At 45.3% G+C, this 144,179-nt stretch overlaps 6 protein-coding genes across 6 annotated transcripts; 3 read left to right on the top strand and 3 right to left on the bottom strand.

The window, feature by feature from the left end:
- The first annotated feature begins 55,977 nt into the window (after positions 1-55,977).
- On the top strand, positions 55,978-58,557 carry LOC120709835. Its single transcript, XM_039995476.1, has one exon. It carries the CDS (start codon positions 55,978-55,980, stop codon positions 58,555-58,557), a length of 2,580 nt encoding a protein of 859 aa, XP_039851410.1.
- A 1,542-nt stretch (positions 58,558-60,099) lies between these two features.
- Positions 60,100-66,511, bottom strand: LOC120709834. The gene is made up of 4 exons (XM_039995475.1): positions 66,485-66,511; positions 66,329-66,395; positions 60,494-60,666; positions 60,100-60,384 (listed from the first exon to the last, which is right to left on the bottom strand). Exons 1-4 carry the CDS (start codon positions 66,509-66,511, stop codon positions 60,100-60,102), a joined length of 552 nt encoding a protein of 183 aa, XP_039851409.1.
- Positions 66,512-73,772: 7,261 nt separating this feature from the next.
- Positions 73,773-76,352, top strand: LOC120709833. Its single transcript, XM_039995474.1, has one exon. It carries the CDS (start codon positions 73,773-73,775, stop codon positions 76,350-76,352), a length of 2,580 nt encoding a protein of 859 aa, XP_039851408.1.
- A 1,542-nt stretch (positions 76,353-77,894) lies between these two features.
- Positions 77,895-84,306, bottom strand: LOC120709832. Its single transcript, XM_039995473.1, has 4 exons — positions 84,280-84,306; positions 84,124-84,190; positions 78,289-78,461; positions 77,895-78,179 (listed from the first exon to the last, which is right to left on the bottom strand). The coding sequence occupies exons 1-4, from the start codon at positions 84,304-84,306 to the stop codon at positions 77,895-77,897; spliced, it is 552 nt and encodes a 183-aa protein (XP_039851407.1).
- A 7,263-nt stretch (positions 84,307-91,569) lies between these two features.
- Positions 91,570-95,193, top strand: LOC120709831. Its single transcript, XM_039995472.1, has 3 exons — positions 91,570-92,160; positions 92,276-93,579; positions 94,695-95,193. The coding sequence occupies exons 1-3, from the start codon at positions 91,570-91,572 to the stop codon at positions 95,191-95,193; spliced, it is 2,394 nt and encodes a 797-aa protein (XP_039851406.1).
- A 483-nt stretch (positions 95,194-95,676) lies between these two features.
- Positions 95,677-116,518, bottom strand: LOC120709830. The gene is made up of 3 exons (XM_039995470.1): positions 116,218-116,518; positions 96,071-96,243; positions 95,677-95,961 (listed from the first exon to the last, which is right to left on the bottom strand). The coding sequence occupies exons 1-3, from the start codon at positions 116,516-116,518 to the stop codon at positions 95,677-95,679; spliced, it is 759 nt and encodes a 252-aa protein (XP_039851404.1).
- Between the last annotated feature and the right edge of the window lie 27,661 nt (positions 116,519-144,179).

The following is a 144,179-nucleotide window of genomic DNA, read 5'->3' as shown; positions in this document are numbered from 1 at the left end:
CTCAAAGATCATCATTGACATACACATTCGAGATCTCCCACAGATGCATCGCACAACATCATCTGCACCAACATGACAAGAGGCAAGGCAAGGACACCAAATTCAGCCAGCCACCTAGTGTGTGGCTGAATCACCATTGTTTTGATCCCCACCTTCTTAAAGAGCGATAGTATGTGCATCCTCTACCTCTCAGCTCTCTTTGATTCATGAGTTTGAATGGTTTTTATATCTGATTCACTAAAATCAAACTCAAAATGAATCAGTGTGTTCCACCTGCTCTACATGTTTCCTATGGTTGGCTTGCATATGTTTTATTCCATGCTTATCACCTTCATGCTTGTGGACAAAAATCCTTAGGAAACCATGCTTATCTAAGTAGTTGATGTGTGAGATATGGTTTGGATGATATGATCTTCGCTCCTTGTTGTTTAAGTGTTTGGGAACTTTATTTGAAAATTTGGAAAACCCTTTGCGAAGCTCCTCTTTGATGTGCCAAAGTCCTACCAAAGCCATATGATGATACTTCTTGAAAACCATTTACACTTATGCTGCTTGTTTTTGCATTGAGCTTTGTCAAATTGTTGTGACCCTTGAGAGAATTCTTTTCATGCTTTCATGATCAAGATTCACGTGCACACCATATACCCCCTTGCTATGCTTCTTTGAGAAGTTAGCATTGTACCATCCACTCATTCCACAAAATAAATGCTCCACTATATTTGTTGGTCTCTCTCTCCAGTTTTTGTTAAAAAAAAGAGAGGCATGGGCTATCGAAAAAAATAGACACATGAAGGTCCCAGTATTGAGAAAAAAAATAGAAAGAAAAAAATATGGACACATGAAGGTCCATGAAAAAAATGAAAGAAAAAAAGGAGATAGCCATGCTCTCAAAAGAATTTATATAGGGAGAGAGATCATCCAAAAGGAGTTTCCATTCCATCCATCACAATCCATGCACGTGCACATCTTGATCTGATTGTATGATTTGTTTTTCTCTTTGGATCCGGTTTTTGACTTTGCAATATATGTGAGACAAGTATGCCTTATCTTCCATGCCCTACCTTGAGCTCCACATTAGCCATCACTAGAAGTAGGATGAAGAAAAGGCAAGTCAAATGCCTTGGTAAGGACATATACAGATTGAGCGACCTGAGAGAATCAAATGAGGAGCTAAGCAAGGTTTGTTTTGGAAACTTATTGAAAACCCCCAAGCTACTTGACATGAGGAGCAGAAGTGACTTGATTCAATACTGTTCCATGCCTCAACTACCCAAGATGGCATGATAGACACTTCAAAAGTTCACAAGTGCAAGGTATGAGTCAGAATATCTCTTATGCTCGCTTCATACCTTTGGAAGTCATGTTCCACCTTAGTCCTTTCTGCTTTACTCGAGGATGAGCAAAGGCTAAGTGTGGGGGAGTTGTTGAAGGCTCTTAAGTACCAAATCTAGGCCGTCAACTCCTACATAAATATATAAAATGTAAACATTAACATAGTGGTAGGGGTTTATTACTAACCATTTCCATGAGTGTTGGTAAATATTTGTATGCAGGTGAAATAAGGGTGAAAACACACTTCAAGAGTATGGAAACACACTCCACAGATCAAGGCAAAATGCGCAACCAATCAGAGAATACAAGTCAGGCTCAATTGGATCAAAACAAGCCCAGGCACCCAAGCAAACCAGCTTAGGACAGGCCAAGACCCCATGGGGTTAGGACAAGGAGGCCCAGGACAGCCCGCTAGACGAAGCTGGGGGTGGTTGGAGCCTCGGGCAGGCCGACCGACCTACAGAGGTCCCCTAGGTCGGTTCTTGAAGGATTAGCTGCTGAAGGACGCCGTGGCTCCCTCCTATATATATGAGGGGAGGGGATCCAAATGAGGACACACCACCAAGTTGGAGCTTCACACCTTCTCTTGCATTTAGAGTTGTCTTAGAGTAGGGAGAGGGTAGAGGTACTCAGGAGTGGCGCCGGTCTTCGGCGCTCTTCTCCAAATTGTACCTCTATGAGAGTGACAGATTAGTTCGGGAGAAGTGCCGGGGTGTCGGCACTCTGCTCCCAGCTTGTACCTCTACGGATGCTGCTACATTCTTCGGTATTTAGTAAGTATTCGTGGTTCCTATCTCTAGTATTTTACTTGGCATAGTAGATGCTAGTAGTGCTTGTAGTTGAGTGAGATCAGTTCTCTTACTCGCGGGTTCGTCGCTCTGTATTCATACAGAGTGCTGTAGTTGCTACGGGTTGACATACGTAGTTAGATTGCAGTAGTAATCAATAGCGTAGACGTGGTGTCTAGGCTAAGGGTTATCCTTTGTTTGCCTTATATCCCACGGTTTGTTAGAGGTAGGCCGTAGGTGGTGATAGCCCTATTGGTCCTTCGTAATCCTCCACGTTTGGATATAGCGTAGAGCTGTTGGCCGGAGTCGACTGGCAGACCAATTGTAAGCCGGTGCCCGAAGCGAGTATTGTGCCCGAGAGATCGACCTTTAACTCGGCAGTAGCACTATCTTAGGAACCCTCTCTACCCTTCTACCTATCTTGGTGTGTCCTTGGACCGATTGGAATAGAAGAGAGTGCACACATGTTCCCTGTGGATTCAATAACCCTTGGAATACTCTGAGGTGAAAGCTGCAATGGTATCCGTGCGCTTGTGGATTTATTCGTGATGCTAAAATACCCAACATGCATCTGACTTCTTTTGCCTTGCATTTTTGTTTGATTGAACTATTGGATTCTTGACTGATCATTGTTGGTTTTTGTGCAGGTCCGTCGGCTAGTCGGACGGCGTTAGATGTCCATGACGGGGTGGCGGATGAACCATCCATCGAATCGGCAAGGACCCAGAAGCGGAGGGCCACCTCCGCTGGTTGCAGTGATAGGTGAGCACGAACTATCACTTTTTGACATCTTGAAATTTTTTTACGGCTTTTCTATATCCTAGGCCCCCTTCTCCTTCTAAGAATCGGGTGTTGAGTTCCGTTGTTAGCCCGGCCGTCTCGACGCCTGCTGCGCCGAGCGAGTCTGATGGGAGTGGTTCTGCCAAGGGGCAGAGTGCTTCGGGACTGAGCGGTGTCCCGAAGTTTATTAGGCCCAAGAAATATGTGCTGAAGTAGTCTTCTCAGTAAGTGTAGCTGTTGCTAGGTCACTTATGCTGGTTTTCTTTGCTCTTGTACTGATGTGTCGAGTACTTTTTGTAGCAATCCTGATGCTTTTGGAGTCGATGGTATGGAGAAAGATCCTATCTTCGACTCCTTGAACACTATTGCCCAGTTGCCCCCATGTCCGTCAAAAGCTGGAGATTGTCTAGATGATTCTGCTATTCAGATGGCAGAGAGTCCTGCGATTGAGGAAGTGGGCAAGAAGTCTCTTGTTTCTGGCACTGGTGAGTGATCTATGAGAGATCGTCGACTGGTTTCCTGACGGATTTTGCTGATGTCCTTGTATTTTTTAGATAAGTAGACCGAGGATCAGCCGAAGAGTCCTGCAGCTACTTCCAATGTCGATCTGATTCCTCAGGAGACGCTGCAGCAAGAGGCGGAGAAGCAGACCGGGGGGTCGACTGCCGTGGCCCGGGGGATCATGGGCTGCCAATCCGTGCTTGCTGTACATAAAATTGTACTCGAGTACTCGTATTACGTTGTCGAGTGCTTTCTAGTGACTATGTCTTAGTGGCAGGAACAAGCTAAGCAAGTCGCTGAGCAGGCCGAGTACCTTCGGCGGACTGGAGAGGACCTCCAGTTGTCGACTGACCAAGCGCAGTGTTGACACCGTTTTTTGACACGTGTCAAGGAAGGTTATTCTTGTGAAGGAAAAGTGGCGATTTGGAAGAAACCAAAAGATACACAGGGTTGGAATCGGCTGATGGAGTCCGTCCGATGGACCAGGGGAATATGCTTCGAAGATGCTGATCTGCTAGCTCTGGTGCTCGGCCGATGGAGAGTTGCCGATGGAGTCAAGGAAGGAGGAGAGGATCCGGACTCTGCGATGATCTTGACGATTCGGTTGTAATATTTAGAGTAGCTTATCTTTAGTAAGTCTTTTCTTTAGAGTCAAGTAATGTGTGCCGTAATCGGCTAGGACTTGATAGTGCTATGCAATATATATCAGTTGTAAGGGACCAGAAAAACTTGATACACATCCAATACAGCACAACTTTACAATTCCTTTGTACTTTTTCGATGACTTCGCCTTTTCTTTTCTTGTTTCGACGAGTTCTTTCAAGTTGATCAAGGACGCCTCACATTCGAGCGACTTGATTTGCTGGCGAGTTTTTGTTTTACCGAGTATATTTGAGCTTTAGCTACCGGGCGCATCAATGTGGCTTCATTCAAATCTATTCAAAAGTTATCGAGTTTATCTAGGCTTTGACTTTCAGGCGCATCGCTGTTGTCTCATCTAGATTTATTCACAATTTATCGATATCGTCTAGATTTGTAGGTTTTCCTACGCTTTTTGGCCATTATCACATCTAAAAACATATTAGATCGGCTTTAGGTTTTGCAGTAACACTTTTGTTATCTCAAGAGCCGGTTCAGATCTGTTTTTAGCCTACATCATCTAAGTTACACATTCGTAGCTTAGATCTTGTTATACGTACGATCGGCTATCCAAAGCCGGTTTTGTCGTTTAGTGCATCGGCTGATCTTGCTGACACGCTTGTTTATCATACGCTTGCATTCAATATCTTTTTGTCGTTTACTGTATCGGCAGAGTTTGCCGATACACCTGTCTGAGAGATATTCGGAATCCCAGCCGATACGCTCTCGAATTTGACTTTGTTTTCTCCCTTGTCAATTTCAGGCCAAATTGACTGGCACGCTTGGTCTACTTTCCGTGCTTGGCGAACACTTGCCCTCGGATTCCAGTGTGTTGATTTTTGCGTCAACACATCTTTTGGTTTGACACGTGTAAAGGAAAGGTGATTTTTGTGAAGAGAAGGTGGCCGATTTGGACGAAACCAAAAGATGCACAGGGTTGGAATCGGCCTATGGAGTCCGTCCGATGGACCAGGGGAATATGCTTCGAAGATACTGATCCGCTAGCTCTGATGCTCGGCCGATGGAGTCAAGGAAGGAGGAGAGGATCCGGACTCTACGAGGATCTTGACGATTCGGATGTAATATTTAGAGTAGCTTATCTTTAGTAAGTCTTTTCTTTAGAGTCAAGTAATGTGTGCCGTAATCCCAGCTGATCTGCCGATGCGCTTGTTTATCATACGCTTGCCCTCGGATTCCAGTGTGTTGATTTTTGCGTCAACACATCTTTTGGCATGCTTGGTGGGACCGAAAGCTTCAACATGGTGGACATCATAGATAAATCTGCGGTTAGTGAAGAAAACCATATTCCTGTTCCTGAAGACAAGCTCAAAGAAGAACAAAAGAAGGAATATGAGGAGCTGGTGGAAAGGTTCAAGCGTGAATGCCTCAAGTCATACAGCGTCACCAAATCTGGCGAGGTGATCAAGAAATTTTATCTTCCATCTTTCCAGCCATTGATAGAGGCTCAGCGTGAGAACAAGATGATGGACGCAGTTGGCCAAGCTGTGGCACAAGCTTTCATCAAGAGTGCAACGGTTATGGGCAACACGGTGCACAACGCAGTGGTCAAGACTTTTGCTGAAGGTACGTTTCCAGGTTGCATGGGTCCTTGCTATATACAGCCAGATCAAATGCAGTATGTTCCCTTGGAAGTATCTATGGCAGCAGCTCTATCGGCTTAAAATAGCTAGGCAGGAACAAGCAACAGTCAAACGCGACCACAAGTTACTACTGCAGCGTCAGCAGTTACAGCAGATCCTATCCACTCAACCACGCCGTCGATTGCTACAACTGTGCAAGATGGATCTGCGTCCGTGTTTCCTAAAGGATGGAATCCTGCTACTGGGTATGGCATGCATCCAGATTTCTTTTCTACGCCACCCAAGATGCAGTTTCAAGCGTCGGCTTCTCAGCCAATAGCCTCTCAACCAGATCGATCGGCCACTCAGTCGATGGGTGCACAGCAGGGTGCATCGGCAACACAGCTGAATGCACAAGGCGCATGGAGTCCACAACAGGCTGCGCAAGCTAATGCATCGGTGCCACCGCCGATGACCCCACAACAGCATCTTGCTATCCTGCTTCAGCCCCAGTCTCCTTCAGAAGTGTTGCTTTCGCAATCTCCTCATCAGAAGGGAGTCAACTGGATATTCCATAATCAAGCAACTGGACAGATACGGTGTGTCAGTATACAGTACATGGATACTACTGGTTAACAATCGGCTAGTCCATCATCTCCACAGCCGACAATTACTCAGCAGACACCCAATCAGATAGCTCAGCAGACAAATCAGATGCAATCGGCTGAACAGCCGATGAACCATGTAGCTCAAAAACTCGCGATGATGACCAATGCATCGAGTACGGACTCTCCTCAGCAGATGCCAATAGTTGAACCGCAAGTTGATTGGAGCACGAAGATAGCTGAAGTGATGAGGGAGCAGTTTGGCTTAAGGCCAAAGCAACAATCTATTATGTACAAGACTCCCTATCCTCCGTCATATAATCAGATTCCTCTCCCACACAAGTACAAGATGCCCGACTTCACAAAGTTCTCGGGGCAGGGAGAAGTTTCCACGATGGAGCATGTTAACAGGTTCCTTCTACAGTTGGGAGAAGCGGGTAATCATGATGCACTCAGAGTCCATTTGTTCTCCTTGTCTTTATCTATATCGGCCATTGCTTGGTTTACCACTTTACCAGCAAATTCCATATTATATTGGGCCGATCTGGAGAGACAGTTTCATCAGTTCTTCTACTCTGGGATTACAGAATTAAAGTTGACCGATTTGATTGGCTTAAGGCAAAGGAATGATGAATCGGTCACTGCTTTCATTCAAAGGTTCAGAGATATCAAGAACCGATGCTACAGTCTGGTTTTGTCTGATCAGCAGTTGGTAGAGGTGGCATTTAATGGGCTCCTGCCACACATTAAAGACAAGTATGCATCTCAAGAATTTGAGAGCATTAGCCAGATCGTAGCCAGGATGTTAGGGGAGACTCGATCCTACGAGTCCAAGAAGCCTTTCAGAAGAAGATAAACTATGTAGAATATTCTACTAATGATGATTCTGAAGAGGAGCAGGAAACGGTCGCATCGGCTGAGTGGATATAGAACAACAAGAAGCTGGTAAAGTGTCCATTTGGGAAGAAAGAGCCTGAGTCATATGGGTTTGACATCTCTAAAGCTGACAAGATCTTTGACTTACTATTGTTGGAAGGGTTGATAAAGTTAAAGCCATATCACAAGATCCCGTCGGAAGAGGAGCTCAAGCATATGAAGTATTGCAAGTGGCATAATGCCACATCGCATGACACCAATGAGTGCAAAGTCTTCCGGCAGCAGATCCAGATGGCTTTCGAACAAGGGAGGTTGAAATTTGAGACTCCCAAGAAGACGATGAAGATCGATGGGCATCCTTTCGCCACAAACATGGTTGATGTGGCCAGAGATAAAAATTCTTCTCAAGCCAAGGTCTTGACATCATCATTGGCCAAGAAGTCTGGAGCTGTTAATCCCAGAGCGCAGATAGCGGCCAATGAGGTCAAAGGGAAGGGTTCGCAAGTGGATGCCGGACGATCGTCTGTGCCATGTAGACGTGTTACGTCTCAGATGTTGCTGAACAAGTTTTGGCGCGATCGTGAAAGGCAGCAGCGCAAGGAAGAGGAGGATCTTCGTGAGAAAAATCATTGGAGATGTCCTTTCTTTGTCTACTGCTGGGAAGAAGGGTTGACATTGCCATCGGCATATGATTGCCCCGAGTGCAATGGTCAAGGCAGCCGATCATACAAAAAGCCACGTCATATTGATGAATCCTATCGACGTGAGCGCACTCCTGTGCATGATCGGCTAGGAAAAAAGATGTCGTTGCATGATTGACTGGGGGGCAGGACCATGCTACGTGATCCTGCTGGGAGAAGAGTACCTGCACATGATCGGCTAGAACAGATGGCCGATGAAACAGTGCAAGATGATCAGCCGATGCGGAGAGATCCAGAGCGTGAACCTGATCATGCAGATCAGTCTTAGTGGTGTCCAGGAGGTCTGACCAGATCTCAGAAGCGACGCGTTCAGAGGTTGCGCCAACTGGAGATCATGGAAGAAGAGCAAGAACAGACTCTAAGCAAGAAAGGAGTCAAATCACAAGTTTGGCGTGCTAAGTCCAGAGCCGATGATGATCAAGATTCTAGATCATCGCCTGCACCAATTAACATGGTCTTCATAATGCCGAAGGAGTTTATGGCACCGAATGACGGAGATCATGAACCAGAGTTGGAGGAAGCTATGGCTCAGTTGAATTTGGAGCCATTAACAGCAACATTTGAAAAATCAGAAGATGAAAAGAGGCAACATCTCAAAGCATTGTTCTTGAAAGGGTTCATTGATGGGAAACCAGTCACGAAGATGCTTGTTGATGGAGGTGCAGCAGTGAACATAATGCCCTATGTCATGCTACGCAAGCTTGGGAAAAGCCAAGATGATTTGACAAAGACCGACATGATGCTGAAGGATTTTGAGGGAGTTGTATCTCCTGCTTTGGGAACATTATGCGTCGATCTCACAATTGGCAGTAAGACCCTTCCTACTACTTTCTTCGTTATTAACGGTAAGGGTTCATACAGTTTGCTATTGGGTCGAGACTGGATTCATGCCAATTGTTGCATTCCATCTACTATGCATCAATGTTTGATTCAGTGGGTTGATGATACTATTGAAATAGTATCGGCCGATTCGTCATTCAGTGTGGCATCGGCTGAGGCCCATATAGTGAGTTATGATCGGATGAATTGTCTTTCTGGTCAAGCATGGGAGAAGGATTTCTTTCGGATGGCTGATTATGAAGTCGCGTCAGCAAAGTTAGGAGATTCTTCGAATGAGTCTTGATCAATGAAGGATATGGCCGATTGTAGTATCGGCCGAAATTTTAAGTTATAGCCAATACTAGGAGGTATTTCCTTTAGTGCAAAAAATATGTAAAAGCCGATTTGCAAATCAGATGCATCGGTTGTGACATGGCCAACACGATACGAGTCACCCTTAGAGCAATAAAACATAAAGAAATTGTGTTTTTGGAGTTAGCTGTTTGAAATTCTTGAAGATTGCAATGCATAAAGTGTCTTTACAGTAATCCTAGAGCTTCCTGGATTACTTTTATCGCACGCAAGCGAATCTGATCAATGTTTTCAATCACTTGATTGTTATCTACTGATGAGCCAGGAATCGGCTGCAAACTCTTGTGAAGTTGATATGCTTGGCGAGCATATTTCTGCTTATCTTCTTCGAGTCTAGTGATGGCCGGTGGAATCTGAGAAAGATCGTGATCTGCAGTGTCTATTGCTTGGTTTACTCGATTGAGTTCTTGCAGAAGACGATTCTGTTCAGTTTCCAGCGTAGCTTTATTCCTCAGGATGCTGGCCTGGGTATCATTCGAGGACTTGATCTCACCGACAGCCGATTCTGCTAAAGCTTTGAAGTCATCCCTTTGTTTGATGGTTTCCTCCTGCTGAAGACGATTGGCAATTTGTTTCTGAGCTTTGTTGAATTCTGCACGATGACTTTCGATGAAGGCTGCCGGAGTTAGTGCTTCCTCGACTGTTTCTGGAAGCTTACCCTCCAGTTCTTCCAAGATGGCGCAGATCGGTTGTGCATTCTTGATCAATTGGCCGATATCTTGATTCAGAAACTGGAGGGATTCTTGGAGTTTGGCCTTGATTTCATCTGATAATACAACTAAATCGGCCGATGTCGCTTCTTCTCCTTCTTCTTGAGAAGTGGCTCCAATTTGAAAAGAGAACAGACTGTTGTCTAGGGATTCTTGTTCCTGAAGTAAAGATAAAATTAGGATGGCTGATGAAGACAAAGGAATGATGAAATCGGCCAGAAAGAGAGGTGCTTACTTGCTTCAGGCATATTTCCTCCAAGTCAGAGCCGGCAGGAACGAAGGGTTGTGATGAAGAGCTCGGGATTGCGACGTTTGGCTGGCTAGATAATTCAGACAATGCATGGTCAGAAAGCTGAAGGATGATTGTCAGAAGTATGCAGAGTATATTTGTGAACAAGATCTGAAATCATACCTGTATCAACAGAGAATCTGCTCTGGGTTTTTTGCGAGCCGAAGGTGAATGCTGTACCTGATGAAATCAAAAGAAAGTAATGCCAAGTTCAGAATCATTGGAGAATTCGAATGCTTGGTGAATAAGCAGAATAATACCTGAATGGTAGACGATGAAGGAGGAGGTGTGCTTGGAGGATTTTCTTCTTCCCCTTCAGATTGATCTTTGGGTATGTCTTGTTGATTGAGATATATGGCATAGTCAGTATCAAGGTGAACAGAGGCATATGAGGAAAATTTCAAGAAAATACCTTCTAAAGAAGAAGAAGGAAGGTTAACCAGGTCACCCATTTGGAGTGTTGCTGCTGCAGATTGGCTTGGAGATTTTTTCTTTTTACGGCTTGTTACCTTGGTGATAGGTAACTTACGCTTTCTCCCAGTAGCCACGTTTGTAAGGGATGGAGCATCATGGACGATATTGGGCTTATCGGCCGGCAAGGCATAGTTGTTCGGCTGGCCGCTTCTGCTAATCGTTGGAGGATCATTGCCGTTATCCTATTAATATGGATATTAGATTCAAGCATTGACTGATGTCGTATTTCTCCCAGTTGGTTCTCTGAACATTGGCTATTCTGTGAAACCAGTTCCTCCATCCAGGAGAGACGCTTGGCCAATATCTGAAGGCTTGGGACCAATCTAGGTTCATGTTGGATGATTTGAGGGGATTCTACCGGTTTCAAGATTGATGATGCTAGTGGGATCTGGATTACCCATCGGACCCAAGCAGACCATGCTGGATTGGTTTTCTAGCGGAATGATTATGTTGCCCCTGAGATTCTGAAAATGAAGGCGGAAATAAGAGATGCAATTGAAGAAATCGGAAGGGGAGTAGAAAGCAGAGATGTAGATGGGGGAAGAGAACATACCTCTGGGATCTCGGAGATGGACGCCATTGCCAGAAGAGTGGTTCTTGGACTTGGATCCTTGAAACTCTAGGAGGCTGCGTTGGCGGCGGTGGAGTAGATGTGTTCTTGAGCAAGAGAGAAGGCAGGGATGCTACAGGAAATGTGCCAGCGGAAAGGAAGACGAAGATATTTATAACCTTTGCCCATGGGCAAAATGGGGATGCGGCGTGCTGTTTGGAAGATAGAGATCTGTTTAAACATTGGCAATAATGATTAACGTTAATTTCGGAGCAACAAATCTATTACTCCAAAACTGGGGGGCATGTGTTGACACTGTTTTTTGACACGTTTCAAGGAAAGGTGATTTTTGTGAAGAGAAGGTCGCCAATTTGGAAGAAACCAAAAAATGCACAGGGCTGGAATTGGCCGATGGAGTCCGTCCGATGGACCAGGGGAATATGCTTCGAAGATACTGATCCGCTAGCTCTGATGCTCGGCCGATGGAGAGTTGCCGATGGAGACAAGGAAGGAGGAGAGGATCCGGACTCTGCGAGGATCTTGACAATTTGGTTGTAATATTTAGAGTAGCTTATCTTTAGTAAGTCTTTTCTTTAGAGTCAAGTAATGTGTGCCGTAATCGGCTAAGACTTGATAGCGCTAGGCTATATATATATCAGTTGTAAGGGACCGGAAAAACTTGATACACATCCAATACAACACAACTTTACAATTCCTTTGCCCTTTTTCGGCGACTTCGCCTTTTCTTTTCTTTTTTTGATGAGTTCTTTCAAGTCGATCAAGGACGCCTCACATTCGAGCGACTTGATTTGCTGGTGAGTTTTTGTTTTACCGAGTATATTTGAGCTTTAGCTACCGGGGGAATCGCAGTGGTTTCGTTCAAATCTATTCAAAAGTTATTAAGTTTATCTAGGCTTTGACTTCCGGGCGCATCGCTATTGTCTCGTCTAGATTTATTCACAATTTATCGATATCGGCTAGATTTGTAGGTTTTCCTACGCTTTTTGGCCATTATCACATCTAAAAACATATTAGATCGGCTTTAGGTTTTGCAATAACACTTTTGTTATCTCAAGAGCCGGTTTAGATCTATTTTTAGCCTGCATCATCTAAGTTACACATTCGTAGCTTAGATCTTGTTATACGTACGATCGGCTATCCAAAGCCGGTTTTGTCGTTTAGTGCATCAGCTGATCTTGCCGACGCGCTTGTTTATCATACGCTTGCATTCAATATCTTTTTGTCGTTTACTGTATCGGCAGCCTGCCGATACACCTGTCTAAGAGATATTCAGAATCCCAGCTGATACGCTCTCGAATTGGACTTTGTTTTCTCCCTTGTCAATTTCAGGTCAAATTGACTGGCACGCTTGGTCTAGTTTCCGTGCATGGCGAACACTTGCCCTCGGATTCCAGTGTGTTGATTTTTGCGTCAACACATAGCAGCTGGAGAAGATGGCTGCTCTTGAAATGTCTTCTCAGGAGCAGTTAGAGAAGATCGGACTTCTGGAGGCCCGAGTCGAAGCTTTGGAGCACGACAATTCTACTCTTCAAGATAAGGCCTCCAAGCTGTAGGAGAAGGCAAAGGCCCTTGCCAAGGAGAAGAAAGGTATTCATTTCCTTCTTTGGTGCTTGTAGTTTTCGAGTAGCTTTTGTCTTTTATGCTCATGTTCACCTTGCTTTGACAGAGCATAAAAGTTTGTTGTTGAGAAAGGGTGAATTGGTGACTGACTTGACCAATGTTATGTATCGCCAAACAGATGCTGTGGAGAAGCTGACCAAGATTAAGCTGACTCTGACAAGCAGCTGGTCAAGGACATGAAGCAAATCAAGGATTTGGCGGCTGATCGTGATCAGAAGGCCCAGCAGTTGGCTGATCTTGAGGCTGCGGCAAAGGTAGTCGTCGGGATGGTCGAGGAGGAAGATGCTGGTAACAAGAGTCTGGTGGAGCATCTTCGTGAAGCCCCCCAGTGACTTAGTAGCTTCTTCTCTGATGTAGCTAGGGAGTACTTGGCCCATGCCTTAGGATTAGTGAAATCCTTTCTTCCTTCTGCAAACTTAGCTCTTATTGGCGATGGGGTTGCCGTCGGCTTTTCAGGGGAGAAGTTCTCTGAATATGTCGAGGAAATGAAGCCCATCACTGATAAGGTTATCAGTGGTTTGGAGCCGGTGCCTGAGGGAGAGGCTTGAACATTTGTTGTAATGTTCTTTTGGCTTTGTGGATGTGCGTCCATTGGAGTACTTTTAACACATGGATGTATAGTACTTTCTTCTTTGAGTTGATGACTGATCAAGTGGTTGCCTTTTTAACGAAGCTTGTTGCTGGCTAGCTTGGGTTGCATCTCTGCCTTGTTCGAGTACCGTAGTAGTCGATTTGTTTGTCATCTCATGGATGAATAATTCCTTTTAGGAGAAAGAAATCTTGTCTCGGCTTGGGTCGAGTACCATAGTTTTGATTTGGGTATTTGCCTTTTGCTGACACGAATAGTTTTGGCATTGAATCAGGACTCGGGCTAACCCATCCTAGCCTTTATTGTGTGTAAGACAGGGGATTGGCCCTGAGGTGATCCAGACAGGTAGCTTTATTTTTGTTGATAGTTTGGGGCTGGAACCTCCCTCGAGCGGACCCATCCTAGCCTTTATTGGGGGGAAGACCGGGGGTTGGCCCTGAGGTGGTTGGACCCATCCGACTACTTTGTATGGAGTACTTCTTCTTCTTTGACTTTGAGTAGTTCGGGGGTAGAATCTGAGCTCGGGCGGACCCATCCTAGCCTTTATTGGGTGTAAGACTCGGGGTTGGCCCTGAGGAGATTTAACCCATCCAACTAACTTCTTCTTCTTTGATTGTCAAAAGAAACTTTGCTGATGTTGATTGTTTTCCTTGGTGTCTTTGTCAGCAGAAGGTGGAGGTGCTCCGAGTGCTTTGCGGAGGATGATGCATTGGAAACTTGAGTGCTTCGCTTTAGGGTGCAAAAAACATCTTGAATGAAGTTTTTGATGAGTGGAATCGATCTTCGACTGCTTTGTTGGTTGGGGAGGAGGTACTGCTCTGTTGCTACATTGTTTTTGCGAGTTGTACTCGTAGTTGTTAGGTAATTGATAGTTAGATGTCGGGCTGTATGCTTTGACTTCTTGATGATCTTCTCCTTTGTTGATGATGACTGTTTTCGCATTGCGACCGATGTTGATGACGTTGTGTAAGTGTTGGCGGCCATTATATGCCCATTTTAGCCGCCAACCATTGCCATTAATGAGGGAACTTGAAGTAGTTTGGACATAAAGTTTTATTTAAACTAATGAGTTCCACAAGTTTTGTGTCTCAATATGTTTTGCAAGGAATACAGGTAATATGGAACACAAATACCATTATTTGGTGAAGTAGCAGTTGAGGCCATACAAATGATGGTTCATTCAGATGTCTCGGTACAAATGACACTTGGGCATGGTGTAGAAGTTACTCAAATCACATATTTGACTGCACCATGTTGAAGAGCTCTCCGAGATGATCAAAATGGACACTTGGATGTCCCAATTCGGAGTCCGGATGGAAAAGTTACGCCTCCGGGAAGATCACCGACACGGTCCTGTCAGGCCAGCCGGCCTGACTTAGGCCAGCCAGCCTGGACAAGGGCGACCGGCCTGACACCTTTCACAAATGACCCTCCACTCAGTATCATTGCATTAGGGACTCACCAATGGACCCCCAAACACTTGGGTACATGCCCAAAGCGAAGCTAAGTCCGAAAGGCCTCATATGTCCCTCCAATGGACTTCCGAAGTGGCCGTTCGATGTAGAGCTGATCATCCAAGGATTGGATCTGCACCTACATGCAAAGAAACACACAAGAAACCAATGTCAACCATTGGATAGAAGTTAACACAAATGGAGTGATGGATGAGTTTGTCACATGGATCAAAAGGCCCACCTTCCGCATGAAGAAACGTCCAACCACCTTGGGAGAGCAACACCACACCATCCATCACACAATGGCGGTTGATCCAACGCCTGGGGAGAAAATCCCAGGCTGGCCGGCCTCACTTTTCGGCTGTTCTGACCAAATCAAGTTGGAGGTTGCTCTAACAGACATTGCAAGAAGGAATATTGGGTGTTCGATCAAAACTCGGAGAATCCTAGGCCGGCCGGCTTAAGGGAGGCCGGCCGACCTCACTTTGTCACAGCACGTGCCCATCTTTCGCGTGAGAGCTAAGCAGCCGACCAACTTGCGTAAAGTGCACGTGCTAGCTTCAGCACCGGCTTGGAAGAGCTATAAAAGGACACCCACACCTCACTTCCAAAGCACGGAGAATTGGAGCAAGTCCAAGGCAAAGCGTAGCGCTCCACATATCTTTAGAAAATAGGGAGAGAGGCGAGGTGAGAGTCCGGAGAGGAGCCGTAGTGTTGGCCCCTCTCCAACTTTGTGCCTCCAAGGAATGAAGTTTCGGTTCGAGTAATTTCCTCTTCTTTCGTTGGTAATATTGTTTACTCTCCATTACTTGAATACTTGGTCTCTCTAGTTGTGGGATCTCTTGTCTGCGTGGGTAGCAAGTTCTATCCATTTGGGGTTTTTTCTTGCCTTAACGTGAGGCAGAAGTCAGTGACTTGATAGTGTAGGTGCGGTGCCTAGACTTGATAGTAACCTTGGGTTGTGTTCCACCCCACGGAACCGCTGTGGTAGACAGCAGGTGGTGACAGCCTTGTCCATCCTTTGTAGTCCACCACGTTCGGGTGCTTTCATAGCAGTAGTTGCCGACTGCCGTTGGACTCCCTTCTCATCCCTTTCTGAGTCCTTCCCTGAGGCCGCCAAAGCAACTAGAGAACAAGTGAAGTATTCTTGTTAGGAGTAGTTAGCAAGAGGATGTTAGATTACCTCTACCTATCTTATCTGGACCTCTTCACTACCGTCATATCCTTTGGATAAACAAGAGTCACTACTAGTACACTTCTCGTTCCTTGTGGATTCGATACTCTGGAATACTCCAAGGTGAAAGCTACATTGGTATCTGTACAGTTGCGGATTTATCTGTAAGGCTAAGGACTGCCAACAGTAAGTCGCTGTTGGAATAGTCGAATGCGTCACCAAGCTGCTGATGGTGCTCTATAGTGAGATTGACATTTCTACTTTGAGTCTTCTTCAGCTTGTTGTCCAGGTGAACGGTGACCATGATTCCTTGTGGCGGTGGAGGGATTTCGTAGCTGATTGCTATCGTTTCGCTTTCTCCCGCATCAGAAAGGAAATCGTCATAATCGAGGTCCTCTAGCGCCATAGGATTGGCCTTTTGATTTGTAGGTTCCGAGAGTATGGCCATGAAAATCTCGCGATTGTGATTGGCAATCTTTGGCTTGTTGTCTTCTTTTAGCGGAAGGCCTTGCTGGAATGGTAATTCTTTGTAATATGAGGATTGTTTCTTCTTTTTTTGATTTGAGGACTGGAGTTCTCTTTTTGTAGTGGTAGTGGAAATCGAGTCCTTGTCGGATTCTCTCTTCTTGTCCGAAATGGATTGTTTCGTAGGTCGGTTTCTTTTAAGGGTTTGATCCGAGTCCGGGTAGAATTCTTCGTTTGAGTAGATTCGGGACGATAATCCGAGAGTGTGTCGCAGAAGGTCTTCATCATATGGGATGATGTTTGGCGAGAGCCATCCTCCTTCAAATCGGATTGAGGATTCGTTGATGAATTTATTGTATCTGTCCAAATTGTCTCGTTCTTTCGGTGAAAATAACTGTGGCATGCGGTAATTTTCTTGTGGAGTAGGAGACATTGGAGGTTGAATGACGTTGCACCACCAATTCATGTAGTCTTCAATTGGAACAGAGTCTTTTGCGGGATGAATTTCAGACAAGTACTTATCTAATTGAGCTGGTGATTTGCTTTGTGATTCATCCCATAGCTTTTTGGCGTTGGATTGTTCCCAAAGTGCTTCAAGCCTATTGGGATTTGACAGTCCTTCCATAAACAAGTCGATGTCGTTTGACCACTCGGCTTGATCCTATTTCTGCTCTGCAGGGCTGGGTGCCCAAGGGTTGATGAATTCTTCACATTCGTGGTCATATGTATTTTCTGCTAGCTGAAGGCATTGTGTGATCTTTGTGACACCATAGGTGTCTGCACAATAGAACTACAATTATTTTATACATCATGTGCTTAAATTTCTTGAACAAGGGTCTTATTTTAAAAAATATAAGGTTAATTGTGTAAATATGATTTGATGCAAGGTCCTTTCTATAATTTAATTTGAACAAGATGGGTGAATATTGCTTTTGTGGAGGGTTTCTTTGTAAAATTCAGTGTAATCATTACATGGCAGGAAATTTTTACTTTTCAGTCTAAAATTAAGGTGAATTCGTTTTGGAAAAGACGAAAGTCCATTAAATTCAAAATCCTTTCTATGTTTCCAAAATAAATTTTCAACCTTTGGTCAAATAAATTTTTGCACAACATCAAAGTTGTAGATCTTGAAAAGTTGAACAACTTTCATGTTGGGCACTTTTTCATTTGAGCCCTAGTTTAAGAGTTATTTTTGTTTTATAGTAGGACCCCTAAACTTTTCTGAATTTGCAAACAAGTCCAGCCTGTCGTCTTCCTCCTCTCTCTCTCTCTGCTGCCTCTGTCGCCGGCGCAGAGCGGCGCCACCGCCACTCAGGAAGGCCGGGAGGGCACCTCCTGCTGCTCCACCGCCACACGCGGCACTCCCGCAACCCCCTGGCTAGATCGAAAAATGTACATGAACAATAGCATTCAAACCAGTGAACTTCAAAAATGCCTAAAAATTCATAGAAAAATATGAAAAATATAAATTAAAATGTTTTGGAATCCTTGTGACATGATCTACAAGTTTGTTCACAGACCCCTAGACAAATTCTGGAAATTTTATTCTCTAGGATAAATGGAAGAATAAATGGAGAGAAATTGTTCTAGGAGTTGTACTCTGTAAATTCTTGTATTTTTTGGCTAGAGTGTGTCTTGCAGTGTTTCTAGTACATGATAAAAATTTGAACACCTTTTGACACAATTAACTAGGTCAAAGTTTCAAGATTCCTAGATCTACTAATTTTGCTAATGTATTTATGCTGGAAGAAATATTAATGTTCTGTATCTGAACCTTTTTCCGTGCATGCATGTTACTAAAACAATGCAATTACGAAAGTTTGGGAAATTTTAGATCTGTTTAACTATATCTTTGATTTAATGCTTGTTAAGTAGGCTTTAATTATGATAAATAGTTTCCTTGCTTAGAAAAATCTGAGAATATTTTTGGAACTCGACTTTGGTCATATATTCATGTCTGTAAAATTTGAGATCCAGAAACACTATAGAACTTTATTTACTAATTAGTTTTACCATATGTGGTTTAATATTTTCAAAATTATTACTTCTATTTTATGCCTAGATAAATTCTAAGAAATTTATAGGACGTTCATAAGAATGTGAAGCCTGTTCTGCGGAATTTTGAGCTTCATAAGTGTTGTAGTTTGTTCTGTGGAAATTCATCTTCGTTTAAAAATAATTTGTTTTGAGTATTTTTCATGTATTCATGCCTTACTGTTTTTAGCTAAACTTTTTATTGCAAGTTGTTGATTAGATGTACCACCTTGTATAAATTTTGTAGCTGCAGAATCTGTTCTTAACTTATGAATTAAAATAGTCAAATTACTTCATGCATTTTAATTCGCTTTTAAAAACTGCCACCCAGTTCATTTTATGAAGTAAAGTTAAGATTAGAACTACTCTATAAACAATTGCCCATATGATAAGTTATGTTTGTTAATTTTTTTGACTGCAACTTTATCGCGAAGTGTATATGATTGTAATACCGTTTCTTGCATCACATATAGATACGACTGTTCTAACTGACGGGATGTACGAGCTGATTCCGGAGTCCGAAGGAAGTGATCAAGAAGCCCAGGTGAACGCCGCTACACTGACTGAAGACCCGAGCCAAAATCCGGAAGAGCCCAAGGCTGAATTAGCTAGTGACTACCGCGAAGGCAAGCCCCGGACATAAACCCACTATTTCAAATTATGCAACTTATCGTTATTATTTACTTGTGCCTTTAAGTTATTGGAATTGATTGAAAACCCTAGTTGCATAATTCTAGGTTCCTACTGATTGAACACTAGATTTGAGTTCGAGTTAGATGCTATGCTAATAGGACTGGTAAAAGTCGAGTGATTGCGTGTCACTCGCGAGCTTATAGGAGTTGATTGTTTACTTCCTACAATCACTATAAGGATCATGGGCGGATTTGTTGAAGTTTGTCTGTGTTGATGAACTTGATAAGGCCGCAGTGTGTGGTAGCGGTGGTTAAGTGTTTGAACGTACTAGCCACATGCCGTAAATATGGTACGCAGTAAGCCTAGTAGCTGATCGGCCCGGTGAGTGGATATACCTTTCACTCTCTCTTAGAGATAGATTTTTATTTATGGTTATGTTGTGCAACACCACTGGTGCAGGGAGGAAGTTGGTGCCCTGTAGTCGGGGAGAGTGACCCTATCCACAAGCCGGAATGAAAGGTCAATGGTTGTTTGGGAACGACCCGACGGTGTTCCAAATGTGTGTGTTAGATTTACCTTGCAAGGTTGAAAATCTGATTCGAATCGTCCGTTTCTCACGGATATTGAGACTACTTGATCCCTTTGCCACACAGAGTAATAAGAGTAATGTTATTATGATCAATCTTGATGTTTGACTAAAGATCTACCATGGTTGATTAGAATTAGTTGCTTACATAGAATGGTTAATCAACTATAATATTGATAGCTAAAATGTGAAATTAAGGACCTACTCTTTGTTGCTTTTCAGCAAAAAGGAAAACCAGAGCCTTACAGAACCCTGCATAGTCTAGTTAAGTGGACTAAGTATATCCGTTGACGGTTAAGTCTTGCTGAGTATTAGTATACTCAGTCTTGCTGTTGAATCCTGTCTCAGGTATGAGTTTTGAGGACCAAACCGCTAGTCTGACTTGGCCCTGCTCTTTGCCCCCTGGCTGGTCCGTAGAGTGGGATCCGTCCCAGGCCGGCAATGACCCCGACGAGTGATACTTTGCTTGGGCTAGCTTGGTATCCTTTTGCGACGTGTTGTAGCCGTCGTGACATCTTTCCGCTGCTTTAACTCTAAACTTTAAACTTATGTCTTGTATAACATTTTACTGAGTTTGGACCTGTAATAATACTTTGAACATGATGTAATAACTACTATGCCTGTGTTGTAAAATATATGGTTGTAATATCTCTGGACTCGCCTTCGTGCGGGGTATGCTTGTTCGATCCGAGATCCGGTGGTTGTATCGGGGCGTTACCCGACATACCAAGAATTGTTCCGTTTGAAGTGCGTTTGAGTCGGTGTTGCCTTTATGGTGATGGCCAGCGCTCTTGAGCCGGAATAATTCTGGTGGTTCTGCCACAGCTGGTATCAGAGCTGCAAGTGTACACCAGAGGTGTTGGAACCTTAAAAATTGATTTCAGTATAAAATTGGACCAACAAAGTATTTACAAAACTACGTTAGACTCGTTAAGGATTGTGATTAGAATGTAAAGCCCTTGGGAAATTTATGGGAGTTACTAGGTGGCTATCAAACTTATGGTTTATTTATAACTGACTTCCAGCACTTTTCTTTCAGTACTTTACATTCTGTAACAACACACCTACACGAAGGTAAGATGGTAAGAATCCTCAGTCAGCTGAGGGAGTCTGACTTTCCCGTCGGTGATGCAAACCGAACGCTGCGCTCAAGCAGTGGCCTACTTGAGCTGCTGCCAATATATCGGCCATCGATCGATTATATTGGGAGTAAAAGTACCCAGTAAATACGTTGCCTCGGTAGCGTATGAGCACTGTCCATGCAGTGTTGGACGCATGAATGCTGCTTCTATAGTGAGCGGTAATGTATGGGAATGCTTTCATAAGTGCTGGCATGAAAGGTTCAATGTGTATATATGCTCTGTCAATCTTCTGCAGGTACACTAACCACGATTCGATAAGTTAAGAATAGTTAGAATTTATCGACTAGATATTATAGGGAGAGACGTATCTATGTTATGCCACCGTACTAACCGCGTAAGCCCAACAATAGTTGGCAATTGTTTATCTTGTGAGGGCGAATAGAATGTGCATGCATAGTTTGATGATGTTTGATTGGAATCCTAGGATTTGAATTTGTTACATGAGTCTTTTTAAGGAATTTCTAGCGTGGATCATCATGAATATGTCTTAGTATGATTAAACAATAAGTTGAGTTAAAACTTGATATTAGGAGCTTATTTGTTGAAACACTTAGACTTCCTTGGATGTAAAAGATGGAATTGAGTCATGCCTTCATCCTTAGCCCCATCTTGATGTCATAATGATCTTTTCGTTCCATAGAATCTCAACAGATGAACCAATACTAATTGTGGTTTGTTTACATCCTAAGTCTTGTGAAACCATATAATCTTTTGAATCAGAATCACATTTTTCCGCAGTCTTCTTAAAAGCTTTATTTGAGAAGTCTTGAGATAATCATATAGCTCACATTTGAATCCTTTTGATTCAGATGGCGAACCTTCCGAGTATCTTCTGGGATGATGATGGATATGCTCATACTGATTGCTTGTACTGGGAGGGCTTTCCTAGGATTTTGTAGGATACGCTTCATATTTTCCACTACCCAGAACCACCTCGGTACAAGGGATGACAGTTTTCTGAGGATGGAGTTCAGAAGTGCAGTGCCACCATAACCATTCCTCAGCACCCCAGTTTGGCTTGGCCGCCTATTGAGATTGAGATAGTTGGATATCGCCTTGTGGACGCTTTTGAGACAGCAGACCTCAAAGCTATTACCACCTTCTGTGAGCACCATCCGAATGAAGTGGTCGCTTATCCTATTGGCTTGTTTCCGGCAGTCAATGCTGGCAACGCAGAGTGGCTCTTCAGGACCACCCACTTTGGTCACTTATCTAGAGATGTGGCTGATGAGACTATCCAAGCGGTGATTAGGTATATGAATGCCCAGTACCACTATCAGGTCCTTCAGCAGAGGCTCATGAATCAGGTGATGGACTTGGCCCATACTTTTCAACGAAGTCTTAGCCTGAGAGACACTCAGATTCAGGGGCTTAATGAGGCTGTTGCCGGGAGAGATAACGTCATTGCACAGTAATAGCTTCAGGTTCTGGAGCATGGTACTGAAATAGTGCAGCGCAATACGGTGATTGCTTTTTCTTCAGGAGCAGGTTCATGAGCTCCAAATGGAGCTGGGTGATGCAATAGAGCATATTGGTATGCTCCATGAGCAGCCAATGCCCCCAGCTGTCCCAGCCGAGCCTGCAGCAGAAGAAGAAGACCCAGAGGAGATTGAGGGAGTCTCAGAGATAGATTCCGAGCATGCGCCTGCCGAGCCTAACCCTCAGCCGGACGACTCTTCCTCCGGCAGTGCTTCCTCTGTGGGCAACCTCGACGACTTCTAGGCATCTTAGGATTGTCCTAGATAGCATGTGATCTTCCTTGTTGTAGTATATGTAAATAGGGAAATGAAATGTTGTAAAATAGCCCTAGGAAGGAGTACCACTTGTTGTAGCATATGTGGTAAGGAAGTGTGATGCTAGGTTTGTAATATAAAGACTACCTTGGATGTAATATAAGTAGTGACTACCAGTTTGGAAATCATGACCTTTCTGTTTGCCGAATTTTTATCTCTTCATCTGTGCATTTTTATGCTATTTGATGAATACCAAAGTTGTTGCAAATTTTGTAACCTGGGTGCTCACCAAATTTTAGCCTATTTGGATCTGTGTAGCTATATTTATAGTCAAAACACTACCATGATCCTTGTTGAAAAACAGCATAGTACAGAACAACGAAAAGTGAATTTTTAGGTTACCTTCCTTACTGTTTTGTTTCTGGAGTTGAATACCGAAATGGTAGAGCATGAAGTTATCTAACAGCTGACCAATTTTGATCTATTTTGGTTGAACAGAATGTGAGATATGCATGTTTTTGGTAATCAACAGCATTTTGTTTTCATATTCCGTTGAGCTGTTCATCTTAACAAATTCTCTATCCTTTTATCTTTACATCTTTGAGCCATTGATATACGCCAAAGTGCTAAAGATTGAAATATGTTAGCAACTAACAAACTTCGAGTTGTGTTGGTTGAGCAAAATGTGTGTTATGCATATTGTGTTACACCGCATTTTGTTGAATTCTGCTGATTTTGTTTTGCTGTCCAATGTATGATCATTGCACATACCATTGATTTTGGGAGCAAGGATAATGTATCTAATGGATGTCTTCCATAATTATAGATGGTTGGTCATACCCGTGGATCGCCTGAAGGCTTTGGTCGTGAAACTGGCAGTGGATCTCAGCAGCCACCGCCACCACCACCAAATCTGGCTGAGCTAATGGCCATGCAAACCGAATTGCTTCGTCAGCTGGTACAAGGGCAGCAGAATCCGCCACGCCAGCAGCAGTGTGGAGGACGTGATGAGCAACCAGCGGGTTACCAGGAATTCTTTGGTACCCAACCCCGCTGTTCAGCTGGACTGAAGAACCATTGGACGCCGATGCTTGGCTCCGTACTATTGAGTCCAAGTTTGCCTTGCTATCAGTACCTTGTGCTGATGCGAACAAGGCTCAGTTCGCCGCCCAGCAGCTTCGTGGCACCGCTCGCATTTGGTGGGATCACTATTGTGCTATGCAGCCTGCTGGACATGTTATCTCTTGGGAGGAATTCCGGAATGCCTTTAGGACACATCATATCCCCGAGGGACTGATTGAGAGGAAGTTGAATGAATTCTTGGCTTTGAATCAAGGGACCCGCACTGTTCTTCAGTATGCACAGGCCTTCAATCACCTGTGCCAGTACGGGGGCATCATGCGAATACTGACGCCAAGAAGCGCGACCGTTTTCGTCGTGATCTCAACACCAAGCTCAAGGAACGCCTGAACCTTGTTCAGGTAGATACATATAATGAGCTGGTCAACATGGCCATTACTCAAGAAGATTGCATCGCCGCGCACCGCGCCGAGAAGAAGCGAAAGGCACCAACGGGACCCTCGAGTGCTCAGCCACCGAGGTATCGTCTGGTGCAGAATACTCCATGTAACACCCGGTTTATAAAAGAACAAAAACCGAGCAATCATATACGTGCCAGGATCAAGTCACACGTATATACAACAGAATGAACAGTATATCATAGCACATATCACGTAAAAAGACATAATAAAGCGAATACGAATGTTATTTATTACATTAATGACAAAAATGTCTGATACAGCGGAAGCGAAGTACAAATACGGTAAAAACTCTCCGAAGCTGAAGCAGGGCACCATAGGGACGTCGACTGGGAGACGAACGCCTAGAAGTCCTCGTAGTCCTGGTAGCGCTGAGCGAACTCCCTCGCGTCGGCAGGAACTGAGCAGCAGTAGAGTATCCAAGAGGAAAAAGTAGAGAAGAGGCAAGAGTGAGTACACAACTTGTACTCAACAAGTATAACACAAACTATGAGGCTCTAGGCTGGCTGATTGACTGCATTAGCTTTTAAGTCTTGGCAAAATTTTATTAAAGCTATTTACTACGAGTTGATGAATTACCATTAACCCAATTACATAGTAATTAATCAATATTAAACATGATAGTACTGAGAACCATACCAAAACCACCAAGGTAACCCCGAGAGGCACCCCCTCGTCGGAAGGAGCTAACCCCACTAATCAAAGGGAGGATCTGGGCCGCTCATAACCGTGAGCACGGCTAATATACCAGTTTTACACTCTGCAGAGGTTGCACATCTTTACCCACAAGTCGTGAGCTATGCCAGTTGTTCATCACACTTCCTTAGGTGAGATGACTAGCAAACTCACTACGAGGCCGTTACAAAGGACACGTTGGTAAGGTGTAACCGCTAAGGAATAAGGCTCCGCAACGATGGTAACCACCTTGAGGGGTACGCACACCAAGCCTCGTAGCCTGGCCACCATTGAAGCTCACCACCCCCCATGCCCCGTCGGTAAGTTACTCCCGAACCAAAATGGCCTAATTAGTAAGCCAAGACCGTCCCATTCCAGTCTTGTGGTAGCGCTGTTGTCCCAGGTTGTCGCTCTATGAACCGGTCCTTATGGAGAGTGGCCAACCAGGCAGTAAGCACCGTGCTGGCCCCCTAAACCATGTTTCTAACAAAACCAATTTTAATGAGAAGTGAGCCACTCAAGCCACACAGAGGGCCACTCTCAGAATTAAGTTGCATATACCATTAATCAAATTAATTAAAAAGGACCATTATATGTTATAGCGCGGCACCTAGCACAACTAACCAAAATGCAACCCAAAGGATGTATATAATGGATATAAAGTGGCTAGGAAATCCTTATAGGCATACAGTATTAAAATGCAGTATGAAAATGTATTTAAAGTGATAGGTGTTGTTCACGTTATACTTGCCTTCCTCGTACTGCTCCTGCTGCTGCTCAAACTGGTCAGAAGACGACTGCTCCGGGTACTAGTACTGGGGCTCCTCAGATGGATCAACGTCTACTCACGAACACATGGCCAAAAACAAGGCACAACCATAAGCATACAGCAAACACTAGCAAAAACTAAGAAACAGTACATCAATACATAAGAACAGCAAGAAAAACTAAGCTAAAACTATTCTACATGTTACAACGATCGCGTGGATATAAAGGACGCTTAAAACGGAGCTAAAACGCATTTTCTAGGCTAAAAACAAGGTTCAGGGGCTTATTTGTAATAAAAACAGGGTTCCAGGGACTTTTCTGCTAAAACCGAGGGCCTAAACGTAATTAAAGCATAGATCCAGGGTCTAACAAGTAAAAAGGTCAGGGAAAGAACGGCGGGTTAAATTTTAAAGAACTCCAGGGGCTAAAACGCTAAAAATAGGACCTCTGCGTAATTATTTTTGAATAGGATCGGACTGCGGGTTGATATCTAATAAACCGAGGGTCTCTTTAACAAATTTACCAAGCCGAACCGGTATCTTCGATTTCCAGCCGCAGGATTTGGATCTGGCGGCCTAGATCTAATGGGGATTCGATCTAATCAGGACCGCTTGTTTCGGATCGGGCGGCCAGGATCTGTTTGAGCACGATATGGGCGGCGCGGGTGACCGGAGTTCGTCTCCCGCGGCGGCGCAGCGCGGAAGTCCGCCGGAGTACGCCGTTTCCGGCCCTCCGGGGGTCAAATAGACCCGGACTTGGGTCTGGGGTGGACTTCGCGGTATGCGTAATCCACCCAGGGCCTTAGCGTGGCACGGTGGTGCTCGGAGCTGCGCACGCGTGGACGGCGGCGGCTCTGCGGGTGGTGGTCGTCGGCGTGCGCGCGTTCTGGCGCCTAGGGTGCACCTTGGCCACGAGAATTAGCGCAGAAGCAAGAGGGGGTCGGGGCGCAGCTCACCGAGGGGTCGAGGCGGTCGGACTTGCAGCGGAGCGGGGTCGACGTCGTGGTCCGGCGGCGGCGGTGGCGTGGATCTCGCGGTCCAGAAGTTGGGATGGTCCTCCGGGCTTCTGGATCCCGAGGTTCGAAGCGTGGAGGTTCTGCGGAGGTATATCGAGGATCAGGGGGGCCAGAGCGTCACCGGAGGCGAGCTATTGCTCGGAGGCGGCCTCACCTGCGGCGACGGTTTTCGGGTGCGATTCCGGCGTTGCAGGGGTCGGAGCAGAGGAAGAGCGGCTTGGCAAGCTTCTTGGCGTCACGGCGGATCTTCTACGGGGGTTCGCAGGGGCTGGGATGCAGCTTGGTGGTGGATTCACCGCGGCGCAGAGCCCTGCACGGCGGAGCTCGGCGAGACGGGGCAGAGCTGGGTTCTGGCGGCGGTTGTGAGGCGAGGTGGGGAGCAGGAGGTCCGCGGAGGGGGCCATTTAAGGCCGGGCGGTGATCCTGGGCAGGCGTGCCCAAGGAAGGTCGCGCGCGGGGATCACGGGGGATTGGCGATGGCTGTTGCAATGGCGCGGTTGAGGTGGAGAAGACGGGGCCGACAAGCGGGCCCCGCTGGTCAGCGGCGCAGGGAGGGACGCGGGCGTTGGGCAGGCTGGCAGGTGGGGCCGGGTTGCAGCGGCTCGGGGGGGCAACACGGGGTGCGGCTCGCGGTTGAGTCTCTGGCGCGTGGGCCGCGGTCACGCGGGGAGAGGGGGGAGCGGGTCACGCGGGAGGTGGACCGGGCGCATGGGCCGCGCAGCGGTCTGCGGAGCGTGTGCTCGTGCGGGGAGACTGGTGAGCGGGCCCGGGTTGCAGGGAGGCCGAAGGGGGAGAGTGCTGCGCGCTGGCGTGCGGGTGGGAGCGGAGCGGGGGCGTTGGGCCGGGCTGCAAGAGAAAGATGGAGTAGCTGGGCCCGCGTGGAAGCGTTCTGGGCCGGCCAAGGAAAGGATGAGGAGGCCGGGTTGGGCTGCTAGTTGGATTTTGGGTTGGTTGGGGTTTTCTGTTTTCTCCTTCTCTTTTCTATTTCTAACTCAAATCAAGCCAAAAGAATTCAAATAAATTTGAATTCACTCTTAGCACTCAAACAATTAAAACAATGCTCCAGCATGATGCACAAACAAGTTTAACCTAAAATAAATTTTAATTCCTTATGCAACCAAAATTAGATTAAATGCAAACTAAGCAAATTAAATCCTAGAAAATTAAATAAACCAATTAGATTTATTATTAACTAGGAAAATTAAGTTAGGGTGTTACAAATCCTACCCCCTTACAGGAATCTCGGCCCGAGATTCTGGGCTGGCTAGCAAAGAGATCAGGATAGGTCTGGAATTTTAAAAACGGGGTGTTACAACTCCTACCCCCTTACAGGAATCTCGTCCCGAGATTCTGGGCTGGCTAGCAAAGAGATCTGGATAAGTCTTCATTGGCTCGTCTTCTCGATACGGTCACTCCATTGCATTTTGCACAACTTGATCTTCTTGTCCCGAGTAACTCTCTCGGCGGTCTCCAAAAATTTTCATCGAGTTCTCGATGTGAGTCAGACCTTCTTGCACTTCCAACCCTTTCAATGATACTTGTTTTTGATAGTAACTACATTCAGCTCCCGATAATCGACGCACATTCTCTTCGAGTCATCCTTCCTATCTACTAGCAACAATGGAAAAGCCCAAAGAGATAAGCTGCGACGGGTATAGCCCTTGGCTAGCAACTCATCAATAGTCTTCTTGACTTCCTCATGCTCTATAGGTGCCATACGGTAGGGCCGCTTTGCAATAGGAGCAGTGCCAGGAAAGAGATCAATACAAAACTCAATGGCGCGTTTAGGCGGCATACCTGGTAGGTCATCCGGAAAGACATCCGGGAATTCAGACACCACGCGAATACCATCCGTGGGTCTAACCTCCATCTGATGAAGAAATCCCGAGGGCTCTGAAGCACTGACTGTCACCTCTTGGCCATCAGGTGCTGTCAGGTGAACTGCCCGATGAGCGCAATCAATTTTGACTCCCCACTTGGCAAGAGTATCCATTCCCAGAATCACATCAATACCCTTGGTGTCTAGCACCCTCAGATCAGCATTGAACGTTGCCCCCCTTATGGCTATACTGACTCGAGGGCTAACAATATGGGATCTCAACTCCCCTCCCGGTGAAGAAACTAGTAGATACTTCTTTAATGGGGTGGTAAAGAAACTATGCTCCTCAACATATGACTTGGTGATGAATGAATGAGTAGCACCAGTATCGAAAAGCACTGTAGCTAGATGGGAATTGACCATGAACGTACCAATAACCACGTTGGGAGCCTCGGCCGCTGACTCGGCCGTCACGTGGTTCACTCTGCCCTGAAGTGGCGCCCTGGGCTGAGCTGGGCGCCCCTGCTGTCCCGCCTGTGCCTTCCGGGGGCAAGCATTGGCGTAGTGCCCCGGCTGGCCGCAGTGGAAGCACGTGCGAGGAGGTGCCTGCTGTCCGGCAGGAGGAGCTGCCTGTCGTGGATCCTGTGGTGCTGGCGGAGCTGGCGGAGCAGCACGAGCCGGAGGTGCCGGTAACCTCTGGTCCTGACCTGCCTGCTGCTGCTGCTGTGGAGGCAGGTACTGCTGCGGCCTCGGCTGGTATTGCTGGGGAGGCCGGTACTGCTGCTGCTGGTACTGCTGAGGTAGCCAGAGGCGAGGGCGGGTGTTGCTGCCGGAAGCAACGGGGACAATCTTCCTCTTCTTGTCCTCCATCTCCAAGTGCTTGCGCTCAGTGTTGAGCGCGCTGTCAACCAGATGGTTGAAGTCGTCGAAGCGGAGGTTGAGCAGCGCGTACTGGAGGTAGTCCTCAAGGCCCTCCATGAAGTGCTCCTGCTTCTTGCGGTCATCCGCAACCTCGGCAGGGGCGTAGCGAGCAAGCTGTAGGAATCAATCACGATACTCTGTGACCGACATAGTCCCCTGCTTCAGTGCAAGGAACTCCTTCTGCTTCATCTTCATAACGCCCGCGGGGACGTTGTGGCTGCGGAAACGCTCCCTAAACTGGAGCCAAGTGAGAGACTCGCGGTCCTGAACTGTGTGAGACTCCCACCAGTCCAAAGCTGCCCCTCGCAGCTGTCCTGCTGCGTACAGAACTCGCTCCCGATCATCGCACTGGGCGATGTCCAGCTGACGCTCCACTGCACGGAGCCAGTCGTCAGCCTGAAGAGGGTCGGACGTGTGAGAGAACGTCGGCGGGTGACCCCTCAGGAACTCAGCACGCCTGTCGCGGGTCTGCGGAGGTGGAGGAGGCGGTGGCTGAGCGTGGATCTGCTGCAGTGCCTGAACAGTGTTGTTCAGGGTGGCCATCATCTGCATCTGGAGCTGAAAGAACTGCTCCGGAGTCAAGGGTGGAGGCATCGGCATCCCGGTACCCTGGTTGTTCTGATCCTGCTGCTGGCCAGAACCGGAACCGGTGCTCCTGGTGTTCACCATCTGATTTTGGACACCAGATTTCACGAGTAAGGATGTTGCAAGAATAAATTCAGATGGATATGATAACTCTTTGCGGAAAAAGACTTAGCCATGATAAAGTAGACAGGATAGAGTGGACTGTTTTACCCCCAACGATCTAACTCATTTTATTAATTAATTAACTTTAATTTAATACTGATTTTCATTAAACAAATTTAAACTACTAAGCTATGCAATCATTCAAAAATCCAAATCAAACATGTAGCATAATAACAAGCAGACAATTTTCACAACTTAGCCGAGTTTAGCACACGACTCGACTAATACAACGCGTCGCAGAACGTACTATCGTATTATTATAAAAGGGTCACCTAGCTTACTCATGGTGGTCAGATGACTGATTCAGGCCAAAATCTACGGAAACTATTCTTCAGAGAGAGAAATCAAGGTAAGACGGGTAAAAGTCATAGAATTCAAGGGGTATAATAGTAAAATAGTTTTCAGCAGGCAAGGATTGGAGAGAAGAAGTCCTAAAACTCGACCAGTTCTATCTAGTCTTCGTCCTACAGTCGATACGGCTCTGATACCACTCTGTTACACCCGGTTTATAAAAGAACATAAACCGAGCAATCATATACGTGCCAGGATCAAGTCACACGTATATACAACAGAATGAATAGTATATCATAGCACATATCAAGTAAAAAGACATAATAAAGCGAATACGAATGTTATTTATTACATTAATGACAAAAATGTCTGATACAGCGGAAGCGAAGTACAAATATGGTAAAAACTCTCCGAAGCTGAAGCAGGGCACCACAGGGACGTCGATTGGGAGACGAACGCCTAGAAGTCCTCGTAGTCCTGGTAGCGCTGAGCGAACTCCCTCGCGTCGGCAGGAACTGAGCAGCAGTAGAGTATCCAAGAGGAAAAAGTAGAGAAGAGGCAAGAGTGAGTACACAACTTGTACTCAACAAGTATAACACAAACTATGAGGCTCTAGGCTGGCTGACTGACTGCATTAGCTTTTAAGTCTTGGCAAAATTTTATTAAAGCTATTTACTACGAGTTGATGAATTACCATTAACCCAATTACATAGTAATTAATCAATATTAAACATGATAGTACTGAGAACCATACCAAAACCACCAAGGTAACCCCGAGAGGCACCCCCTCGTCGGAAGGAGCTAACCCCACTAATCAAAGGGAGGATCTGGGCCGCTCATAACCGTGAGCACGGCTAGTATACCAGTTTTACACTCTGCAGAGGTTGCACATCTTTACCCACAAGTCGTGAGCTATGCCAGTTGTTCATCACACTTCCTTAGGTGAGCTGACTAGCAAACTCACTACGAGGCCGTTACAAAGGACACGTTGGTAAGGTGTAACCGCTAAGGAATCAGGCTCCGCAACGATGGTAACCACCTCGAGGGGTACGCACACCAAGCCTCGTAGCCTGGCCACCATTGAAGCTCACCACCCCCCATGCCCCGTCGGTAAGTTACTCCCGAACCAAAATGGCCTAATTAGTAAGCCAAGACCGTCTCAATCCAGTCTTGTGGTAGCACTGTTGTCCCAGGTTGTCGCTCTATGAACCGGTCCTTATGGAGAGTGGCCAACCAGGCAGTAAGCACCGTGCTGGCCCCCTAAACCATGTTTCTAACAAAACCAATTTTAATGAGAAGTGAGCCACTCAAGCCACACAGAGGGCCACTCTCAGAATTAAGTTGCATATACCATTAATCAAATTAATTAAAAAGGACCATTATATGTTATAGCGCGGCACCTAGCACAACTAACCAAAATGCAACCCAAAGGATGTATATAATGGATATAAAGTGGCTAGGAAATCCTTATAGGCATACAGTATTAAAATGCAGTATGAAAATGTATTTAAAGTGATAGGTGTTGTTCACGTTATACTTGCCTTCCTCATACTGCTCCTGCTGCTGCTCAAACTGGTCAGAAGACGACTGTTCCGGGTACTGGTACTGGGGCTCCTCAGATGGATCAACGTCTACTCACGAACACATGGCCAAAAACAAGGCACAACCATAAGCATACATCAAACACTAGCAAAAACTAAGAAACAATACATCAATACATAAGAACAGCAAGAAAAACTAAGCTAAAACTATTCTACTCGTTACAACGATCGCGTGGATATAAAGGACGCTTAAAACGGAGCTAAAACGCATTTTCTAGGCTAAAAACAAGGTTCAGGGGCTTATTTGTAATAAAAACAGGGTTCCAGGGACTTTTCTGCTAAAACCGAGGGCCTAAACGTAATTAAAGCATAGATCCAGGGTCTAACAAGTAAAAAGGTCAGGGAAAGGACGGCGGGTTAAATTTTAAAGAACTCTAGGGGCTAAAACGCTAAAAACAGGACCTCTGCGTAATTATTTTTGAATAGGATCGAAAATAAACCGAGGGTCTCTTTAACAAATTTACCAAGCCGAACCGGTATCTTCGATTTCCAGCCGCAGGATTTGGATCTGGCGGCCTAGATCTAATGGGGATTCGATCTAATCAGGACCGCTTGTTTCGGATCGGGCGGCCAGGATCTGTTTGAGCGCGATATGGGCGGCGCGGGTGACCGGAGTTCGTCTCCCGCGGCGGCGCAGCGCGGAAGTTCGCCGGAGTACGCCGTTTCCGGCCCTCTGGGGGTCAAATAGACCCGGACTTGGGTCTGGGGGTGGACTTCGCGGTATGCGTAATCCACCCAGGGCCTTAGCGTGGCACGGTGGTGCTCGGAGCTGCGCATGCGTGGACGGCGGCGGCTCTGCGGGTGGTGGTCGCCGGCATGCGCGCGTTCTGGCGCCTAGGGTGCACCTTGGCTACGGGAATTAGCGCAGAAGCAAGAGGGGGTCGGGGCGCAGCTCACCGAGGGGTCGAGGCGGTCGGACTTGCAGCGGAGCGGGGTCGACGTCGTGGTCCGGCGGCGGCGGTGGCGTGGATCTCGCGGTCCAGAAGTTGGGGTGGTCCTCCGGGCTTCTGGATCCCGAGGTTCGAAGCGTGGAGGTTCTGCGGAGGTATATCGGGGATCAGGGGGCCAGAGCGTCACCGGAGGCGAGCTATTGCTCGGAGGCGGCCTCACCCGCGGCGACGGGTTTCGGGTGCGATTCCGGCGTTGCAGGGGTCGGAGCAGAGGAAGACCGGCTTGGGAAGCTTCTTGGCGTCACGGCGGATCTTCTACGGGGGTTCGCAGGGGCTGGGATGCAGCTTGGTGGTGGATTCACGGCGGCGCAGAGCCCTGCGCGGCGGAGCTCGGCGAGACGGGGCAGAGCTGGGTTCTGGCGGCGGTTGTGAGGCGAGGTGGGGAGCAGGAGGTCCGCGGAGGGGGCCATTTAAGGCCGGGCGGTGATCCTGGGCAGGCGTGCCCAAGGAAGGTCGCGCGCGGGGATCACGGGGGATTGGCGATGGCTGTTGCAATGGCGCGGTTGAGGTGGAGAAGACGGGGCCGACAAGCGGGCCCCGCTGGTCAGCGGCGCAGGGAGGGACGCGGGCGTTGGGCAGGCTGGCAGGTGGGGCCGGGTTGCAGCGGCTCGGGGGGGGCAACGCGGGGTGCGGCTCGCGGTTGAGTCTCTGGCGCGTGGGCCGCGGTCACGCGGGGAGAGGGGGGAGCGGGTCACGCGGGAGGTGGACCGGGCGCGTGGGCCGCGCAGCGGTCTGCGGAGCGTGTGCTCGCGCGGGGAGACTGGTGACCGGGCCCGGGTTGCAGGGAGGCCGAAGGGGGAGAGTGCTACGCGCTGGCGTGCGGGTGGGAGCGGAGCGGGGGCGTTGGGCCGGGCTGCAAGAGAAAGATGGAGTAGCTGGGCCCGCGTGGAAGCGTTCTGGGCCGGCCAAGGAAAGGATGAGGAGGCCGGGTTGGGCTGCTAGTTGGATTTTGGGTTGGTTGGGGTTTTCTGTTTTCTCCTTCTCTTTTCTATTTCTAACTCAAATCAAGCCAAAAGAATTCAAATAAATTTGAATTCACTCTTAGCACTCAAACAATTAAAACAATGCTCCAGCATGATGCACAAACAAGTTTAACCTAAAATAAATTTTAATTCCTTATGCAACCAAAATTAGATTAAATGCAAACTAAGCAAATTAAATCCTAGAAAATTAAATAAACCAATTAGATTTATTATTAACTGGGAAAATTAAGTTAGGGTGTTACAAATCCTACCCCCTTATAGGAATCTCGTCCCGAGATTCTGGGCTGGCTAGCAAAGAGATCAGGATAGGTCTGGAATTTTAAAAACGGGGTGTTACACTCCACCAAGAGCTCCATAGAGAAATGCCCCAACGGGCAGGTTTATTTTTAGGCCGCCTCAGCAACAGGGAGGATTCAGACCTCCAGTCCTTCAGCAGCAGCAGTTTGGCCCAAGGTCAAATGCCCCACAGTTCAATCGCGGGAACGGCGACAATCGATGTTTCAATTGCGGCACTACTTCCCATTTCGCCAAGAATTGCCCGCAACCCAAGAAATCTTATCTGGGGTAGAACTCCAACTAGAACAACAAGGGCAAGGGCAAGAAACAAATGGTGCAAGTCCGACAGGGGCGAGTTAATTTCACTACTCTTGCAGAGCTTCCCGAAGGAGCACCAGTCATGTCGGGTACTTTCTCTATCCACAATAAACCCGCAGTCATATTATTTGATTCTGGTGCAACTCATAGTTTTATAAGTGCCAAATTTGGAGCAAGGGTAGGATTGGATTTTTGTCATACCAAGAGATCTTACATGATAGCAACCCCTGGTGGGAAGATAGCTTCCAATCAAATCATTAGACATGTGCCAATTAAGTTGGGTAGCAAATTGATAAAGACAGTTTTGATCTTGTTGAACTTAGAAGGCATGGATGTTATTTTGGGCATGGATTGGATGACTAGACATAAAGTACTGTTAGATATCTCTTCCCGAGCTATTGAGATAGATTCACCTTATCAAGGAGCCACCATACTCTATCTGCCACAACGAGAGTGCTTCAACTCTTGTGCCTATGCCATAAAAGAAATTAAAATTGAAGATATTCCTATTGTGTGTGAGTATGCGGATGTATTTCCAGATGACTTGCCTGGAATGCCCCCTGATAGAGATATCGAATTCGTTATCGAGCTTCAACCCGGTACCGCCCCTATTTCTAAGAGGCCGTACCGAATGCCTCCAAATGAATTGGTAGAATTGAAAATCCAACTTCAAGACATTCTTGACAAGGGTTTTATTCACCCAAGTGCTTCACCATGGGGATGCCCAGCCCTGTTTGTGAAGAAGAAGGACAACAGTTTGAGGCTATGTGTTGACTATCGACCACTCAATGCGGTCACTATTAAAAACAAGTATCCTCTTCCCCGCATTGATATCCTGTTTGATCAGTTAGCTGGAGCCAAGGTTTTCTCCAAGATCGATCTTCGTTCTGGCTTCCATCAAATAAAGATCAAGCCCTGTGATATTCCGAAAACAGCTTTCTTGACCAGATATGGACTCTATGAGTATCTGGTTATGTCTTTTGATCTTACCAATACCCCGGCATACTTTATGTACCTAATGAATTCAGTCTTCATGCCGGAGCTTGATAAATTTGTCGTGGTGTTCATTGACGACATTTTGATCTACTCCAAGAATGAAGAAGATCATGCTCAGCATTTACGCATCGTTCTTCAGCGATTACGAGATCATCACCTTTATGCCAAATTCTCCAAGTGTGAATTTTGGCTGGATAGTGTGAAATTTTTGGGCCATACTATCTTCAGTGAAGGTATATCTGTTGATCCAGCTAAAGTGCAAGAAGTGATGGATTGGAAACCCCCTACTTCAGTCCATCCGATTCGCAGTTTTCTCGGTTTAGCTGCATACTATCGTCGATTCATTCCAGATTTCTCCATAATAGCCAAACCTATGACGGAGTTATTAAAGAAGAGAGTGAAATTTGTTTGGGATGATAAATGTGAAGAAGCCTTTCAAACTCTCAAAGCGCGACTAACTACTGCTCCAGTGCTGGCTACAACGGACAGTACCAAACCTTTTGATGTCTATTGTGATGCTTCTGGTACGGGACTTGGTTGTGTACTTATGCAAGACAATTGGGTGATCGCTTATGCATCAAGAGCTCTCCAGAATCATGAGAAGAACTATCCAACACATGATCTGGAGTTAGCAGCTGTCATACATGCTCTTAAGCTCTGGAGACATCATCTTATGGGAACTCATTGTAACATTTACACTGACCATAAGAGCCTCCAATATATCTTCACCCAAGCTGATCTCAACATGAGATAGAGACGCTGGCTAGAATTGATAAAGGACTATGATCTAGAAGTGCACTATCATCCAGGAAAGGCTAATGTGGTTGTGGATGCACTCAACCGCAAGTCACAATGCCATTGTCTATCTGTAGAGCCATTCAACGAAACTCTATGCCAGGAAATGATGAAACTAAATCTAGAAATGGTACCTCAAGGAAGTCTGAACCATATAGCTGTTGAGCCTACACTTCATGATAGCATCATCATGGCACAATTACATGATGAAGGTATCAAAATCATCAAGGAAAAGCTATCCCAGGGAGAAGCAAAGTACAAGTGTTTCCGTGTGGATCATAAAGGAGTTCTGTGGTTTGAATTTCGTCTTGTTGTACCCAAGAATCACCAGCTTAGAAAACAAATCCTTGATGAGGCACATCTATCGAAGTTTTCTATTCATCCCGGTAGTACCAAGATGTACCAGGATCTTAAATAGAATTTCTTGTGGACTCGAAAGAAGAGAGAGATCGCCAAATATGTTTCTGAGTGTGATGTCTGTCAAAGAGTTCAGGCTAGTCACTTGAAAGTAGCTGGTACTCTCCAACCTTTGCCCATTCCATCCTGGAAATGGGAGGACATCAGTATGGATTTTATCGTTGGCTTACCCAACACTTCTCAGAAGCATGATTCTGTTTGGGTAATCATTGATAGACTCACCAAGACCGCTCATTTTATTCCTATACATACAACTTATTCTGCCAAGAAATATGTAGAGATCTATCTCAACCAGATTGTCCGTCTGCATGGAGTTCCAAAAACGATCATTTTTGATCGTGGGGCGCAGTTCATTGCACGTTTCTGGTAGCAATTGCAAGAATCCTTTGGAACCAAATTGATTCGTAGTTCAACCTATCATCCACAAACAGATGGGCAAACCGAAAGAATCAATCAAATCCTTGAAGATATGTTGAGGGCATGTGCTATTCAATATGGCAAGAACTGGGATAAGTGCCTAGCACTGGCAGAGTTCTCATATAATAATAGTTATCAATCCAGCTTGCAAATGGCACCATTTGAAGCGTTATACAGTCGAAGGTGTCGAACTCCTTTGAGTTGGGCACAAGCCGGAGAACGCAAATTCTTTGGGCCAAATCTAGTCACTGAGGCAGAAGAGAAAGTCAAAGTTATTCAAACAAATCTTAAAATAGCCCAATCAAGACAGAAAAGTTATGCAGACAAAAGAAGAAAACCTTTACAGTTCAAGATAGGGGATTTCGTATATCTGCGAGTATCTCCTACTAGAGGTGTTCAACGCTTCGGCATAAAAGGGAAATTGGCACCCCGATACGTTGGACCATTTGAAATCATCGAAGCTTGTGGTCCAGTTGCCTACCGAATCCGTCTTCCTTCTCAGTTGGTCACCATTCATGATGTCTTCCATATCTCTCAACTCAAGAAATGCATCAAAGTGCCCACAGAGATCATTAAACCACAAGATATCGAAATTAAACCCGATCTATCTTATGCTGAGTATCCAATCAGAGTTCTTGACACCAAAGAAAGAAGTACCAGAAGGGAGAAGGTTAGAATGTACAAAATCTAGTGGAATCACCATACTGAGGAAGAAGCCACTTGGGAGACTGAAACTTATCTCCAAAGAAATTTTCCCGACTTTCTGAGAACCTATCCAGGTACCAAATCTTTCCATCCTTATTCTTCCTGTAATCTCGGGGCGAGATTCCTTTTAGGGGGGAAGGCTGTGACACCCTAGGTGTCTGCACAATAGAACTGCAATTATTTTATACATCATGTGCTTAAATTGCTTGAACAAGGATCTTATTTTAAAAATATAAGGTTAATTGTGTAAATATGATTTGATGCAAGGTCCTTCCTATAATTAAATTTGAATAAGAGGGTGAATGTTGCTTTTGTGGAGGGTTTCTTTGTAAAATTCAGTGTAATCATTACATGGCAGGAAATTTTTACTTTTCAGTCTAAAATTAAGGTGAATTCGTTTTGGAAAAGACGAAAGTCCATTAAATTCAAAATCCTTTCTATGTTTTCAAAATAACTTTTCAACCTTTGTCAAATCAATCTTTTCACAACATCAAAGTTGTAGATCTTGAAAAGTTGAACAACTTTCATGTTGGCCACTTTTTTATTTGAGCCCTAGTTTAGGAGTTATTTTTGTTTTACAGTGGGACCCCTAAACTTTTCTGAATTTGCAAACAAGTCCAGCCTGCCATCTTCCTCCTCTCTCTCTCTGCTGCCTCTGTTGCCGGCGCAGAGCGGCGCCACCGCTGCTCAGGAAGGCAGGGAGGCCACCTCCTGCTGCTCTACCGCCACACGCGGCACTCCCGCAACCGGCTGGCCCCACTCCCACCCGCGCTGGAGCCCACTTTCCCTCGCCACGCTGCCCCGACCGTCTGCGCGGCCGCCACATCGCCGCCGCCGTGGCGAGCTCGGGGAAGAGCCCCAGCTCCACCTTGCTCTCGCGCAGCTCACCGGCCCCTCCTCTCCCACCCCCGACCGCCGGACCAACCTCGCCGCCGACAACCTACGCCGAACCGCCGCCATCCACGCCGGTGACCACCTTCCCGACCACCCCGGCTTCAATCTCGGGCACCAAAAGATGCTCGTCGACGTCCTCTAGCTATTCTTCTACCTAGCCCCCACCTCCGGCGACCATCCTCACCGGGATTATCCGTGCCGTGCCTCACCTATTCCGGCCAGGGACCTCTATTGAAAAGAAAAGAAAGTTCCAGGGGCTAGATCGAAAAATGTACATGAACAATAGCATTCAAACCAGTGAACTACAAAATTACCTAAAAATTCATAGAAAAATATAAATCAAAATTTTTGGAATCCTTGTGACAAGATCTACAAGTTTGTCCATAGACCCCTGGAAAAATTCTGGATATTTTATTCTCTAGGATAAATGGAAGAATAAATGGAGAGAAATTGTTCTAGGAGTTGTACTTAGTAACTTCATGTGATTTTTGGCTAGAGTGTGTCTTGCAGTGTTACTAGTACATGATAAAAATTTGAACACCTTTTGACACAATTAACTAGGTCAAAGTTTCAAGATTCCTAGATCTACTAATTTTGCTAATGTATTTATGCTGGTAGAAATATTAAAGTTTTGTGTCTGAAACTTTTTCCATGCATGAATGTCACTAAAATCTTGCTATTGCGAAAGTTTGGGAAATTTTAGATCTGTTTAACTATACCTTTGATTTAATGCTTGTTAAGGTGGCTTTAATTATGGTAAATAGTTTCCTTGCTAAGAGAAATCTGAGAATATTTTTGAACTCTATTTTGGCCATATATTCATGTCTGTAAAATTTGAGATCCAGAAACACTATAGAACTTTTTGTACTAATTAGATTTACCATATGTGGTTTAATTTTGTTAAAATTATTACTTCTGTTTTATGCCTAGATAAATTATGAAAAAATTATAGGACGTTCATCAGCATGCGAAGCCTGTTCTGCGAAATTTTGAGCTTCATAAGTCTTTTAGTTTGTTCTGTGGAAATTCATCTTCATTTAAACATAATCTGTTTTGAGTATTTTTCATGTATTCATGCCTTACTGTTTTTAGATAAACTTTTTATTGCAAGTTGCTGATTAGATGTACTACCTTGTATAAATTTTGTAGCTGCAGAATCTGTTCTTAACTTATGAATTAAAATAGTCAAATTACTTCATGCATTTTAATTCGCTTTTAAAAACTGCCACCCAGTTCATTTTATGAAGTAAAGTTAAGATTAGAACTACTCTATAAATAATTGCCCATATGATAAGTTATGTTTGCTAATTTTTTTGACTGCAACTTTATCGCGAAGTGTATATGATTGTAATACCGTTTCTTGCATCACATATAGATACGACTGTTCTAGCTGACGGGACGTACGAGCTGATTCCGGAGTCCGAAGGAGGTGATCAAGAAGCACAGGTGAACGCCGCTACACTGACTGAAGACCTGGGCCAAAGTCCGGAAGAGCCCAAGGCTGAATTAGCTAGTGACTACCGCGAAGGCAAGCCTCGGACATAAACCCAGTATTTCAAATTATGCAACTTATCGTTATTATTTACTTGTGCATTTAAGTTATTGGAATTGATTGAAAACCCTAGTTGCATAATTCTAGGTTCCTACTGATTGAACACTAGATTTGAGTCCGAGTTAGATGCTATGCTAATAGGACTGGTAAAAGTCGAGTGATTGCCTGTCACTCGCGATCTTATAGGAGTTGATTATTTACATCCTGCAATCACTATAAGGATCATGGGTGGACTAGGGTTGATGAACTTGATAAGGCCGCAGAGTGTGGTAGCGGTGGTTAAGTGTTTGAACGTACTAGCCACATGCCGTAAATATAGTATGCGGTAAGCCTAGTAGCTGATCGGCCCGGTGAGTGGATATACCTTTCACTCTCTCTTAGAGATAAGTTTTTATTTATGGTTATGTTGCGCAACACCACGGGTGCAGGGAGGAAGTTGGTGCCCTGTAGTCAGGGAGAGTGACCCTATCCACAAGCCGGAATGAAAGGTCAACGGTTGATTGGGAACGACCCGACGGTGTTCCAAACGTGTGTGTTAGGTTTACCTTGCAAGGTTGAAAATCCGATTCGAATCGTCCATTTCTCACGGATATTGAGACTACTTGATCCCTTTGCCACACAAAGTAATAAGAGTAATGTTATTATGATCAATCTTGATGTTTGACTAAAGATCTACCATGGTTGATTAGAATTAGTTGCTTACATAGAATGGTTAATCAACTAGAATATTGATAGCTAAAATGTGAAGTTAAGGACCTACTCTTTGTTGCTTTTCAGCAAAAAGGAAAACCAGAGCCTTATAGAACCCTGCATAGTCTAGTTAAGTGGACTAAGTATATCCGTTGATGGTTAAGTCTTGCTGAGTATTAGTATACTCAGTCTTGCTGTTGAATCCAGTTTCAGGTATGAGTTTTGAGGACCAAACCATTAGTCTGACTTGGCCCTGCTCTTTGCCCCCTGGCTGGTCCTTAGAGTGGGATCCGTCCCCGGCCGGCATTGACCCCGATGAGTGATACCTTGCTTGGGCTAGCTTGGTATCCTTTTGCAACATGTTGTAGCCGTCGTGACATCTTTCTGCTGCTTTAACTCTGAACTTTAAACTTATGTCTTGTATAACGTTTTACTGAGTTTGAACCTGTAATAATACTTTGAACATGATGTAATAACTACTATGCATGTGTTGTAAAATATATGGTTGTAATATCTCTGGACTCGCCTTTGTGCGTGGTATGCTTGTTTATTCTGAGATCCGGTGGTTGTATCGGGACGTTACCCGACATACCAAGAATTGTTCCGTTTGAAGTGTGTTTGAGTCGGTGTTGCCTTTATGGTGATGGCCAGCGCACTTGAGCCGGAATAATTCAGGTGGTTCTGCCACAATCTTGTCATCGATATTGATGCTCGAAAAGATGTCTTTGGAAGGCTTCCTCTTACGAGTAGTTTTCTTGAAGCTAGCCTTTGACTTTTTCTTTCGGAGAGCTGATTCTGCGAGATTGATGTATCCTTCGATGCTGTTGGAGACCCGGTTGATCCCTTTGAGTGACTCAGGATTGTCTACTCGGGGGGATCGGATTTCCTTCAGGTCCTTTAGATAATTCTTTCTTGAAACCGAATTGACGGGTTGATCTTCTTGAGTGCTGTCCTGTTGACATCCAGAAAATAAAATCTTTCCATCAATGGTAGTTTCTTGCTTGGTGTCTTCTAGCAATTTGTCCATATCCTCTTCGAGTTCGGAGAGTGTTTTGGGTCTAATTGCATCGAATTCAGGTTGAATTCGGGTTCCGCTGTTGGAAACTGAAAGCTTGACTCCTTCGAGCTGATCGATGAAGTCGTCAATTTCTTGTCGTCTTGCGGCTTCTGAAGCTTCTAAAGGGCTTTGATCGATTGGGTGATTGTTGAAGCCGCCTGATCCATCAGCAACGAAGATCTAGGATCCCACGCAGAAGGAGGTGCCTTCCGTAGGCACCAAGTTGTCATCGAGATAAGCCATCGAGTTCTTCTGACGATGGTTGGTGGGAGGCCCCATGGTGGGCGCCAGCTGTCGGTGTTTTACCTTTGGGTTCTCCGAGGGGTATCCCGAGGAGAGTGGTTGTAGGCAGGGACTCGACGAGATCAGAACGCGATGGTGCAAGGAACATAAGGATTTAGACAGGTTCAGACCGCCGGAGCGTAATACCCTATGTCCTGTGTGGTGGTTTGTATTCCCTTAGGTGTTGTTCAATGTGTATTGTCCTTCTGGAGGGGTCCCTGTTCGCCCTTATATAATCTGGGGGAGCAGGGTTACATGGAAAGTCCTAGTCGAGTTCTATTAGGATGCTAGTCCGAGGAGTAGTCGATTTGTGCTGATAGATGCTATAAGAGTATTTGCGAGCAACAAAAATACTTGTTATCTTCGTAGCCACCGGCCTTGCTTCTCTAGGCTGATCCATCCTGGTCGTGTTGTACCTGGTGGGCTGATGGTGGAAGCTGTGTCAGAAGCCTTTGGAGTCTGGTGGTGTCATACTCTGGGGAGGACTTTGAGTGGTTTCCTCCTCGATGGCTTCTACGGAGATGGCATTGTTTTTGTTGCAAAACATATCAGGGAGAAGAGCAGATGCAAGAAGAGGATTTGTGATGTTCCTGATCATGCATCTCTTCTTGCTAACAAGTCTTTCCTCTCTGACCGTTTTCGAATTATTCCCTCTTGGGTAATCATGATGCACTCAGAGTCCGTTTGTTATCCTTGTCTTTATCTGGATTGGCCTTTGCTTGGTTCACCACTTTGCCAGCAAATTCCATATTATATTGGGCCGATCTGGAGAGACAGTTTCATCAGTTCTTCTACTCTGGGATTAATAAATTAAAGTTGACTGATTTGATTGGCTTAAGGCAAAGGAATGATGAATCGGTCGCTGCTTTCATTCAAAGGTTCAGAGATATCAAGAACCGATGCTACAGTTTGGTTTTGTCTGATCAGCAGTTGGTAGAGGTGGCATTTAATGGGCTCCTGCCACACATTAAAGACAAGTATGCATCTCAAGAATTTGAGAGCATTAGCCAGATTGCAGCCAGGATGTCAGGGGAGACTCGATCCTACGAGTCCAAGAAGCCTTTCAGAAGAAGATAAACTATGTTGAATATTCTACTAATGATGATTCTGAAGAGGAGCAGAAAACGGTCGCATCGGCTGAGTGGATACAGAACAGCAAGAAGCCGGTAATGTGTCCATTTGGGAAGAAAGAGCCTGAGTCATATGGGTTTGACGTCACTAAAGCCGACAAGATCTTTGACTTACTATTGTTGGAAGGGTTGATAAAGTTAAAGCCATATCACAAGATCCCGTTGGAAGAGGAGCTCAAGCATATGAAGTATTGCAAGTGGCATAATGCCACATCGCATGACACCAATGAGTGCAAAGTCTTCCGGCAGCAGATCTAGATGGCTTTCGAACAAGGGAGGTTGAAATTTGAGACTCCCAAGAAGACGATGAAGATCGATGGGCATCCTTTCGCCACAAACATGGTTGATGTGGCCAGAGACAAAAATTCTTCTCAAGCCAAGGTCTTGACATCATCATTGGCCAAGAAGTCTGGAGCTGTTAATCCCAGAGCGCAGATAGCGGCCAATGAGGTCAGAGGGAAGGGTTCGCAAGTGGATGTCGGACGATCATCAGCGCCATGTAGACGTGTTACGTCTCAGATGTTGCTGAACAAGTTTTGGCGCGATCGTGAAAGGCAGCAGCGCAAGGAAGATGAGGAACTTCGTGAGAAAAATCATTGGAGATGTCCTTTCTTTGTCTACTGCTGGGAAGAAGGGTTGACATTGCCATCGGCATATGATTGTCCCGAGTGCAATGGTCAAGGCAGCCGATCATACAAAAAGCCACGTCATATTGATGAACCCTATCGACGTGAGCGCACTCCTGTGCATGATCGGCTAGGAAAAAAGATGTCGATGCATGATTGACTGGGGGGCAGGACCATGCTACGTGATCCTGCTGGGAGAAGAGTACCTGCACATGATCGGCTAAAACAGATGGCCGATGAGAGAGTGCAAGATGATCAGCTGATGCGGAGAGATGCAGAGTGCGAACCTGATCATGCAGATCAGTCTTAGTGGTGTCCAGGAGGTCTGACCAGATCTCAAAAGCGATGCGTTCAGAGGTTGCGCCAACTGGAGATCATGGAAGAAGAGCAAGAACAGACTCTAAGCAAGAAAGAAGTCAAATCACAAGTTTGGCGTGCTAAGTCCAGAGAAGATGATGATCAAGATTCTGGATCATCGGCTGCACTAATTAACATGGTCTTCATAATGCCGAAGGAGTTTATGGCACCGAATGACGAAGATCATGAACCAGAGTTGGAGGAAGCTATGGTCAGTTGAATTTGGAGTCATTACCAGCAACATTTGAAAACCCAGAAGATGAAAAGAGGCAACATCTCAAAGCATTGTTCTTGAAAGGGTTCATTGATGGGAAACCAGTCATGAAGATGCTTGTTGATGGAGGTGCAGCAGTGAACATAATGCCTATGTCATGCTACGCAAGCTTGGGAAAATCCAAGATGATTTGACAAAGACCGACATGATGCTGAACGATTTTGAGGGAGTTGTATCTCCTGCTTTGGGGGCATTATGCGTCGATCTCACAATTGGCAGTAAGACCCTTCCTACTACTTTATTCATTATTAATGGCAAGGGTTCATACAGTTTGCTATTGGATCGAGACTGGATTCATGCCAATTGTTGCATTCCATCTACTATGCATCAATGTTTAATTTAGTGGGTGTGGCATCGGCTGAGGCCCATATAGTGAGTTATGATCGGATGAATTGTCTTTCTGGTCAAGCATGGGAGAAGGATTTCTTTCGGATGGCTAATTATGAAGTCGCGTCAGCAAAGTCAGGAGATTCTTCGGATGAGTCTTGATCAATGAAGGATATGGCCGATTGTAGTATCGGCCGAAATTTTAAGTTATAGCCAATACTAGGAGGTATTTCCTTTAGTGCAAAAAATATGTAAAAGCCGATTTGCAAATCAGATGCATCGGTTGTGACATGGCCGACACGATACGAGTCACCCTTAGCGCAATAAAACATAAAGAAATTGTGTTTTTGGAGTTAGCTGTCTAGAGTTTATGCCTTTCACGATTGCACCCCATTAGATGTCGTTATCTTTGAGATTTCTTCGAGGAAAAGGATAGGATGGAAAATCCTTCCTTAAATATCTCTTTGCTTTGCTTAGCCCCGAAGTATCTTGATCTTATCTTGTGGGTTTTGTCCTTTGGGCTTCATTGGAGGGTGGATGTGCATGAACAGGCCTCTAATCATCATGGCCTTCGTCTTTCTTCGTGTCATCGCGTGATCGTGGGCCTCGTAATTTTATGCTCCAAAATTGGTCAAAAACCTGCAAAAATGAAGTACCTCCAAATTATATGTGCAAACACGAAAACGACCAATAATTGGGCTGAGGTTAGGATGGTTAGTGATTCTGATATTAAATTCGTGCCATTATCAAAGTTAAACAGGAGATAAAATGGATACTTAAGGAGCGCCAACACCTACTGATGAGCCAGGAATCGGCTGCAGACTCTTGTGAAGTTGATATGCTTGGCGAGCATATTTCTGCTTATCTTCTTCGAGTCTAGTGATGGCTGGTGGAATCTGAGAAAGATCGTGATCTGCAGTGTCTATTGCTTGGTTTACTCGATTGAGTTCTTGCAGAAGACGATTCTGTTCAGTTTCCAGCGCAGCTTTATTCCTCAGGATGCTGGCCTGGGTATCATTCGAGGACTTGATCTCACCGACAGCCGATTCTACTAAAGCTTTGAAGTCATCCCTTTGTTTGATGGTTTCCTCCTGCTGAAGATGATTGGCAATTTGTTTCTGAGCTTTGTTGAATTCTGCACGATGACTTTCGATGAAGGCTGCCGGAGTTAGTGCTTCCTCGACTGTTTCTGGAAGCTTACCCTCTAGTTCTTCCAAGATGGTGCGGATCGGTTGTGCATTCTTGATCAATTGGCCGATATCTTGATTCAGAAACTGGAGGGATTCTTGGAGTTTGGCCTTGATTTCATCTGATAATACGACTAAATCGGCCGATGTCGCTTCTTCTCCTTCTTCCTGAGAAGTGGCTCTAATTTGAAAAGAGAACAGACTGTTGTCTAGGGATTCTTGTGCCTGAAGTAAAGATAAAATTAGGATGGCTGATGAAGACAAAGGAATGATGAAATCGGCCAGATAGAGAGGTGCTTACTTGCTTCAGGCATAATTCCTCCAAGTCGGAGCCGGCAGGAACAAAGGGTTGTGATGAAGAGCTCGGGATTGCGATGTTTGGCTAGCTAGATAATTCAGACAATGCATGGTCGGAAAGCTGAAGGATGATTGTAAGAAGTACGCAGAGTATATTTGTGAACAAGATCTGAAATCATACCTGTATCAACAGAGAATCTGCTCTGGGTTTTCTGCGAGCCGAAGGTGAATGCTGTACCTGATGAAATCAAAAGAAAGTAATGCCAAGTTCAGAATCATGGGAGAATTCGAATGCTTGGTGAATAAGCAGAATAATACCTGAATGGTAGACGATGAAGGAGGAGGTGTGCTTGGAGGATTTTCTTCTTCCCCTTCAGTTTGATCTTTGGGTATGTCTTGTTGATTGAGATATATGGCATAGTCAGCATCAAGGTGAACAGAGGCATATGAGGAAAATTTCAAGAAATTACCTTCTAAAAAAGAAGAAGTAAGGTTAACCAGGTCACCCATTTGGAGTGTTGCTGCAGCAGATTGGCTTGGAGATTTTTTCTTTTTACGGCTTGTTACCTTGGTGATAGGTAACATACACTTTCTCCCAGTAGCCACGTCTGTAAGGGATGGAGCATCATGGACGATATTGGGCTTATCGACCGCCAAGGCATAGTTGATCGACTGGCCGCTTCTGCTGATCGTTGGAGCATCATTGCCGTTATCCTATTCATATGGATATTAGATACAAGTAAAGAATATTATGATACGGCATGGAGAAAAGGGTTGATTTTATACCTCATCGTCAGCTGCCTGATAGTTTTCATTCAAGGCGATGTAATAAAGATTGGCAGCTCTGCAGAATATATGCTCTAGCCATTCAGACCACCATTGAACAAAGGAGGTGGTGACGAAGGGTATGATTTGCCAATCGGTCAGAAGTGCCATGTCTACATCAGGCTCCAAGTCTTTTAGCCGATTGTAAGAGAGGGCGTTGTCGAGAGCTCCTCTGAACTGAACTTTGCCAACAAAGAAAGGAAAGGGGGCACTTGGCCGAATCCCAATTGTCTGGCTGCAACTGATGGGTTGTAGAATTCATACCTGGGAACATCCTTGCCGGCGGTGAAGTTGATTGGCAGAATTCTTGGGGAGATTATTTCTTTCATAATTTTGGTGGCTTCTTCATCAGTTTTCCAAGAATCAAGCTGAAGCTTGAAGGGATTTTCATCGACGACCTTCTCATCTTGATATGTAAACCAGATAGTGGAAGTTTCTGGCAAGCCATTATAGAAACATTTGAAGAAGTCAGTAATGCCAAGGGCTTTAGGATCATTGGCAATCATGATGGCTGCTTCACCGAATGATGTGCATCGGCGAGTGACAGTTTCTTCTTCTTAGGAGAAGTTTTCTGATGGAAATTCTATCTCTAACAATTCAACTATCATGGTTTTGTGCATATACATGTACAGCCACAACTGAATAAACCACCAAGGACCTCCCAAGTTAGTGATCGGCTAGTTCTTTCTAAGTCTGACTGATACCTGATGGAGCAGATGATAGACTGAACCTAGGAGATGTTTGCCGAGGGGAACAGAGTTTCCATTAGCCAGAATTTCTGCAAACTTAAGATTGTAGTTTGTTGGGCCAACTGCTTTGCCACAGAAGATGAATTTCTCAAGCCACATGTTGAGGAAGGCAGTGTGACCTCTGACAGATACGGAGCCGGTTTTCATATTCTTGCCAATATACCCTTTCCATCCACCGATGCTTTTGGTTTCAATCTTGAAGGAAGCTTTTTCTAATAGATGGAAAGATCTGTCAGGAGCGTGGATGTTCAGGCCAGTGAGCATCACGACATCCATCAGAGTCGGTGTCATGGGTCCATGGTTGAACATGAATGCATTAAGTGCATCGGACCAAAAGTGAGAAGCCAATATAAGCATCGGCTCATTCCTAATCATCTCCGATAAGGACAGATTCAAGCATTGACTGGTGTCGTATTCCTCCCAGTTGGTTCTCTGAACATTGGCTATTCTGCAAAACCAGTTCCTCCATCCAGGAGAGACGCTTGGCCAATATCTGAAGGCTTGGGACCAATCTAGGTTCATGTTGGATGATTTGAGGGGGATTCTACCGGTTTCAAGATTGATGATGCTAGTGGGATCTGGATTACCCATCGGACCTAAGCAGACCATGCTGGATTGGTTTTCTAGTGGAATGATTACGTTGCCCCTGAGATTCTAAAAATGAAGGCGGAAATAAGAGATGCAACTGAAGAAATCGGAAGGGGAGTAGAAAGCAGAGATGTAGATGGGGGAAGAGAACATACCTCTGGGATCTCGGAGATGGACGCCATTGCCAGAAGAGTGGTTCTTGGACTTGGATCCTTGAAACCCTAGGAGGCTGCGTTGGCGGCGGCGGAGTAGTTGTGTTCTTGAGCAAGAGAGAAGGCAGGGATGCTACAGGAAATGTGCCAGCGGAAAGGAAGACGAAGATATTTATAACCTTTGCCCATGGGCAAAATGGGGATGCGGCGTGCTGTTTGGACGACAGAGATCTGTTTAAACATTGGCAATAATGATTAACGTTAATTTTGGAGCAACAAATCTATTACTCCGAAACTGGGGGGGGGCATGTGTTGACACCGTTTTTTGACACGTTTCAAGGAAAGGTGATTTTTGTGAAGAGAAGGTGGCCGATTTGGAAGAAACCAAAAAATACACAGGGTTGGAATCGGCCGATGGAGTCCGTCCGATGGACCAGGGGAATATGCTTCGAAGATACTGATCCGCTAGCTCTGATGCTCGGCCGATGGAGAGTTGCCGATGGAGTAAAGGAAGGAGGAGAGGATCCGGACTCTACGAGGATCTTGACAATTTGGTTGTAATATTTAGAATAGCTTATCTTTAGTAAGTCTTTTTTTAGAGTCAAGTAATGTGTGCCGTAATCGGCTAGGACTTGATAGCGCTAGGCTATATATATCAGTTGTAAGGGACCGGAAAAACTTGATACACATCCAGTACAACACAACTTTACAATTCCTTTGCACTTTTTCGGCGACTTCGCCTTTTCTTTTCTTTTTTCAACGAGTTCTTTCAAGTTGATCAAGGACGCCTCACATTCGAGCGACTTGATTTGCTAGAGAGTTTTCATTTTACCGAGTATATTTGAGCTTTAGCTACCGGGGGCATCGCAGTGGTTTCGTTCAAATCTATTCAAAAGTTATCGAGTTTATCTAGGCTTTGACTTCCGGGCGCATCGCTGTTGTCTCGTCTAGATTTATTCACAATTTATCGATATCGGCTAGATTTGTAGGTTTTCCTACGCTTTTTGGCCATTATCACATCTAAAAACATATTAGATCAGCTTTAGGTTTTGCAATAACACTTTTGTTATCTCAAGAGCCAGTTTAGATCTGTTTTTAGCCTACATCATCTAAGTTACACATTCGTAGCTTAGATCTTGTTATATGTACGATCGGCTATCCAAAGCCGGTTTTGTCGTTTAGTGCATCGGCTGATCTTGCCGACGCGCTTGTTTATCATACGCTTGCATTCAATATCTTTTTTTCATTTACTGTATCGGCAGAGCCTGCCGATACACCTGTCTGAGAGATATTCGGAATCCCAACCGATACGCTCTCGAATTGGACTTTGTTTTCTCCCTTGTCAATTTCAAGTCAAACTGACTGGCACGCTTGGTCTACTTTCCGTGCTTGGTGAACACTTGCCCTCGGATTCTAGTTTGTTGATTTTTGCGTCAACACGCAGCAGCTGGAGAAGATGGCTGCTCTTGAAATGTCTTCTCAGGAGCAGTTAGAGAAGGTCGGACTTCTGGAGGCCCGAGTCGAAGCTTTGGAGCAGGACAATTCTTTCTGCTCTTCAAGACAAGGCCTCCAAGCTGTAGGAGAAGGCAAAGGCCCTTGCCAAGGAGAAGAAAGGCATTCTTTTCCTTCTTTGGTGCTTGTAGTTTTCGAGTAGCTTTTGTCTTTTGTGCTCATGTTGACCTTGCTTTGACAGAGCATAAAAGTTTGTTGTTGAGAAACGTTGAATTGGTGACTGACTTGACCAATGTTATGTATCGCCAAACAGATGCTGTGGAGAAGCTGACCAAGATTAAGCTGACTCTGACAAGCAGCTGGTCAAGGACATGAAGCAAATCAAGGATTTGGCGGCTGATCGTGATCAGAAGGCCCAGCAGTTGGCTGATCTTGAGGCTGCGGCAAAAGTAGTCGTCGGGATGGTCGTGGAGGAAGATGCTGGTAACAAGAGTCTGGTGGAGCATCTTCGTGAAGCCCCCCAGCGACTTAGTAGCTTCTTCTCTGACGTAGCTAGGGAGTACTTGGCCCATGCCTTAGGATTAGTGCACTACAAGAATTCTTGGCTTGTATGACAAACCGAATCTGTCATATAAAGTACAAAATTGGTCATAAAAAATATGTTATGATGAAAATCCCCGCGTCACGAGGTCGTCACAAAACGACCGTCACATAATGTACCTCGTGACGGTTTTATGGTCCGTCGTCACAAAATGTCTGTATCTTTTGTGACGGAATCCTTATAGCGTCACACATTGTTACCTTTTATGACAACTAATTCTATCATATATTAGTTAGTCAATGCGTCACGTTATGTACGAGTCCTCACAAATGGTCAGCCAAAGAACAAGTTTGGATTTTTTTTATGACGCCACAGGGTTGTCATGTATGGGTTTGTAGATTATGTGACAGTTATATTTTGTCATGTTTTGTACTGTTTTGTATGGTATTTATTCACATTTGCAGACGGATGTGTGGCGTCACTAATTGTCATTTCATTCATGACGAGCATGGCATGCATATTCAGTGACAACCCACTGATCTTTCATCATAGTACACAAAAGTATAATACACATATATCATCAAAGCCATCATCCACAGGATTGACATCACAATTCATAAATCATTGAGAATTCACAGATTGACATCCCAAGTGATAACACAATTCACCGAAGCCATCATGCATACACATGTTCCAACCACAAACTTGCAGCATACTTGTTCAACCACATAGTTCCAGGTTCTAGGTTCCGGCACATAGTTCCAGGTTCCAGCAAACATAAAAATATATGCAGAATATAACATACAACCAGATGGCGCATAGTTCTAACGAAGTTCCAAGCACAGACTAAGTTGAAGCAATGTAGCAAAAGCTTAGGCAAAGGCCTCATCCTCAGAAACTGCATTCGTACCTCATTCTTTCTGAAATTTCAGGACAGCTCGCAGCAGCTCATTAGTCTCCTCAAACTTGATAGTCACCCCCCTCACTTGCTCTTGGGTCTGCCGCAGCAAACTTTGGTTTTCTTCGAGTGCGGCCTGCTGAGTTTGAAGCTGTGCCTTCAACTCTTCCTGCTTCCTAGCAGATTCCTCTCTTTCAGCTTGGAGGGCTGCCTCAAACTGAGCTTGCATGCGTGCTTGTGCTGCTGTCGATGAGGACTGACCAGTCTTTGACGGTCGAGGGGCACCAATGTTAGGAAGAAATGTGGATGAACGGCTGATCTGGCTAAGACTTTCATCAACAATCTTGGATGGGGACTTTTGTGCTTCTCCTTCTTCTGGCTCTCTATTCTTCTCTGCCACCATTCGTTCCTACATAAAAAGAATGCACTTCATAACAAGGCCGCAGAACAGTGTTGAAACAACATGTATTTTAGTACAACAGATGTATCCAATCCTTTTGGAACTTACATATATATCATTGGCAAGAGGAGTGCGACCATTTTTTTGACTATTCATACATTTCCCAAAGAACTTTACAGCATCTGGCTCACTGTTGTTGTACTTAGGCCTCTGCAGCATGTAAAAGCCTTGGATTACTTTGAAGCACACATCTCAGTTTGCATTGCGTAGTAACAAAAGGATCCAGGCCAACACCAGGCAATCAGTGTGCATATAGAACAAAATAACCACATAAAGAATTTGAAAAACAACCCAAAAGCAACCCAAAAGTGTGTAGTATAGTACCCCAAAAGTGAAAGCAATAGTATTACCAGGCTGTATCGATGGGCTATGTAGGACCTAGAACCCGTTTTTTGGTGAAGCTGCATGTTGCCTTGATTTACTTTATTCTTTGCAAATTTCTCCTGCACCACAAATGCAATACAAACTTTTAATTCACATGCACAGTTTGATTGCATATTAACAAAAGCAGTGATGCAGGGCATGGACCTGATTCTTTGGGTCACACCAGTACTCTACGAGCTTGATCCACTCCTCTTTCTTCATTTTACGTGGAGGTTCTTTGGCCAACAGCTGTTCCTTTGTCAGGGACTCATCGAAGTACTTCCTTTTTATGTGATACCTCTGCTGCCTTACTCCCTTCTTAATGATATCAGTGCATGCAGATTTGCTTGGTCCCTCATTCTTAACATCGACATCCAACCTATTCTGGAGCCACACAAATCATTTATTAGAAAAAATTCCTTACATGGGAGTAGAGCTAGTAATGAAAGAAAGTAGCTGTAGTGAAATAGGTGTCTCACCGCCACTTTGTCAAGGACTTTTTGTACTTCTGTTGGGCCCCCATCTCTTTCATAAAGCTTCCAAGATGTGTAGATAGGCAGCTTGTCTCTAAGAGCTACACCAGTTTCTGATGCCAGCTTCGCAGCTTGAAGTGGGACATCAGGTCTTTTCTTCCCTTCAGCCACTTGGATAGCCAGCTTGTTTCCTCTCTTTATCATCTTCTCTAAGCCAACCCCAATGGTTTTCTTGCGGACTTCCTTTCGGGGCGCTGCATTGGCAAACAACATGCAAACTAGGTTATTATAGCATCCATAAATGTAGATATTGAATGTAGATAATAATGGTTGGAAACACATATTGATTACCTGGAACTAAGTCACCAACTGGTTCTCCTTCATTTGTATGACCCTCTAAATCGGCATCAACTTGGACATTTGAGTCATTGATGTCATTGCTTTGCCTAGAGCTCTGTACACCTGGTGAGGTTTCTATAGGATATGAGTGGTCAACACTAGTTGTAGGAGTAGGAGTACTATGCTCAGTGTTTCCACCAGGCGCAGATACGGGTGGTTGACTGGTGCTGGGTAATCTAGAAGGACTAGGCAGCTTGCTGGCACTGGAAATGGGATTAGTTTTAGGGTTGGCTTTCGAAGTGGTCTTAGGAGGCAAGGGCAGTCTTTCCCTAGGTGGTGGACGGCCTCCAGGCGAAGGCATGGCTGCCTGTTGCCTAGTCAATCTGGTAGGCGTGCGCGGTGGCAGCTGTTTTGCAGCTGCCATTTGTGCCATCTTTTGCTTCTTCTGCTGAGGGCGAGTTCTTGGAACCATCGCTCCTACCTGCCAAGAGAAACATGCATCTTATCAATTAAGGAACAAGTGTGAAGTACATTAAATGACTATAATGAAGTACATGATTGAAAAAGACTGACAAGATACTTGTTAATTGGCCTAGTAATGCATCTCACCTCAGTATTATCCTCATTATTTAGGTCATCATCACTCTCAGATTGGTTATCAATGTCAGAGGATGGGTCATATTCTTTGTCAGAATCGCTATTGTCAGACACTACTGTCTTCCTTTTGCACTTTTCCTTTTTGGAAATAACATCTCTAACTTCCTGAGGTAATATTGGAATGCCAAGAGACTTAAAATGTTCCTCGATATCCCTTACCCTTTCATCCCTGTCCAGCTCATACTGGGTTTTTGTCATTTCTTACTTAGTTTCATCAAACGCACAGAAAGCAGAAACTAGATTCAATTTCTGTAAAAGAGATGGAAAAGAACTAACAAATCAGTATTCTTTGAAATCTTAGAAAGAAGGAAAAATAACAATCAAGAATAACATAGGAAGTTACGTACAGCCATGGGCAAGTTTTATTAGTCAGACAGAGAACAATTAGCAAAACACACAAGCACTGGAACCAAAGGTCTCGAACAATTAGCAGAACACACAAGCAATGGAGGAGAAGGAGGAAACAGAGTACCTTTGGAGCAGGAGGAAGCAGAGTACAGCCGGCGTTGAGGAGTGCACGTGGATGTCGTCCGGCGACGCTGTCGGAGCAATGTTCAGGACGTCGACGGGGCTCGCCGGCCTCCGGCGTTGAGGTGGAACCGCGCTTGGTGCCGCTAAGTTGCGGGGAGGGAGGAGGAGGCCATGCTAGTTGGCGTGGTGGGCTTCAGGGATAGCGGGGTGGTGGGCGCGAGTAGCGGTGGCGAGGGGCCGCGAGCGGCGGCGGGGCGGCGCTAGGGTTTGCGCGGGTCTGCGGGGATTTTTCCCCATTGTCTGACTGGGCAAGAGGATAAGGTGGGGGGAGGTGGTTTGGATGGCTTGAGCGGGAGGTGGGGTGGGTCCCGTGTGTCGGCGAGCGGGATAGCGCGGGAGAGAGCTAGGTGCGGCAGTGAAAATTTTGGCCTGATGGGTGGAGCCGGATTGTCGGTGGCTGGTCCTAGACTGGGGCAAAGTTGGTTCTGATGCAGCAGGTCCACTTGTCAGTGACCCTTTGAGTTCTATTAGGTCTCTGGACAAAAAATTGGTGTACTAAATACTTTCAAATTAAAAAGTGATGAACACAAAGATTGCACACCTCATGAAAATGCACACTTTTTGTTTTGGTAGTTTGTTCATTCGACAAAGTGGCTGTAAGTTTGTTCATGAAAATGACATATCTCACTTATAGTTCATGGAACTATAAGAGAGATTGTAGATTTTATGAACTACTTTACTTTCACTTTGTCAAATGGGCAAATGGCCAAAATAACAATTGTTGGACTTCATGAGTCGAACAACTCTCGTGTTCATGACTTTTGTACTTGAAGTCATTTGGAGTTTCAAATTATGGATTGATGTTGTATATTCTTTTAAATTCAACTTTTTAATCGTTCAAACTTTGTAACATGAAAATATGACCAAAATCAACACAACAATTTGACAGATCATGATTTTAGAATTTTTTATAAAAAAAGCATCAGATTTTGAGATAGTATGTAGGAGAAAAACTTGTTACAAGATTTTGCCAAGGATTAAAAACACAAATGTGTGAGCAATTCACAGGGAGCAAGAGAGGCTAATGAAGATCTTGGCCCACATGTCATTGATACGGTGGACCACTTGGCACTCAAGCCTAAATAACATCTGGGTCCACATGTCATATAGTAGGGGTACTTCACTTATGCTGCCGGTTTCTATATCTTTTTTTAAAAAAAAACTTAGCTACGAAGCTCAGCTTGGCTGCTCGGCCACTGCCACTGGCCATCCCGCCGCCCCAACCTACTGCCTCGCCGGCGACCAGCACCTGCAGCTGCCGCTGGCCATCCCGCCGCCCCAACCTGCTGCCTCACCGGCAAAAAATCATCTGCAGCTGCCGCCCCTCCCCTCACCTGCATCTCGCGCCCATCCCCTCGAACCCATCGAACCCGCAGTGGATCTTGTCCGGCAAAACGAGCTGCTCCACCGCCCACCAGCAGCCACGGCAACAACCCCCACAAGGTGAGCTCAGTGGCTCACAAAAAAAGGTGAGCAAATCGATGTGTACATCTTTCGATTCTTCCAGTGTTTTTACTTTAGTCGAGGGATTTATGATGGATTTGTTACTCTTTGCACCTAATTTTATCTAGTTCGAGATGGATAGAAGTTGGATTTATAACAGTGCACTATTTTTGCCGGCCTTTTTGTCTGGTGTTCTGCAATTCATGGAATATGTCAGAGGTAGATATAGTGCAGATGAGAAAATCAAGTGCCCATGCCAAAAATGCCTGAACCAGATAGAGAAAAGCCTAGATGATGTACACAAGGATATCGAACTCAATGGTATGTCTAGGTGGTATACTAGGTGGGTTCACCATGGAGAGGAACAAGATGATGTTGGACAAGATGAAGATGGAGAACTCGCTATTGTACCTGAAGATATGTCATTGGACGGAAATGACCAGGCAACACTTGACGAGGAAGGACAACTTGAAGATGTCGTAGATGACGGTGCAAGGGGAGTTCAGGGGTTGATTCAAGATTTGCGCGACGCAGCAAGCCATGGCTTTGGTGGTAACTTATATAAACAACTCATGGAAGAGGCAAAGCGTGAACTTTATCCAGGTTGCACCGAGGAGACTAGGCTATCATTCATTATTAAACTGCTGCATATAAAAGTGTACAATCGGATAACAACATCTGGGTTCGATGCATTCCTTGAGTTGCTTTCTTCATCTTTGAAGAATGTGCCCGGACTTCCTAAGTCCTATAACGAGATGAAAGCTCTGCTTCGGAAGATTGGTTTTGGTTATGTTTGTATTTATGTGTGCAAGTATGATTGTGCCTTGTTTTGGAAGGACCATGAAGGCGACGATCATTGCCCAGTTTGTGGCTTCACAAGATGGAAAGTGAACAAGGAGGGCAGAAAGAAAGTTCCTCACAAGGTCCTCCGTTACTTTCCAATAATTCCACGCCTTCAAAGGTTTTTTATGTCAAAGCAGTGGGCACAATATGCAAGATGGCACAAGGAAAAGAGGGTACCCATTGAGAATGAAATGAGACATCCTGCTGATGGGGAAGCTTGGAAAGATTTTGATGAGACTTTCAAGTCTTTTGCAGATGATCCCCGCAGTTTGAGGTTAGGCATTGCTACTGATGGATTTAACCCATTTGGTCAGATGAGTAATTCATATAGCATATGGCCAGTGATAGTTGTACCATACAATTTTCCACCATGGATGTGCATGGACCAATCCAATTATATGCTTGCTTTACTAATTCCAAGCAAAAAATCACCAGGCAAAGATTTCCATGTGTTCATGCAGCCTTTGATAGCATACTTGATAGAGCTTTGGAAGGGTGTAAAAACTTATGATGCAGTTGAAGGCAAAGACTTCAGCCTGCGTGCAGCGATTCTGTGGGGAATCCATGACTACCCTGCATTAGGCACCATGTCAGCCAGAACCACTAAGGGTTACTTTGCATGTGTGCACTGTGATGAGAATCCATGCTCCGAATGTCTTAGAAACAAAATTGGTTTCATAGACCATAGACGTTTCCTCCCTAACGACCATGCTTGGAGGACAAACAAATCTTTCAATGGCAAGCATGAAAAAAGAGAGAAGCCCAGGAAATTTAGTGCAGATGAGGTTATGGAAAGGTTGGATGAAGTTTGCTATGTTCCAGGCAAGAATCCAGATAATAAGCCAAAATCAAGAAAACGACGACGTAATGAAGATGAACCAGTATGGCATCTGAAGGTTAGCTTGTATGATTTACCATACTGGTCAAAATTGAAGCTACAATACAACCTTGATGTTATGCACATAGAGAAAAACATATGTGAAAACATTTTGTCAACTCTACTTAATATTCCAAACAAGACAAAGGACACCATCGCTGCTAGACTAGATTTGGAGGACAGAGGTATAAGAAAAGAGCTTCATTTGCTAGATGACAGTGGTAGTTCATCATCAAAGCCAAGAGCTTGTTATGTTCTAAAACCAGAAGACAAGAAGAAGTTCTTGCAATTTGTGAGCAATATTAAGTTTCCAGATGGCTATGCCTCCAATATATCAAGATGTGTCAATATGGAGGGAGGAGGATCAATACATGGGCTGAAAACACATGGCTGTCATATAATGCTGCAACGTATTTTACCAGCTGGCCTTCGTGGTTTGGTGCGCAAAGATGTATACGAAGTAATTACTGAATTGGGTACTTTTTTTAGACAACTTTCCTCCAAAACTCTAAAGGTTGATGCACTAAACCAGATGAAGGAAGATATTGTGCTTATCCTTTGCAAGCTAGAGAAAATTTATCCTCCAGCATTCTTTGATGTTATGGTTCACCTAGCAGTACACTTACCTGATGAGGCACTCCTTAGGGGACCGGTGCAGTATGGATGGGTGTATCCCATTGAGAGAAGGTTGGGCACCTTTAAGCGTTTCGTCCGCAATCAAGCAAGACTTGAAGGATCTATTGCGGAGGCATACACTGCCTATGAGTGTATGACCCAGTGCTCAACATATTTTAGTGACATCATTAGTAGGTTCACTAGGCCTGAAAGAAACTTAGATGGAGAAGAGAACATCTCACCCAATGGTTACTCTATTTTTGGTCATGGTATTAACCTGTTGGGTGCTTCAAAACTTCATTACCAAGACAAAGACTATGACTCCATGATTTGGTTTGTTCTAAATAACTGCGAAGAGGTTGATGAATACAAAGAGTGAGTAATTCCTGTTATTACAGCTATCTTTATTCAATACTAGTGTCACAAAATAACTAATTAGCTTCTTCCTTGGTAGCATGTATAGGGAACAATTAGAACAAGAAGAGGTCAACGATGTTGGAAAAATGATGTCAACACAATTCGCTGCATGGTTCGAGAATCACGTGTGTGCTACTTCTACAACATGACTTCATAATTTATGATCCAATACATTTTCAAATCAGTAATTCTGTATGTTTTTTATCTACAGATTACCAAATTGAAATACGAAGGCTCAACACTTGTTGATGAAGACTTGTAATCACTAGCATGTGGCCCGGATCCGCACATGCATTCGTACACAGCCTGTATAATCAATGGGGTATGGTACCACACTATAGCTCGTGACGAACATACGAAGACACAGAACTCCACCATCAAAACTGCAGGTACTCACGGTGATGACACAATTGACTTCTATGGGACAATCACAGACATTATTGAGTTGAGTTATAGTAGGAACAGCAAAGGGCGTAGAACTGTTATCTTATTACGATGTGAATGGTAACATCTTGGTGGAAGGACATACCAGATGAAAGATGATGGTTACTTCAAGAGCATAAACATCACAGGTCGATGTTATAAGGATGATCCTTTCATTATGTCCACAGATGCTACACAAGTATTTTTCTTGGAAGATACAAAATTAGGTCCATGTTGGCGAGTGCTTCAAGAATTTGGCCACCGACATATATTTTATGCCGAAGAGTCCCACACAAACCAACCAATCCATGAACAAGTACAAATGAGATGTCAAGAGGCATACCAAGAGGAGCATATTTCATCTACAGATGGTGCAGTGAGAGACATTCCTCCAGATATGGATTTGTTGCACATGGATAATGAACCAGGCAGCCCTATTAGTACAGACCTCGTCGAGAGCATCCGTCGACAAAAACATATTGCTCAAGGTGATGAAGCAGACCGTGAAGATGAAGATGAAAATGAAGATGAAACCTACCTTGAGTACCATAGTCCAGAAGAAGGCAACACTTTAGGAGAAGACAGTGATGTTGATTGACCTTTGCATTTCTAGAGATTTGTGAACCATGAACTTTTCTGTTATTGATTTTGTTGTATTTGAATTATGCTACTACATTTGTATCCGATTTGTGAGATTGTAAGACCTTATATGCAATGTTTCTGTTTTTAGTGGATACTTCATGTCTGATCCAAGTTACAGTGTCCAGATTTAATTCACATGATGTATATCTATATAGTCCAAGGTTTCTGTGTTTTCATGACACATGAAAATGTCATGGAATGCCCATAATCTATCCTAAAATGTATTTCTGGGTTTTTATGACCCCAAGGCCATGTCATGGAAAGTACAAAATCTGTCACAAAATATAATTGGAAGTGACATACATGCTGCAAAAGTTTCAACCCACACAATTTTCACATCAAAGCAAAAGTGATCTTTATTTCCAACATACATCAGCATTGCACATACATAGGGCTCACTACTGTCCACCACAACAGGTTAATACATCATCAGAATTGCCTACTTCAATACAGCTACAACCAAGCCAATGGCCAACACCACGAATATTGTTACATTCACACATCCACACACAAGACAAATGCAACTTCCCAAGCCTTCCCTGTTCTTGCCAACCATTTCCTTCACCTCGTTCAGATTTTGCTCCAACCTATCAATTTTTCCCACCAGCTCGGGAACTTCTGTTGTCGAAGCAGCTGCAATGGTCGAGGAAGCTGGAAGTAGATAACCATGATCCTCAAGGTACACCATATATTCCTCCTCGAACCAATACCTGGAACATCTCCCCTGCATCCAAATGACAACCACAGACAATTTAACACCAATAGTGCAGACACTGAATGCTACAAACACTACCATTCTCAGGGAAGCACATTCAGGGAACCACTGAACTGACATTTCCATAGCCTTGCCGAGGGCACTTGAAAAAACTCTTTCCAATATTATACTGAGACTTCGTGGTAGTGGCAGCAAACACCCGCACATCCTTGCAAGTCGGGCACATGATCAATGGTAACCCGGTCATATCATCAAGCGGTGCCTGCAGATTGACAGTAGTGGGCGGAGGCACTGCAGCAACAACAGCAAGGGGTCCAGGTTGCAGGGCAACCCGATCTGCACTTGACCGCTGAGTCCGAGCGGTTGAGGAGGACGCCTGCGACATGACAACTAAAGAGGGAAGGTGAGCAATAGTGAAAGGCAACAAAGGGGGGACAGGGAGGGGGCATTGCCAAAATGGCACACCTAGGGCGATGAGGAGCTGCCACCGCCGAGATGACGCTCAGCCTGAGAGCCGCGGTCGGCCCGCCCGCCCGAAAGCCGCGCTCACCCCGCCCACCTTGCTCAGCCCGCCAGCCAGCCGCGCGCGCCTCGCCGCCCAACCGACCTCCGCTTTGCCGCCAAACCGGGCCCCTCCGATGCTCCGCCCGCCCGCAAGCTGCGCTCAGCCCGCCAAGCTCTGCCGCCCACCGTGCTCCGTCAACCCTAGCTTCACGCCGAGATCCGCCACCAGCCAGCCGCCGCGCTCCACCAGGCCGCCCGCCAACCCTCCGCCTGCGCCCGGCCACCACGCAACACCGGCCCACCTGCCGCCGGCAGCCACGCTCGGTCCAGCCTCTCGCCGGCAGTCGCTCTCTGCTCGCCCAAACGCTGCCCATCGCCTCTCGTGTGGGAGTGGGGGATTTTGGGGAACGATTCGAAATAGTCAAAGTCCTACTAGGAGTATATTCACGATTTTTATTTTTTTAGGACTATGGCTGATTAATGACGATGGGGACCGTCATGTCAAAATTAAAAAAACAATGATGCTACAAAAAGGTCACAAAAAACCACTCCACGTTGTCACAAATACAAATCCATCGATCGGCTACAGCCGGCCGATATTTTGTGACGACACACGGCATCTTTATGTGACATAATATAGAGTGTCGTCACAAATATTTCAAGGTCTCATGAATTTATGACGCCACTGTTATTTTCATCATATTATGTTACAATATATGACGATATTTGTCCTCATCATGGGGACTTTTGTCATAAAAAATTAGAATTCTTGTAGTGGTGAAATCCTTTCTTCCTTCTGCAAACTTGGCTCTTATTGGCGATGGGGTTGCCGTCGGCTTTTCAAGGGAGAAGTTCTCTGAATATGTCGAGGAAATGAAGCCCATCGCTGATAAGGTTATCAGTGGTTTGGAGCCGGTGCCTGAGGGAGAGGCTTGAACATTTGTTGTAATGTTCTTTTGGCTTTGTGGATGTGCGTCCACTAGAGTACTTTTAACACATGGATGTATAGTACTTTCTTCTTTGAGTTGATGACTGATCAAGTGGTTGCCTTTTTAACGAAGCTTGTCACTGGCTAGCTTTGGTTGCATCTCTGCCTTGTTCGAGTACCGTAGTAGTCGATTTGTTTGTCATCTCATGGATGAATAATTCCTTTTAGGAGAAAGAGATCTTGTCTCGGCTTGGGTCGAGTACCATAGTAGTCGACGAGTTGTCATCTCATGGATGAATAATGACTCCTTTAAGGAGATAGAGGTCTTGTCTCTTTCATAGGTCGAGTACCGTAGTAGTCGACGAGTTGTTATCTCATGGATGAATAGTGACTCCTTCTAGGAAATAGAGATCTTGTCTCGAATTTTGGTCGAGTACCATAGTAGTCGACGAGTTGTCATCCCATGGATGAATAACTCCTATTGGGAGATAGGGAACTTATCCCTTAGGGCCGCGGAGCTCATGTCTCTTAGCCCTAGCTACTCGATGCACCGTGCCTTTTACTTTAACTTAACAAAGAAAGGTTAGTAGTCAAAGTAGCTGATGGAGTAACAACTCCTGAAGAAGGTAGAGAACTTGTCTCTAGGGCCGCGGAGATCGTGTCTCTTAGCCCCAACTACTCGATATGCCTTGCCTTTTACTTTAACTTAACAAAGAAAGGTTGGTAGTCAAAGTAGCTGATGGAGTAACAACTCCTAAAGAAGGTAGAGAACTTGTCTCTAGGGCCGTGGAGATCGTGTCTCTTAGCCCTAACTACTCGATACGCCGTGCCTTTTACTTTAACTTAACAAAGAAAGGTTGGTAGTCATAGTAGTTGATGGAGTAAGAACTCCTGAGGGCGATAGAGAAACTTGTCTCTAGAGCCTTCTTGATTAAAATCTCTTTCTTGATTTCACTTGGACTCTGGAGAGTATGGTGGTTTTTTGAAGCAATCGAGTAGATTGATGACGCATCTTTTTGTACATTCCTCCATCAAATTCTGAAGCACTCGATTTCTTCTTTATACTAGAATCTTGCTCGGATGGACCTAACCTAGCCTTTATTGGCGGGAAGACCGGGGGTTTGCCCTGAGGAGATTTGATTTGGGTATTTGCCTTTTGCTGACACGAATAGTTTTGGCATTGAATCAGGACTCGGGCTAACCCATCCTAGCCTTTATTGTGTGTAAGACAGGGGATTGGCCCTGAGGTGATCCAGACAGGTAGCTTTATTTTTGTTGATAGTTTGGGGCTGGAACCTCCCTCGAGCGGACCCATCCTAGCCTTTATTGGGGGGAAGACCGGGGGTTGGCCCTAAGGTGGTTGGACCCATCCGACTACTTTGTATGGAGTACTTCTTCTTCTTTGACTTTGAGTAGTTCGGGGGTAGAATCTGAGCTCGGGCGGACCCATCCTAGCCTTTATTGGGTGTAAGACTCAGGGTTGGCCCTGAGGAGATTTAACCCATCCGACTAACTTCTTCTTCTTTGATTGTCAAAAGAAACTTTGGTGATGTAGATTCTTTTCCTTGGTGTCTTTGTCGGCAGAAGGTGGAGGTGCTCCGAGTGCTTTGCGGAGGATGATGCATTGGAAACTCGAGTGCTTCGCTTTAGGGTGCAAAAAACATCTTGAATGAAGTTTTTGATGAGTGGAATCGATCTTCGACTGCTTTGTTGGTTGGGGAGGAGGTACTGCTCTGTTGCTGCATTGTTTTTGCGAGTTGTACTCGTAGTTGTCAGGTAATCGATAGTTAGATGTCGGGCTGTATGCTTTGACTTCTTGATGATCTTCTCCTTTTGTTGATGATGACTGTTTTCGCATTGCGACCGATGTTGATGACGTTGTGTAAGTGTTGGCGGCCATTATATGCCCATTTTAGCCGCCAACCATTGCCATTAATGAGGGAACTTGAAGTAGTTTGGACATAAAGTTTTATTTAAACTAATGAGTTCCACAAGTTTTGTGTCTCAATATGTTTTGCAAGGAATACAGGTAATATGGAACACAAATACCATTATTTGGTGAAGTAGCAGTTGAGTCCATACAAATGAAAGTTCATTCAGATGTCTCGGTACAAATGACACTTGGGCATGGTACAGAAGTTACTCAAATCACATATTTGACAGCACCATGTTGAAGAGCTCTCCGAGATGATCAAAATGGACACTTGGATGTCCCAATTCGGAGTCCGGATGGAAAAGTTATGCCTCCGGGAAGATCACCGACACGGCCCTGTCAGGCCAGTCGGCCTGACTTAGGCCAGCCAGCCTGGACAAGGGCGACCGGCCTGACACCTTTCACAAATGACCCTCCACTCAGTATCATTGCGTTAGGGACTCACCAATGGACCCCCAAACACTTGGGTACATGCCCAAAGCGAAGCTAAGTCCGAAAGGCCTCATATGTCCCTCCAATGGACTTCCGAAGTGGCCGTTCGATGTTGGGCTGATCATCCAAGGATTGGATCTGCACCTACATGCAAAGAAACACACAAGAAACCAATGTCAACCATTGGATAGAAGTTAACACAAATGGAGTGATGGATGAGTTTGTCACATGGATCAAAAGGCCCACCTTCCGCATGAAGAAACGTCCAACCACCTTGGGAGAGCAACACCACACTGTCCATCACACAATGGCGGTTGATCCAACGCCTGGGGAGAAAATCCCAGGCCAGCCGGCCTCACTTTTCGGCTGTTCTGACCAAATCAAGTTGGAGGTTGCTCTAACCGACATTGCAAGAAGGAATATTGGGTGTTCGATCAAAACTCGGAGAATCCTAGGCCGGCCGGCCTAAGGGAGGCCGGCCGACCTCACTTTGTCACAGCACGTGCCCATCTTTCGCGTGAGAGCTAAGCAGCCGACCAACTTGCGTAAAGTGCACGCACTAGCTTCAGCACCGTCTTGGAAGAGCTATAAAAGGACACCCACACCTCACTTCCAAAGCACGGAGAATTGGAGCAAGTCCAAGGCAAAGCGTAGCGCTCCACATATCTTTAGAAAATAGGGAGAGAGGCGAGGTGAGAGTCCGGAGAGGAGCCGTAGTGTTGGCCCCTCTCCAACTTTGTGCCACCAAGGAATGAAGTTTCGGTTCGAGTAATTTCCTCTTCTTTCGTCGGTAATATTGTTTACTCTCTATTACTTGAATACTTGGTCTCTCTAGTTGTGGGATCCCTTGTCTGCGTGGGTAGCAAGTTCTATCCATTTGAGGTTTTTTCTTGCCTTAACGTGAGGCAGAAGTCAGTGACTTGATAGTGTAGGTGCGGTGCCTAGACTTGATAGTTACCTTGGGTTGTGTTCCACCCCACGTAACCGCTGTGGTAGACGGCAGGTGGTGACAGCCCTGTCTGTCCTTTGTAGTCCACCACGTTCGGGTGCTTTCATAGCATTAGTTGCCGACTGCCATTGGACTCCCTTCTCATCCATTTCTGAGTCCTTCCCTGAGGCCGCCGATTCAACTAGAGAACAAGTCAAGTATTCTTGTTAGGAGTAGTTAGCAAGATGATGTTAGATTACCTCTACCTATCTTATCTGGACCTCTTCACTCCCGTCATCTTGATATGTAAACCAGATAGTGGAAGTTTCTGGCAAGCCATTATAGTAACATTTGAAGAAGTCAGTAATGCCAAGGGCTTTAGGATCATTGGCAATCATGATGGCTGCTTCACCGAATGATGTGCATCGGCGAGTGACAGTTTCTTCTTCTTAGGAGAAGTTTTCTGATGGAAATTCTATCTCTAACAATTCAACTATCATGGTTTTGTGCATATACATGTACAGCCACAACTGAATAAACCACCAAGGACCTCCCAAGTTAGTGATCGGCTAGTTCTTTCTAAGTCTGACTGATACCTGATGGAGCAGATGATAGACTGAACCTAGGAGATGTTTGCCGAGGGGAACAGAGTTTCCATTAGCCAGAATTTCTGCAAACTTAAGATTGTAGTTTGTTGGGCCGACTGCTTTGCCACAGAAGATGAATTTCTCAAGCCACATGTTGAGGAAGGCAGTGTGACCTCTGACAGATACGGAGTCGGTTTTCATATTCTTGCCAATATACCCTTTCCATCCACCGATGCTTTTGGTTTCAATCTTGAAGGAAGTTTTTTCTAATAGATGGAAAGATCTGTCAGGAGCGTGGATGTTCAGGCCAGTGAGCATCACGACATCCATCAGAGTCGGTGTCATGGGTCCATGGTTGAACATGAATGCATTAAGTGCATCGGACCAAAAGTGAGAAGCCAATATAAGCATCGGCTCATTCCTAATCATCTCCGATAAGGACAGATTCAAGCATTGACTGGTGTCGTATTCCTCCCAGTTGGTTCTCTGAACATTGGCTATTCTGCAAAACCAGTTCCTCCATCCAGGAGAGACGCTTGGCCAATATCTGAAGGCTTGGGACCAATCTAGGTTCATGTTGGATGATTTGAGGGGGATTCTACCGGTTTCAAGATTGATGATGCTAGTGGGATCTGGATTACCCATCGGACCTAAGCAGACCATGCTGGATTGGTTTTCTAGTGGAATGATTACGTTGCCCCTGAGATTCTAAAAATGAAGGCGGAAATAAGAGATGCAACTGAAGAAATCGGAAGGGGAGTAGAAAGCAGAGATGTAGATGGGGGAAGAGAACATACCTCTGGGATCTCGGAGATGGACGCCATTGCCAGAAGAGTGGTTCTTGGACTTGGATCCTTGAAACCCTAGGAGGCTGCGTTGGCGGCGGCGGAGTAGTTGTGTTCTTGAGCAAGAGAGAAGGCAGGGATGCTACAGGAAATGTGCCAGCGGAAAGGAAGACGAAGATATTTATAACCTTTGCCCATGGGCAAAATGGGGATGCGGCGTGCTGTTTGGACGACAGAGATCTGTTTAAACATTGGCAATAATGATTAACGTTAATTTCGGAGCAACAAATCTATTACTCCGAAACTGGGGGGGGCATGTGTTGACACCGTTTTTTGACACGTTTCAAGGAAAGGTGATTTTTGTGAAGAGAAGGTGGCCGATTTGGAAGAAACCAAAAAATGCACAGGGTTGGAATCGGCCGATGGAGTCCGTCCGATGGACCAGGGGAATATGCTTCGAAGATACTGATCCGCTAGCTCTGATGCTCGGCCGATGGAGAGTTGCCGATGGAGTAAAGGAAGGAGGAGAGGATCCGGACTCTACGAGGATCTTGACAATTTGGTTGTAATATTTAGAATAGCTTATCTTTAGTAAGTCTTTTCTTTAGAGTCAAGTAATGTGTGCCGTAATCGGCTAGGACTTGATAGCGCTAGGCTATATATATCAGTTGTAAGGGACCGGAAAAACTTGATACACATCCAATACAACACAACTTTACAATTCCTTTGCACTTTTTCGGCGACTTCGCCTTTTCTTTTCTTTTTTCAACAAGTTCTTTCAAGTTGATCAAGGACGCCTCACATTCGAGCGACTTGATTTGCTAGTGAGTTTTCATTTTACCGAGTATATTTGAGCTTTAGCTACCGGGGGCATCGCAGTGGTTTCGTTCAAATCTATTCAAAAGTTATCGAGTTTATCTAGGCTTTGACTTCCGGGCGCATCGCTATTGTCTCGTCTAGATTTATTCACAATTTATCGATATCGGCTAGATTTGTAGGCTTTCCTACGCTTTTTGGCCATTATCACATCTAAAAACATATTAGATCAGCTTTAGGTTTTGCAATAACACTTTTGTTATCTCAAGAGCCAGTTTAGATCTGTTTTAGCCTGCATCATCTAAGTTACACATTCGTAGCTTAGATCTTGTTATATGTACGATCGGCTATCCAAAGCCGGTTTTGTCGTTTAGTGCATCGGCTGATCTTGCCGACGCGCTTGTTTATCATACGCTTGCATTCAATATCTTTTTGCCGTTTACTATATCGGCAGAGCCTGTCGATACACCTGTCTGAGAGATATTCGGAATCCCAACCGATACGCTCTCGAATTGGACTTTGTTTTCTCCTTTGTCAATTTCAAGTCAAACTGACTGGCACGCTTGGTCTACTTTCCGTGCTTGGTGAACACTTGCCCTCGGATTCTAGTTTGTTGATTTTTGCATCAACACGCAGCAGCTGGAGAAGATGGCTGCTCTTGAAATATCTTCTCAGGATCAGTTAGAGAAGGTCGGACTTCTGGAGGCCCGAGTCGAAGCTTTGGAGCAGGACAATTCTTTCTGCTCTTCAAGACAAGGCCTCCAAGCTATAGGAGAAGGCAAAGGCCCTTGCCAAGGAGAAGAAAGGCATTCTTTTCCTTCTTTGGTGCTTGTAGTTTTCGAGTAGCTTTTGTCTTTTGTGCTCATGTTGACCTTGCTTTGACAGAGCATAAAAGTTTGTTGTTGAGAAAGGTTGAATTGGTGACTGACTTGACCAATGTTATGTATCGCCAAACAGATGCTATGGAGAAGCTGACCAAGATTAAGCTGACTCTGACAAGCAGCTGGTCAAGGACATGAAGCAAATCAAGGATTTGGCGGCTGATCGTGATCAGAAGGCCCAGCAGTTGGCTGATCTTGAGGCTACGGCAAAGGTAGTCGTCGAGATGGTCGAGGAGGAAGATGCTGGTAACAAGAGTCTGGTGGAGCATCTTCGTGAAGCCCCCCAGCGACTTAGTAGCTTCTTCTCTGACGCAGCTAGGGAGTACTTGGCCCATGCCTTAGGATTAGTGCACTACAAGAATTCTTGGCTTGTATGACAAACCGAATCTGTCATATAAAGTACAAAATTGGTCATAAAAAATATGTTATGATGAAAATCCCCGCGTCACGAGGTCGTCACAAAACGACCGTCACATAATGTACCTCGTGACGGTTTTATGGTCCGTCGTCACAAAATGTCTGTATCTTTTGTGACGGAATCCTTATAGCGTCACACATTGTTACCTTTTATGACAACTAATTCTATCATATATTAGTTAGTCAATGCGTCACGTTATGTACGAGTCCTCACAAATGGTCAGCCAAAGAACAAGTTTGGATTTTTTTTATGACGCCACAGGGTTGTCATGTATGGGTTTGTAGATTATGTGACAGTTATATTTTGTCATGTTTTGTACTGTTTTGTATGGTATTTATTCACATTTGCAGACGGATGTGTGGCGTCACTAATTGTCATTTCATTCATGACGAGCATGGCATGCATATTCAGTGACAACCCACTGATCTTTCATCATAGTACACAAAAGTATAATACACATATATCATCAAAGCCATCATCCACAGGATTGACATCACAATTCATAAATCATTGAGAATTCACAGATTGACATCCCAAGTGATAACACAATTCACCGAAGCCATCATGCATACACATGTTCCAACCACAAACTTGCAGCATACTTGTTCAACCACATAGTTCCAGGTTCTAGGTTCCGGCACATAGTTCCAGGTTCCAGCAAACATAAAAATATATGCAGAATATAACATACAACCAGATGGCGCATAGTTCTAACGAAGTTCCAAGCACAGACTAAGTTGAAGCAATGTAGCAAAAGCTTAGGCAAAGGCCTCATCCTCAGAAACTGCATTCGTACCTCATTCTTTCTGAAATTTCAGGACAGCTCGCAGCAGCTCATTAGTCTCCTCAAACTTGATAGTCATCCCCCTCACTTGCTCTTGGGTCTGCCGCAGCAAACTTTGGTTTTCTTCGAGTGCGGCCTGCTGAGTTTGAAGCTGTGCCTTCAACTCTTCCTGCTTCCTAGCAGATTCCTCTCTTTCAGCTTGGAGGGCTGCCTCAAACTGAGCTTGCATGCGTGCTTGTGCTGCTGTCGATGAGGACTGACCAGTCTTTGACGGTCGAGGGGCACCAATGTTAGGAAGAAATGTGGATGAGCGGCTGATCTGGCTAAGACTTTCATCAACAATCTTGGATGGGGACTTTTGTGCTTCTCCTTCTTCTGGCTCTCTATTCTTCTCTGCCACCATTCGTTCCTACATAAAAAGAATGCACTTCATAACAAGGCCGCAGAACAGTGTTGAAACAACATGTATTTTAGTACAACAGATGTATCCAATCCTTTTGGAACTTACATATATATCATTGGCAAGAGGAGTGCGACCATTTTTTTGACTATTCATACATTTCCCAAAGAACTTTACAGCATCTGGCTCACTGTTGTTGTACTTAGGCCTCTGCAGCATGTAAAAGCCTTGGATTACTTTGAAGCACACATCTCAGTTTGCATTGCGTAGTAACAAAAGGATCCAGGCCAACACCAGGCAATCAGTGTGCATATAGAACAAAATAACCACATAAAGAATTTGAAAAACAACCCAAAAGCAACCCAAAAGTGTGTAGTATAGTACCCCAAAAGTGAAAGCAATAGTATTACCAGGCTGTATCGATGGGCTATGTAGGACCTAGAACCCGTTTTTTGGTGAAGCTGCATGTTGCCTTGATTTACTTTATTCTTTGCAAATTTCTCCTGCACCACAAATGCAATACAAACTTTTAATTCACATGCACAGTTTGATTGCATATTAACAAAAGCAGTGATGCAGGGCATGGACCTGATTCTTTGGGTCACACCAGTACTCTACGAGCTTGATCCACTCCTCTTTCTTCATTTTACGTGGAGGTTCTTTGGCCAACAGCTGTTCCTTTGTCAGGGACTCATCGAAGTACTTCCTTTTTATGTGATACCTCTGCTGCCTTACTCCCTTCTTAATGATATCAGTGCATGCAGATTTGCTTGGTCCCTCATTCTTAACATCGACATCCAACCTATTCTGGAGCCACACAAATCATTTATTAGAAAAAATTCCTTACATGGGAGTAGAGCTAGTAATGAAAGAAAGTAGCTGTAGTGAAATAGGTGTCTCACCGCCACTTTGTCAAGGACTTTTTGTACTTCTGTTGGGCCCCCATCTCTTTCATAAAGCTTCCAAGATGTGTAGATAGGCAGCTTGTCTCTAAGAGCTACACCAGTTTCTGATGCCAGCTTCGCAGCTTGAAGTGGGACATCAGGTCTTTTCTTCCCTTCAGCCACTTGGATAGCCAGCTTGTTTCCTCTCTTTATCATCTTCTCTAAGCCAACCCCAATGGTTTTCTTGCGGACTTCCTTTCGGGGCGCTGCATTGGCAAACAACATGCAAACTAGGTTATTATAGCATCCATAAATGTAGATATTGAATGTAGATAATAATGGTTGGAAACACATATTGATTACCTGGAACTAAGTCACCAACTGGTTCTCCTTCATTTGTATGACCCTCTAAATCGGCATCAACTTGGACATTTGAGTCATTGATGTCATTGCTTTGCCTAGAGCTCTGTACACCTGGTGAGGTTTCTATAGGATATGAGTGGTCAACACTAGTTGTAGGAGTAGGAGTACTATGCTCAGTGTTTCCACCAGGCGCAGATACGGGTGGTTGACTGGTGCTGGGTAATCTAGAAGGACTAGGCAGCTTGCTGGCACTGGAAATGGGATTAGTTTTAGGGTTGGCTTTCGAAGTGGTCTTAGGAGGCAAGGGCAGTCTTTCCCTAGGTGGTGGACGGCCTCCAGGCGAAGGCATGGCTGCCTGTTGCCTAGTCAATCTGGTAGGCGTGCGCGGTGGCAGCTGTTTTGCAGCTGCCATTTGTGCCATCTTTTGCTTCTTCTGCTGAGGGCGAGTTCTTGGAACCATCGCTCCTACCTGCCAAGAGAAACATGCATCTTATCAATTAAGGAACAAGTGTGAAGTACATTAAATGACTATAATGAAGTACATGATTGAAAAAGACTGACAAGATACTTGTTAATTGGCCTAGTAATGCATCTCACCTCAGTATTATCCTCATTATTTAGGTCATCATCACTCTCAGATTGGTTATCAATGTCAGAGGATGGGTCATATTCTTTGTCAGAATCGCTATTGTCAGACACTACTGTCTTCCTTTTGCACTTTTCCTTTTTGGAAATAACATCTCTAACTTCCTGAGGTAATATTGGAATGCCAAGAGACTTAAAATGTTCCTCGATATCCCTTACCCTTTCATCCCTGTCCAGCTCATACTGGGTTTTTGTCATTTCTTACTTAGTTTCATCAAACGCACAGAAAGCAGAAACTAGATTCAATTTCTGTAAAAGAGATGGAAAAGAACTAACAAATCAGTATTCTTTGAAATCTTAGAAAGAAGGAAAAATAACAATCAAGAATAACATAGGAAGTTACGTACAGCCATGGGCAAGTTTTATTAGTCAGACAGAGAACAATTAGCAAAACACACAAGCACTGGAACCAAAGGTCTCGAACAATTAGCAGAACACACAAGCAATGGAGGAGAAGGAGGAAACAGAGTACCTTTGGAGCAGGAGGAAGCAGAGTACAGCCGGCGTTGAGGAGTGCACGTGGATGTCGTCCGGCGACGCTGTCGGAGCAATGTTCAGGACGTCGACGGGGCTCGCCGGCCTCCGGCGTTGAGGTGGAACCGCGCTTGGTGCCGCTAAGTTGCGGGGAGGGAGGAGGAGGCCATGCTAGTTGGCGTGGTGGGCTTCAGGGATAGCGGGGTGGTGGGCGCGAGTAGCGGTGGCGAGGGGCCGCGAGCGGCGGCGGGGCGGCGCTAGGGTTTGCGCGGGTCTGCGGGGATTTTTCCCCATTGTCTGACTGGGCAAGAGGATAAGGTGGGGGGGAGGTGGTTTGGATGGCTTGAGCGGGAGGTGGGGTGGGTCCCGTGTGTCGGCGAGCGGGATAGCGCGGGAGAGAGCTAGGTGCGGCAGTGAAAATTTTGGCCTGATGGGTGGAGCCGGATTGTCGGTGGCTGGTCCTAGACTGGGGCAAAGTTGGTTCTGATGCAGCAGGTCCACTTGTCAGTGACCCTTTGAGTTCTATTAGGTCTCTGGACAAAAAATTGGTGTACTAAATACTTTCAAATTAAAAAGTGATGAACACAAAGATTGCACACCTCATGAAAATGCACACTTTTTGTTTTGGTAGTTTGTTCATTCGACAAAGTGGCTGTAAGTTTGTTCATGAAAATGACATATCTCACTTATAGTTCATGGAACTATAAGAGAGATTGTAGATTTTATGAACTACTTTACTTTCACTTTGTCAAATGGGCAAATGGCCAAAATAACAATTGTTGGACTTCATGAGTCGAACAACTCTCGTGTTCATGACTTTTGTACTTGAAGTCATTTGGAGTTTCAAATTATGGATTGATGTTGTATATTCTTTTAAATTCAACTTTTTAATCGTTCAAACTTTGTAACATGAAAATATGACCAAAATCAACACAACAATTTGACAGATCATGATTTTAGAATTTTTTATAAAAAAAGCATCAGATTTTGAGATAGTATGTAGGAGAAAAACTTGTTACAAGATTTTGCCAAGGATTAAAAACACAAATGTGTGAGCAATTCACAGGGAGCAAGAGAGGCTAATGAAGATCTTGGCCCACATGTCATTGATACGGTGGACCACTTGGCACTCAAGCCTAAATAACATCTGGGTCCACATGTCATATAGTAGGGGTACTTCACTTATGCTGCCGGTTTCTATATCTTTTTTTAAAAAAAAACTTAGCTACGAAGCTCAGCTTGGCTGCTCGGCCACTGCCACTGGCCATCCCGCCGCCCCAACCTACTGCCTCGCCGGCGACCAGCACCTGCAGCTGCCGCTGGCCATCCCGCCGCCCCAACCTGCTGCCTCACCGGCAAAAAATCATCTGCAGCTGCCGCCCCTCCCCTCACCTGCATCTCGCGCCCATCCCCTCGAACCCATCGAACCCGCAGTGGATCTTGTCCGGCAAAACGAGCTGCTCCACCGCCCACCAGCAGCCACGGCAACCACCCCCACAAGGTGAGCTCAGTGGCTCACAAAAAAAGGTGAGCAAATCGATGTGTACATCTTTCGATTCTTCCAGTGTTTTTACTTTAGTCGAGGGATTTATGATGGATTTGTTACTCTTTGCACCTAATTTTATCTAGTTCGAGATGGATAGAAGTTGGATTTATAACAGTGCACTATTTTCGCCGGCCTTTTTGTCTGGTGTTCTGCAATTCATGGAATATGTCAGAGGTAGATATAGTGCAGATGAGAAAATCAAGTGCCCATGCCAAAAATGCCTGAACCAGATAGAGAAAAGCCTAGATGATGTACACAAGGATATCGAACTCAATGGTATGTCTAGGTGGTATACTAGGTGGGTTCACCATGGAGAGGAACAAGATGATGTTGGACAAGATGAAGATGGAGAACTCGCTATTGTACCTGAAGATATGTCATTGGACGGAAATGACCAGGCAACACTTGACGAGGAAGGACAACTTGAAGATGTCGTAGATGACGGTGCAAGGGGAGTTCAGGGGTTGATTCAAGATTTGCGCGACGCAGCAAGCCATGGCTTTGGTGGTAACTTATATAAACAACTCATGGAAGAGGCAAAGCGTGAACTTTATCCAGGTTGCACCGAGGAGACTAGGCTATCATTCATTATTAAACTGCTGCATATAAAAGTGTACAATCGGATAACAACATCTGGGTTCGATGCATTCCTTGAGTTGCTTTCTTCATCTTTGAAGAATGTGCCCGGACTTCCTAAGTCCTATAACGAGATGAAAGCTCTGCTTCGGAAGATTGGTTTTGGTTATGTTTGTATTTATGTGTGCAAGTATGATTGTGCCTTGTTTTGGAAGGACCATGAAGGCGACGATCATTGCCCAGTTTGTGGCTTCACAAGATGGAAAGTGAACAAGGAGGGCAGAAAGAAAGTTCCTCACAAGGTCCTCCGTTACTTTCCAATAATTCCACGCCTTCAAAGGTTTTTTATGTCAAAGCAGTGGGCACAATATGCAAGATGGCACAAGGAAAAGAGGGTACCCATTGAGAATGAAATGAGACATCCTGCTGATGGGGAAGCTTGGAAAGATTTTGATGAGACTTTCAAGTCTTTTGCAGATGATCCCCGCAGTTTGAGGTTAGGCATTGCTACTGATGGATTTAACCCATTTGGTCAGATGAGTAATTCATATAGCATATGGCCAGTGATAGTTGTACCATACAATTTTCCACCATGGATGTGCATGGACCAATCCAATTATATGCTTGCTTTACTAATTCCAAGCAAAAAATCACCAGGCAAAGATTTCCATGTGTTCATGCAGCCTTTGATAGCATACTTGATAGAGCTTTGGAAGGGTGTAAAAACTTATGATGCAGTTGAAGGCAAAGACTTCAGCCTGCGTGCAGCGATTCTGTGGGGAATCCATGACTACCCTGCATTAGGCACCATGTCAGCCAGAACCACTAAGGGTTACTTTGCATGTGTGCACTGTGATGAGAATCCATGCTCCGAATGTCTTAGAAACAAAATTGGTTTCATAGACCATAGACGTTTCCTCCCTAACGACCATGCTTGGAGGACAAACAAATCTTTCAATGGCAAGCATGAAAAAAGAGAGAAGCCCAGGAAATTTAGTGCAGATGAGGTTATGGAAAGGTTGGATGAAGTTTGCTATGTTCCAGGCAAGAATCCAGATAATAAGCCAAAATCAAGAAAACGACGACGTAATGAAGATGAACCAGTATGGCATCTGAAGGTTAGCTTGTATGATTTACCATACTGGTCAAAATTGAAGCTACAATACAACCTTGATGTTATGCACATAGAGAAAAACATATGTGAAAACATTTTGTCAACTCTACTTAATATTCCAAACAAGACAAAGGACACCATCGCTGCTAGACTAGATTTGGAGGACAGAGGTATAAGAAAAGAGCTTCATTTGCTAGATGACAGTGGTAGTTCATCATCAAAGCCAAGAGCTTGTTATGTTCTAAAACCAGAAGACAAGAAGAAGTTCTTGCAATTTGTGAGCAATATTAAGTTTCCAGATGGCTATGCCTCCAATATATCAAGATGTGTCAATATGGAGGGAGGAGGATCAATACATGGGCTGAAAACACATGGCTGTCATATAATGCTGCAACGTATTTTACCAGCTGGCCTTCGTGGTTTGGTGCGCAAAGATGTATACGAAGTAATTACTGAATTGGGTACTTTTTTTAGACAACTTTCCTCCAAAACTCTAAAGGTTGATGCACTAAACCAGATGAAGGAAGATATTGTGCTTATCCTTTGCAAGCTAGAGAAAATTTATCCTCCAGCATTCTTTGATGTTATGGTTCACCTAGCAGTACACTTACCTGATGAGGCACTCCTTAGGGGACCGGTGCAGTATGGATGGGTGTATCCCATTGAGAGAAGGTTGGGCACCTTTAAGCGTTTCGTCCGCAATCAAGCAAGACTTGAAGGATCTATTGCGGAGGCATACACTGCCTATGAGTGTATGACCCAGTGCTCAACATATTTTAGTGACATCATTAGTAGGTTCACTAGGCCTGAAAGAAACTTAGATGGAGAAGAGAACATCTCACCCAATGGTTACTCTATTTTTGGTCATGGTATTAACCTGTTGGGTGCTTCAAAACTTCATTACCAAGACAAAGACTATGACTCCATGATTTGGTTTGTTCTAAATAACTGCGAAGAGGTTGATGAATACAAAGAGTGAGTAATTCCTGTTATTACAGCTATCTTTATTCAATACTAGTGTCACAAAATAACTAATTAGCTTCTTCCTTGGTAGCATGTATAGGGAACAATTAGAACAAGAAGAGGTCAACGATGTTGGAAAAATGATGTCAACACAATTCGCTGCATGGTTCGAGAATCACGTGTGTGCTACTTCTACAACATGACTTCATAATTTATGATCCAATACATTTTCAAATCAGTAATTCTGTATGTTTTTTATCTACAGATTACCAAATTGAAATACGAAGGCTCAACACTTGTTGATGAAGACTTGTAATCACTAGCATGTGGCCCGGATCCGCACATGCATTCGTACACAGCCTGTATAATCAATGGGGTATGGTACCACACTATAGCTCGTGACGAACATACGAAGACACAGAACTCCACCATCAAAACTGCAGGTACTCACGGTGATGACACAATTGACTTCTATGGGACAATCACAGACATTATTGAGTTGAGTTATAGTAGGAACAGCAAAGGGCGTAGAACTGTTATCTTATTACGATGTGAATGGTAACATCTTGGTGGAAGGACATACCAGATGAAAGATGATGGTTACTTCAAGAGCATAAACATCACAGGTCGATGTTATAAGGATGATCCTTTCATTATGTCCACAGATGCTACACAAGTATTTTTCTTGGAAGATACAAAATTAGGTCCATGTTGGCGAGTGCTTCAAGAATTTGGCCACCGACATATATTTTATGCCGAAGAGTCCCACACAAACCAACCAATCCATGAACAAGTACAAATGAGATGTCAAGAGGCATACCAAGAGGAGCATATTTCATCTACAGATGGTGCAGTGAGAGACATTCCTCCAGATATGGATTTGTTGCACATGGATAATGAACCAGGCAGCCCTATTAGTACAGACCTCGTCGAGAGCATCCGTCGACAAAAACATATTGCTCAAGGTGATGAAGCAGACCGTGAAGATGAAGATGAAAATGAAGATGAAACCTACCTTGAGTACCATAGTCCAGAAGAAGGCAACACTTTAGGAGAAGACAGTGATGTTGATTGACCTTTGCATTTCTAGAGATTTGTGAACCATGAACTTTTCTGTTATTGATTTTGTTGTATTTGAATTATGCTACTACATTTGTATCCGATTTGTGAGATTGTAAGACCTTATATGCAATGTTTCTGTTTTTAGTGGATACTTCATGTCTGATCCAAGTTACAGTGTCCAGATTTAATTCACATGATGTATATCTATATAGTCCAAGGTTTCTGTGTTTTCATGACACATGAAAATGTCATGGAATGCCCATAATCTATCCTAAAATGTATTTCTGGGTTTTTATGACCCCAAGGCCATGTCATGGAAAGTACAAAATCTGTCACAAAATATAATTGGAAGTGACATACATGCTGCAAAAGTTTCAACCCACACAATTTTCACATCAAAGCAAAAGTGATCTTTATTTCCAACATACATCAGCATTGCACATACATAGGGCTCACTACTGTCCACCACAACAGGTTAATACATCATCAGAATTGCCTACTTCAATACAGCTACAACCAAGCCAATGGCCAACACCACGAATATTGTTACATTCACACATCCACACACAAGACAAATGCAACTTCCCAAGCCTTCCCTGTTCTTGCCAACCATTTCCTTCACCTCGTTCAGATTTTGCTCCAACCTATCAATTTTTCCCACCAGCTCGGGAACTTCTGTTGTCGAAGCAGCTGCAATGGTCGAGGAAGCTGGAAGTAGATAACCATGATCCTCAAGGTACACCATATATTCCTCCTCGAACCAATACCTGGAACATCTCCCCTGCATCCAAATGACAACCACAGACAATTTAACACCAATAGTGCAGACACTGAATGCTACAAACACTACCATTCTCAGGGAAGCACATTCAGGGAACCACTGAACTGACATTTCCATAGCCTTGCCGAGGGCACTTGAAAAAACTCTTTCCAATATTATACTGAGACTTCGTGGTAGTGGCAGCAAACACCCGCACATCCTTGCAAGTCGGGCACATGATCAATGGTAACCCGGTCATATCATCAAGCGGTGCCTGCAGATTGACAGTAGTGGGCGGAGGCACTGCAGCAACAACAGCAAGGGGTCCAGGTTGCAGGGCAACCCGATCTGCACTTGACCGCTGAGTCCGAGCGGTTGAGGAGGACGCCTGCGACATGACAACTAAAGAGGGAAGGTGAGCAATAGTGAAAGGCAACAAAGGGGGGACAGGGAGGGGGCATTGCCAAAATGGCACACCTAGGGCGATGAGGAGCTGCCACCGCCGAGATGACGCTCAGCCTGAGAGCCGCGGTCGGCCCGCCCGCCCGAAAGCCGCGCTCACCCCGCCCACCTTGCTCAGCCCGCCAGCCAGCCGCGCGCGCCTCGCCGCCCAACCGACCTCCGCTTTGCCGCCAAACCGGGCCCCTCCGATGCTCCGCCCGCCCGCAAGCTGCGCTCAGCCCGCCAAGCTCTGCCGCCCACCGTGCTCCGTCAACCCTAGCTTCACGCCGAGATCCGCCACCAGCCAGCCGCCGCGCTCCACCAGGCCGCCCGCCAACCCTCCGCCTGCGCCCGGCCACCACGCAACACCGGCCCACCTGCCGCCGGCAGCCACGCTCGGTCCAGCCTCTCGCCGGCAGTCGCTCTCTGCTCGCCCAAACGCTGCCCATCGCCTCTCGTGTGGGAGTGGGGGATTTTGGGGAACGATTCGAAATAGTCAAAGTCCTACTAGGAGTATATTCACGATTTTTATTTTTTTAGGACTATGGCTGATTAATGACGATGGGGACCGTCATGTCAAAATTAAAAAAACAATGATGCTACAAAAAGGTCACAAAAAACCACTCCACGTTGTCACAAATACAAATCCATCGATCGGCTACAGCCGGCCGATATTTTGTGACGACACACGGCATCTTTATGTGACATAATATAGAGTGTCGTCACAAATATTTCAAGGTCTCATGAATTTATGACGCCACTGTTATTTTCATCATATTATGTTACAATATATGACGATATTTGTCCTCATCATGGGGACTTTTGTCATAAAAAATTAGAATTCTTGTAGTGGTGAAATCCTTTCTTCCTTCTGCAAACTTGGCTCTTATTGGCGATGGGGTTGCCGTCGGCTTTTCAAGGGAGAAGTTCTCTGAATATGTCGAGGAAATGAAGCCCATCGCTGATAAGGTTATCAGTGGTTTGGAGCCGGTGCCTGAGGGAGAGGCTTGAACATTTGTTGTAATGTTCTTTTGGCTTTGTGGATGTGCGTCCACTAGAGTACTTTTAACACATGGATGTATAGTACTTTCTTCTTTGAGTTGATGACTGATCAAGTGGTTGCCTTTTTAACGAAGCTTGTCACTGGCTAGCTTTGGTTGCATCTCTGCCTTGTTCGAGTACCGTAGTAGTCGATTTGTTTGTCATCTCATGGATGAATAATTCCTTTTAGGAGAAAGAGATCTTGTCTCGGCTTGGGTCGAGTACCATAGTAGTCGACGAGTTGTCATCTCATGGATGAATAATGACTCCTTTAAGGAGATAGAGGTCTTGTCTCTTTCATAGGTCGAGTACCGTAGTAGTCGACGAGTTGTTATCTCATGGATGAATAGTGACTCCTTCTAGGAAATAGAGATCTTGTCTCGAATTTTGGTCGAGTACCATAGTAGTCGACGAGTTGTCATCCCATGGATGAATAACTCCTATTGGGAGATAGGGAACTTATCCCTTAGGGCCGCGGAGCTCATGTCTCTTAGCCCTAGCTACTCGATGCACCGTGCCTTTTACTTTAACTTAACAAAGAAAGGTTAGTAGTCAAAGTAGCTGATGGAGTAACAACTCCTGAAGAAGGTAGAGAACTTGTCTCTAGGGCCGCGGAGATCGTGTCTCTTAGCCCCAACTACTCGATATGCCTTGCCTTTTACTTTAACTTAACAAAGAAAGGTTGGTAGTCAAAGTAGCTGATGGAGTAACAACTCCTAAAGAAGGTAGAGAACTTGTCTCTAGGGCCGTGGAGATCGTGTCTCTTAGCCCTAACTACTCGATACGCCGTGCCTTTTACTTTAACTTAACAAAGAAAGGTTGGTAGTCATAGTAGTTGATGGAGTAAGAACTCCTGAGGGCGATAGAGAAACTTGTCTCTAGAGCCTTCTTGATTAAAATCTCTTTCTTGATTTCACTTGGACTCTGGAGAGTATGGTGGTTTTTTGAAGCAATCGAGTAGATTGATGACGCATCTTTTTGTACATTCCTCCATCAAATTCTGAAGCACTCGATTTCTTCTTTATACTAGAATCTTGCTCGGATGGACCTAACCTAGCCTTTATTGGCGGGAAGACCGGGGGTTTGCCCTGAGGAGATTTGATTTGGGTATTTGCCTTTTGCTGACACGAATAGTTTTGGCATTGAATCAGGACTCGGGCTAACCCATCCTAGCCTTTATTGTGTGTAAGACAGGGGATTGGCCCTGAGGTGATCCAGACAGGTAGCTTTATTTTTGTTGATAGTTTGGGGCTGGAACCTCCCTCGAGCGGACCCATCCTAGCCTTTATTGGGGGGAAGACCGGGGGTTGGCCCTAAGGTGGTTGGACCCATCCGACTACTTTGTATGGAGTACTTCTTCTTCTTTGACTTTGAGTAGTTCGGGGGTAGAATCTGAGCTCGGGCGGACCCATCCTAGCCTTTATTGGGTGTAAGACTCAGGGTTGGCCCTGAGGAGATTTAACCCATCCGACTAACTTCTTCTTCTTTGATTGTCAAAAGAAACTTTGGTGATGTAGATTCTTTTCCTTGGTGTCTTTGTCGGCAGAAGGTGGAGGTGCTCCGAGTGCTTTGCGGAGGATGATGCATTGGAAACTCGAGTGCTTCGCTTTAGGGTGCAAAAAACATCTTGAATGAAGTTTTTGATGAGTGGAATCGATCTTCGACTGCTTTGTTGGTTGGGGAGGAGGTACTGCTCTGTTGCTGCATTGTTTTTGCGAGTTGTACTCGTAGTTGTCAGGTAATCGATAGTTAGATGTCGGGCTGTATGCTTTGACTTCTTGATGATCTTCTCCTTTTGTTGATGATGACTGTTTTCGCATTGCGACCGATGTTGATGACGTTGTGTAAGTGTTGGCGGCCATTATATGCCCATTTTAGCCGCCAACCATTGCCATTAATGAGGGAACTTGAAGTAGTTTGGACATAAAGTTTTATTTAAACTAATGAGTTCCACAAGTTTTGTGTCTCAATATGTTTTGCAAGGAATACAGGTAATATGGAACACAAATACCATTATTTGGTGAAGTAGCAGTTGAGTCCATACAAATGAAAGTTCATTCAGATGTCTCGGTACAAATGACACTTGGGCATGGTACAGAAGTTACTCAAATCACATATTTGACAGCACCATGTTGAAGAGCTCTCCGAGATGATCAAAATGGACACTTGGATGTCCCAATTCGGAGTCCGGATGGAAAAGTTATGCCTCCGGGAAGATCACCGACACGGCCCTGTCAGGCCAGTCGGCCTGACTTAGGCCAGCCAGCCTGGACAAGGGCGACCGGCCTGACACCTTTCACAAATGACCCTCCACTCAGTATCATTGCGTTAGGGACTCACCAATGGACCCCCAAACACTTGGGTACATGCCCAAAGCGAAGCTAAGTCCGAAAGGCCTCATATGTCCCTCCAATGGACTTCCGAAGTGGCCGTTCGATGTTGGGCTGATCATCCAAGGATTGGATCTGCACCTACATGCAAAGAAACACACAAGAAACCAATGTCAACCATTGGATAGAAGTTAACACAAATGGAGTGATGGATGAGTTTGTCACATGGATCAAAAGGCCCACCTTCCGCATGAAGAAACGTCCAACCACCTTGGGAGAGCAACACCACACTGTCCATCACACAATGGCGGTTGATCCAACGCCTGGGGAGAAAATCCCAGGCCAGCCGGCCTCACTTTTCGGCTGTTCTGACCAAATCAAGTTGGAGGTTGCTCTAACCGACATTGCAAGAAGGAATATTGGGTGTTCGATCAAAACTCGGAGAATCCTAGGCCGGCCGGCCTAAGGGAGGCCGGCCGACCTCACTTTGTCACAGCACGTGCCCATCTTTCGCGTGAGAGCTAAGCAGCCGACCAACTTGCGTAAAGTGCACGCACTAGCTTCAGCACCGTCTTGGAAGAGCTATAAAAGGACACCCACACCTCACTTCCAAAGCACGGAGAATTGGAGCAAGTCCAAGGCAAAGCGTAGCGCTCCACATATCTTTAGAAAATAGGGAGAGAGGCGAGGTGAGAGTCCGGAGAGGAGCCGTAGTGTTGGCCCCTCTCCAACTTTGTGCCACCAAGGAATGAAGTTTCGGTTCGAGTAATTTCCTCTTCTTTCGTCGGTAATATTGTTTACTCTCTATTACTTGAATACTTGGTCTCTCTAGTTGTGGGATCCCTTGTCTGCGTGGGTAGCAAGTTCTATCCATTTGAGGTTTTTTCTTGCCTTAACGTGAGGCAGAAGTCAGTGACTTGATAGTGTAGGTGCGGTGCCTAGACTTGATAGTTACCTTGGGTTGTGTTCCACCCCACGTAACCGCTGTGGTAGACGGCAGGTGGTGACAGCCCTGTCTGTCCTTTGTAGTCCACCACGTTCGGGTGCTTTCATAGCATTAGTTGCCGACTGCCATTGGACTCCCTTCTCATCCATTTCTGAGTCCTTCCCTGAGGCCGCCGATTCAACTAGAGAACAAGTCAAGTATTCTTGTTAGGAGTAGTTAGCAAGATGATGTTAGATTACCTCTACCTATCTTATCTGGACCTCTTCACTCCCGTCATCTTGATATGTAAACCAGATAGTGGAAGTTTCTGGCAAGCCATTATAGTAACATTTGAAGAAGTCAGTAATGCCAAGGGCTTTAGGATCATTGGCAATCATGATGGCTGCTTCACCGAATGATGTGCATCGGCGAGTGACAGTTTCTTCTTCTTAGGAGAAGTTTTCTGATGGAAATTCTATCTCTAACAATTCAACTATCATGGTTTTGTGCATATACATGTACAGCCACAACTGAATAAACCACCAAGGACCTCCCAAGTTAGTGATCGGCTAGTTCTTTCTAAGTCTGACTGATACCTGATGGAGCAGATGATAGACTGAACCTAGGAGATGTTTGCCGAGGGGAACAGAGTTTCCATTAGCCAGAATTTCTGCAAACTTAAGATTGTAGTTTGTTGGGCCGACTGCTTTGCCACAGAAGATGAATTTCTCAAGCCACATGTTGAGGAAGGCAGTGTGACCTCTGACAGATACGGAGTCGGTTTTCATATTCTTGCCAATATACCCTTTCCATCCACCGATGCTTTTGGTTTCAATCTTGAAGGAAGTTTTTTCTAATAGATGGAAAGATCTGTCAGGAGCGTGGATGTTCAGGCCAGTGAGCATCACGACATCCATCAGAGTCGGTGTCATGGGTCCATGGTTGAACATGAATGCATTAAGTGCATCGGACCAAAAGTGAGAAGCCAATATAAGCATCGGCTCATTCCTAATCATCTCCGATAAGGACAGATTCAAGCATTGACTGGTGTCGTATTCCTCCCAGTTGGTTCTCTGAACATTGGCTATTCTGCAAAACCAGTTCCTCCATCCAGGAGAGACGCTTGGCCAATATCTGAAGGCTTGGGACCAATCTAGGTTCATGTTGGATGATTTGAGGGGGATTCTACCGGTTTCAAGATTGATGATGCTAGTGGGATCTGGATTACCCATCGGACCTAAGCAGACCATGCTGGATTGGTTTTCTAGTGGAATGATTACGTTGCCCCTGAGATTCTAAAAATGAAGGCGGAAATAAGAGATGCAACTGAAGAAATCGGAAGGGGAGTAGAAAGCAGAGATGTAGATGGGGGAAGAGAACATACCTCTGGGATCTCGGAGATGGACGCCATTGCCAGAAGAGTGGTTCTTGGACTTGGATCCTTGAAACCCTAGGAGGCTGCGTTGGCGGCGGCGGAGTAGTTGTGTTCTTGAGCAAGAGAGAAGGCAGGGATGCTACAGGAAATGTGCCAGCGGAAAGGAAGACGAAGATATTTATAACCTTTGCCCATGGGCAAAATGGGGATGCGGCGTGCTGTTTGGACGACAGAGATCTGTTTAAACATTGGCAATAATGATTAACGTTAATTTCGGAGCAACAAATCTATTACTCCGAAACTGGGGGGGGGGCATGTGTTGACACCGTTTTTTGACACGTTTCAAGGAAAGGTGATTTTTGTGAAGAGAAGGTGGCCGATTTGGAAGAAACCAAAAAATGCACAGGGTTGGAATCGGCCGATGGAGTCCGTCCGATGGACCAGGGGAATATGCTTCGAAGATACTGATCCGCTAGCTCTGATGCTCGGCCGATGGAGAGTTGCCGATGGAGTAAAGGAAGGAGGAGAGGATCCGGACTCTACGAGGATCTTGACAATTTGGTTGTAATATTTAGAATAGCTTATCTTTAGTAAGTCTTTTCTTTAGAGTCAAGTAATGTGTGCCGTAATCGGCTAGGACTTGATAGCGCTAGGCTATATATATCAGTTGTAAGGGACCGGAAAAACTTGATACACATCCAATACAACACAACTTTACAATTCCTTTGCACTTTTTCGGCGACTTCGCCTTTTCTTTTCTTTTTTCAACAAGTTCTTTCAAGTTGATCAAGGACGCCTCACATTCGAGCGACTTGATTTGCTAGTGAGTTTTCATTTTACCGAGTATATTTGAGCTTTAGCTACCGGGGGCATCGCAGTGGTTTCGTTCAAATCTATTCAAAAGTTATCGAGTTTATCTAGGCTTTGACTTCCGGGCGCATCGCTATTGTCTCGTCTAGATTTATTCACAATTTATCGATATCGGCTAGATTTGTAGGCTTTCCTACGCTTTTTGGCCATTATCACATCTAAAAACATATTAGATCAGCTTTAGGTTTTGCAATAACACTTTTGTTATCTCAAGAGCCAGTTTAGATCTGTTTTAGCCTGCATCATCTAAGTTACACATTCGTAGCTTAGATCTTGTTATATGTACGATCGGCTATCCAAAGCCGGTTTTGTCGTTTAGTGCATCGGCTGATCTTGCCGACGCGCTTGTTTATCATACGCTTGCATTCAATATCTTTTTGCCGTTTACTATATCGGCAGAGCCTGTCGATACACCTGTCTGAGAGATATTCGGAATCCCAACCGATACGCTCTCGAATTGGACTTTGTTTTCTCCTTTGTCAATTTCAAGTCAAACTGACTGGCACGCTTGGTCTACTTTCCGTGCTTGGTGAACACTTGCCCTCGGATTCTAGTTTGTTGATTTTTGCATCAACACGCAGCAGCTGGAGAAGATGGCTGCTCTTGAAATATCTTCTCAGGATCAGTTAGAGAAGGTCGGACTTCTGGAGGCCCGAGTCGAAGCTTTGGAGCAGGACAATTCTTTCTGCTCTTCAAGACAAGGCCTCCAAGCTATAGGAGAAGGCAAAGGCCCTTGCCAAGGAGAAGAAAGGCATTCTTTTCCTTCTTTGGTGCTTGTAGTTTTCGAGTAGCTTTTGTCTTTTGTGCTCATGTTGACCTTGCTTTGACAGAGCATAAAAGTTTGTTGTTGAGAAAGGTTGAATTGGTGACTGACTTGACCAATGTTATGTATCGCCAAACAGATGCTATGGAGAAGCTGACCAAGATTAAGCTGACTCTGACAAGCAGCTGGTCAAGGACATGAAGCAAATCAAGGATTTGGCGGCTGATCGTGATCAGAAGGCCCAGCAGTTGGCTGATCTTGAGGCTACGGCAAAGGTAGTCGTCGAGATGGTCGAGGAGGAAGATGCTGGTAACAAGAGTCTGGTGGAGCATCTTCGTGAAGCCCCCCAGCGACTTAGTAGCTTCTTCTCTGACGCAGCTAGGGAGTACTTGGCCCATGCCTTAGGATTAGTGCACTACAAGAATTCTTGGCTTGTATGACAAACCGAATCTGTCATATAAAGTACAAAATTGGTCATAAAAAATATGTTATGATGAAAATCCCCGCGTCACGAGGTCGTCACAAAACGACCGTCACATAATGTACCTCGTGACGGTTTTATGGTCCGTCGTCACAAAATGTCTGTATCTTTTGTGACGGAATCCTTATAGCGTCACACATTGTTACCTTTTATGACAACTAATTCTATCATATATTAGTTAGTCAATGCGTCACGTTATGTACGAGTCCTCACAAATGGTCAGCCAAAGAACAAGTTTGGATTTTTTTTATGACGCCACAGGGTTGTCATGTATGGGTTTGTAGATTATGTGACAGTTATATTTTGTCATGTTTTGTACTGTTTTGTATGGTATTTATTCACATTTGCAGACGGATGTGTGGCGTCACTAATTGTCATTTCATTCATGACGAGCATGGCATGCATATTCAGTGACAACCCACTGATCTTTCATCATAGTACACAAAAGTATAATACACATATATCATCAAAGCCATCATCCACAGGATTGACATCACAATTCATAAATCATTGAGAATTCACAGATTGACATCCCAAGTGATAACACAATTCACCGAAGCCATCATGCATACACATGTTCCAACCACAAACTTGCAGCATACTTGTTCAACCACATAGTTCCAGGTTCTAGGTTCCGGCACATAGTTCCAGGTTCCAGCAAACATAAAAATATATGCAGAATATAACATACAACCAGATGGCGCATAGTTCTAACGAAGTTCCAAGCACAGACTAAGTTGAAGCAATGTAGCAAAAGCTTAGGCAAAGGCCTCATCCTCAGAAACTGCATTCGTACCTCATTCTTTCTGAAATTTCAGGACAGCTCGCAGCAGCTCATTAGTCTCCTCAAACTTGATAGTCATCCCCCTCACTTGCTCTTGGGTCTGCCGCAGCAAACTTTGGTTTTCTTCGAGTGCGGCCTGCTGAGTTTGAAGCTGTGCCTTCAACTCTTCCTGCTTCCTAGCAGATTCCTCTCTTTCAGCTTGGAGGGCTGCCTCAAACTGAGCTTGCATGCGTGCTTGTGCTGCTGTCGATGAGGACTGACCAGTCTTTGACGGTCGAGGGGCACCAATGTTAGGAAGAAATGTGGATGAGCGGCTGATCTGGCTAAGACTTTCATCAACAATCTTGGATGGGGACTTTTGTGCTTCTCCTTCTTCTGGCTCTCTATTCTTCTCTGCCACCATTCGTTCCTACATAAAAAGAATGCACTTCATAACAAGGCCGCAGAACAGTGTTGAAACAACATGTATTTTAGTACAACAGATGTATCCAATCCTTTTGGAACTTACATATATATCATTGGCAAGAGGAGTGCGACCATTTTTTTGACTATTCATACATTTCCCAAAGAACTTTACAGCATCTGGCTCACTGTTGTTGTACTTAGGCCTCTGCAGCATGTAAAAGCCTTGGATTACTTTGAAGCACACATCTCAGTTTGCATTGCGTAGTAACAAAAGGATCCAGGCCAACACCAGGCAATCAGTGTGCATATAGAACAAAATAACCACATAAAGAATTTGAAAAACAACCCAAAAGCAACCCAAAAGTGTGTAGTATAGTACCCCAAAAGTGAAAGCAATAGTATTACCAGGCTGTATCGATGGGCTATGTAGGACCTAGAACCCGTTTTTTGGTGAAGCTGCATGTTGCCTCGATTTACTTTATTCTTTGCAAATTTCTCCTGCACCACAAATGCAATACAAACTTTTAATTCACATGCACAGTTTGATTGCATATTAACAAAAGCAGTGATGCAGGGCATGGACCTGATTCTTTGGGTCACACCAGTACTCTACGAGCTTGATCCACTCCTCTTTCTTCATTTTACGTGGAGGTTCTTTGGCCAACAGCTGTTCCTTTGTCAGGGACTCATCGAAGTACTTCCTTTTTATGTGATACCTCTGCTGCCTTACTCCCTTCTTAATGATATCAGTGCATGCAGATTTGCTTGGTCCCTCATTCTTAACATCGACATCCAACCTATTCTGGAGCCACACAAATCATTTATTAGAAAAAATTCCTTACATGGGAGTAGAGCTAGTAATGAAAGAAAGTAGCTATAGTGAAATAGGTGTCTCACCGCCAATTTGTCAAGGACTTTTTGTACTTCTGTTGGGCCCCCATCTCTTTCATAAAGCTTCCAAGATGTGTAGATAGGCAGCTTGTCTCTAAGAGCTACACCAGTTTCTGATGCCAGCTTCGCAGCTTGAAGTGGGACATCAGGTCTTTTCTTCCCTTCAGCCACTTGGATAGCCAGCTTGTTTCCTCTCTTTATCATCTTCTCTAAGCCAACCCCAATGGTTTTCTTGCGGACTTCCTTTCGGGGTGCTGCATTGGCAAACAACATGCAAACTAGGTTATTATAGCATCCACAAATGTAGATATTGAATGTAGATAATAATGGTTGGAAACACATATTGATTACCTGGAACTAAGTCACCAACTGGTTCTCCTTCATTTGTATGACCCTCTAAATCGGCATCAACTTGGACATTTGAGTCATTGATGTCATTGCTTTGCCTAGAGCTCTGTACACCTGGTGAGGTTTCTATAGGATATGAGTGGTCAACACTAGTTGTAGGAGTAGGAGTACTATGCTCAGTGTTTCCACCAGGCGCAGATACGGGTGGTTGACTGGTGCTGGGTAATCTAGAAGGACTAGGCAGCTTGCTGGCACTGGAAATGGGATTAGTTTTAGGGTTGGCTTTCGAAGTGGTCTTAGGAGGCAAGGGCAGTCTTTCCCTAGGTGGTGGACGGCCTCCAGGCGAAGGCATGGCTGCCTGTTGCCTAGTCAATCTGGTAGGCGTGCGCGGTGGCAGCTGTTTTGCAGCTGCCATTTGTGCCATCTTTTGCTTCTTCTGCTGAGGGCGAGTTCTTGGAACCATCGCTCCTACCTGCCAAGAGAAACATGCATCTTATCAATTAAGGAACAAGTGTGAAGTACATTAAATGACTATAATGAAGTACATGATTGAAAAAGACTGACAAGATACTCGTTAATTGGCCTAGTAATGCATCTCACCTCAGTATTATCCTCATTATTTAGGTCATCATCACTCTCAGATTGGTTATCAATGTCAGAGGATGGGTCATATTCTTTGTCAGAATCGCTATTGTCAGACACTACTGTCTTCCTTTTGCACTTTTCCTTTTTGGAAATAACATCTCTAACTTCCTGAGGTAATATTGGAATGCCAAGAGACTTAAAATGTTCCTCGATATCCCTTACCCTTTCATCCCTGTCCAGCTCATACTGGGTTTTTGTCATTTCTTACTTAGTTTCATCAAACGCACAGAAAGCAGAAACTAGATTCAATTTCTGTAAAAGAGATGGAAAAGAACTAACAAATCAGTATTCTTTGAAATCTTAGAAAGAAGGAAAAATAACAATCAAGAATAACATAGCAAGTTACGTACAGCCATGGGCAAGTTTTATTAGTCAGACAGAGAACAATTAGCAAAACACACAAGCACTGGAACCAAAGGTCTCGAACAATTAGCAGAACACACAAGCAATGGAGGAGAAGGAGGAAACAGAGTACCTTTGGAGCAGGAGGAAGCAGAGTACAGCCGGCGTTGAGGAGTGCACGTGGATGTCGTCCGGCGACGCTGTCGGAGCAATGTTCAGGACGTCGACGGGGCTCGCCGGCCTCCGGCGTTGAGGTGGAACCGCGCTTGGTGCCGCTAAGTTGCGGGGAGGGAGGAGGAGGCCATGCTAGTTGGCGTGGTGGGCTTCAGGGATAGCGGGGTGGTGGGCGCGAGTAGCGGTGGCGAGGGGCCGCGAGCGGCGGCGGGGCGGCGCTAGGGTTTGCGCGGGTCTGCGGGGATTTTTCCCCATTGTCTGACTGGGCAAGAGGATAAGGTGGGGGGGAGGTGGTTTGGATGGCTTGAGCGGGAGGTGGGGTGGGTCCCGTGTGTCGGCGAGCGGGATAGCGCGGGAGAGAGCTAGGTGCGGCAGTGAAAATTTTGGCCTGATGGGTGGAGCCAGATTGTCGGTGGCTGGTCCTAGACTGGGGCAAAGTTGGTTCTGATGCAGCAGGTCCACTTGTCAGTGACCCTTTGAGTTCTATTAGGTCTCTGGACAAAAAATTGGTGTACTAAATACTTTCAAATTAAAAAGTGATGAACACAAAGATTGCACACCTCATGAAAATGCACACTTTTTGTTTTGGTAGTTTGTTCATTCGACAAAGTGGCTGTAAGTTTGTTCATGAAAATGACATATCTCACTTATAGTTCATGGAACTATAAGAGAGATTGTAGATTTTATGAACTACTTTACTTTCACTTTGTCAAATGGGCAAATGGCCAAAATAACAATTGTTGGACTTCATGAGTCGAACAACTCTCGTGTTCATGACTTTTGTACTTGAAGTCATTTGGAGTTTCAAATTATGGATTGATGTTGTATATTCTTTTAAATTCAACTTTTTAATCGTTCAAACTTTGTAACATGAAAATATGACCAAAATCAACACAACAATTTGACAGATCATGATTTTAGAATTTTTTATAAAAAAAGCATCAGATTTTGAGATAGTATGTAGGAGAAAAACTTGTTACAAGATTTTGCCAAGGATTAAAAACACAAATGTGTGAGCAATTCACAGGGAGCAAGAGAGGCTAATGAAGATCTTGGCCCACATGTCATTGATACGGTGGACCACTTGGCACTCAAGCCTAAATAACATCTGGGTCCACATGTCATATAGTAGGGGTACTTCACTTATGCTGCCGGTTTCTATATCTTTTTTTTAAAAAAAACTTAGCTACGAAGCTCAGCTTGGCTGCTCGGCCACTGCCACTGGCCATCCCGCCGCCCCAACCTACTGCCTCGCCGGCGACCAGCACCTGCAGCTGCCGCTGGCCATCCCGCCGCCCCAACCTGCTGCCTCACCGGCAAAAAATCATCTGCAGCTGCCGCCCCTCCCCTCACCTGCATCTCGCGCCCATCCCCTCGAACCCATCGAACCCGCAGTGGATCTTGTCCGGCAAAACGAGCTGCTCCACCGCCCACCAGCAGCCACGGCAACAACCCCCACAAGGTGAGCTCAGTGGCTCACAAAAAAAGGTGAGCAAATCGATGTGTACATCTTTCGATTCTTCCAGTGTTTTTACTTTAGTCGAGGGATTTATGATGGATTTGTTACTCTTTGCACCTAATTTTATCTAGTTCGAGATGGATAGAAGTTGGATTTATAACAGTGCACTATTTTTGCCGGCCTTTTTGTCTGGTGTTCTGCAATTCATGGAATATGTCAGAGGTAGATATAGTGCAGATGAGAAAATCAAGTGCCCATGCCAAAAATGCCTGAACCAGATAGAGAAAAGCCTAGATGATGTACACAAGGATATCGAACTCAATGGTATGTCTAGGTGGTATACTAGGTGGGTTCACCATGGAGAGGAACAAGATGATGTTGGACAAGATGAAGATGGAGAACTCGCTATTGTACCTGAAGATATGTCATTGGACGGAAATGACCAGGCAACACTTGACGAGGAAGGACAACTTGAAGATGTCGTAGATGACGGTGCAAGGGGAGTTCAGGGGTTGATTCAAGATTTGCGCGACGCAGCAAGCCATGGCTTTGGTGGTAACTTATATAAACAACTCATGGAAGAGGCAAAGCGTGAACTTTATCCAGGTTGCACCGAGGAGACTAGGCTATCATTCATTATTAAACTGCTGCATATAAAAGTGTACAATCGGATAACAACATCTGGGTTCGATGCATTCCTTGAGTTGCTTTCTTCATCTTTGAAGAATGTGCCCGGACTTCCTAAGTCCTATAACGAGATGATTGGTTTTGGTGCTTCGGAAGATTGGTTTTGGTTATGTTTGTATTGATGTGTGCAAGTATGATTGTGCCTTGTTTTGGAAGGACCATGAAGGCGATGATCATTGCCCAGTTTGTGGCTTCACAAGATGGAAAGTGAACAAGGAGGGCAGAAAGAAAGTTCCTCACAAGGTCCTCCGTTACTTTCCAATAATTCCACGCCTTCAAAGGTTTTTTATGTCAAAGCAGCGGGCACAATATGCAAGATGGCACAAGGAAAAGAGGGTACCCATTGAGAATGAAATGAGACATCCTGCTGATGGGGAAGCTTGGAAAGATTTTGATGAGACTTTCAAGTCTTTTGCAGATGATCCCCGCAGTTTGAGGTTAGGCATTGCTACTGATGGATTTAACCCATTTGGTCAGATGAGTAATTCATATAGCATATGGCCAGTGATAGTTGTACCATACAATTTTCCACCATGGATGTGCATGGACCAATCCAATTATATGCTTGCTTTACTAATTCCAAGCAAAAAATCACCAGACAAAGATTTCCATGTGTTCATGCAGCCTTTGATAGCATACTTGATAGAGCTTTGGAAGAGTGTAAAAACTTATGATGCAGTTGAAGGCAAAGACTTCAGCCTGCGTGCAACGATTCTGTGGGGAATCCATGACTACCCTGCATTAGGCACCATGTCAGGCAGAACCACTAAGGGTTACTTTGCATGTGTGCACTGTGATGAGAATCCATGCTCCGAATGTCTTAGAAACAAAATTGGTTTCATAGACCATAGACGTTTCCTCCCTAATGACCATGCTTGGAGGACAAACAAATCTTTCAATGGCAAGCATGAAAAAAGAGAGAAGCCCAGGAAATTTAGTGCAGATGAGGTTATGGAAAGGTTGGATGAAGTTTGCTATGTTCCAGGCAAGAATCCAGATAATAAGCCAAAATCAAGAAAACGACGACGTAATGAAGATGAACCAGTATGGCATCTGAAGGTTAGCTTGTATGATTTACCATACTGGTCAAAATTGAAGCTACAATACAACCTTGATGTTATGCACATAGAGAAAAACATATGTGAAAACATTTTGTCAACTCTACTTAATATTCCAAACAAGACAAAGGACACCATCGCTGCTAGACTAGATTTGGAGGACAGAGGTATAAGAAAAGAGCTTCATTTGCTAGATGACAGTGGTAGTTCATCATCAAAGCCAAGAGCTTGTTATGTTCTAAAACCAGAAGACAAGAAGAAGTTCTTGCAATTTGTGAGCAATGTTAAGTTTCCAGATGGCTATGCCTCCAATATATCAAGATGTGTCAATATGGAGGGAGGAGGATCAATACATGGGCTGAAAACACATGACTGTCATATAATGCTGGCCTTCGTGGTTTGGTGCGCAAAGATGTATACGAAGTAATTACTGAATTGGGTACTTTTTCTAGACAACTTTCCTCCAAAACTCTAAAGGTTGATGCACTAAACCAGATGAAGGAAGATATTGTGCTTATCCTTTGCAAGCTAGAGAAAATTTATCCTCCAGCATTCTTTGATGTTATGGTTCACCTAGCAGTACACTTACCTGATGAGGCACTCCTTAGGGGACCAGTGCAGTATGGATGGATGTATCCCATTGAGAGAAGGTTGGGCACCTTTAAGCGTTTCGTCCGCAATCAAGCAAGACTTGAAGGATCTATTGCGGAGGCATACACTGCCTATGAGTGTATGACCCAGTGCTCAACATATTTTAGTGACATCATTAGTAGGTTCACTAGGCCTGAAAGAAACTTAGATGGAGAAGAGAACATCTCACCCAATGGTTACTCTATTTTTGGTCATGGTATTAACCTGTTGGGTGCTTCAAAACTTCATTACCAAGACAAAGACTATGACTCCATGATTTGGTTTGTTCTAAATAACTGCGAAGAGGTTGATGAATACAAAGAGTGAGTAATTCCTGTTATTACAGCCATCTTTATTCAATACTAGTGTCACAAAATAACTAATTAGCTTCTTCCTTGGCAGCATGTATAGGGAACAATTAGAACAAGAAGAGGTCAACGATGTTGGAAAAATGATGTCAACACAATTCGCTGCATGGTTCGAGAATCACGTGTGTGCTACTTCTACAACATGACTTCATAATTTATGATCCAATACATTTTCAAATCAGTAATTCTGTATGTTTTTTATCTACAGATTACCAAATTGAAATACGAAGGCTCAACACTTGTTGATGAAGACTTGTAATCACTAGCATGTGGCCCGGATCCGCACATGCATTCGTACACAGCCTATATAATCAATGGGGTACGGTACCACACTATAGCTCGTGACGAACATACGAAGACACAGAACTCCACCATCAAAACTGCAGGTACTCACGGTGATGACACAATTGACTTCTATGGGACAATCACAGACATTATTGAGTTGAGTTATAGTAGGAACAGCAAAGGGCGTAGAACTGTTATCTTATTACGATGTGAATGGTAACATCTTGGTGGAAGGACATACCAGATGAAAGATGATGGTTACTTCAAGAGCATAAACATCACAGGTCGATGTTATAAGGATGATCCTTTCATTATGGCCACAGATGCTACACAAGTATTTTTCTTGGAAGATACAAAATTAGGTCCATGTTGGCGAGTGCTTCAAGAATTTGGCCACCGACATATATTTTATGCCGAAGAGTCCCACACAAACCAACCAATCCATGAACAAGTACAAATGAGATGTCAAGAGGCATACCAAGAGGAGCATATTTCATCTACAGATGGTGCAGTGAGAGACATTCCTCCAGATATGGATTTGTTGCACATGGATAATGAACCAGGCAGCCCTATTAGTACAGACCTCGTCGAGAGCATCCGTCGACAAAAACATATTGCTCAAGGTGATGAAGCAGACCGTGAAGATGAAGATGAAAATGAAGATGAAACCTACCTTGAGTACCATAGTCCAGAAGAAGGCAACACTTTAGGAGAAGACAGTGATGTTGATTGACCTTTGCATTTCTAGAGATTTGTGAACCATGAACTTTTCTGTTATTGATTTTGTTGTATTTGAATTATGCTACTACATTTGTATCCGATTTGTGAGATTGTAAGACCTTATATGCAATGTTTCTGTTTTTAGTGGATACTTCATGTCTGATCCAAGTTACAGTGTCCAGATTTAATTCACATGATGTATATCTATATAGTCCAAGGTTTCTGTGTTTTCATGACACATGAAAATGTCATGGAATGCCCAGAATCTATCCTAAAATGTATTTCTGGGTTTTTATGACCCCAAGGCCATGTCATGGAAAGTACAAAATCTGTCACAAAATATAATTGGAAGTGACATACATGCTGCAAAAGTTTCAACCCACACAATTTTCACATCAAAGCAAAAGTGATCTTTATTTCCAACATACATCAGCATTGCACATACATAGGGCTCACTACTGTCCACCACAACAGGTTAATACATCATCAGAATTGCCTACTTCAATACAGCTACAACCAAGCCAATGGCCAACACCACGAATATTGTTACATTCACACATCCACACACAAGACAAATGCAACTTCCCAAGCCTTCCCTGTTCTTGCCAACCATTTCCTTCACCTCGTTCAGATTTTGCTCCAACCTATCAATTTTTCCCACCAGCTCGGGAACTTCTGTTGTCGAAGCAGCTGCAATGGTCGAGGAAGCTGGAAGTAGATAACCATGATCCTCAAGGTACACCATATATTCCTCCTCGAACCAATACCTGGAACATCTCCCCTGCATCCAAATGACAACCACAGACAATTTAACACCAATAGTGCAGACACTGAATGCTACAAACACTACCATTCTCAGGGAAGCACATTCAGGGAACCACTGAACTGACATTTCCATAGCCTTGCCGAGGGCACTTGAAAAAACTCTTTCCAATATTATACTGAGACTTCGTGGTAGTGGCAGCAAACACCCGCACATCCTTGCAAGTCGGGCACATGATCAATGGTAACCCGGTCATATCATCAAGCGGTGCCTGCAGATTGACAGTAGTGGGCGGAGGCACTGCAGCAACAACAGCAAGGGGTCCAGGTTGCAGGGCAACCCGATCTGCACTTGACCGCTGAGTCCGAGCGGTTGAGGAGGACGCCTGCGACATGACAACTAAAGAGGGAAGGTGAGCAATAGTGAAAGGCAACAAAGGGGGGACAGGGAGGGGGCATTGCCAAAATGGCACACCTAGGGCGATGAGGAGCTGCCACCGCCGAGATGACGCTCAGCCTGAGAGCCGCGGTCGGCCCGCCCGCCCGAAAGCCGCGCTCACCCCGCCCACCTTGCTCAGCCCGCCAGCCAGCCGCGCGCGCCTCGCCGCCCAACCGACCTCCGCTTTGCCGCCAAACCGGGCCCCTCCGATGCTCCGCCCGCCCGCAAGCTGCGCTCAGCCCGCCAAGCTCTGCCGCCCACCGTGCTCCGTCAACCCTAGCTTCACGCCGAGATCCGCCACCAGCCAGCCGCCGCGCTCCACCAGGCCGCCCGCCAACCCTCCGCCTGCGCCCGGCCACCACGCAACACCGGCCCACCTGCCGCCGGCAGCCACGCTCGGTCCAGCCTCTCGCCGGCAGTCGCTCTCTGCTCGCCCAAACGCTGCCCATCGCCTCTCGTGTGGGAGTGGGGGATTTTGGGGAACGATTCGAAATAGTCAAAGTCCTACTAGGAGTATATTCACGATTTTTATTTTTTAGGACTATGGCTGATTAATGACGATGGGGACCGTCATGTCAAAATTAAAAAAACAATGATGCTACAAAAAGGTCACAAAAAACCACTCCACGTTGTCACAAATACAAATCCATCGATCGGCTACTACCGGCCGATATTTTGTGACGACACACGGCATCTTTATGTGACATAATATAGAGTGTCGTCACAAATATTTCAAGGTCTCATGAATTTATGACGCCACTATTTTTTTCATCATATTATGTTACAATATATGACGATATTTGTCCTCATCATGGGGACTTTTGTCATAAAAAATTAGAATTCTTGTAGTGGTGAAATCCTTTCTTCCTTCTGCAAACTTGGCTCTTATTGGCGATGGGGTTGCCGTCGGCTTTTCAAGGGAGAAGTTCTCTGAATATGTCGAGGAAATGAAGCCCATCGCTGATAAGGTTATTAGTGGTTTGGAGCCGGTGCCTGAGGGAGAGGCTTGAACATTTGTTGTAATGTTCTTTTGGCTTTGTGGATGTGCGTCCACTAGAGTACTTTTAACACATGGATGTATAGTACTTTCTTCTTTGAGTTGATGACTGATCAAGTGGTTGCCTTTTTAACGAAGCTTGTCGCTGGCTAGCTTTGGTTGCATCTCTGCCTTGTTCGAGTACCGTAGTAGTCGATTTGTTTGTCATCTCATGGATGAATAATTCCTTTTAGGAGAAAGAGATCTTGTCTCGACTTGGGTCGAGTACCATAGTAGTCGACGAGTTGTCATCTCATGGACGAATAATGACTCCTTTAAGGAGATAGAGGTCTTGTCTCTTTCATAGGTCGAGTACCGTAGTAGTCGACGAGTTGTTATCTCATGGATGAATAGTGACTCCTTCTAGGAAATAGAGATCTTGTCTCGAATTTTGGTCGAGTACCATAGTAGTCGACGAGTTGTCATCCCATGGATGAATAACTCCTATTGGGAGATAGGGAACTTATCCCTTAGGGCCGCGGAGCTCATGTCTCTTAGCCCTAGCTACTGATGCACTGTGCCTTTTACTTTAACTTAACAAAGAAAGGTTAGTAGTCAAAGTAGCTGATGGAGTAACAACTCCTGAAGAAGGTAGAGAACTTGTCTCTAGGGCCGTGGAGATCGTGTCTCTTAGCCCCAACTACTCGATATGCCTTGCCTTTTACTTTAACTTAACAAAGAAAGGTTGGTAGTCAAAGTAGCTGATGGAGTAACAACTCCTAAAGAAGGTAGAGAACTTGTCTCTAGGGCCGTGGAGATCGTGTCTCTTAGCCCTAACTACTCGATATGCCGTGCCTTTTACTTTAACTTAACAAAGAAAGGTTGGTAGTCATAGTAGTTGATGGAGTAAGAACTCCTGAGGACGATAGAGAAACTTGTCTCTAGAGCCTTCTTGATTAAAATCTCTTTCTTGATTTCACTTGGACTCTGGAGAGTATGGTGGTTTTTTGAAGCAATCGAGTAGATTGATGCCACATCTTTTTGTACATTCCTCCATCAAATTCTGAAGCACTCGATTCCTTCTTTATACTAGAATCTTGCTCGGACGGACCTAACCTAGCCTTTATTGGCGGGAAGACCGGGGGTTTGCCCTGAGGAGATTTGATTTGGGTATTTACCTTTTGCTGACACGAATAGTTTTGGCATTGAATCAGGACTCGGGCTGACCCATCCTAGCCTTTATTGGGTGTAAGACAGGGGATTGGCCCTGAGGTGATCCAGACAGGTAGCTTTATTTTTGTTGATAGTTTGGGGCTGGAACCTCCCTCGAGCGGACCCATCCTAGCCTTTTTTGGGGGGAAGACCGGGGGTTGGCCCTGAGGTGGTTGGACCCATCCGACTACTTTGTATGGAGTACTTCTTCTTCTTTGACTTTGAGTAGTTCGGGGGTAGAATCTGAGCTCGGGCGGACCCATCCTAGCCTTTATTGGGTGTAAGACTCGGGGTTGGCCCTGAGGAGATTTAACCCATCCGACTAACTTCTTCTTCTTTGATTGTCAAAAGAAACTTTGCTGATGTTGATTCTTTTCCTTGGTGTCTTTGTCGGCAGAAGGTGGAGGTGCTCTGAGTGCTTTGCGGAGGATGATGCATTGGAAACTCGAGTGCTTCACTTTAGGGTGCAAAAAACATCTTGAATGAAGTTTTTGATGAGTGGAATCGATCTTTGACTGCTTTGTTGGTTGGGGAGGAGGTACTGCTCTGTTGCTGCATTGTTTTTGCGAGTTGTACTCGTAGTTGTCAGGTAATCGATAGTTATATGTCGGGCTGTATTCTTTGACTTCTTGATGATCTTCTCCTTTTGTTGATGATGACTGTTTTCGCATTGCGACCGATGTTGATGACGTTGTGTAAGTGTTGGCGGCCATTATATGCCCATTTTAGCCGCCAACCATTGCCATTAATGAGGGAACTTGAAGTAGTTTGGACATAAAGTTTTATTTAAACTAATGAGTTCCACAAGTTTTGTTTCTCAATATGTTTTGCAAGGAATACAGGTAATATGGAACACAAATACCATTATTTGGTGAAGTAGCAGTTCAGTCCATACAAATGAAAGTTCATTCAGATGTCTCGGTACAAATGACACTTGGGCATGGTACAGAAGTTACTCAAATCACATATTTGACAGCACCATGTTGAAGAGCTCTCCGAGATGATCAAAATGGACACTTGGATGTCCCAATTCGGAGTCCGGATGGAAAAGTTATGCCTCCGGGAAGATCACCGATACGGCCCTGTCAGGCCAGTCGGCCTGACTTAGGCCAGCCAGCCTGGACAAGGGCGACCGGCCTGACACCTTTCACAAATGACCCTCCACTCAGTATCATTGCGTTAGGGACTCACCAATGGACCCCCAAACACTTGGGTACATGCCCAAAGCGAAGCTAAGTCCGAAAGGCCTCATATGTCCCTCCAATGGACTTCCGAAGTGGCCGTTCGATGTTGGGCTGATCATCCAAGGATTGGATCTGCACCTACATGCAAAGAAACACACAAGAAACCAATGTCAACCATTGGATAGAAGTTAACACAAATGGAGTGATGGATGAGTTTGTCACATGGATCAAAAGGCCCACCTTCCGCATGAAGAAACGTCCAACCACCTTGGGAGAGCAACACCACACTGTCCATCACACAATGGCAGTTGATCCAACGCCTGGGGAGAAAATCCCAGGCCGGCCGGCCTCACTTTTCGGTTGTTCTGACCAAATCAAGTTGGAGATTGCTCTAACCGACATTGCAAGAAGGAATATTGGGTGTTCGATCAAAACTCGGAGAATCCTAGGCCGGCCGGCCTAAGGGAGGCCGGCCGACCTCACTTTGTCACAGCACGTGCCCATCTTTCGCGTGAGAGCTAAGCAGCCGACCAACTTGCGTAAAGTGCACGCGCTAGCTTCAGCACCGTCTTGGAAGAGCTATAAAAGGACACCCACACCTCACTTCCAAAGCACGGAGAATTGGAGCAAGTCCAAGGCAAAGCGTAGCGCTCCACATATCTTTAGAAAATAGGGAGAGAGGCGAGGTGAGAGTCCGGAGAGGAGCCGTAGTGTTGGCCCCTCTCCAACTTTGTGCCTCCAAGGAATGAAGTTTCGGTTCGAGTAATTTCCTCTTCTTTCGTCGGTAATATTGTTTACTCTCTATTACTTGAATACTTGGTCTCTCTAGTTGTGGGATCCCTTGTCTATGTGGGTAGCAAGTTCTATCCATTTGAGGTTTTTTCTTGCCTTAACGTGAGGCAGAAGTCAGTGACTTGATAGTGTAGGTGCGGTGCCTAGACTTGATAGTTACCTTGGGTTGTGTTCCACCCCACGTAACCGCTGTGGTAGACGGCAGGTGGTGACAGCCCTGTCCGTCCTTTGTAGTCCACCACGTTCGGGTGCTTTCATAGCAGTAGTTGCCGACTGCCATTGGACTCCCTTCTCATCCCTTTCTGAGTCCTTCCCTGAGGCCGCCGATTCAACTAGAGAACAAGTCAAGTATTCTTGTTAGGAGTAGTTAGCAAGATGATGTTAGATTACCTCTACCTATCTTATCTGGACCTCTTCACTCCCGTCATATCCTCTGGATAAACAAGAGTCACTACTAGTACACTTCTTGTTCCTTGTAGATTCAATACTCTGGAATACTCCAAGGTGAAAGCTACATTGGTATCCGTACGCTTGCGGATTTATCTGTAAGGCTAAGGACTGCTAACAATAAGTCACTGTTGGAATAGTCGAATGCGTCACCAAGCTGCTGATGGTGCTCTGTAGTGAGATTGACATTTCTACTTTGAGTCTTCTTCAGCTTGTTGTCCAGGTGAACGGTGACCATGATTCCTGGTGGCGGTGGAGGGATTTCGTAGCTGATTGCTATCGTTTCGCTTTCTCCCGCATCAGAAAGCTAATCGTCGTAATCGAGGTCCTCTAGCGCCATAGGATTGGCCTTTTGATTTGTAGGTTCTGAGAGTATGGCCATGAAAATATCGCGATTGTGATTGGCAATCTTCGGCTTGTTGTATTCTTTTAGCGAAAGGCCTTGCTGGAATGGTAATTCTTTGTAATATGAGGATTGTTTCTTCTTTTTTTGATTTGAGGACTGGAGTTCTCTTTTTGTAGTGGTAGCGGAAATCAAGTCCTTGTCGGATTCTCTCTTCTTGTCCGAAATGGATTGTTTCGTAGGTCGGTTTCTTTTAAGGGTTTGATCTGAGTCCGGGTAGAATTCTTCGTTTGAGTAGATTCGGGACGATAATCCGAGAGTGTGTCGCAGAAGGTCTTCATCATATGGGATGATGTTTGGCGAGAGCCATCCTCCTTCAAATCGGATTGAGGATTCGTTGATGAATTTGTTGTATCTGTCCAAATTGTCTCGTTCTTCCGGTGAAAATAACTGTGGCATGCGGTAATTTTCTTGTGGAGTAGGAGAGATTGGAGGTTGAATGACGTTGCACCACCGATTCATGTAGTCTTCAATTGGAACAGAGTCTTCTGCGGGATGAATTTCAGACAAGTACTTATCTAATTGAGCTGGTGATTTGCTTTGTGATTCATCCCATAGCTTTTTGGCGTTGGATTGTTCCCAAAGTGCTTCAAGCCTATTGGGATTTGATAGTCCTTCCATAAACAAGTGGATGTCGTTTGACCACTCGGCTTGATCCTATTTCTGCTCTGCAGGGCTGGGTGCCCAAGGGTTGAAGAATTCTTCACATTCGTGGTCATATGTATCTTCTGCTAGCTGAAGGCATTGTGTGATCTTTGTGAAACCCTAGGTGTCTGCACAGTAGAACTACAATTATTTTATACATCATGTGCTTTAAATTGCTTGAACAAGGGTCTTATTTTAAAAATATAAGGTTAATTGTGTAAATATGATTTGATGCAAGGTCCTTCCTATAATTTAATTTGAATAAGATGGGTGAATGTTGCTTTTGTGGAGGGTTTCTTTGCAAAATTCAGTGTAATCATTACATGGTAGGAAATTTTTACTTTTCAGTCTAAAATTAAGGTGAATTCATTTTGGAAAAGACGAAAGTCCATTAAATTCAAAATCCTTTCTATGTTTTCAAAATAACTTTTCAACCTTTGGTTAAATCAATTTTTGCACAACATCAAAGTTGTAGATCTTGAAAAGTTGAACAACTTTCATGTTGGGCACTTTTTCATTTGAGCCCTAATTTAGGAGTTATTTTTATTTTATAGTTGGACCCCTAAACTTTTCTGAATTTGCAAACAAGTCCAGCCTGTCGTCTTCCACCCCTATCTCTCTCTCTGCTGCCTCTGTCGCCGGCGCAGAGCGGCACCACCGCCACTCAGGAAGGCCGAGAGGCCACCTCCTGCTGCTCCACCGCCACACGCGGCACTCCCGCAACCCCCTAGCCCCACTCCCACCTGCGCTGGAGCCCTCTTTCCCTCGCCACGCTGCCCCAGCCGTCTGCGCAGCCGCCACATCGCTGCCGCCGTGGTGAGCTCGGGGAAGAGCCCTGGCCCTTCCTCTTGTGCGCTTCAGCATCAGGGGAACCCCCACATCCCTTTCCCCTCATTCCCTTGCCAGTTCCCCGCCCCGAACCTCCAGAACACCACCACCGCCTGCCTGAACGCCGGCGAGCTTGAGCTCACCGTCGCCCCGCTCCTCCACGACCTCTCCGCTCGCGCAGACCCCACCCCCAGCTCCACCTCGCTCTCGCGCAGCTCACCGGCCACTCCTCTCCCACCCCCGACCGCCGGACCAACCTCGCCGCCGACAACCTATGCCGAACCGCCGCTATCCACGCCGGCGACCACCTTCCCGACCACCCCGGCTTCAATCTCGGGCACCAAAAGGTGCGCGTCGACGTCCTCTAGCTATTCCCCTACCTATCCCCCACCTCTGGCAACCATCCTCGCCGGGATTAGCCGCGCCGTGCCTCCCCTGCTCCGGCCAAGGACCTCCATTGAAAAGAAAAGAAAGTTCCAGGGGCTAGATCGAAAAATGTACATGAACCATAGCATTCAAACCAGTGAACTTCAAAAATACCTAAAAATTCATAGAAAAATCAGAAAAATATAAATCGAAATGTTTTGGAATCCTTGTGACAATATCTAAAAGTTTGTCCACAGACCCCTCGACAAATTCAGGATATTTTATTCTCTAGGATAAATGGAGAGAAATTGTTCTAGGAGTTGTACTTAGTAAATTCTTGTGATTTTGGCTAGAGTGTCTCTTGCAGTGTTACTAGTACATGATAAAAATTGGAACACCTTTTGACACCATTAACTAGGTCAAAGTTTCAAGATTCCTAGATCTACTAATTTTGGTAATGTATTTATGCTGGAAGAAATATTAAAGTTCTATGTCCAAAACTTTTTTCGTGCATGCATGTCACTGAAACCTTGCTATTTCGAAAGTTTGGGAAATTTTAGATCTCTTTAACTATATCTTTGATTTAATGCTTGTTAAGTAGGATTTAATTATGGTAAATAGTTTCCTTGCTTAGAAAAATCTGAGAATATTTTTAGAACTCTACTTTGGCCATATATTCATGTCTGTAAAATTTGAGATCCAGAAACACTATAGAACTTTCTTTACTAATTAGTTTTACCATATGTGGTTTAATATTTTCAAAATTATTACTTCTGTTTTATGCCTAGATAAATTCTGAAAAATTTATAGGACGTTCATAAGAATGTGAAGCCTGTTCTGCGAAATTTTGAGCTTCATAAGTGTTTTAGTTTGTTCTATGGAAATTCATCTTCGTTTAAAAATAATCTGTTTTGAGTATTTTTCATGTATTCATGCCTTACTGTTTTTAGCTAAACTTTTTATTGCAAGTTGCTGATTATATGTACTACCTTGTATAAATTTTGTAGCTGCAGAATCTATTCTTAACTTATGAATTAAAATAGTCAAATTACTTCATGCATTTTAATTCGCTTTTAAAAACTGCCACCCACTTCATTTTATGAAGTAAAGTTAAGATTAGAACTACTCTATAAACAATTGCCCATATGATAAGTTATGTTTGCTAATTTTTTTGACTGCAACTTTATCGCGAAGTGTATATGATTGTAATACCGTTTTTTGCATCACATATAGATATGACTGTTCTAGCTAACGGGACGTACGAGCTGATTCCGGAGTCTGAAGGAGGTGATCAAGAAGCCCAGGTGAACGCCGCTACACTGACTGAAGACCCAGGCCAAAATCCGGAAGAGCCCAAGGCTGAATTAGCTAGTGATTACCGCGAAGGCAAGCCCCGGACATAAACCCAGTATTTCAAATTTTGCAACTTATCGTTATTATTTACTTGTGCATTTAAGTTATTGGAATTGATTGAAAACCCTAGTTGCATAATTCTAGATTCCTTCTGATTGAACACTAGATTTGAGTCCGAGTTAGATGCTATGCTAATAGGACTAGTAAAAGTCGAGTGATTGCGTGTCACTCGCGAGCTTATAGGAGTTGATTGTTTACTTCCTACAATCACTATAAGGATCATGGGCGGATTTGTTGAAGTCCGTCTGTGTTGATGAACTTGATAAGGCCGCAGTGTGTGGTAGCGGTGGTTAAGTATTTGAACGTACTAGCCACATACCATAAATATGGTACGCAATAAGCCTAGTAGCTGATCGGCCCGGTGAGTGGATATACCTTTCACTCTCTCTTAGAGATAGGTTTTTATTTATGGTTATGTTGCACAACACCACGGGTGCGGGGAGGAAGTTGGTGCCCTGTAGTCGGGGAGAGTGACCCTATCCACAAGCCGGAATGAAAGGTCAACGGTTGTTTGGGAACGACCCGACGGTGTTCCAAACGTGTGTGTTAGGTTTACCTTGCAAGGTTGGAAATCCGATTCGAATCGTCCGTTTCTCACGGATATTGAGGCTACTTGATCCCTTTGCCACACAGAGTAATAAGAGTAATGTTATTATGATCAATCTTGATGTTTGACTAAAGATCTACCATGGTTGATTAGAATTAGTTGCTTACATAGAATGGTTAATCAACTAGAATATTGATAGATAAAATGTGAAATGAAGGACCTACTCTGTGTTGATTTTCAGCAAAAAGGAAAACCAGAGCCTTACAGAAACCTGCATAGTCTAGTTAAGTGGACTAAGTATATCCGTTGACGGTTAAGTCTTCCTGAGTATTAGTATACTCAGTCTTGCTGTTGAATCCAGTTTCAGGTATGAGTTTTGAGGACCAAACCGCTAGTCTGACTTGGCCCTGCTCTTTGCCCCCTGGCTGGTCCGTAGAGTGGGATCCGTCCCCGGCCGGCAATGACCCCGATGAGTGATACCTTGCTTGGGCTAGCTTGGTATCCTTTTGCAACATGTTGTAGCCGTCGTGACATCTTTCCGCTGCTTTAACTCTGAACTTTAAACTTATGTCTTGTATAACATTTTACTGAGTTTGGACCAGTAATAATACTTTGAACATGATTTAATAACTACTATGCCTGTGTTGTAAAATATATGGTTGTAATATCTCTGGACTCGCCTTCGTGCGGGGTATGCTTGTTCGATCCGAGATCCGGTGGTTGTATCGGGACGTTACCCGGCAGACCAAGAATTGTTCCGTTTGAAGTGTGTTTGAGTCGGTGTTGCCTTTATGGTGATGGCCAGTGCACTTGAGCCGGAATAATTCAGGTGGTTCTGCCACAATCTTGTCATTGATATTGATGCTTGAAAAGATGTCTTCGGAAGGCTTCCTATTACGAGTAGTTTTCTTGAAGCTAGCATTTGACTTTTTCTTTTGGAGAGCTGATTCTGCGAGATTGATGTATCCTTCGATGCTGTTGGAGACCCGGTTGATCCCTTTGAGTGACTCAGGATTGTCTACTCGGGGGATCGGATTTCCTTCAGGTCCTTTAGATAATTCTTTCTTGAAACCGAATTGACGGATTGATCTTCTTGAGTGCTGTCCTGTTGACATCCAGAAAATAAAATCTTTCCATCAATGGTAGTTTCTTGCTTGGTGTCTTCTAGCAATTTGTCCATATCCTCTTCGAGTTCGGAGAGTGTTTTGGGTCTAATTGCATCGAATTCGGGTTCCGCTGTTGGAAACCGAAAGCTTGACTCCTTCGAGCTGATCGATGAAGTCGTCAGTTTCTTGTCGTCTTGCGGCTTCTGAAGCTTCTAAAGGGCTTTGATCGATTGGGTGACTGTTGAAGCCGCCTGATCCATCAGTGACGAAGATCTAGGAGCCCACGCAGAAGGAGGTGCCTTCCGTAGGCACCGAGTTGTCATCGGGATAAGCCATCGAGTTCTTCTGACGATGGTTGGTGGGAGGCCCCACAGTGGGCGCCAGCTGTTGGTGTTTTACCGTTGGGTTCTTCGAGGGGTATCCCGAGGAGAGTGGTTGTAGCAGGGACTCGCCGAGATCAGAACGCGATGGTGCAAGGAACACAAGGATTTAGACAGGTTCAGACCACCGAAGCGTAATACCCTACGTCCTATGTGGTGGTTTGTATTCCCTTAGGTGTTGTTCAATGTGTATTGTCCTTCTGGAGGGGTCCCTGTTCGCCCTTATATAATCTGGGGGAGCAGGGTTACATGGAAAGTCCTAGTCGAGTTCTGTTAGGATGCTAGTCCGAGGAGTTCGGCTAGTTTCTGTGTACACCGACTAGTTCTACTCCTATTTGGGTAGATACAATAGAGGTAGGGCATATCCATGTGCTACTCCCTACTCTAGAATATTCCGCGCCTATGAGCAGTCCCGCTGTCCCGGGTCTGACACTCGCTGCCCTGGGTCTGACAAGCCCCCGAGCTCTTCGTAGTCGAGTCTTGCAGGCGTCGAATGCTTCTGAAGGCGCTTGTCCAGTGCTTCGAGAGCTTCTGGATTCCATTGTCTGGGCAACAAGTGCTTTCAACTGCTTCAGGGGTTAGTTGCCCATCTTTGGAGTCCATCGAGTGCTTCGGGTAGTCTTCTGAGCACTTCCTTGGCTGCATCGAGACTATGAGGTGCTTCAAGCCCCGAATCCCTCGTTGATCTTATGGTGCGCGACGTACTCGTGCTCCATATGGAGTAGCCCCCAAGCCTTAGTTTGAAATTGAAGGATCAGGCTGAGCGTTAACTCGGTCTTCTAGATCTTTTCGGATTTCCATTTGAAATTCAAACCATCTTCGGAACAAGTTGCCATTTATGACACATATCCTGCAGGCCCTGGGCCTTAAATTTGGATCCATGATTTGGGGTTAAGGGTCCAAAAGATTGTGTCATATCTTTTGCAATCTTTCTGAAGTTAGCAGTACGGTGACGAACCTTTTGAAAAATCCTGCTTTTCAGTGTATTGTGTACTTGTGAGTTCACGTGGCGAGTACTGCTGTGGACTCTGTAATGTTCAGTTGGTGACTTGTTTGTCCTTGTGTGTCACGGGTGGTACTGAGGCTCTTGCTGCTTCTTCTATTTAAGCAGTATGCGTGGCTTCTCATATCTTCAAACCGTCAGTTGTAGCCATGGGTTCCAAGTGGAGTTCTTCATTGGAGAGTACTCGACCTCCTGATAGAAGTAGTCGATTTGTGCTAATAGATGCTAGAAGAGTATTTGCGATCAACAAAAATACTTGTTATCTTCGTAGCCACCGGCCTTGCTTCTCTAGGCTGATCCATCCTGGTCGTGTTGTACCTAGTGGGCTGATGGTGGAAGCTATGTCAGAAGCCTTTGGAGTCTGGTGGTGTCATACTCTGGGGAGGACTTTGAGTGGTTTCCTCCTCGATGGTTTCTGCGGAGATGGCATTGTTTTTATTGCAAAACATATCAGGGAGAAGAGCAGATGCAAGAAGAGGATTTGCGATGTTCCTGATCATGCATCTCTTCTTGCTAACAAGTCTTTCCTCTCTGACCGTTTCCGAATTATTCCCTCTTGGGAATAACAACATTTGTATTTCTATAACAGCCCTAGGGCTGGAATCTCTGTTTTGTAGCTGAGCTCGAGTGGTTTCGAGTAGTTTGGTCGTTCAGATCTGTGTATTTTCCTCTATTGGAATGTAATCCTTGAGTTAAAATTTCCTTTTTCTATGTTAGCTCTGCTTCCTCTGAAGTGAATCCCGGATTATTTGGCTGAAATAACTCTAAAACAGGCGCGTGGCCTTTGGTCTTCCTGTTATTTACAGTAACTGCCACTGACTCTGCTTATTTAACTCCTTGAGTAACCCTAGGTTTAGCATGCTTTCAGTCTTGATTTGTTCTGCCGCCTTTAGTTCATCTGCTCTTGCCACCGCTAGCCCCCGAGCGTGAAGCAAGAGAGGATCATCTTCTCTTTGTTCCCATGGCTCCCAAGAAGTCTGCTGGGAGGGCGAAGGTGGGCGAAGCTGCCGGAGACGGCGCGGAAACCCATGGATGGAGATCGAGTAAGTGTACTGATTCCCATCTGTTTGGTCTTGTAGAGGAGCATCTTCTTCAACCTCGAAATGTGATCCATTAGAGGAGATCTGATGGGGCGTCTTTTCCTCATGAGGGGTGAATGAATCTGTTGTTTTTCATCCTCATATTCTTCGAGGCCTCGGTTTTCCCATTTCTAATTTCTTCCGAGGTCTTCTTCATCATTGGGGGGTTCAAGTGCACCACTTGACCCCTAATTTTATTCTTCATATTTTGATCTTTGTCCATCTCTGCGAGTCTTTCTTGGGGATCGAACCTCACTTTGATATATTCCAGTACTTCTTTCATCTGAAACCGCATCCCAAAGACTCTGAGATAGAAGTAGTTGGGGGTGCTGGGTTGCTTTTTCGCTAGGGGAGGAAGCCGAAGTACATCCCTTACGAGTTGAGTGACAAGGTCATCGACTGGAAGGAGATGTGGTTTTTTGTTAGGAATGTGTCTTCTTCTCTTCCTCTTTGAACTCCTGGCCCCTCTGTGAAGAAACCTAGTTGGAACTCCAGGGGTGGCAATGTAGATCAAGTCAACTTTCTCCTCGAAGAAATAGAAAAGTTGAAAGCGGATCATCAGATTAGCGGTGCCTCCGTGATAGCACATTGGTCGCTTCGGAGGATCTAGCCGTTGTAGCAGTGAGTCCACCTGAGCTTCCAGTATACGGGGGAGGCGGATCCCTCTTGTTATACTCGATCCTAAATTTCTGAAGTTGAGCTGAAGGATCGAGTGGCCAGACTGCTAAAGAATGTGGTCGGGACGGCCAATATTGCTGGAACTTTCAGAGCTGGCAGACGTCCTCGGGAGGTACCTCTTCGAGTAGTCGACTGTAGTTTAAATCAAGTACTTTTGTCGAGTGGTCGAGTTGATTTGGTGTCTTTCATGCAGATTAATCCCGATAATTATCAGATTAGGCCTCCGCTCCCTGAACTCATTCTAGAGGCTCATACTGACTCGAGTGTGCATCTAACTACTTTTGCCTTGCTTTTTTGTTCTATTGAACTGTTGAATCCTTGACTGACCGTTGTTGGTTTTTGTTCAGGTCCGTCGGGTAGTCGGACGGTGTTGGATGCCCATGATGGAGCAGCGAACGAAGCGGCCGTCAAGTCATCAAGGACTCAGAAGCGGAGAACGACGTCCGCCAGGAGCAGTGACAAGTAAGTGTAAACTGCTGCTTCTGCTATTGGCGGATTTGTTTTACTTGCTTTGATGTCTTCTCTCTTTTCTTAGACCTCGCTCCCGTTCTATGAAACAGACGCGGAGCTCCATTGTTACGCCGGCCGCCTCTGCGCATTCTGTGCCGAGTGGGGGTGATGCTAGTGGTTCTGCCAAGGGGCAGAGTGCTTCGGGACTCAGTGGTGTCCCAAAGCTTAAGAAACCAAGATTTTTATTGAAGCAGTCTTCTCAGTAAGAACAGTTGTAGATGGTTTATTCCTTTTTTCCTTTCTTGATGCTGTTTTGTCGGGTACTTTTTGTGTTGTAGCAATCCTGAGGCTTTTGGAGTCGAGGGTGTTGATGCTCACTAACGATCATTTCCAGGCGTCAACTTGATCAGAAAATTATGAGCGTTTGCATTTCTTACATGCATCTTTATCCAATAAAGTCCCTAAACCACACTTCACCTTCTAGAAAATGCAAGTTGTGTTTTTGAGCTAATATGCAAGTTGCAAGCACACTTTGGCCCGACATAAAATCACAAAAAATATCAGAGCAATGATTCAGGCTCAATTGGACCAAGTGTAGCCCAAGAACCACACCAAAGCCAGTCAAGACAAGGCAAGCCCCAACATTCAGACAAGAGGAGGCCCAAGGCAGCCTGCTGGAAGAAGATGGGGGCGGTTGGTGGCCCGGGCAGGTCGGCCGACCTACCTGGTCGGCCGAACTGGCCCGTGGGCCCCACCGCCTCAACTTTGCCACATGTCACCTCCTCACTGGTTGCTAAAGTTGGTTATGCAAGCTCTCACCCGTGGCTCCCTGCTATAAATACAAGGGGGGTGTAAAGATTATGACACACACACACACACACACCACACTTCCTCTCCTCTCTTGCACTTCTTGCATAGTCTTTAGGCTTAGTGGAGTTCAGGAGAAGTCTAGGAGTCTTCGAGTCGCCGGATCTTCTCGAGAGTCTAGTATGGGTTCATCTCTAGCTCTCTTTTGTAATATTCGGTTGTTTGTAATAGAATTAGACTATGATTACCGATATCTACTCGAAGTATGTTCTGAGTTATCGGGTATATGCTTCTTGTCATGGTTGCGTTATTATTCAATGCTTGCATTGCATGATCACCCTGTGCTTGAGATGGTTATCGTATCGTTCTTAGAACTCTATCAACTGCTCCAGTATTCGTATGTTTGCTCTAGTGTGAAGTCTGTCCATCCGGAGGGTGGGGGCTCCGCGCGGGGCACAAGAGTATCCCTTACTAGTGTAGACATGGTGTCTAGATTAGCTAAGAGTTGCTGGATGTCAACTATACCCACGGTTTGTAGACGTAGCCGGCAGGTGGTGACAGCCCTGTCCGAGCCTGAGTTATCCTCCACGTTCGGTATGGGGGGTAGGAGGTACATAAAGTCGTCGGGGTGTACGGGCTCCTCCCGTTGCTTCGATTGCGATCTCCCTGTTGTGTAGTTTAATCTCTGACGATCTAACCAATGAGATAGTATAGATATAGCTAGCCTAGCACAGTTGACTCAAGCTCTAACTTCTGCCTTGCTCCCGGCCTAGAGGATCTTCTATCTTTCTTTTATTTATTTATCCAGAGGGTAGTTTGTGTGTGTGTGTCACACTACCTCCTACCATGTTATATCTTACCCCTGTTTATGCATGAGAATATTCAATCTAGACAAAGTTCATCAACTAGTCTATATCTCTTCACTCACCGCCTTCACTGCGGAAATATAAATGACACCCCGGTATACTCCCGGGTAAAATGATACAATGGTATTCCATGCGCTTGCGGGTTTATTCGTGGTTCATGAAATACTGCCACCCACAATTGGCATCTGCGGGCGTCATCGCTGCTTTCCCGGTGGTGACGTTGGTAGGCGCCAACAAGCATTTTTGGCGCCGTTGCCGAGGAAGGCACAGATTGAAGTATATAGACAAAGTTATGAACAAAATCGAAATTGGTATTCGCTTGCTAACAGGCTAACTTGGCTTTGTTTTCTTGTCTTTGCTGATATGAAAACAGGGTAGTGTATGACCGGTTTCGACTTGCCACAAAACTTTCATTTCGATCCGGAGTCACTTATGAGGAGTGTTGATGCCTACCAACGTCACCACTGGGAATCAGCGATAGCGTCCGCAGACGTCAATGGAGTGGCAAGTAAATCATGGGCCACGAATAAATCTGCAAGCGCACGGAGTACCACCGTAGCATTTTACCTGAGAGTACCCGGGGTGTCATTTATATTTCTGCAGGGATGGCGGCGGTATATAGAATTTAATTAAGCTAGGGGGAACCACTATGGATTAATGCAATGATCCGAACAGGGGGATAATATTCATGATAAAAGGGGGTAGTGATCACACAAGCATAACCAGATAATACGCCTAGGACATCGGAGAGGAAAGAGCAAGATCAAGGATAACAAGAGCCATACTCTATTGTACTCTCATGAGCAACTGAACTGAGTCCTTCACAAACAAAAGGAAAAGCCTGATCAATGGACTAGGGAGACCGCATCCAGATGAACAGGAGGAGCCTGAACATCCGACGACTTTATGTACCTCCTACTCCTCTATCCAAATGTGGAGGATTACTTGGGCTCGGACAGGGCTGTCACCACCTGCCGGCTACCTCTACAAACCGTGGGATAGAGTCGCATTCAAACGTGGTCATCAACCTAGGCACCACGCCTACACTAACGAGCACCACTCTAGCCTTGCGCAAGGACACCCTTGTCTATCCGGGGCCTTAGTTCTATTGCGCCCAATTAAGGAAGATGAAACAAAGCCACGATACACGACTATTCTATGCATGTGAATCACTAAAGACAATCATAACTCACAAGAAGGATCACATACACAATAAGAGCATTTGAACCAAAGTACTGAATAGAATAAATAAGCATCTAGTACAAACTCAGAGAATTACATAAAGAGAAGGTAAAAGACATACCGAACTCTCCATGAAGACTCTAAGACCTCGAACTACGACTCGAACCCGAACTCCTCTAGTCCTAAGACCTCTACAAGAGAAGATGAACAACATCTTGAGAGAGTAGCTTGATTGCTTGGATGCTTGGTGGATTGTGTGATGCTAGAAATGGAGCCCCTCCCCTCATATATATAGAGGGGAGCCACCCTCTCCTCGGCCGTGAATTCTGCAGGTAACCTCTCGAACCGACTTCACCATCCAATTAGGAGCTGCCACGTCGAAGATTTGAGGCGGTGGGGCCCATGGGCAGGGCGGCCGACCTATAGGTCGGCCGGCCTCCCAGTGGGCCCACCGACCTCCTCTTTTTTCCTATGGGCTGCTCTCGGGGCCCACTTGTCACTGGTGTGTGGCTTGGCCTTGTTCCTGCTGGATTTCTTCTCTGGTGGCCTTTTTATCCATGTGTGGCGACATCTGATCGGTTGGTGTTTGCTCCTCGGTACAAATGGTGTGATTGCCCTCCATTTTCAGCTAAATCCTGCACTCATAGAAATCTAAAGGGACATGTGGAATTCGGTGATTTATTAGTGGCATGAGTGTAAGAAATGCAAGTCCGTCCATTTATTATGGCAATATTGCTGCTCAAAAATGGTCGTTAGTGACCATCAACAAGACCCCCCAAGCTGAACTTTGCTCATCCCTGAGCAAAGCTAAACTTTAGGTTGTTGATCAGGAGTTGCTGCAATGCTTCATCTCTTCATCATGCACAAGTTACAACTAAATATTCTATCTCAAACTGAATAAGTTGGTCAAACTTTGCTTACCCATTTTACCTTAATCTCCATGGGGCTTTTGGCCTTCTCCTTGACTTGGGCTGTTGAGAGACAGAACGATTCATAAAGCACAACTTACCCATTCCTTGCTCAAGATTACATCTGGAGGTTTTCAAAAGTTTTCGAAAATAAAAACAAGTTGCTCGAATGACACTCTCATTCGCTCAAAAGTGTTTGTATCCTCACCAAGGCCTTTTGTACGCCTTCTTTCTCCCACTTCTAAAGGCTTTTTGGTGGAGCTCAAGGTAGGGAGAAAAAGTAAGGCATACTTGTCTCAAATATTTTGCAAAGTCAAAGATCGGACCCAAAGAGTAAGCTAGTCACACAATCATGATCGAGAAGTGCATGTGTGTGGACATGTGGTGGACGGAGTGGAAAGAAAGAGGGTAAGGTGTTCCATGATTTTGTCTCTCCCTTCTTATATTTTGGGCATGGCTATTTTTTTTTTGCACGGACCTTCATGTGTCCATTTCCCTTTTTTTTCATGGGCCTTCATGTACCCATTTTTTTTTCAATACATAGCTCATGCCTTTGTTGGAGAGAATTTTGGGGAAACTTTATAGAGCATGGAACATAAAAGAGGATAGAAATGAATAGATGGTATGGAATTGCTATCCTTCCGGTGTGGAAGTTTTAGCATGTGGAGGTGGTGTGTACGTGATTCTCGATCATGAGAGTATGAAAAGCAACTCACAAGGGTCACAAAATTTGACAAAGCTCAAAATGACACAAGCAGCATGTAAAAAAGATTGTTTCTTTGTAGGCGTCATGCATATGGCTCTGGTAGGTATTTCTCATCATCGAGGAACTTTTCATTTTGTAGTTTTCAAAGATAAAAGTTCCGGACATAAAATTTTGCTCAGAACAGGTTTGTAGCAACTTTAATCCATCATATCATATTTCTCAACAGCTTAGACTCAGATCATGCACTCGCAACCCACAAAATTTCAGGTTCAGGATAAACTTTTTGAGACCAACGAACTCAGTTCTTGGAGAATATGAGTTGTAAACTATGCATGACAAGGAAATTAAAACAGAGCAGCTGTTCATCATTTCAACTGGAGAACTTAGGCATTCTTACTGCTCATGAGAAAACAAAGCAAATGACATTTAAAGGAAAATAAAGATAACTGACTCGACTTTTTTTTTAGCATCCAATTCAAGATGATGAAAAGGGAAATATGCAAATGCAAGATACATGTTACCTTCGAGGACTCCTTCCCCCCAAGCTGGCTTACTGATCGGGTGGAGGGTAATACCCATAGTGCCGATAGAATGCTTGAGCATCCTGATACTGCTTTTGAAGCAGTTCCATGGTGGCTTCATGATTTGCTTGTTGTTGTGCGTGATATCTTTCGGTGTCTTGAATATGTTGAGTGAGAGCTCCGTGGGTCTGCTGTGTCCTATCATCGATGCCGTTGACTCGGATGTTGATGTCGTGTATCCCCTGAGAGAGATCACGATAACCTCGAGCTGAAAATGAGCGTCGGGCAGCAAAGAGTGGAGGTGCTCCGCTCGAACTAGAACCACTGGCATATGCCCAGTTCGTCCGTCCGGGTTGATCCCACTCAGAGCTGCCACCGCTCTGCCAGGATGAACCTCCAGCTTCAGGTTGCGGGATATATCGGTCCCAACTGGACTGTTATCCTGACGAGGGTCCGGCTGTTCCAGCAGTGGGTGCATAACCTGCATAACCATGAAAAGCTTGTGGTTGTAGTGGCGGCATATCCATCACAGCATTCCGCAACCGGCTTCTGGTCATCCTTCCCGACACACTACTCCTGCGAGGTACTTCAGCGGACTGCAACTCAAAAGTATAACCACGGCTTTTATATAAACAAAGTCCCGGGTTAGGAAGCGGGATCTCGTTTACATAGCCGGGAAAGAAAAATATAATAGAGCTGTCTAGAGCACTTTTCAGAGTATGTCCTTGAACTAAATATGCCAAATCGATCGATGGGCGTGGAGTAATGATAAAAGAAAATCGAGCCCAATTCAACACGCCCAAACTTGTGGCAATTCTTGTGACCAAAGAAGTACACTCAACTGGTCCGGACATTCGAAAATTTCCGAGCCATTGGCGAACCATTTCTTGCACAGGGGCAATTCTTATTTTGTTCACCATGGCATAAAGAATACGAAGTTCATCCACGCGAACAGTCCGGACATCATCTCTAGGAAAACACATAAGAGCAACCCATTTATGCATCAAATGTAGAGTCGGATGCTGAATATCATTGCAACGGGGGGTGGGTGTACGGGTTTAGCCTAGAGATGGTGTTCCAAAAACTTTCCCGGTGATATCCCTTAGTTGCGTGCTCAAGCTCAAGACTACACTTGTGGTGAAAACCTAGAATAGTACTCAACTCTTCCCATGACAAAGAAAATTCGTCCCCGAAAAATCGGAATGAAATCCCGTTGTTTGTCTCCACAAGAGTGCAAAGAAACTGAATGGTTAAATCTCTCGAACCCAACTCAGAAATTTCAGCAAATGAAGACCAACCCACGGCTTTCCAAACACTCGTAAACTCAGCTTTCATACCTGTCTTTTCCAGCAGGTCCTCATCGAACTCCCATGTATGACCGAAGGTTCGATCCTTCAGGATGTTGTACTCTTGGAGTTCTCGCTCCCCTCGAATGTCGAGGTGGGAGTCATTCGGCGCCTCTTCTTCTTCTTGTTGTGCTGGCTGCTCTTCTGGCGCCTGGGACTCAGATTGCTCATCTTGATGAGTGTAACTTGGCGTGGGGGTGGATGAGCGATGCGAGCTTGATCGACTTGAGCTTGACCCGGTCACCTTCCTGAGCGCTCCCGACACCTTCCTTTCAATGTTCCTGAAAGACATTGCAGCAAACAAACAAGCCAAACACTCGGAAGGATTATGTGAGATTTAGTAAAAACCAAGTCAGCTGTCCAAGAGTTAGTAGTCCTTGTGGGGCATGGTTGCCTCTCACAAAAATCGTTCTTGTGGGTGATAACACTCCACAAAATCATTCTTGTGGGCGATGACACACCACAAAACCATTCTTGCGGGGTAGTAGTACCACCACAAACACGTTCTTGTGAAGAGAAGAAGGTAAACACGAGATGCAAATGAGAATGCAAAAGAGGGAAATCTTTTTCTTCTTTTTCTAATGAACTTGGAGAGAAACAAGAGCAAAGAGAGTAGAGGAGGGAAGAACACGAAGTGGGACTGGTGGAACTCGGGCAAGGGGAGTGCCATGGGCTCCCTGTGCACCGGGTTAAATAGAGGGACGCCACCATTGAGTCGGCCGACCAAGGGGTCGGCCGGCCTGTGGCTGGCCCTAATTTCTCCCTCCTTTTTTTAGTGATCCATAATGACCGCCACATGGTCCAAAAATGCATGAGTGAGCACAGAGGTAGGCCGGTGCAGGCCTAGGAGTGGCCCCAAATGCATTTGGACATATAAATCATCCAAGTTCATGCATGCACTACACTCCAAACTTTTGTGGCTGCCATTTCCTTCCAAAATTGCCCCTTGGGCACTTGTCTAATTCCAAGATTCATGGGGATTTATGATGCAAAATATGGGAAAACAAAATATGCAAGGGTTTTCATGCAAAAGATGCAATGTTCATGCAAGAAAGCAAATGGAAATGAGGGAAGGTTGAAATCAAATATGGGACAACTACCGATTTACCTGTCGGCAAGGGCTCAAAATTTAGAGTCTTTTGAACGAGACATTTTATTCCGTCAACCATGATTAGCTTGACGAAATAATTCCAAAGTGTGACACCACTTAATGAAAATTATCGGAAAAATTCGTACCTTGATGTGGTGTCTGGGGTACCCGGGATTATCATTTGGTCCTCTTTTGATCGGGTTGAACTTCTCATGATACATATCATCCCGTGGTACTGCCCCTGAAATGTTAGAAATTACTTACCTGGATTGCACCATAATGTGGTCGCTTTCTCGGTTGATGCAGTGTTCATTACTGTTGGTGATCATGCAACGGCAATAAAGCACCTCTTCAAATAGAGAATTCGAGCCTTTTCCAAGGTTGGATGCAATCATGATCAACTCAATTGCCGAAGTGTTGACTTCTCGAAATAAAGAATGCCAAGTCACGCTTGTCTTGATGTCGACTCAGATTCGTCGTGAAATTTATTGGCGAATTGAAATTGATCGGAGACTACCCTTGTCTTCACAAAAAAGAAGACAACATGGTTGTCCTGCTAGATCACTGGCCACTAACCATAGAGATTTTCCTTACTTAAATAAATTCTTTTAACATATGCCTTCCCCGGCAACGGCGCCAAAAATGCTTGTTGACGCCTACCAATGTCACTACTGGGAATCAACGATAGCGTCCGCAGACGTCAATGGAGTGGCAGGTAAATCATGGGCCACGTATAAATCCGTAAGCGCACGGAGTACCGCCGTAGCATTTTACCCGAGAGTACCCGGGGTGTCATTTATATTTCTGCAGGGAAGGCGGCGGTATATAGAATTTAATTAAGCTAGGGGGAACCACTATGGAATAAAGTCAATGATCCGAACAGGGGGATAATATTCATGATAAAAGGGGGTAGTGATCACACAAGCATATTTGGATAATACGCCTAGGACATCAGAGAGGAAAGAGCAAGATTAAGGATAACTAGAGCTATACTCTATTGTACTCTCATGAGCAACTGAACTGAGTCATTCACAAACAAAAGGAAAAGCCTGATCCATGGACTAGGGTGTCCACATCCAGATGAACCGGTTGAGCCTGAACATCCTACGGCTTGATGTACCTCCTACTCCTCTATCCGAACGTGGAGGATTACTCGAGCTCGGATAGGGCTGTCACCACCTACCGGCTACCTCTACAAACTGTGGGATAGAGTTGCATTCAAATGTGGTCATCAACCTAGGCACCACGCCTACGGTAACGAGCACCACTCTAGCCTTGCACAAGGACACCCTTGTCTATCTGGGGCCTTAGTTCTAGAGCGCCCAATTAAGGAAGATGCAACAAAGCCATGATACACGACTAGTCTATGCATGGGAATCACTCAAGACAATCATAACTCACAAGAAGGATCACATACACAACAAGGGCATATGAACCAAAGTACTGAATAGAATAAATAAGCATCTAGTATAAACTCAGAGAATTACATAAAGAGAAGGTAAAAGACATACCGGACTCTCCATGAAGACTCTAAGACCTCGAACTACGACTCAAACCCGAACTCCTCTAGTCCTAAGACCTCTACAAGAGAAGATGAACTACATCTTGAGAGAGTAGCTTGATTGCTTGGATGCTTGGTGGATTGTGTGATGCTAGAAATGGAGCCCCTCCCCTCATATATATAGAGGGGAGCCACCCTCTCCTCGGCCGTGAATTCTGCAGGGAACCTTTGGAACCAACTTCACCATCCAATGAGGAGCTGCCACGTCGAAGATTTGAGGCGGTGGGGCCCATGGGCAGGGCGGCCGACCTCCCAGTGGGCCCACTGACCTCCTCTTTTTTCCTATGGGCTGCTCTTGGGGCCCACTTGTCACTGGTGTGTGGCTTGGCCTTGTTCCTGCTGGATTTCTTCTCTGGTGGCCTTTTTATCCATGTGTGGCGACATCTGATCGGTTGGTGTTTGCTCCTCGGTACAAAGGGTGTGATTGCCCTCCATTTTTAGCTAAATCCTGCACTCATAGAAATCTAGACGGACATGTGGAATTCGGTGATTTATTAGTGGCATGAGTGTAAGAAATGCAAGTCCGTCCATTTATTATGGCAATATTGATGCTCAGAAATGGTCGTTAGTGAGCGTCAACAAGGAGGAAACGAGCTTGTCTCGTATCACCTCAGAGATCACTCTCGGCAGCTGAACCAGCCATCGCAACATCGTCAGCTCCCAGAGCTATTGCCCAGAAGACACTCTGGGATTACTTTGCTCCGTCCGCTAACCAGGTCCCTACCGGGCCCGAGGTTAACACCGGAGGAGAAAATTTTGAGATCATGACGAGTCTCATTACGATGGTGCAGGCCAGCCCTTTCTGTGGCAAGGCCAATGAGGATGCCAGCGCTCATCTCCAGCAGTTCTTGGAGCTCTGCAGTACTTTTGTTATCAAGGGTATATCACAAGATGCAATCTGGCTCCGTCTGTTTCCGTTCTCTCTCTTGGGGAGAGCGAAACAATGGTTTTATGCTAACAAAGCTGCTGTGGACACTTGGGATAAATGTGCCAAGGCGTTCCGCTCGAAGTTCTTCCCGACGGGCAAAACCAATGCTCTTCGTGGTCGAATTTCGAACTTTCAGCAGGCATCAAATGAGTCAATTCCTGAAGCTTGGGAGAGACTTCAGGAGTACATTTTGGCGTGTCTGCACTATGGAATGGACAATTGGCTTATTCTACAGAACTTCTACAACGGATTGACACAGTCATCCCGTGATCATGGATGCCGCTGCGGGTGGAGCTTTCTTCTCGCTGACTATTGAAAGAGCTACATCATTAATCGAGAAGATGGTTTCCAACCAAAGTTGGAGCGATGATCGCCTCCAACCACGCCATCGAGGTATGCTCTCCGTTAAGGAGGCCGACATGCTCGCTATGAAGATTGATCTCCTCCTCAAGAAATTTGAGGATTATTCCCAAGATAAGGCTAAAATGCAAACACTTCAAGCCTTGAAAACTCGCATGACGTGCGAGGTCTGCAGGAATGTTGGACATTCAAGCGACAATTGCCCAGAAACCCAAGAGGAAGCTCTATTCCTCAATGGCAACAATGGGTTTCGTCCACAAGGAGGTCAGGGGTGGAATCAACCACGCCCATACTACCAAGGAGGTAATGGAAGTTCAAATTCTTTCTAGCCTACCTTGAGAGATCTTGTCTATGGTCAAGCGAAGATCAATGAGTCCCTTCAAAAGAAGTTGGCCGCCATAAAAAAATCTATGGAGACCATCCATGCCAAGATGGACGGATTCTCCATTGCCATCAAGAGCCAGCTGAGTTTCAACAAGATGATTGAGACTCAACTAGCTCAAGTGGCTGCCGCCATGCCCCCTGCTATGGAGAACATTAAGGCGATAATCACATGAGGTGATGAGGACATCGCTGCATCGGATGCGTACACGTTGAAGTCCGACTCGTCTACAACTTGGACTTCGTTTCCTTCTCGGATTCCAGAAACAGTCTGCACCAAAAACAATGCCACAGCCACATACGGAGTCTGTTTGAGGAGAACTTTATATGGTTGGAAAGATAATTTCATAACCTTTCCAACGCCATCAGATTCAGGTCCATATCTCTTCGGAGTCAATGGAAATTCATAAAACAATTCAACGTCCAGAATCTGGAAAGGTGCTGCGCCACCTCTTTTGGGCCAATGGCCCGTGTATCGTGTCGGGCCTTAATCCCAAGTTGACGGCGCCCACCACCGGTCGCCCCAACCCTAGGTCACCTGGTTTTTCTATAAACTCAGTAGCCGCCGCCTCTTAGACTCGGGTTTTGTTTAGTCTTGAGTTTTCCTTTGAGGAATAGACATTGCATCGTTGTATCTATGGCGACAAGTCCATATACATTGATCCAGGGCCCCCGTTCTTGATCTCCTCCACTGTGTCGATTAGTCCTTTGGAATCGAGTTCTTGAACCCCACTTTGATTTTTGCTTCATACACATCTGCAATTTCAGATTGCGTGTTTATCCTTTTCTTGCTTGTGTTCTTCGATTCGCTTGCAGGAAAAGCCTTCTCGACGAGGTCAATCAAGTTGTGCTTGGTTGATAACCAGCGGAGTAGTGGTGTAATGGTTGCAGGCTTCGAATTCGTGTCTGATTAGAAGTCGGATTTCCAACATCACGTACTCCATCAATCGAATTTACCCTACCTCTCGGAAGATCGGGCCTAGTCTACATCAAGTTGTATCAGGATTCAGGTTTACTGTGAGGTATAATTTCGTGTTTCCCTTTAGATTCATCTTGTTCCTTTACCTACAGTCCACAAAAAGCCCAAAAAAATTTACACTTTCCGCTATCCCATAACCTGTTTTAGCCTCTGCAATTTTCATTTCAGTTTCGCTTAGTTGAGTTCGTGTCCGTGGTCGAGTCTTGTTGCTGGTTTAGTGTGTTTGTAGTCGTAGTCAACCACCCGTCGCTATTTTTATTTGTGCCGCCATCCTATCCACCTTTACCCCACCTACAATTCGAGCCCTCACGCTACTTGACTTGCCCTCGTTAACCGCCTTGTGTGAACTCTCGCCGCGCAAGCCCTAGATAGGTTGCAAGCCGCCTTGTGTTTTCGCCTTGCATCGCAGCCCTTCTTTATTTCATCTGGCGATACCCTTGCTGCATACACCAGGGACGCTTTGCCCTAGGTTGTTTAATTGCTGAGAATCTTTGCCCAGCCGTGGTTCTGTGTTGTAGAATAGGGAAGCTTTGCCCTAGCCACTGTCACCCGATCTGCCAAGTTGTGCTCTCTGAAAACCATAACTTGAGGTACCTTCTGTAAAACGGGCATAACTTTTCGCTCGGTGCTCCGTTTTGGCTCAATTTTTTACAACAGAAAGGTGACGAAATTTTGCACATACAATAAACATCGAGTTTTGAAGGTCTGAAGTTGTTTTCAGATTTTTAGGAAATGTTCCTAATTTTGTGTAGGCCACATCCCACCTCTGTTTAAGGTGAAAATTTTTGTGGTTCCATATCTTGTGATCCTTGTTCAGAGAAAAATATAAAAAAAATAGTTGATAAAATAAGAAATCTTGATTCCTACTAGTGCTGGAGGGAAATTGGCAAAAAGAATAAAAACAATCGCGCAAGTTCTGTTTGCTTGTTCTTTGAGCTTTATCCATCGTTCTTGGTTCCAACTTGTTGTGCTACGCCTAGGGACATATCTTAGCCAGCAATTGTGACTTGTTCCTTGGATACTTATTGAACTTTGCTACTCTGTTGTGTTTATTGCTAATCCCTTGCTACCATATTGTGCCTGTCCAAGCTACACATATTCTTCTGATCAGCACAGGTTCATCTTGCAACTGTTACACCCAGCTCGACAATAGATTGTACCATCCTGTTTGGCTTTGGTACGAACACTTGCAAGATGGTGGTAAGCCGTTTGAGATTTTGCACTCCACTGTCACTACCACCCAGTACCTTTTAGTTGATAGGGATAATACTTTGGTGTTGTCTTTTGCAATCTGCTAACCATGCCAGGGACAGGAGGAGAGTCACCTATGGACTTCAACGAGTGTGTGTCAAAGAATGAACTGCAGAAACTTGTTGATGACCAGCGCACCTACATCGACGGGAAGTTTGATGAGCTGATGCGCACTATCAACGGCCTGGTCACCAGGGTTGAACATGTTAAACAACATCCCCCTCCACGGCGACACCGACGCCAACCTTATGAGGATGACGACGACGAGGATGAGGATGCCGACCTTGATGCTGATGCTCGTGCTGCGGACCATCTTCGGCGCAATCATCAAGGTATGGGAGGTAATCAAAATCGTGGTAACAATGATCCTTTTGCTAAAGCCAAATTTACCATGATTTCTTTTGCTGGCACTACTGATCCTGAGGCTTATTTAGATTGGGAACTTGCTGTTGAACAAAAGTTTAATTCTCATTTGGTTTCTGCTGAGCATAGAGTTAGACTTTGCTACTAGTGAATTTACTAGCTTTGCTTTGTTTTGGTGGAATGATCTTTGCAATGCTGGTAATACTGCTGTTGTGCCTCAAACTTGGCCTATTTTGAAACAATGCTTGAAGTCTCGTTTTGTTCCTCCTTATTACCAGTGTGATCTACGTTTAAAATTGCAAAATTTAAAACAAGGTGATAAAGGAGTAGAGGAATATTATCAGGAATTGCTTATTGGTCTAGCACGTTGTGGTATTCATGAGGATGATGATGACACTAGTGCTAGGTTCTTTGGTGGTTTAAATCGTGATATACAAGATATTCTTGATTACAAAGACTGGACTCGTTTTTCCCAATTGTATCATCTTGCTCTTAAGGCAGAACAGGAAGTACAGGGACGCCGCATTGTCCAACATTCTTTCAGGTCCAACACTGGGAGATTGTTTTAGTAGCGTTTCGACGTTGAGAAACCCAAGGCACCTGTTGCTAAGCTACCAGCAACACCACCAGCTCCTGCGCCAGCTTCTGAGGTAAACAATGTATCTACTGCGCAGGCCCAACAACACAAGAAGCATGCTACGCTTGAAAGGGGGTCTTCGAGTAGATCATCTACAAACATCATGTGCCATCGCTGCAAGGGAATGGGACATGTCATGAAGGATTGTCCAAGTGCTCGTGCTTTCATCGCTGCACCTGATGGTAATGGATATGTAAGTGCTAGTGATGTTGAGGATGATTTGGTCCTTGCAGCTAACATTGTTGCAGATTTGGAGGAAGATGAGGGTGAGGCAATTGATTCCATAGCTGCAACGACGGATTTTCCTAGTCTTCTTGTGCAGTGTGTGTTGACTTCTAAAGCATAACATGAGGATGAGGAGAAGCTCCAATGCAAGAATTTGTTCCACATGTTTCTCATTGTGCAGGATTGTCGTGTTCTCACCATAATTGATAGCGGAAGTTGCAGCAACTTGGTGAGTTCAGATTTGGTCAAGAAGCTTGGCTTGACCACTCGTTCTATCCCTCACCCCTACTACCTAGAATGGTTCAACAATTGTGGTAAGACTAAGGTAACTAAATCAGCACGCATACACTTTTCTGTTGGTTCTTATCATGACTATGCTGATTTTGATGTTGTACCTATTCAATCATCATCATTATTGTTAGGACAACCATGGGAATTTGATACTGATGCTGCACACCATGGTAGAACTAATACATATACTCTCATGAATAAGGACAAAAAAATTATTTTGCTTCCTTTATCCCCGGCTGATGTTAGGAAACACTTTAAAGAGCTTGCTGAAAATGTTAGCAATGAATCTTCTGATGCTAAAACAAATGGAATTAAATTGAAAGAAGGAGTTTATATTGCTACTACATCTGCTGCTGCTGAGCTTTGTGATAATCATGATGCACCTTGCTATACTATGCTTTGTCGATATGAAACTTTTCCAAATGCTCCTATGTCTTGCACAATGCATCCTGCTGTCAATAACCATTTGCAGGAGATTGATAATGGGATGGAGTCAAGGACGACTCCAATTCAAGAAGGGGAGGATCATGACGACATCGCTACATCGGATGTGTACACGTTGAAGTCCGACTTGTCTACAACTTGGACTTCGTTTCCTTCTCGGATTCCGGAAACAGTCTGCACCAAAAACAACGCCACGGCCACATACGGAGTTTGTTTGAGGAGAACTTTATATGGTTGGAAATATAATTTCATAACCTTTCCAACGCCACCAGATTCAGGTCCATATCTCTTCGGAGTCAATGGAAATTCATAAAACAAGTCAACGTCCAGAATCTGGAAATGTGCTGCGCCACCTCTTTTGGGCCAATGGCCCGTGTATCGTGTCGGGCCTTAAGCCCAAGTTGAGGGCGCCCACCTCTGGTCGCCCCAACCCTAGGTCACCTGGTTCTTCAATAAACTCAGTAGCCACCACTGCTTAGACTCGGGTTTTGTTTAGTCTTGAGTTTTCCTTTGAGGAACAGACATTGCATCATTGTATCTGTGGCGACAAGTCCTTATACATTGATCCAGGGTCCCCGTTCTTGATCTCCTCCACTGTGTCGATTAGTCCTTTGGAATCGAGTTCTTGAACCCCACTTTGATTTTTGCTTCATACACATCTGCAATTTCAGATTGCGTGTTTATCCTTTATTGCTTGTGTTCTTCGATTCGCTTGCAGGAAAAGCCTTCTCGGCGAGGTCAATCAAGTTGTGCTTGGTTGATAAGTAGCGGAGCGGTGGTGTAACGGTTGCAGGCTTCCAATTCGTGTCTGATTAGAAGTCAGATCGCTAATGTCACGTACTCCATCAATCGAATCTACCCTACCTCTCGGAAGATCGGGCCTAGTCTACATCACGAGGAGGTAAAACTACTCAAGATCCGCCTTATCCTAACCATGTCAACAGGAAGAAGGCAAGCCCGGTGGCAGAAGAACCACCTCGGGAGGAGGAACCCGAGAAGGTTCATGAAGGGAAGACGGCTCCACATGAATTTTATGATACTCAAGTATTGCCATTCCCTATGAGGGCAAAGAAGCCAAGTACGGATGAGCAGTTCAGCCGCTTTGTTGAGATGATACAACAAGTGAACATCAACATACCTTTGATGGATGCGATGAAGGTTCTGACCTATGCTCGCTACATCAAGGACATAATCAACAATAAGCGACCGCTGCCGACTGCTGAGGTAATCAAGCTCACTGAGGCATGCAGTGCAGCTATACTTCAACAATTGCCCGAGAAAAAGAAGGATCCAGGATTCCCAACTATCAGATGTTCAATAGGGGCACAGAACTTTGACAAAGCCTTATGTGATTTGGGAGCCAGTATTAGTGTGATGCCAAAGGCAGTCTTCGACCAACTCAACTATACAGAGTTGACACCAACACCTATGCAGTTGCAATTGGCTGACTCCTTAGTACAGCACCTAGAAGGAATTGCTGAGGATGTCCCAGTGAGAGTACGGGACTATTTTGTCCCAGTCGACTTTGTGGTACTTGATATGGATAATCAGAAGGAGACTACTCTCATTTTAGGACAACCATTCCTCAATACAGCAAATGCACATATTGATGTCGGGGCCGGGGAAATCCAACTCCATATCAATGGTAAAGAGGAGAAATTTGACTTCCGACCCAAGAAGGAGCAATGCTTGATGATCCGAGTCAAATTTGGGTCGAATCCTCAGAGAATCAAAGAAGTCGAAGTCACACCCTCTCAGAAAGATAATCTTATACCTTTTTTGAAGACACTTATGAAAGATGATCCAATGAGTTCAAAAACGTCTAAGAAGAAGGGTAAATCAAAGGTCACTACATCCGAGGATCCTATTCCTGCGCCGTCTACGCCATCAAAGAAGACCAAGAAGGTATGACGCAAGAAGAACAAGACGTCATCGACCGCTACTACTTCTCCAGGTATGGACGAAACGACCTCAACCTGATCAGGTATGGAGAAAGGTCCTGATTTTTGGACCCTAAACCAAGAGCTAGCTTGGGGGAGGTTCCCTCCCCTAAGTCAACTGTATCCCTTTATTTGCTTTGAATAAAATTTGATAAAAACTTTCAAAATCAAAATAAAAATTTACTACTTTATTTCCCTTTTTCATCATGCGCGGTAAGAATGTTTTAACTCTTTATGACAAGTTGAAAGGATGAGTTTTGCTTTGCTCTATCATGTCTATTGTGCCTAGTTTGAAAATGAGAGTTCTCTTGAGTTTAAATCTGTTGGTTATGCAAATATCTTGCCAATGAACCTGAAAGTTCCTTGGGTTGCATATGCTTAATCCAAGTCTAAGTTGTTGTGAGTTCAGATATGGTAAATAAGGTTGTGCAAGTTTGTTCTAGTGATGCTTGAAATCTGGAGTTGTTTTCAAAAATCTAAAAAGGCAAGTTCCCCAGTGATATGCAATGTCCTACCAGAGCCATATGTCATATTCCATGAAAAACCTTACACATACGCTGCTTGATGTTCTGTTGATTTTTGTCAAATTGTGTGACCCTAGTGAGATGCTTTTCATGCTTTCTCGATCTTAAACACGTACACGTCCCATCCATTTGCTACATTCCTGCACTGGGAATTAACACCTCCATCCATCCATTTTCCACATTAATAAATGCTCCATGTCTTGGTAATCTCTCTTGTAGAACATCCCTAAAATAAAATAAAATCAGATTATGGTTGCCCCAAAAAGAGAAAAGATGGCATGCCAAAGAAGCATGACCCAAAAAAAAAAGAAAAAAAAGGGGGTAGCCATGTCTCAAAAAAAAGAGAAACAGGGATGATTCGAGAGAGAAAACCATTGCCTCAACGAGTAAGTCACATCCATCCATCCATCCATTCATCCATACACCTGCACCTTTTGATCGAGATTGCATGACTTGTTTCTCCATGGATCATCTCTTTGACTTTACAATATATGGAATGCAAGTATGCCCTATTCTTATCCTACCTTGAGCTCCACAAAGGCTTGTAGTAGTAGGAAAGAGCGGAGGCAAATACCGCCTTGGTAAGGAAATACAAGTTGAGTGCCTCGAGTGAATTATCCTGGGAACTCTGCCATGTTTTCAAAAATTGGGGTATCGGTCCAGGGAGTACATGTACTACAAGAAGAGAAGTGCTGAAGCTCCTGCGGAAGCAACACTTAATGAGATCGAGTTTGATTTTGATGTAGAAAGAATGATAAAGAGTAATGAGGAAGAGAGGGAGGTCAGAATAGTTTTGTCAAAGAATCCAATAGCAGACCCATCTGTGGCCATAACACAAATAAAATCCAATAGAGTTTGCTCAGATCATGATGAAGAAGAAGAAGTGCAAGAAGTTGAATTAGATGCATACAAAAATTGGCTAGCTTATATGTATACAAGGAACCAAGCCATGGGTGAGTTATGGTAAAGCCCAATATATATATACACATGGATTTTGCAATTCACTCATGACTGATATTATGGATCCTTTTCAGAGTTTCAAGACATATACAGGGAGGACACAATCAAGACATACCAAGAATGGTTGGGGGTTGAAGGAAAACTTGATGGCATCAGTAATATCCATCTCCTAACTGTCAAACAATACCATTCTTTGTCAGACTTCAAATTATGCTAGCTCATCATGTGACAAAATTGTCTGCAGATGCGTATTTGAATTCTACCATTCCTATACAATCCAGTCAAGATAGCAACCCAACACCTCCAGTGCAGCCACCATCTCATGCTCGGCGTTGGACACAGGGGCAAGGAAATGGTAACTTGTGTTTATTAGGAATTAATTGTGTATGCATATTATGTTGTTTAGTGTCTATTATTACATTTTGTTCCCATGGAATAGGCATAGAAAACGGGCAGAAAAGAGGATTTGGTCCCCTAAAATGCTTGAAGGCAATCTCCAAGAGAATCAAGGCGGGCAATCAGAAGATGAAAGTTGACTTCTCCAAACTTGGAGGACCGGTAGGTGATAACTACCGCTCATTCGTTGATGAAATAGTAATGTTTACAATGAAAAGGTGCCACTCATTGGAGTGAAAACGTGGAAACATGTCCATGAAGATGTAAAAGAGTCAATAGCATTTGATATATTGGTAATCATAATCATTGCTTGTGTATACATTTCAATTATAAACTAATGTAACAACTCACATAGTACTTGCATGTTCTTGTAATTATATAACAGGCTAGGTGGGACATTGAGGATAATGATCATTCAAGGAGAATCATATGGGACATTGCTAAGGAGCATTACAAAGGAAGGCGTTCAACTTTCAGTGCTACGGTCAAGGCATACAACAGCTACCACCAGAGAATTTTACATAAGCCTAAAGAATTAGATATTGTTGAATGGCACTATCTGTTGAAGTATTTTAGGACTACAAAATTCCAGGTTTGTTCCATATTGTTACTATTACTGAACAATACAAATTTCATACAAATGGCTATGTCTGAGTCATTAAGATTATTGTTGAAATCTTGACATTCTATAGGCAAAGAGCATCCAAAATTCTGGGATTCGAGCCCAACAAAGGACCAGACATTTGTTAGGCTCTAAGAATCATGCTCAGCGCAGCTATGAGAAGGTAATAACTGGAGAAGCACATCTACAAGCTTTCTTGCAGGGTGAATTACTAATTTGTTATGTTCTTGGCATATCAGAGAGACCCAGAAACTGGTGATGAGCCCAATGATATGGAACTGTGGTTTATAACTCACACAAAGGATGGGCACTGGAAAGACCAAGAATTTAGGGATGTCTACATGGGTTCTTAAAGAATTTGTACATACATTACTATATATAGTCCATGCAAATATAGAATGCATGCAATTTCTTGTTCAACTAACTCCTCCATCTGTGCCTTGTAAATGTTAGGACAAAGCAAGCAGCCTTATTACTGAGGTGGAACCAAATGCAGAGGAATACTTCGTTACCCAAAAGGAAAAGAACGAGATTTTCTAGAAGGCATACAAGGCAGTCACAGAGTGCAAATCAACCAAGTTGCATGGTAGTGGGTACCTGGCAAAAAACCCAACTAGAAGGCAGTTGCTGAATGCGGATTGCCAGGAACAAATTCGTAGGGAGGAGCAACAGCATCAGGAACACGTCAAGCTCATGGAATCATTTGGGCAGCTACAACAACAAATGTCAACATGGGAAGCTGACAGGGAAGCCGAAAGGAGAGAACATGCATGACAGATTGAAGAAATTAAAAAGGCAAGGGAGGCTAATAAAGAAGAGCTTAGGCAAGAGTTCCTATCAATGATGCAAGTAGCAAATGGACAGGCACCATTTCAGTAGGTACTAGTCAAGCTAGTTATTGAATGACTTTCTTTCCTTAGGTTCTATATCTAATTGTCTGTATCCTTTCATAGATTGTCCTACCAACATCTGTCCAGCCAAACAACAATGTCACTGCATCTGCAGAGGTGGCGGCGGCTGCATCAAACATGAGTATTGAAGAAGTACAGACAAACTCACCGAATGTGCTCCCTTCTAGTCAGGTTGTTCGTGAATTGACAACTTTTTACTTCTATCATCAGATACTGAACAAAATCGCGCCTAATTTTTTCCTTCCAAATTTTTTGTTCCCAGGAGAAGCCTCAAAGCCACCCAGAGAAATTTGAAGTCGGTGCTAAATCATGGGCGGCTAGCATTCGCACTACAAGAAGTAGTAAAGCTAGTAATAATAATGAAGCACATTCCGTCCCGCCCGCGACATACTTTTCATCACAACAGCTACTGGAAAAAGCTACAAATAGGAGATGACAAAATGCCAAAAAGACAGGAGGTGAAATTTTTGTAACTCTACTTGCTGTGAATGTTTTTGTTTGAGCTGTCAAAGTGTTTATAGTTGTGTTAATTATTTGCTGTCATTCTGATAATTTTATGAATCGCAATGAAACTTTGGTTTGCTACATGCTGTTGTTGCACCCTTTCCATTATTACAAATTATTTGATGCTTAAAAATGTTATTCATTCTTTTCAGGAAACTAAGCCATTTCGAATGGAGCAAACAGGTGATGGGACCTTCTTGAAGTCACCCTTTGCTGATCAAGTGATGGGATCGTCTTGAAGTCACCCTACTATGTGTTGAAATAATGTCCTATTGAAAACTTATTAGTATTTCAGTACTTCTTGTGTCATGGAATTTATCTGTGAATGGTTGAATGTTGTTTCATGAATTATAAATGCATAATTATTATTGATCCTAGAGTAAAGTCCATTTTTGACCATCCAACTATCGCAGAAGTCCGATTTTGGTCATTGAACTACAAAACCGGGTAACTTCAACCATCCAACTATCAAAACCTTTCACATTTGACCATCGGACGGTTTTGGCCGGCGGTTTCGCTGACGTGGCATCCGCGTGGCGATGGGACCCACGAGTCAGCCGCCACGTCGTCTCTCCCTCTCCCTGCTTCTTCCCCCATCCTCCTCCCGAGCCACTGCCTCCCCACGGCCGCCGGTGCCTGCCTCCTCGCCTCCCCCCACCGCCGGCACACACCTCCGCGCCTTGGCCGCCCGCTCGCCCGCCCGGCCGCGCCGGCCTCCGCGCCTTGGTCGACCACGCCCCTCCTCCTTCCCCTCCTCCACTGCCGCTGCCACTCTGCTCACCGCGCCCTCCTTTTCCTCCTCCACGCAGCCGCTCGGCTCGCCGCGCTCCTCCTCTTCCTCATCGTCCTCCGCCACTGCCGCTCTGCTCGCTGCGCCCCTCCTATTCCTCATCTCCACCGCTGCTCAGCTCGCCGCGGCCCTCCTCTTCCTCTCCCTCCTCCGTCGCCGCCGCTCGACTTGCCGCATCCCTCCTCTTCCACATCCTCCGCCACCACCTGTAGGGCGCACCGGCTGCACAGGGAGGTGGCGAGCAAGGTGAGTGTGGCGTGGAGGCAGGAGGGGCGGCCGGAGATGGTCGTCCACGGCGAGGTCGATGGCGCGGGGGCGATGTGTAACGGCGCGCGTGGACAGGGTCGGTAGAGGCATAGGAGGTGACCTAGATCCTAGGGAAAATGGAGGACTGACTGAGGCGAACCCTATGCCTGCGCGAAATCGAGGGGGAGGCCTGGAATAGCGGGCGCCGAGCTCGAGCTTCGGCCAGCAATGGTGGCCGTGGCAGAGGGGGATGGGCGTGGAGGCCGAGCCGGCGGTGGGGGACGAGTGAGCCGAGCAGCGGCGGCGGAGGACAATGAGGAAGAGGAGCGCGGCGAGCTGAGCAGCTGCGGCGGAGGAGGAAAAGGAAGGGCGCAGCGAGCCGAGCGTCATTGGCGGCAAAGGAGGAGGAGATGGGCGCGGCACGGCCGGTGGCGCAGGAGGCAGACAAGATGAGGTGGAGGCTGACTCGTGGGTCCCACCGCCACGCGGACGCCACGTCAGCGAAACCGCCGGCCAAAACCGTCCGATGGTCAAATGTGAATGGTTTTGATAGTTGGATGGTCGAAGTTACCCGGTTTTGTAGTTCAATGACCAAAATCGGACTTCTGCGATAGTTGGATGGTCAAAAATAGACTTTACCCTTGATCCTATATTTTAATGTTTTAAATTATTGCTGCTACAAATAAATGAGCGTGGCAGAATAGACATATGGCGAGCTACAAAACTATGGCAGCAACACCTTTCGTTGCAAAAGAGAATTCATCCTATCGCAACCCATATTTTTTGGTGTCACAAAGGCTCGTGGCAATAGTAAGTTCCACTTGTAGCAACCCTGTATTATGGTGGTAATAGAGACATGAAATTTTGGCAACCAAAATATTTTCGAAGCAACAACGGAGGAAACATCTTACAACCAATCAAACTTGGTGGCATTAGCGTGCTCCACCTATTTCCTCCAAACTATATATTTTGGTGGTAATAGAATGTTCCACCTATAACTGTTGACACCTTTTTTTGACACGTGTCAAGGAAGGTGATTTATGTGAAGAGAAGATGGCCGATTTAGAAGAAACCAAAAGATGCACATGGTTGGAATCGACCGATAGAAATCTGTCCGATGGGCCAGAAGAATATTCTGTGAAGATGCTGATTTGTCCGTTCTGGCTCTTGGCCGATGGAGAGTTGCCAATGAAGTCAAGAAAGGAGAAGAGGATCCGGACTCTATAAGAATCTTGATGATTCGGTTGTAGTATTTAAAGTAGTTTATCTTTAGTTAGTCTTTTCTTTTAAGTCAAGTAATGTTTGCCGTGATCGGCTTGGACTTGGTAGCGTTAGGCTATAAATATGAGTTGTAAGGGACTGGAAAAACTTGATACACATCCAATACAACAAAACTTTACAATTCCTTTGCACTTTTTCGGCGACTTCGCCTTTTCTTTTTTTTCAACGAGTTCTTTCAAGTTGATCAAGGACGTCTCACATTCGAGCGACTTGATTTGCTGGTGAGTTTTTGTTTTACCGAGTATATTTGAGCTTTAGCTACCGGGCGCATCGCTGTGGCTTCGTTCAAATCTATTCAAAAGTTATCGAGTTTATCTAGGCTTTGACTTCCGGGAGTATCGCTGTCGTCTCGTCTAGATTTATTCACCAATTATCGATATCGGCTAGATTTATAGGTTTTCCTATGCTTTTTGGCCATTATCTCATCTAAAAACATATTGGATCGGCTTTAGGTTTTGTAGTAACACTTTTGTTATCTCAAGAGCCGGTTTAGATCTGTTTTTAACTCGCATCATCTGAGTTACACATTCGTAGCTTAGATCTTGTCATACATACGCGATCGGCTATTCAAAGCCGGTTTTGTCATTTAGTGCATCGGCTGATCCTGCCAACATGCCTGTATTTAATATCTTTTTGTCGTCTATAGTATCGGCAAAGCTTGCCGATACGCCCATCTGAGAGATATTCGGAATCCCAGCCGATACGCTCTCGGATTTGACTCTGTTTTCTCCCTTGTCAATTTCAGGTCAAATTGACTGGCACGCTTGGTTCACTTTCCATGCTTGGCGAACACTTGCCCTCGGATTCCAGTGTGTTGATTTTTGCGTCAACACATCTTTTGGCACGCCCGGTGGGACCGAAAGCTTCAAACATGGTGGACAACACGGTGCACAATGCGGTGGTTAAGACTTTTGCTGAAGGCACGTTTCCAGGGTGCATGGGTCCTTGCTATATACAGCCAGATAAGATGCAGTATGTTCCCTTGGAAATATCTATGGCAGCAGCCCTGTCGGCTCAAAATAGCCAGGCAGGAACAAGTAACAGTCAAACCCCACCCCAGATTACTACTACAACATCAATGGCTGCAGCAGATCCTATCTACTCAACCACGCCGCCGATTGCTACAACTGTACAAGATGGATCTGCATCTATATTTCCTAAAGGATGGAATCCTGCTACTAGGTATGGCATGCTTCCGGATTTCTTTTCTACGCCACCCAAGATGCAGTTTAATGCATCGGCTTCTCAGCCGATAGCCTCTCAGCCTGATCCATCGGCCGTTCAACCGATGGGTGCACAGTAGGATGCATCGGCAACACAGCTGAATGCACAAGGCGCATGGAGTCCACAACAGATGGCACAAGCTAATGCATCGGCGCCACTGCCGATGACGCCACAGCAGCGTCTTGCTATCCTGCTCCAACCCCAGTCTCCTTCAGAAGTGTTGTTGTCGCAATCTCCACATCAGAAGGGTGTCAACTGGGTATTCCATAATCAAGCAACTGGACAGATATGGTGTGTCAGTGTACCGTACATAGATGCTACTAGGCAACAGTCGGCTAGTCCATCAGCTCAACAGCCGACAATGACTCAGCAGACACATCAAATGCAATCGGCTGAACAGCCGATGAATCATGCAGCTCAGCAACTTGCAATGATGACCAATGCGGCAAGCACGGCTTCTCCTCACTAGATGCCAATAGTTGAACCACAAGTTCATTGGAGCACGAAGATAGCTGAAGTGATGAGGGAGCGGTTTGGTTTATGGCCAAAGCAACAATCTGTTATATACAAGACTCCCTATCCTCCGGCTTACAATCAGATTCCTCTCTCACACAAGTACAAGATACCTGACATTACAAAGTTCTCGGAGCAGGGAGAAGTCTCTACGATGAAACATGTTAACAGGTTCCTTCTACAGTTGGGAGAACGGGCAACCATGATGCACTCAGGGTCCGTTTGTTCTCCTTGTCTTTGTTTGGATCGGCCTTTTCTTGGTTCACCACTTTACTAGCAAATTCCATATTATATTGGGCCGATCTGGAGAGACAGTTCCATCAATTCTTTTACTCTGGGATTACTGAATTAAAGTTGACCGATTTGACTGGCTTAAGGCAAAGGAACGATGAATCGGTTGTTGCTTTCGTTCAAAGGTTCAGAGATTGTAGCCAGGATGTCTGTAACACCCTAATTTAAATTTCAGCATTTATTAATAAATTTAATTGGTTTTATTTAATTTTCTAAGGTTATTGTGTTTAGACTTGCATTTAATTTAATTTTGTTCCTTAAGTAATTAAAATTTTATCATAGGTTTAAATTTGATGTGCATTCATGCCGGTGCATATTTTTATTTGAGTGTGGTTTGAATTCAAATTTTGATTTGAATTCAAATCTTGTTTGAAGTAGAAATAGAAAAGAGGAAAGGAATGGAAAAGGAAGGCCCAAACCTCAACCCAGTCCAACCCTCTCCCCCAGCCCAGCCCGCGGGCATAGCAGCCCAGCACTCAAACCGCTTGGGCCCGCTTCCACCCGCACACACTCGGCCCAGCCTCACCCAGCGCGCGGCCCAGCAAGCGCTCGCGCAAAGGCCCGCTCCCCACACGGCCCAGGTTTCCCCTTTCCCCCCCCCCCCCCCCCCGCTCGCGCAGCAGCCAGTCACCCCGCGTCGCCCCGCACGGGCCCGCCTGCCAGCGTGCGCCCGCTCCCCCTCGCTGCCCCGTCTGGCCCACGCGTCAGGGCCGTCCTCCAGCCCGACGCGCGACGCGCCCTTGCTTCCCTTTCTCTGCCAAGCCGGTCCCACCGGTCAGCTCCACCCCTTACCTTCCTTTCTTCCTCCCTGCGCCTGCTCGCGCCGAGCTCCCTTCCCCGCTGTCTGGTGGACCACCTCGCCTAGGCGGGCCCACCGTCCAATTTCGCCTGCGCCATCTCCTTCTAGAAGTCGAGTCCCGCGCACGGGATCACGCAAATCCGCTGTGTGATCCGTTTCCTCCGCGAACAGGCCCATCCGAAACCGCCGCCGCGATCCTTGCGGTCGCCTTCCATACCAAGGCCGCCAAGATCTTGGCGTAGCCTTTAAACGCAGCCCTGGTCTCCCTTGCGCCGTACCCGCCCTCCTGTGCAACTTAGAGCCCTGGAATCACCGCGCCGCCGCAGCTCCGCCACGCCTAGACTCTGCTCCACCGCGGCCACGCTGCGCCACTGCCCCCCCCCCCCGCCCCTGCAAAGCTCGCCGTGGCTTCGCCTTGACTCCAGGAGACTCACCAAGCCCGCTGTCCCCAATCCAAGCCGTGTACGCGCCTGGATTGCTCGCGAAGTAGCCGCCGCAGGTGAGCCCTTTCGCAAGAAATTCCCCGCCGCCGTCGACCTCAGGGCTTCTTTGACCCCTGGACCACCTTCGCAGGGCCCACCCGTGTCTTCCCGGCAAGTCAGCAGCCTCGGAGCACCCCCGCAGTGACCTGTCCACGGCCACCGCACCGATCCCGCCGCCGAACCTCGCCGACGACCCACCTGCGCGACGGCTCCGGCCACCAGAAGTCCCGGTGAGAACCCACAACCCTCCCTGGTCCCTTTTGGCGTTAGCTTTTGTGATCCGTAGCCCCTGGCGCCCTTAGAATCCCGCTCGTCGGCGAAGTCCGCCGTGCAGAGCCGCCGCCGACGCAGCGCGTACCGCCCCGAGCCTCCCCGAGCTCTGTTTAGAGCCCAGGTGGACTACACATGCCCCGTAGATCGCCGCAGACCCAAAAATGGGTCGATTTGACCCCCGGACAGCCAGGTTTGGCCAAGTCCGGCGAGTTTCCCACCGCGCCGCCGCGGAACAGAGCCGCCGGCGACCTACCGCCGCCGCTCGCGCGCCCAACCCCCCTGCGCCGTCCGATCCGGATTCAACGCGCGCGATTAGATCTTGGATCCATTAGGTCTAGACCGCCAGATCTAAATCCAACGGCCTGGATCCAAGGTTACCGGTTCGCCTGGCATTTTTGTTAAAGAGCCCCTGTAGTTTCCAGTAATCAACCCGCAGTCCACCCTTAGCTAAAAGAAATTGCAGTTTGGTCCAAATTTTAACACGCAGCCCCCTGGCCTTTTTGGAAATAGAACCCACCGTCCATAGCTGCTGTTTTTACACGTTAGACCCTAGGTTTATCCTTTAATTATGTTTTAGCCCTCGGTTTTAGCAGAAAAGCCCCTGAAACTTCAGTTTTCTTACAAATAAGCCCCTAGAACTTGTTTTTAGCCTAGATTATGCGTTTTAGCTCCGTTTTTAGCGTTCTTTATGTCCACGCGATCGTTGTAACGCGTAGAATAGTTTTAGACTAGTTTAGTGTGCTGTTTTTATGTATTGATGTACTGTTTCTTAGTTTTTGTTAGTGTTTGCTCGTATGCTTATTATTGTGCATTGTTTTGGCCATGTGTTCGTGAGTAGACGTTGATCCATCTGAGGAGCCCCAGTACCAGTACCCGGAGCAGCCGTCTTCCGAGCAGTTTGAGCAGCAGCCAGAGCAGTACGAGGAAGGCAAGTATAACATGAACAACCTATCATCTTTAATTACAATTTCATACTGCATTTTAATACTGTATGCCTATAAGGACTTCCTAGCCACTTTATATTCTTTATATATACCTTTGGGTTGCATTTTGGTTAGTTGTGCTAGGTTGCTGCGCCATAACATACTCTGGTCCTTTTTAATTAATTTGATTAATGGTTTACTTGAACTTAATTCTGAGAGTGGCCCTCTGTGCTTCGTGCTTGAGTGGCTCACGTCTCGTTAAAAGATGTTTTTGTAGAAACATGGTTTAGGGGGCCAGCACGGTGCTTAGTGCTTGGTTGGCCACTCTCCATAAGGACCGGTTCATAGAGCGACAACCTGGGACAACAGCGCTACCACAAGGCTAGAATGGGATAGACTTGGCGTAATAATTAGATCTTTTTGGTTTGGAGTAACTTACCTGCGGGGCAGGGGCGGTAAGCTTCTATGGCCCTCGTGCTGAGTGGCCTCGTCTGTGCTTCGTGTCTTGACGCCCACTAGACCTGCTCCATAGTCGCTGATCCACCCTCGCGGTTACTCCCTACCAACGAGTTTCTTTGTAAAGGCCTCGTAGTGAGTCGCTAGTCATCTCACCTAAGGAAGTGTGATGAACAACTGGCGTAGCTCACGACTTGTGGGTAAAGATGTGCAACCTCTGCAGAGTGTAAAACTGGTATACTAGCCGTGCTCACGGTTATGAGCGGCCCAGATCCTCCTTTTGATTAGTGAAGTTATCTCCTTCCGACGAGGGAGGTGCTTCTCGGGGTTACCTTGGTGGCTTGGTTTTGGTTTGGTTTTTCAGTAGATACATGATTAAACTTGATTAATTACTATGTAACTGGGTTAATGGTAATTCATCAACTTGTAGTAAATAGTTTTAATAAAATTTTGCCAACACTTAAAAGCTAATGCAGTTGAGTCAGCCAGCCTAGAGCCTCATAGTTTGTGTTATACTTGTTGAGTACAAGTTGTGTACTCACTCTTGCCTCTTCTCTACTTTTTCCTCTTGGCTATGCTACTGCTGCTCAGTTCCTGCCGACACGAGGGAGTTCGTCCAGCGCTACCAGGACTACGAGGACTTCTAGGTGTTCGTCTCCCAGTCGACGTCCCTGTGGCACCCTGCTTCAGCTCCGGAGAGCTTTATCGTATTTTGTACTTCGCTTCCGCTGTATCAGACATTTTTGTCATTATTGTAATAAATAACATTCGTATTCGCTTTATTATATCTTTTTACGTGATATGTGCTATGATATACTGTTCATTCTGTTGTATATACGTGTGACTTGATCCTGGCACGTATATGATTGCTCGGTTTATGTTCTTTTATAAACCGGATGTTACAGAGTGGTATCAAAGCCGTATCGACTGTAGGACGAAGCCTAGATAGAACTGGTCGAGTTTTAGGACTTCTTCTCTCTAATCCTTGTCTGCTGAAATTATTTTACTATTATACCCCTTGACTTCTTTGACTTTTACTCTTCTTGCCTTGATTTCTCACTATGAAGAATAGTTTTCGTAGATTTTAGCCTGAATCAGTCATCTGACCACCATGAGTATTAGCTAGGTGACCCTTTTATAATAATACGATAGCACGTTCTGCGACGCGTTGTGTTAGTCGAGTCGTAAGTTAAACTCGGCTAAGTCGTGAAATTGTCTGCTTGTTATTATGCTTCATGCTTGATTTGGATTTTTGAATGATTGCATGGCTTAGTAGTTTAAATTTGTTTAAAGAAAATCACTCTTATGTTAAAGTTAACTAATTAAAAAAATGAGTTAGATCGTTGGGGGTAAAACAGTCCACTCTATCCTGTCTACTTTATCATGGCTGAATCTTTTTCCGCAAAGAGTTATCATATCCATCTGAATTATTTCTGCAATATCCTTACTCGTGAAATCTTTTGTCCAAAATCAGATGGTGAACACCAGGCGTGGTTCTGACCAGCAGGGGCAGAACAACCAGGGTCAGAACACCCAGGGGACCGGGATCCCGATGCCGCCGCCTTTGACTCCGGAGCAGTACTTCCAGCTCCAGATGCAGATGATGGCCACCCTGAACAACACTGTTCAGGCTCTTCAGCAGGCTCACACTCAGCCTCCGCCTCCTCCACCGCCGCAGCCTCGCGACAGGCGTGCTGAGTTCCTGAGGGGTCACCCGCCGACATTTTCTCACACGTCCGACCCTCTTCAGGCTGACGACTGGCTCCGTGCAGTGGAGCGTCAGCTGGACATCGCCCAGTGCGATGATCGGGAGTGAGTTCTGTACGCAGCAGGACAGCTGCGAGGGGCAGCTTTGGACTGGTGGGAGTCTCACACAGTTCAGGACCGCGAGTCTCTCACTTGGCTCCAGTTTAGGGAGCGTTTCCGCAGCCACAACGTCCCCGCGGGCGTTATGAAGATGAAACAGAAGGAGTTCCTTGCACTGAAGCAGGTAATCTTAGATATAATCATTCAGCGGTTTCTTTTGAGCTAATGCCCTTTGTTCTATCCTTATGAATCTTGAGTTAAAATTTCGATATCTATCTGTCTTTGTCACTTCAGGGGACTATGTCGGTCACGGAGTATCGTGATCGCTTTCTTCAGCTGGCTCGCTACGCCCCTGCCGATGTTGCGGATGACCGCAAGAAGCAGGAGCACTTCATGGAGGGTCTTGAGGACTATCTCCAGTACGCGCTGCTCAACCTCCGCTTCGACGACTTCAACCATCTGGTTGACAGCGCGCTCAACACTGAGCGCAAGCACCTGGAGATGGAGGACAAGAAGAGGAAGATTGTCCCCGTTGCTTCCGGCAGGAACACTCGCCCTCGACTCCAGCAGCCCCAGCAGTACCAGCAGCAGTACCGGCCTCCCCAGCAGTACCAGCCGAGGCCGCAGCAGTACCCGCCTCGACAGCAGCAGGCAGGTCAGGGCCCGAGGTTACCGGCACCTCCGGCTCGTGCTCTACCAGCTCCACCGGCACCGCAGGCTCCACGTCCGGCAGCTCCTACCGGACAGCAGGCTTCGACACTTGCACGCGTCTGCTATCACTGTGGCCAGCCGGGGCACTACGCCAACACTTGCCCCCGGAAGGCGCAGGCGGGACAGCAGGGGCGCCCAGCTCAGCCCAGGGCGCCAGCACAGGCTCGGGTGAACCACGTGACGGCCGAGTCAGCGGCCGAGGCTCCTAACGTGGTTATTGGTACGTTCATGGTCAACTCTCACCCCGCTATAGTGCTTTTCGATACCGGTGCTACCCATTCTTTCATTTCCAAGTCATTTGCCGAGCAGCATGGTATACCGGTTTCTTGTATGAGGACAGCTATGGTAGTTACCTCACCTGGGGGTCAGATTCGTACATGTTCTATATGCTCCAGAGTTAGTATTGTCATAAAGGGGGTAGAGTTCCGCACTGGCTTGATAGTTATTGACTCCTCGGGGATAGATGTGATTCTGGGCATGGAGACCCTTACCAGATGGGGAGTCCGTATTGATTGTGCTCAGCGGACAGTTCACTTATCGGCATCTGATGGCCAGGAGGTGACAGTCAGTGCTTCAGAGCCTTCTGGATTTCTTCATCAGATGGAGGCTAGACCCACGGACGGTATTCGCGTGGTGTCTGAATTCCTGGATGTCTTTCCGGATGATTTGCCAGGTATGCCGCCTGAACGCGCCATTGAGTTTTGTATTGATCTCTTGCCTGGCACAGCTCCTATTGCGAAGCGGCCCTACCGTATGGCACCTATAGAGCATGAAGAAGTTAAGAAGACTATTGATGAGTTGCTAGCCAAGGGCTATATCCGTCGCAGCTTCTCTCCTTGGGCTTTTCCATTATTGCTGGTAGATAAGAAGGATGGCTCGAAGAGGATGTGTGTGGATTATCGGGAGCTGAATGCAGTTACTATCAAGAACAAGCATCCACTGCCCCGTATTGAGGATCTCTTCGATCTGCTTCGAGGTGCTTGTATATTCTCGAAGATTGATCTTTGTTCGGGATACTTTCAGCTGAGGATCCGTCCTGGGGATATTCCGAAGACGGCATTCACCTGCAAGTACGGGCTATATGAGTATACAGTCATGTCCTTCGGCTTGACTAATGCCCCGGCTTACTTCATGCATCTGATGAACATGGTTTTCATGGACTATCTGGATGTCTTCGTGGTGATTTTCATTGATGATATTCTGATCTTCTCCAAGACAGAAGAAGAGCATGAGGAGCATCTGAGACTCGTATTGCAGAGATTGAGAGAGCATCAGCTGTATGCCAAGTTCAGCAAGTGCGAGTTCTGGATTGACGAGGTTCCATTCCTCGGTCATGTTATCTCTCAGGGAGGCATTGCTGTTGATCCGAGTAAGGTGAAGGATGTGCTAGAGTGGGAGACACCGCAGACAGTAAAGGAAGTCAGGTCTTTCTTGGGCTTAGCTGGATATTATCGGAGGTTCATTGAGAATTTCTCCAAAATCGCGAAGCCTTTGACTTCTTTGCTGGAGAAAAATGTGGCTTTCGTGTGGACTGATGAGTGTCAGAGGGCCTTTGATGAGCTGAAGAAGAGGTTGACTACGGCGCCAGTCCTGACTCTGCCAGACCAGACGAAGAGGTTCACGGTGTATTGTGATGCTTCGAAGGATGGTCTTGGGTGTGTTCTGATGCAAGAGGGCAGAGTGATTGCTTATGCTTCACGGCAGTTACGTCGGCATGAGCTGAACTATCCCACTCATGATCTTGAGTTAGCCGCAGTTGTGCATGCTCTGAAGATTTGGAGGCATTACTTGTATGGGCAGCGGTGTGATATCTACACTGATCACAAGAGCCTCAAGTACATTTTCACGCAGAATGAGCTGAACATGCGGCAGAGAAGATGGCTAGAGTTGGTCAAGGATTATGATCTGGAGATTCACTATCATCCGGGCAAGGCCAATGTTGTAGCAGATGCTCTGAGCAGGAGAAGCTATGTCAACATGGCCGTGGCATTCCAGATGCCTCCAGAGTTATGCGAGGAGTTCGAGCAGTTGAGTCTGGGCTTCTTGCATCATACTTCCAGTGCAGCATTTGAGGCAGTACCGACTCTAGAGGCAGAAATCAGGCAGCATCAGAAAGATGATGAGAAGCTGCAGGAGATTCGTGAGTTGCTCAAAAAGGGCAAGGCCCCACATTTCAGAGAGGACGATCAGGGTACCTTGTGGTACAAGAACCGGATCTGTGTTCCAGATGTGAAGGATCTTCGGAAGTTGATTCTGAGTGAGGACCATGATACAGCTTATTCTATTCATCCGGGCAGCACGAAGATGTATTATGATCTGAAGGAACGTTTCTGGTGGTATGGGATGAAGCGTTCAGTGGCAGAGTACGTGGCTATTTGTGACACCTGTCAGCGTGTCAAGGCTGAGCATCAGAGGCCAGCAGGTCTGTTACAGCCTCTGAAGATTCCAGAGTGGAAATGGGAGGAAATCACTATGGACTTCATTGTTGGATTGCCTCGTACTCAGAAAGGGTACAACTCCATTTGGGTAGTAGTGGATCGTCTGACGAAGGTTGCTCACTTCATTCCAGTGAACACTACTTACTCCGGTGCTAGACTTGCAGAGTTGTACATCTCTCAGATTGTCTGCTTGCATGGTGTGCCCAAGAAGATTATATCTGACAGAGGGTCTCAGTTCACTTCTCGGTTCTGGGAGCAGCTCCATGATTCGTTGGATACGAAGCTGCGTTTTAGTACGGCTTATCACCCTCAGACAGATGAGCAGACAGAGAGAACCAACCAAGTGTTGGATGATATGCTGAGAGCTTGTGCTATTCAGTATGGTACTAGTTGGGATAAGTGCCTGTCTTATGCTGAGTTCTCATATAACAACAGCTATCAGGCTAGTCTAAAGAAGTCTCCCTTCGAGGCATTGTATGGCAGAAAGTGCAGGACTCCTCTCTATTGGGATCAGATTGGTGAGAAGCAGCTCTTTGGCCCTGAGATCATAGATGATGCAGAACAGATGGTTCAGGCTGTGCGAGAAAATCTGAGAATTGCACAGAGCAGACAGAAGAGCTATGCTGATGGCAAACGGAGAGATCTGACCTTCAGTGTCGGTGATTATGTGTATCTGAAGGTGTCTCCGATGAGAGGAATCCGTAGATTTAATGTCAAGGGGAAGTTAGCACCTCGGTATGTGGGGCCATTCAAGGTGCTAGAGCGGAAAGGCGAAGTTGCTTATCGCCTGGAGTTACCTCTCAGTCTCTCAGGAGTTCATGATGTCTTCCATATATCTCAGCTGAAGAGGTGTTTGCGAGTACCCGAGGAGCAGGCACCACTGGATGGAGTAGATGTACAGGAAGATCTGACTTATACTGAGCATCCGGTGAAGATTCTGGAGACATCAGAGAGGGTTACTCGGAACAAGCGCATCAAGATGTGCAGAGTTCAGTGGAGTCACCACAGTGAAGCTGAGGCTACTTGGGAGCGAGAAGATGAGTTGAAGAAGACATATCTAGATCTCTTTGCTAGCCAGCCCAGCTAAATCTCGGGGACGAGATTTCTTTAAGGGGGTAGGGTCTGTAACACCCTAATTTAAATTTCAGCATTTATTAATAAATTTAATTGGTTTTATTTAATTTTCTAAGGTTATTGTGTTTAGACTTGCATTTAATTTAATTTTGTTCCTTAAGTAATTAAAATTTTATCATAGGTTTAAATTTGATGTGCATTCATGCCGGTGCATATTTTTATTTGAGTGTGGTTTGAATTCAAATTTTGATTTGAATTCAAATCTTGTTTGAAGTAGAA

The sequence above is a fragment of the Panicum virgatum genome, chromosome 5K (assembly GCF_016808335.1).
Source record: "Panicum virgatum strain AP13 chromosome 5K, P.virgatum_v5, whole genome shotgun sequence".
In the NCBI taxonomy this organism is placed as follows: Eukaryota; Viridiplantae; Streptophyta; class Magnoliopsida; order Poales; family Poaceae; genus Panicum; species Panicum virgatum.
Note: the sequence above shows the minus strand (reverse complement) of the source record. Positions and strands in the feature narration are given on the sequence as shown.

Bases quoted from the DNA above. Each gene is read 5' to 3' on its own strand.
- LOC120709835 (XM_039995476.1), top strand. From the start codon at position 55,978: ATGGATAGAAGTTGGATTTATAACAGTGCACTATTTTTGCCGGCCTTT.
- LOC120709834 (XM_039995475.1), bottom strand. From the start codon at position 66,511: ATGGCGTCCATCTCCGAGATCCCAGAG. The intron at 66,396-66,484 runs GTATGTTCTCTT...CTTCATTTTTAG, and splicing joins CCATCTCCGAGATCCCAGAG to AATCTCAGGGGCAACGTAAT. The intron at 60,667-66,328 runs GTAATCCAGATC...TTGTTGCTGCAG, and splicing joins GGTCTGCTTAGGTCCGATGG to TGCCTCCGCCCACTACTGTC.
- LOC120709833 (XM_039995474.1), top strand. From the start codon at position 73,773: ATGGATAGAAGTTGGATTTATAACAGTGCACTATTTTCGCCGGCCTTT.
- LOC120709832 (XM_039995473.1), bottom strand. From the start codon at position 84,306: ATGGCGTCCATCTCCGAGATCCCAGAG. The intron at 84,191-84,279 runs GTATGTTCTCTT...CTTCATTTTTAG, and splicing joins CCATCTCCGAGATCCCAGAG to AATCTCAGGGGCAACGTAAT. The intron at 78,180-78,288 runs GTCAGTTCAGTG...ATTTGGATGCAG, and splicing joins CTCGGCAAGGCTATGGAAAT to GGGAGATGTTCCAGGTATTG.
- LOC120709831 (XM_039995472.1), top strand. From the start codon at position 91,570: ATGGATAGAAGTTGGATTTATAACAGTGCACTATTTTTGCCGGCCTTT. The intron at 92,161-92,275 runs GTGCCCGGACTT...TTGTTTTGGAAG, and splicing joins TTTCTTCATCTTTGAAGAAT to GACCATGAAGGCGATGATCA. The intron at 93,580-94,694 runs GTGCGCAAAGAT...TCTTGGTGGAAG, and splicing joins ATGCTGGCCTTCGTGGTTTG to GACATACCAGATGAAAGATG.
- LOC120709830 (XM_039995470.1), bottom strand. From the start codon at position 116,518: ATGTCTTTCAGGAACATTGAAAGGAAGGTGTCGGGAGCGCTCAGGAAG. The intron at 96,244-116,217 runs GTATGAAAGCTG...TTGTTGCTGCAG, and splicing joins GGACCTGCTGGAAAAGACAG to TGCCTCCGCCCACTACTGTC. The intron at 95,962-96,070 runs GTCAGTTCAGTG...ATTTGGATGCAG, and splicing joins CTCGGCAAGGCTATGGAAAT to GGGAGATGTTCCAGGTATTG.